Source organism: Ursus maritimus, unplaced genomic scaffold, assembly GCF_017311325.1.
Source record: "Ursus maritimus isolate PB19 unplaced genomic scaffold, ASM1731132v1 scaffold_25, whole genome shotgun sequence".
NCBI classification, from domain to species: Eukaryota; Metazoa; Chordata; class Mammalia; order Carnivora; family Ursidae; genus Ursus; species Ursus maritimus.
The window spans coordinates 40,912,728-41,050,771 of NW_024425008.1; the positions used below are offsets into that span (position 1 = coordinate 40,912,728).

Below are 138,044 nucleotides of genomic sequence, written 5' to 3' on the forward strand. Positions count from 1 at the left end.
AAAAGTAAAATCAAATAGAGTCAAAGTATTAACTTCACAAACACAAGGGAAAAGGCATGTGGTCATGGGTCAGGGATTTTAGTTGACTTTCATTTTATTCTGAACGAACCACGTGACACAAACATAGAAATGGCTAGCATAATAATAGGGCACGTTAATAGAAATAGTTTCCAGATCATGAGACCTAATAACCCCTTAAAGAGCTGCCCTGGTCTGAAAGTAGCTGCAATATTATGTCCGATTCTGATGCCGTAATTTAGAAGGCATAGTATCTGATTACATTGTACCCGGAGCAGGGCATTCTGGGGAAGACACTTCGAAATCATGGCACCAAATGAGTGGTTACTGAACGTAAGGATGCCAGGTGAATCCTAGGGGAACAAGGTGCTACCTTCAAATAACTGAGGTGCTGTCCTGCAGACGAGCGTTTCATACAAAAGTTGTTTTGAATTGCCCACGTAGGCAGGGATAGTACCGATCTGTATTTCATTTCAGTATAAGAAATAGTTTTCTGATATTATAGGTACTTGGAATGGATTTGGCTCATCCCTTGAATATCTGAGGGAATTGAAGTATGAAAAATGTGACCACATGCCTGTACGGAAGAAGGGATTTGTGTAACAACAACACTTAGCACACCTTGCCAGGTGCTTGTCTAAACACTTGCAAAGAGAAAGAGCAGGAGTCGATGGTCCCCTAGGCTTCTTTCTCTAGTATTTGGTGGTTCTGAGGAAGGGATTTTAAAAAACCATTGCTTTGGCTGATGCCCTAAGACATTGCTATTCCCCGCCCCCCCCACCTCGTAATCCCATTTTCTTGCCTATGTGGATTTCTGATTGAAATGACCCCCTTCAGCTTTCAAAACGCTATACGTTCAAAGTCTATTTTTAGGGAGGGGAGGGCCAGAGTTCCTGTTACTTTTGGCATCATCGATCTTGGTTCAGCATTTTTGTGTAATGAGTAGGAGTGTAGATTCTGAAACCAGACTACCTTCGTCTCAACTCCGCCACTTCAGCTGTATACTCTCTGCACCTTTGTTTCCTCAACTATAATATGGAGAGCGTGATAGGACCACTTCATATGACTGTTTTGAGGATAAAATGACTTGTCCCATGTAAACCACTTAGAATGGTGGTGGGCACATAGTAAGCATTTGATAATTTGTTTTAAGGTCTTTAAGTTCTACTTGCCTCCAATGGTGGTCAATAACATCGCCGGCTTTTACTTTTTCTATTCATTCGTTCATTCCACACGTATTTGTTTTGAGTGCCTAACATGGACCAGCACTGTGCCAAGAGGTGAGGATTTAGTTGTGGACATGGCAGATACGGTCTCTGACTTCATGAACTTTATAATCTAGCAGATTTTTATGTAGCCAATATCAAATCCAGGGAAAGGTACTTGTCACTAGCTCAGCAAGCAACTTACCAATAATGCTGATTAAGGATAATGGATAGCAGTCCCACAACTAATTCTACGGAAAGCTTCAGACTCGACAGTCCTAAATTTTACTGAAATTACTAAAATTGTGTGTATGTGTATTTGTATGAATGTGTGTATGTGTGTGTGCATGTGTGTCTCGTTTAAGAAAGTTTTTAATCGTGAGACTGATTGAAAGCCAGCAGAAATCAAGTGTGACTACCCGATCTCTCTGTGACCATCCTCTCTCTCTGGTTATTATTATTGCTGTCATAGCTATTATTCTCTTACTGGCAGGTGAAAATTTTCTGGGAAAGTGGGAACTGGGAGGATCAGTTCTGTAACTTTCTCCTTGTTGGTGAAGTTCTACCAGAGGGTATATACTGCTAATTATAAGTAATCAAATGAACCACTGTGATCTATCAACGGTGAAAGATATGTGAGTAATAATGAGAACATGAGGCTTTATAGCTTCTTGGTTAACCAAAGACTTTAGCAAGCTCTCCAAGGGCCCTCTCCTTTTCTGTAGAGACCAAATCCTTTCCCAGCCCTTAAAACACGGTGGAGTCTTTAAACTATTATTGGCAAGTTAAGGGATTTTGAGGTCTTCTCAAAAAAAAAAGTTACATGCTGCTAATTGAACTGTCCTCTGTTAACACTTTAAGTAGAATAAATAGACTTATGTTCCTGGGATTTGAGCTTGGAATTTCTTGGACTTGTGTAAATGTTACAGCAGCTACTCAGATCTTAGAGCCACTTCCTTTGTATTCCGAGTTCAAATTGGAAGCTCAGTTTCTAACACGCCTTGGCAAGTCTTTCTTCTCTGCAATTAACACGTTCGGTTTAATACCAGTTAATCAAATGTCATATTACTTTTATGCTATTAACTTTGTTTTGCTACATACCATGAACATGTGTGTTTAACATTAAATTTGAATTAAAGTGTTATTTCTGAAGGGGTTTTTCCCTCTTCTTTCTCCTTTTCTTGAGTGAAACCATGATTTTGTGGCAAAAGTACTAAGACAAACCTGTGATTTTCATTAAAAATTTTAGTGACAAACATTCTTTCCTAATTATAAATATAGAGTGAGTGGGTCCAAGAATTTGTGTACCAATTTCAAAATGTCAGCTACACCCTTGTTTTCATCTGTTTGCTCAAGCCAGTTGGATTCTTGAAGATCTTGAAAGAAGCACATTTTCTTTTGATTAGTAACAGTGCATCAGACTTGTTAAGTGCAGTCAGTCAGGCAAGTGCACCCAATCCAGACGCCCATTCCAGGGCACTCGTGTCTATATGAAGGGTTTTTAAAATACAATTTTCTATTTAAAATTTATGTCAGATGAATTTTACCGTTGTAACCATTTTTAAGTACACAGTTCAGGGGCTTTCAGTACACTTACATTGTTGGGCAACCATCGCCACCGTCCACCTCCAGAACCTGTCCTGGAACTCTGACCCATGACGCAGTGGCTCTCCGTCCGCCCTTCTCCTAGCCCCTGGAAACCACCGTTCTATTTTCTGTCTTTATAAATTTGACTAAGTACTTCATCTGAGTGGAATCTTACCATTATTTATCCTTTTGTGTCTGGCTTATTTCACTTAGCATAATGTCTTCAAGGTGCATGCATGTTGTAATATGTGTCAGAATGTCCTGCCTTTTTAAGGCTGACTAATGTTCCCTTATATATATAGACTTCATCTTTTGGCTATTTCAAACAGCGCTGCTCTGAACTTGCGTATACAAATACTTGCTCAGGTCCCTGCTTTCAATTCCTGGGGGTATATACTCAAAAGCAGAATTGCTGAGTCCTATGGTAATCTTATTTTTAATTTTTCAAGGATCCACAGCAGCTGCTCTATTTTTTACATTTGGACCAACAGTGCACAGGGTTCCAATTTCTCCTCATCCTCACCAACGTATTTTTTTTTTAATAGCCGTTTTAATGGGTACGTACAAAGCTTTTAAAAACGTTATTGATAAACTATTGCGGGCCTTTCATGCAGACATAAAAGATACAAAATTAAATATTTTGCCCTGGATATATGCCAAACATTACATTTCCTTCATTATGTATCTCTATTGTAAAGTTCCCTTCAAATATAGTATTTTAGTAAATAACACATCTTAAGTGTAATAGACTAGTAGATACATTGAATAAGAAGGTCTAACAAGTGGAGGAAAGAAAAACTTAAGATGGACAGAGGAAGACCTCCAGACTGAACTAGAAACTCTTCCCAACAGCTGTTGAAATGTACCAATTAATAGGGTGTCGAGGTACTTTTCAAAAACATAAGATATGCTATGATGACGCAACTTTGTAACTTATATTAGAGAAATAACACACTTGTTTTTGAAGTCAGAATATATACAGCAATGTTTGTTTTTTAGGAGCTATTGTTAAAGCTCCATAGCTTGGCTTTACAAATGCATTCGGTATATGACAACACATTCCTGTGCTTATGCCCTTTTCTCCCGCAGGCTTTTCACCGTTTTCAAGGTTCATTCCCCTGACCTGAACTCCCAGTCTTGCCCTGATAGAAAGTGGATTACTTCATTAGCAATCCAGAAGTGCCAGGTGAAAATCTATCTAACATCTACCTCTCTGGACCAAATATGCCCAGGTTACTGGTAATATACACATGTGGTATCGTTTTTCCATTATTTGGAACATACAGAACTAAATTAATAACAGTTCTTACAAGACCCTGGGGGTTTGTGTAAAAGAATTTTGATCTCCTTAGGAAGGGCTCGCCAGTACTCTCAGGAGAGATGCACTTGACTTTTGACCTCTTTTCAAAGGCACCTGTGTGAGCTTTTAAAATCCACTACCACCAATTATCCACTTTCAACCTGAAGTGTTTAAACCTAGGGCCACATTAACTGAGCTTAGCACATAGCCATGTCATTGTAGACTTCCTGATGTGAGGCGATGTCTTGACATAGTTAAAAGGGAGTTTAGGGATGGGGCATGAGATTAATCAGGTCCTCCTACTGACAGCTTCAAACAAAGAAGCCTTTTAGCCACCTGGTGTGTGTCTCTCACACCTGCATTCAGATTGCCGGGACAAAGCTTTAGACCACGGCCTTGATCCCATTCTTTTCAGGTACTTGTTTGTGGCTCTGCTGCTTCCCTTAATGGCTCTTTCGAAAGAACGGGTGGAGAAGATGCAAAAAAACAGCTTCCTCTTTCAGGAAAAGCTGTGCCTGGACGCATTGTAGCCACATTTAGAAAGTCAGTTCGTAATGGACTTACGAAATCCTTTGTGTACTTCTCGAAGACTTCTGAAAGGAGGCGGCAGCTCATGGGATCCTGGAGTTACATACCTAATTCTTTCTTCTGCTATCATCTTCTTGGAAATGTAGACCAGCGCGAATACAGATTTCTCTCTCTTCACTTCGCGTCGCTGTCATTTGGCTTCCTTGGCAGTCAATGTGGCTTTGATTGTAGTCTCCGAGCTTATTAAATTTAACATTTTCATTTTGTCCTCCTGGTGCCGAGGACTTCAGCGTCGCAGTACTAAGTTACCCCAGCATGCCAGGAGGGGAACGGTGAAACTGAGACTACAGTCGACACGCACAGCCCTGCAGACGTCCCATGCTGTGGAGTTTCAAGGACGGCCAGCGTCTGCATTGTTCGCCCTAACCAAATAATGCAGAAATATTAGAGGCCTAGTTGAGTTCATATTCTATGCCTGGTTTAAATCACTGATGTTGTAAGATCTGGCCATGGACTAAAATAAAATTCCAAATGTTTTCTGGTTCTAGTTTTTGATATTTTTTTTCCGAATGAAAAGTAAAACCATACAGGATCTCTTGATTGCACAATGGAGCACGGTTCCAGGGCCATGCTAATAATTTATCCCAGTGTAGCCTTAACAGAGTTATGCAATGGCTATTTCAAATACACTCGTCCAAGCCATCTGATCTTGAGGTTCAAAAGTCATTTTGCTGAATAGAGAGTGGAGTCTCCTCTCCTGTGTGTGTTTGGCAGGTAAGACAACCTGCTACTTTCCTACGGAGAACTAGATCTCTTCACATTTCTGCTTTCAGTTGTTTTAACTGCTCGTATTTCCCTAGTAGCTATCTGGTGCCGTATCAATGGTAACTCTGGTATTAATAATAACAATGACAACAGCAACAGAAACAGTAACAACAATGCATATGTGTCAAGGTGTACTGGGCGCCAGGTACTATGCTGAGAATTTTATGTATTTTTGCTCCCCTATGTCTCTACGTAAGTCTATGAGAGAGAGAGAGAGGCAATACCCAGTTTAATGACAGGGAAACAGGCTCCGAGAAGAAAGTAACTTGCCCCCCAAGTCATACACATCTTATGTGGGAGAGCCAGGATTTGGACCCTGGCACTCTGATTCTAGAATCCATGCTCTTAGTTAGAGTACTACTTAAAAAGGCCTACATCCATGCTCATTCTTGAAAATGAGAGCAAGTCTATGTACATTTCACATTTAAGAAAGGCAGAGAACAAGGGGAAACTCTACAGATGGATGGGCAGGGGGTTAGAGTATCACTTTCTAGTCTTGATTTTTATTCTTTACGAGTAAGGAGATTATATAAAGTGAGGAAAAGAGGGACGTGACATTCCCTCCCACCACACAGACAGCTTTGATAATAATTAAGAGTTCCTTTCTAATACAGGGTATTCATTTCCTTTCTATTGATTTGGAAACACTTAGCTTTTTGGTAAATTTTTATTGGAGCATAGGTGACGTTACGCAAATGTTGATGATAACTAGTATTTATCACGTAATTAAGTGGGCAATTTCTCTTGGCCCATAGATGATGTCTCCCATCTCAGGAATTGTGAGGAGTGTCTGCACCGTCCATGGAAGGCTGTCGAGGAAGAAATGGTTTGGTGCCTGTGTGTCAATGTCAACCTGCTTTCAGTCTTCAGGCCAGGACTCACCTCTTTCTGCCTCCGTCTCACGAGGGAAGCATAGTGGAAAAAGGAACAGTCAGGAACAAATACCTGGTTTGCAGATGCCCAGCCCTGCGTGTCGTTTAGTGGTTTTGCCTTGTGACACACTCTTCGTGGTGAAGTTTCTGTGCAGACACAAACGGGTATCCAATGGACACTAGAGAGGTTCTCAAGAGGCAACACACACCAATGTTACCAAAATGGTGCTCCAGGAAGCCAAGTGTCACTGCAGCGCTGCCGCAGATTCAAACTGTCACCCCATTTGTAGTCCCAGCTCCTCCTTTGCCTGCCAAGCTCACCTCCGTCAGCATCGTAATGCACCAGCAAGAAAGGATCTTAGGAACCAGAGCTGGAAAGACCTCTCGGTCCAGTCCTCCATTCCTCTGTCAAGCCTGAAACAGCCTCTCACCCCCAGAGCCCTTTCTAGGTTCTCTTCAACTTAAAATGCCTTGAGCCTAAATTGTCCTTTGCAGGCAATTAATCATCTTTAGTCCTTCCTTGGATTTCATTCTTTTAGTCCCCCCCCCCCCAACCCGTTCTGGCCATTCAGTAATTCTTTTTGACTTGCTCTGGACTCTCCACGCTGTGCACCTTTCTCACAGTGAGGTCCCCGACGCTCGAATGGTTCCTCCTGAGTGTGGCCTTGCTCTGCACTGGGTAAGGAAGCCAGTTTTCTCTCTCTTTCTTAAGATGGGCTACTGTTGCCTGTACCTTCAACAAGTGGTATATGAGTTTACCTTGGCTATGAGATTGCCTTTATAGAGGAAATTCTGATTTGACTCTGTACACTGTCTTCTGTGCCTGGGAGCGTGCTCTTCTCTAAGTCAGCGCTGTCTGAGAAAGATGAAATGGGGAGCCACACATGTAATTTTTTTACCTTTTCTGGTAGTCACATTAAGAAAAGTAAAAAGACATACCTGAGATTAATTTTAATAATATTTAACTTAACAGATCAAAAATACCTATTCCCTCCTGTAATCAATATTAAAAATTATTAATGGGAATTTAAATTCTTTTCTTCTACTAAGTCTTGGAAATTGATGTGTTTTACACCTTCCAGGACACTTCAGTTCTGACACTACATATTCATTGAGATACAGTTTTCAATCTGTATTTAGATTGCATAAAATTTACTGTTGAAGAGCTAGATTTACATACCAAGCTGCTTTGAACATACTTAAAAATTCTCCAGTAGGGGCGCCTTGGTGGCATAGCTGTTAAGCGTCTGCCTTCAGCTCAGGGCGTGATCCCGGCGTTATGGGATCGAGCCCCACATCAGGCTCCTCCGCTGGGAGCCTGCTTCTTCCTCTCCCACTCCCCCTGCTTGTGTTCCCTCTCTCGCTGGCTGTCTCTGTCAAATAAATAAATAAATCTTAAAAAAACAATAAATGTACTTATGTTAAGTAACACAAAATTAGTACACCATGATGAAAAGATCTTAGAAATCAGAAATGAAAAGATATGGAGGTTTGAAGATAGTGGCCTGGTCCTGGCTTTGTATTGAAATACAAATGTTCTTTCTTTACTTTGTCATAGAAATGTCAGTGAAGCTGATAGAATGAATTAGGTTACCTCACAGGCTTTATCAATATTTGTGAAGCTTGAGCCAAAGACACTAAATCTTGTTGTCTTGCTAATCTTTGCCTTGTATGTTTAGTAATAATTCAGATTGTGCCGCAGTACTTGCAGTCATGAAAGGTAAGCCTCAAGCATTCCAAACAATGTTATTTCAAGAAAACACTTTAGAACAGAAATAGTTTAAAGTGTTGGGGATTCCCAGTGACCCCAAAGGTGCACCCTGAAACTTGCATTATAAAGAGAAGAGCCTGTCTTGAAAGGCGGGGCTGGGCACACACACTCTGGAGGCCTTTATAAATTTGGTCAATTAATGCTATCTACATAATAGCTGATTACTACTAGCATTAGAAAGGATCCTGTGCCCTGGCCCTTCCTCGGAACCTTGGTCCAGGCTTTTCAAAGCCTGACTCATTTTAAAGTGAAGGAAATTTTTAGCTTATTTTCTTAAGTACTATTTCCCAACTCCCCATGACTCTTTTTCTCTCTGCCCTCGCATGCCAATCTCCTTCTCTTCTATTACACAAGTGTCCACATTGCAAACACTTTTCCTGAATTAATATTTTACTTGTTTTCTTTGCAGTTCTATGGCTCCCATGGTCTCTATTTTATCTACCTGCTTCACATTTTAGATTTTAAACTTGCATTCAAAATATTTCACAAGGTTGGGGCACCTGGGTGGCACAGTTGGTTGAGTGGCCGACTCTTGGCTTCGGCTCAGGTCATGATCTCAGGGTTGTGAGATCGAGCGCCGCCTTGGGCTCCACGCTCAGCAGCCGAGTCTGCTTAAGACTCTCTCTCCCTTTCCCTCCGCCCCTCCCCCTGCTCTCTAAAATAAATACACACAAACAATGAATTCTAGGGGTGGCAAATTCAATATCTCTTCTCTTCTTTAACTTAAAAATAAAATATTTCAAAAGGCTATTGTAAAAGTATTATATGCCATGACCAAGTGGGATTTATCCCAGAAATGCAGGGCTCGTTTAACCTCCAAAAAATTGGTCAATGTAATTCACCACTAAAGCAAAGTACAAAATCCACATGATTATATAAATAGAGGCAGAAAAACATTTGACAAAAATCCCACGTTCTTTTATGGTAGAAGCACATAATAAACGAAGAATAGAAAGCAATAGCCTTAACTTCATAAAGATCATCTGCGAGGAGTCTATAGCTAACATCATGCTTACGGATGAAACACTATCTGCTCTCGACACTTCTCTTCACAATTGTACTGGAGGATCTGGCAGGAACAACTTGAAAAGAAAAGAAAGGAATCCAATTGGAAAGGAAGAAGTAGAGTATTTCTATTTGTAGATGATATGATCTTGTATATAGAAAATCCTAAGGGATCAAAAGAAAAGAACAAATAGAACTAATAAATATACTCAACAACGTTGTAAGATACAGGATCACTATTCACAAATCAATTGACTAGCAAATGATCATTCTGAAAATATTATTGGGAAAAAGTCCATTTATAATAGAATCAAAAAGAATAAAATACTTAGGTAGAAATTTAACAGAAGTCCAAAACTTTTATTTTAATAAATGTGAAGCATTGTTGAAAGACGTCAAAGCAGACCTAAATAAATGGAAAGACATCCCAAGTTCATAGATTGGAAGCTTTAATATTATTATGATGGAAATATCCCCAAATTGTTGTACAGGTCAACTCAATCCCTATCAAAAGTTCAGCTAGATTTTTTTTTTTTGTAGAAATTGATATGCTGGTCCTAAAATTCATATGGAAATCTGAAAGACCCAGAATAGCTAAAACAAAGTTGGGGGGCTCATACATATTAATTCACTTATTACAAAGCTACAGTAATCAAGGCAGTGTGGTACTCACACAGGGTAGAAATATAAATGGAATTGAACTGAGAATCCAGAACTAATCCTTTGCATTTATGATATTTGACAAGGGTGCCGAGACTATTCAATGGGATAAGTAATAATCTTTTTAATAAATGGTTCTGAGGCAACTGGATATTCACACACGAAAGGATTAAGTTGGATCCCTCTTATACCATTCCCCAGAATTAACTCAAAATGGATCATGTAAGAGCTAAATCTATAAAACTGTTAGATGAAAACACAGGAATATTTATTCATGACCTTGGGTTAGGGAGAGCCTTTTCAGATCTGACACTAAAAGCACAAGTGAAAAAAGAAAAGATGAATTCGACTTCAATCAAAATTAAAAATTTTCATGCTGCAAAGGGTACTATGAAGAAAGTTAAGGGCAACACATAGGTTACGAGAAAATATTTGCAAATCATATCCAAAATGTATGAAAACTTTTACAACTCAATAATAAAAAAGATAACTCAATTAAAAAATGGGCAATGGGTTTGAAAGGTATTCCTCCAAAAATGATACACAAATGGCAAAGAAACACATGAAAAGATGCTCATGTCGTAAGGGAAATACAAACCAAAACCACAGGGAGATACTCCTTCACACCCGCTAGGACAGCTCCAATAAAAACCCAGATAATAGCAAATCACCAAATACGTAGAGAAGTTGGAGCCCTCATATGTTGCTATTGAGGAGATGAAATGGTGTGGCCACTTTGGAAAACAGTTTGGCAGTTCCTCAAAAGATTAATCATAGAGTTACAATATTACCCGGCAATTGTCCTAGCTGTACACGCAAAAGAAATGAATGAATATGTCCACAAAAACTTGTACATGAATGTTCATAGTAGTATTGTTCAAAGTAGCCCAAAGTGGAAACAACCCAAATGTTTGATCGGCTGATAAACGGTAAATTGAATAATCTACCCAGACAACGCAGTACTACTTGGCAATAAAAAGAGAAAATTCTGACACATGCTGTAACATGGATAAAACTTAAGAACAAGCTAAATGAAAGAAAAGAGTCACAAAAGGCCATATATTGTATAACCCCACTTACATAAATGTCTGAGATGTCAAGATCTATATAGAGAGACAGAAGGTAGATTAGTGGTTAACTAAGACTGGGGCAGTTGGTGGATGTGGGGCGGGGACTGGGGAGTGACTATTAATAGTTACAAAGTCTCTTTTTGGTGTAATGATAATGTTCAAAAATAGATGGTGGTGTTAGTTGCACATTTCCGTGAATATACTAACAGTTGAATTCTGTACGTTAAAGAAATGGATTACAGTGCATTGAATTACATCTCATTAGAGCGGGGCCAGAGGCTGCATGGCCTGGGGGGGGGGGCGGCAGGACCCTTCCCTGTTTCTCAGAGGCCCCCATCTCCACCCCAGGCTGTCTGACCCTGTCTTGAGCAGGGAAGGGAGGAGGGGGACTTTGTTGGGAATGAACTTCACTCTGTGCAGAAAAAAATAAAACCCAGCTTCTGCCCACGACGTAGATCGGAACAGACTGTCTCAATTCTACTGATTCCGAGACCCTTGGGCACAGTTTATGAAACTAAACCTTTTTTCTCAGCAAAGCCGAACTTTGGGGTGGAGGCGACAGGGGCAAAAAAAGAAAAAGCGATTCCAAATAGCTCCAACTGCCAGGCCAGAGGATTGCCTCCGAGGAAGGACGTGGAATTAAGAACTAAGGCGCTTAGCGGCGGAAGCGGATGAGGGCGAGAAGTCTAAAATGCGCACGACTGCTTGCAGACTAAGCTCCCGGAGACTCTTGAAGCTGGGTTTCCAGAAAGGAGAGAGATGAATCCTTTGCCTTGGAGAACGTGGCCCGGAGCCCGAGAGAAGCCTGCGCGGTGAGGAGCAGAGCGAAGTTTTCCGCTCGCACTTCGGCGCGTTTCTTCGGGGTCCGTTTCGGTCTGGATTCGCGTCTACGCGGGTACGGCCGTCTCTGGGGTCACAAAGATAGGGGCGCTGCAGAAGGGGGTGCTCCGAGAACATTCCCGGGGAGACTTGGTGACACAATGCTCATAAATACACCCGGGAAACTGCGTTTCATCGGCCGCCCTCCGAGCGCCCGGGCGCACAGCAGGGATGATGCTGTGCAAATATCTGGCAGAAATGCGGACTTCTCCTTACTTTGAGGCCGATCTGTGGCTTTGCGGTTCTGTAAACAACTGACACAGCCACGGAGGAGTCGTGTATCTGAAATTGTTTATACAAAAGCATTCCATCTGTCAGTCTGTTTACGGTGTACATGTGAACTGGCGAAACCCTCATCTTGACGGACCCGGCAAAAAAAAAAAAAAAAAAAAAAAAAAAAAAAAAAAAAGAATCTGGGCTATGCTGCAAATAATTGTTTCAGCAGAGTATGGCTCCTCCACGAAGAGCCATTTGCTTAGAAATTATGCTCCTCGATGACTCTGGGGTAATTCAATGTTCTTTAAAGTCAAAGATGGGAAAATCTGGGCCTGGATTTGGTGTCTTCCTCTGTCAGGTTGTGCCAGATTTCTCCAAAGCCGGGCAAGGGAATTGAACCCGGGGCAAGGCCAGACGCTGACCCCACACCAGAGAGGGTGCCCTTTGTAAGAACGTGGAAGTATCTTCAGCATGAAATATATTATGAATCCCTGGCTAAGGGAGTCCTGCTTATCCCGCTTAACCTGGCCTTTTCTCCTTCTTCTTATTTCTGTTTGAGTAACATTCTACTGAGAATGCGCAGGCCCCTCCCCCGTCGTCTGGCACTTCGCGTGGTTCATCCCCTACGCGGCCCGGGACCCGCGCGCACAGAGAAAACACGATAACGTCGTCCAAGTTTTCCTTTTAAAGAACGCGTCCTTTTGAGCTATTTCATAGTTGCCAAAAGTGGACGATCATGACCTCAAACTTCATTTGGTAGTGATTCTAAAAAATTAGGGATTCCAGTGAGTGATATTTACAGGCTTTAAAATTCGTTTGAAAGGATGAATTAATCATCTCAGTCACAGTTCTTAATCAGAATCATTTGAGCTCAGGGGAAAAAAGGATCATCAAAGAAATAATCTTGCCTGAGAAATGAATCACAGGGGCGGGCCTGCCTTCAGATCACCTGTAGAATTACTTATCTCCACGTATCATATCATATGTATCAGTGTGTCTTTTTTTTTTTTTTTCCTTTTGGCTTGTCTGTAAATTCTCTACAGAGTTGAAAACCTCTCTTAGTGATATTTTCTAGCATGTTAGTATCCCCACCAGCAGGGCATTTTTCCTAGTATCTAATCTCATACCCATATAATACATATTTGGTCTATATTCTTTTACTTCTTTTTTATCAATACAAAACTATTTTTAAAAGCCATTTAATTCCCATTGGTTCAAATCTTCCTTTTTCATCAGATTGCAGCCTTGGTAGATCATAAGTCCTTAACTTTACAGCATCACTGACATAGAAGTGATTTAGGCAGATAAATCTCACTGACCTCAGTGAGTATTCTTCCTGGAAATAGTCTTTGAATTGTTTGGGTTGTTAGGGTTTCAAAATATCTTTATCTTCCTCTCACCTCCCTTTCTGTCTCCTCTCCTCTTTCCCTTACCTTCCCCTTCTTCTCCTTTTATTTTCTTTCTCTCCATGACTTCTTCCCATTCTTCTTACGTTTCTGCTGTTTTCAATTATCTATCGAGTCTCTACCGTGTGCTTGCTGGCCACGAGGAATTCACAGACAAACCCAACCAAAGCTACAGTCAAGAGATTCCGTCTGATGAGTTAGACATTTGAGAATATCAGTGTTTGAAACAGCCTAAATGCATCCATAGGCAGATGGAGGGGGCACCTAATTCAACCAAGAAGATCAGGGGATGCTTCTAAGAGGTGGTGACATTTCAAGAGATAGCTGTAGGAAGAACAGAACTTAGCCAGGCGGATGAGCTTGGGAAGGGAGTTCCTTTCAAAAAGCGTAGCACCTTCCAAAACCCTGAAGCAAGAAACATAGTTGTCCTCTTTCTTTCTTCTGATCACAGCTAAGGCAGTGTTTACAGGGTGAGAACAGCCTTTAACCTTTATAATATATAAAATATACCTTACGTCTATCCACAGTCCAGAGCCTTTCCAGGTATATTCTGTGTTACTGTTGGTCACTAGCCCCACAAGGGAAAAGAGGCAAAGTGGGGTAGAAGAGAGGACAAGAGAGCGAAGAAAAGGGAACACATGCTTAACAAGGAATTTTTAAAAATCTGGCATCCTTGATTGGATAAAACTTGATTGGATAAAAGCTCATTATATTCTCTCCTAATGGTTTCTCCCCGATGACTCACTACTTAAGTGGAAGACACCATCATCCCTATTGGCCAAGCAGTAGTTGGGAGCCACCTATGACTTCTCTCTCTCCCTCTGCCTCATTGAGGAATTCTACCCCGTAGGTCCATCCCAGATCCTGCCAGTTTTCCTCCTAGAGTTGTTTCAAACCTCTCTTCTCCAGAACAATCCTGTTACTACTTCTACATCCCTCTTCCCATGGATTCCTCTAAGAACCTAATGGTTCTTTTTGTTTCAATCTTGTTCTCCCTTAGTCCATCTTTCTGTCCTTTCATAAAACCCCTCACAGCAGGATTTCCTAATCTTTTTTGACTTATTTCCCCTTTTAAAATTATATGAGCTCTTGATCTTTCTTGGAGTTTAACTTTTATGATTTTATACTGTGTGTGCTAAATACTGTTTTTAAAGTATTTTATGTAGATAAAATATTCTTTGAGATTATTTTATTATTAATTTTATTTTGAATCCAGTGTCAATAATAATCATAATAGACCCATTTTTGCCTGTCCCTCATTTTTCAAGTGATGAATATGATTTAATTTTCTTTCAATAAATTATGTAGTAAAAAGCAAGATATAAGATAAATACACTGAAAATATCACCGTATTTGGGTATGAGGACACATACACAGGAAAATGTATGTTGACATTTACTTAATGGCATAAAAAATTCTTTTACTATCTGATGTTTGTAATTCTTGCCTTTGGTCCTTTAAGAGCTTAGCTGTTTGATTTTATGAATTTCCTGTTTTCTTTCTAAATCTAAACCCAGGAGGCTCTTACTTGCAAGTTGCTTCTGCACAAATAATACATTTCAAATATGGGTGGTCTTTATTGCTAGGAAATGAAAGCTAAATCAGGTAATAATCATCATTAAAATTTTTTTGTGACTTTGGTTGTTGAGGCACCAGGGATGTCTTCACATATACCATAAAGATTGTGATGATTCGAATGGACTTTGTGATGAAAATAATATTGAGGTGAATTTGCAAAGTTATTATTTTTATCCTCCTCATTAGTATTATAATTTTGACATCAGCATTCCTTATGCTTTTGAATTTTAAGTGGAGATCAATTATGAGCAAATGAATTATCCATGTATGCATTTATAGTCATATAATCATATAAAGCATGAATATATGATTTAAAAAAAATAAGAAATTGTAAGAAACTAAGATGCCCCCTCCCTGCCATGCGGTGTCAGAACTATAAGAATAATAATGGCTAAATTTTTTAGTGCTTTTATGGACTAGCTCAATTACTGCTCACAATTACCTCAAAGAGAGATATAATGGTTTTTGGCATTTTGCAAACAAAGAAAATAGAGGTTCAGAGAAGTTGCCTGAAATTACACAGCCAGTAAGTGATGGAGCTGTGTTCCCAGCTTGATTGTAGAGCACCCACTCTCAACCATTTTGTTTTCTTGCCACCTGCTGAGTCTTATTTAATATATGCTCGGATTCTCTCTCTCTTTTAAAAGATTTTATTTATTTATTTGATAGAGAGAGAGCACAAACATGAGTGAGGGAGGGAGGGGCAGAGGGAGAGGGAGAGAGAATCTCAAGCAGACTCCAAGCTGAACGCAGAGCCGACAGGGGACTCCATCTCATGACCCTGAGATCACGATCTGAGCCGAAACCAAGAGTCTGTTGCTTCACGGACGAAGCCACCCAGGCGCCCCAGTATACTTGGATTCTCTTGATGATCTCTGTTTAAAAGAAAAAAAGAAAAAGAATCATTCTATTTTTTTGATTCAAAACAAAAAAGTGGCGGAGAAAATTGCTACCATGACCATGAATTCATTTCTTTCACATCTTTGCTTAGCTCCCCTCCGCGGTTAGGCTCATGCTGTGCTGTCCACCCGCATGCCCTCCTTTCCCGCCTTGGCTTGGCTGACTCACTCTTTAAGACCCGGCCTTTCAGTCTCCTTCCTCTTCCACTCTCACCTGGGTTGGGTGGCCTTTCTCCCACAGCACCCTTTCCCTACTTGTGGTGGATTTTCTGTAGCCAACTGGGCTCCCCCCCCCCACCACCACCACTCTTGTCTAAGGCTGGGAACTCTCTTTACTAGAATCACTTCCCCTGTAGAGCTCCAGATTGAAATTTGCCCCTGAGAGGAAGTTCTGTGAGATTTAGGGGTGGAAGTGAGGTGGAGATCACTGTTCTCAGCGGGGCATGGGTCAGGGGTGGCAGCTTCTCAGACGTCTCCCCGAGCTCCTGCTTTATGGCTTCGCAGGCTTCACGCACTTCTCTGGAGGTTCCCCCTCTGCAGCCTTCCTGGAAAGCTCTGGTTCCTTCATCACATTCCCGTCCCAGCTTCATCTTTACCATCAATCTTTGACCTTTAAGAGCAGCTTTCCTGGTATCTGCTCTCCCAGCTCTTCTAGCAGGCCTGTGGGCCCCTGATTTTATATTAAATCTTTTATAGAGAGAGAGTCGCTTCTCTGTCCTGACCAAACCTGGGCTGGTGTGCCATCTTTGCCCCTTTCCCTATCCCACTGAATTTGATAATCTGTACTCGTGTGTGACTGTCTCCCCAACCAGACCTAGGCGCTCTAAAGGCCGGATCATCTTTCCATACCAAATACCTGGCATGGCGTGTAGGAGAACCTCGATAAATATTTGATGGATGAAGATACTTAGCTTTGGGAAACCTGTTACTTTAGGGGGCAGAAAGTGCATATTTGGGGGTCACCCGTCGGGTAAGGCTTGCCAATGGCTGACACTTGTAGGCATAAGGGACGAAAGGAGGGAGAAAAAATAAGAGAGGGAAAAGAGAGGGCTCAGGGGAGCAAAGTCAGAGGAAGGGAATGAGGGCAGTAAAGAAAAGGGGAACAGAATAGAAGCAGAAAAGCATGGGTGGCCGAGTATCCTGTTATTGGTTCTGGGTGGGGCAGTTGGTCACCCTGGAGTTGGACTATCTCACCTGCAGTGGCTCTGCTGTTTTCTTCACAATCCCATCCTGGAGAAGAACTTGACTTTTTCACCTTTCAGATTCTGCGGATGGCATTAGCCACGCTGTACGGAAGCATCCAAATATTGAAGCTAACCAAACCCTGGGTACCACAGTGATCTTTACGTTCTTGGAAACGGCCAGACGCAGAGCCCTGCAGGGGAGGCCATCAGGCTAGAACGTACCCATTGAGGTGTCCCCAAAGGGGTAGGAGGAGGCAAGATCCTAAGGCAAAATTTTATAAAGGATGGACTCCATTTCTAAATTTTCTTTAATCTTAGACCAATAAATTCAAGTAGCTTTTTTTTTCCTTCACTTTTTTAGTAATAAGGTACATTTTAATACTGGGGGCTGGTAAGGTTAGAACGTTTTCAGCCAAAAATATTAGAGGATTTTTCAGGAAGCATTTTGTTAAGCTAATATTTATTATCAAGATTTAAAGTTTCCATGACCAAATTCTCACCACTGAAAAAAATGGTTTTAGATCAACCGTGCTCTTTTATAATTTTAATCATTTTTGCAGACTTCTCGACGCTTCACTAACATGCTCTCCCCTCATGATGAAAGAGAACCAGAAAATAGGTTTTTCTTGGTTTGTTTTGCATAATATACACAGCTACTGTCCTTCTTCAAAGAAAGGTGCTGCTTCTCCCGTTCTTTGCTCCCCTTTCCAAGGGAAATACAAAAAAAATCAACTATCAAACAGACACTAAGTTGAAATTTTTGAATAGATCAGGATACATTTAAATTTATAAATGGTTTGCATCAATGTAGATTTACTTAATTTTCTTTACAGTCAAGGATTGTGTGCCCTTCCCACCAATCCACTAGGAATATGTCATCTTTAGTAAAGGTTTCTCACTAAAGTTGCTTTCATATGAAAGACAATAAAATTACTTTAAAAACTAACTTTGGAGGCACCTGGATGGCTCAGTCATTAAGCCGTTGCTTTCGGCTCAGGTCATGATCCCAGGGTCCTGGGATCGAGCCCCACATTGGTCTCCCTGCTCAGTGGGGAGTCTGCTTCTCCCTCTCCCGCTCCCCCTGCTTGTGTTACCTCTCTTGCTCTCTTTCTGTCAAACAAAGAAATAAAATCTTTAAAAGTAAAGAAATACAAATTGACTTTGTTTATAAAATTTTTATGCAGTATCCTGGAGAGTTTAAGAAATTGCATGCAGGGGAGCTTGGGTGCCTCAATCCGTTAAACGTCTGCCTTTGGCTTGGGTCATGATCCCAGGGTCCTGGGATCCAGTCCCACATCGGACTTCCTGCTGAGCAAGGAGCCTGCTTCTCCCTCTCCCTTTGCCCCTCCCCTTGCTCATGCTTGCTCTCTCTCTCTGTCAAATAAATGAATAAAATCGTAAAAAAAAAATTGCATGCAAAATGTTTACATTTATACATTACTGCCACGTTAAAAAAAACCTGTGTATTTAATTCTATAAATTAAAATAATTCTTAAATATCAGGAAATAGTGAAAACCAATAGGAAAAGTGGAGGCATTAAAGAGGTGAATAGGGAGTGAGGAGAATTGGAGGGGGGGTGGAGGGGATGGGGTGGGGCGGTGGCAGTGGTGGCGGAGTTGAATAAATAGGATGCTTTTATTTTTACTTTATTAAAACTTGCTCTCAGTCCTGGTCTTCTGCCATGTTCACAAATACAAATTCAACATTACAAGTAAATCAATTAGTTTGTAAAAGCAGTGCCTTGGACAAGACGACGGGTTTCCCACGAGGAAGGCCGGAAGAAGATCCTGGGGTGCGTGTTTCAGGCCCCAGAGCCGCTGCTTCTTCCTTCAGGGGAGAAGCCGGGCTCAGGGAGCCTGCAGACACGCCTGGGCTGGAGACGTGACAGTCCCTGCTGCAGGAGGGGAGCTGTGGCTGCAGCAACCAGTCGCAAGAGATCAGAGCTCTCTAGTGTGAGTTATGAACTCTCAGGGATGGATGGTCTTGAAGGGGATGGGGAGGGCAGGGGGCAGTCACTGGGGGTTAAGAGGAGGAGCGACAAGGCAGACATCTGTGCTCTGAGGCCTCCTCTCTCCCTTCCATTCCAGGAGTGCAGGGCAGCAGCTTTCCCTCCTCCTGGCGAGGACCCTCGAAGCGCAGTCATCAGAGAAACACAGCCGGGCGCATTACATCAGCACAGGGTGGGGCCTGGAGAACAAAACAGCCCCTCACTGCTTTGAGTGGGAATGATTCAACTCCATTCAGGAATGGGTCAAGGGGGAAAATCTGCAGCTCAAACCTAATAATTTTTGCCTCTTGTTTACAAAGAGTTTGCAATGTGAGCGAGGTAGAGAGCCAGAGCTGTTACACTCTTTTGCTTTAAAGGTGCCTCTTAGAAGGTTCCCTTTCATATTCCTTTGGATCGCTTTTTGCTTTTCTATACTCATCTTTAAAAAAAAACAACCCACATTGCTTTAGTTTTTAATAGTCCTTGTCATGATGCAGAGGGCCAGACTCCAGCTGTTCTTCCCAAACCTCTGGGAGAGGCCTGGTTACATCTCGTTCTCGTAAATCTTGAATCCAGTTCTAGCAAGTCTTTAAGCCTGACCCTGACATGCCCAGGCAATGGATGATTAGAAACAGGAGAGGCGGAAAAGTCCAGTGCCAAGTTGTGTCCACTTAAGAAACACACCGTCTGGCAACGGCCATTTCAGCATGTGGGGTGGAGTGGCACGTGTCTGTCCGTACGAAGCGCAGCAAGGTTATACGTTTACGGTTTTACTTTGATATTTTTATACCACTCTACGAAGAAGACCGAAGTCAGGGCAAGGCTGCTGATTTGCTGACAATATCTGGGCCCATTGAGAGAGGACTTTGTTACCTATAAAAGTGCATTTACCTATGTTTTGTGACAGAGAACTTAATAGATATAAAAGAAATTGTTTATTAGTATCTATTTGTGTATCTATATCAATCCATATCATGTATCTATTAATGCCAATTATTATAAGTTATTAATATGAAATGTCTATTGATATGAGTTATTCAGTATTTAGTAAAGTTAAAAATTTAATTAATAATGAAGGTTCACCAAAACCCTCGGGTGGGGCTGCATGACTCATCCTGGTCAATGCACTTTGACTGAAATGATGTGTGTCAGTTCCTGGCTGAGGGAGTTACAAGCTCTCACTTAACCCTTCAGCTCTCCTTCCTTCCCTTCCTTCAGCCAAGGAGCCCACACGTGCATCTGGTGGAGCAATCTGATAGAAGCAGGTGACCCGAACCACCATGGGAAGAGAATTTATGAGCGAGAGTCTTCAAAACCTAAAATGGACTGTGTGAACAAGAAATAAATTTTTGTATGTAAGCTGTTTAGACTTTCAGTTCTGTTTGTTACTGCAGCATAACTCGTCAATCCTAGCGAATACATCCTTCACCAACATCTCTCTGATGCAGGAGAAAAGCTGTGCCAAGTGGGGAAATTAAGTACAATATGCACTTATAAAGGTCACATCTTCAGACCATCGAATATGTGACAGGGTAGTTAGTGAAAGGACACTGGGGAAGATGTGAGAAGATGGTACCATCCCAATAATTCTGATGTAGTGGAAAAGTGGAATAGTAAAACTTTTTACTATGTAGTGTTTAAAGGGCGAGTCAGAAATGTTGAGAGGTAAATTGGGACAACATTTTCAGAAGGCACATAGACAACATACATGAATAATTAAATTATAACAGATCCCTTGGCCCACAGTTTCATTTCTAGAGAATGAATCTTCAGAAATAGAAGAGTGGGAAAATGTATGTGTTCAAGGATGTTTATTGCAAAATTAGTGGGAAATGATAAACATCCCAAGTATCCAACAATAAGGAATTGTTCAAAGAGCCAATTGTTTCATTTCTACCTTAGAATACTACGTGGGTCTAATGACAAAAAGACAGAGTCTTATGTATTGACGTGGAGTAGGCATTCTGGTCCGCAGCCTTTGAGATGGTCCCCAGGGATCCCTGCTTCTGGTATTTATGCCCTCGTTTAATCCCCTTCCTTTGAGTGTGGGTTGGATCTAATGATTTGCTTGTGATAAATAGATATGGCAAAAGTAATGGGGTGACACTTTTGAGATTAGGTTCTTCTGCCTTCTTCTCTTTTGCTCTCTTGGTTGCATGCTCTTAGGGAAGTCAGCTGCCATTATTGCAAGCTGACCTATTGTGATATTGTGATTTAGAGTAAGAAATACACATTTGGTTTTCATCCCCATTCCTTGCACAGAGCTCTTAAAACCATTGGAATTTCCTAAATGATGAGAGTGACAAAGGTGTCCTAGGTAACCTAAGGATGGGGGATGGTTGCCAGGGGACCCAACTATATGCTTAGAGGGTTGGGACTCTCAGTCCCACCCTCTGGCTTCCAGGGAAGGGAGAGGGGCTGGAAATTGACTCAATTGTCAATGGCCAGTGATTTAATCAATCACAACTACGTAATGGAGCCTCCATAAAATCCCAAAAGGATGGGTTTGGAGAGCTTCCAGGTCAGTGAGCATGTGGAAATTCAGGGATTAAGGTCCACACCCCTTCCCCATACCTTGCCTTATGCATCTTTTCCATCTGGCTATTCCTGAATTATATCCTTTTATAATAAACCAGCAATCTAGTAAGTAAAATGTTTCTCTGAGTTCTGTGAGCTGCTCTGGCAAATTAATTAAACTCAAAGAGGGGGTTATTAGAACCTACAACTTATGGCCAGTGGGTCAGGAGCACAGGTGACAACCCAGACTTGTGATTGGCATCTGAAGTGGGGGCATTCCTGTGGGACTGAGCCCTTGACCTATGCAATCTGATGCTATCTCTGGGTTGATAGTGTCAGAATTGAGCTGAATTGGATTTGGTTCCAGCCCAAGATGGTGACCTAGGAAGACATCAAACTCATCTTCTCCGTGGAACATACCAAATTATACCTATTAATAGAATAATTCCTCTTGAAGAATTGAGGTGAACTGCAGGACACCCAGCTGGTGTCAGAGAATTGCTTGGTGTTCAGGGATAAATCCACCCACTGGAATTGGGTGCAGAATCTTACCTGTGAAGATATCTACACGTGTATCTCTATATTTGACACATAATAGACCTTCAAAAGATATGTGTTGAGTGTTTTTATTTATATTTTCAGCAAATATTTACCAAACACTTATATGCCAGGCATTTTGCTGGCTCTGTGGATACAGTGCTGAGCTACTGGACACTTATAAAGGACATAGTCTAGGAAGGGAGATCAATATAAGCCAGCAAAGAGAGCAACCTGTGGAGGAGTTCTGAGGTAGAGATGGTCTTGGAGTATTTGGGGAAATGAATAATGGTGGCTGAAGCAGAGTGAGGGAGAGGGAGATGGTGAGAGGTGAGGCTGCAGCAGCGGGCAGAGACCACATGAAGATTCTCAATTTTATCCTAAGTGCCATGTGAGCCACAGGAAGCATTGTTAAGTAGGAATGAGCTACTTTATTTTGAAAAGATTATTCTGACTGCTTTGTGTCAAATAGGTTGTCATTGGGCAAGAATTGAAGTAGGAAGTCTGGTTATGAGGTGATGGCATTGGTCCATGTGAGAGAGGTGGCTGTAGAAAAGGTGGGGGGAAGTAGCACGTTTGGTCTACATCACGGGGACAATTGTATCGACAAGGTTGGTGATGGATTGGGTATAAGAGTTGAAGGATGGGAAGTGTCAGAATAACCCTCATATTCTGGTTGGTATAGCGCCGTTTCCTGAGTTGGGGGAACGTTGCAGAAGTGCTGCTGTATGAGGAGAGATGAAAAGTTCACATTGAGATGCCTGAGAAATATTCAAGAAGAGTTGCCAACAAGGCAGTTAGATAGTGGGTCTGGAATGTAAAATAGAGGTCTGGGCTAGAGATAGCAACTTGGGAATGATTAGCTCACAGATGTTTTCTAAGTCCATCGGGGAAATGAGGAGGGAGAATAAAATGAGAAGTCAGGGCTTAGGACTTGAGATAACACGTGGGAACACACTTAATGCTATGTTTGGTACAGAGGAAGCACTCAACAAATGTAAGCTATTGTTATAATTTATAACAACTATTGTTGTCACTGTTGCTGCTGTTGTCATGAGTAGAGGCACAGACAAAAACCAGGAGAGTGTGGTGTCACAGAATATGACAGGAAGGCATGTAGAGAAGGACGTGGCCAAATGCTACAAAAATCAAGAGCTACAAGTGTTGCCCTGGAAACATTTAACTGTTCATAGAGTGAGGTACCTACGGGCTCCAATTTACCTGGGTTCTAAAAGCTGGGTTCCCTTGCTGCCATTGACCCACCAATAGTCTTTTGCCACTTAACCCAGGTTCAGGAGACCCTCACGATCCTCTCAACCATTGTGGCATATTTTCGTCTATAACTGAACCAATAGAGTGATGAATCTTAGCTGCACTGAGGTAGGGTTGTTCCCCTTTTGTTCAGGATAGGGTAGGATCGAGACACAGGTGGATTAAGGCTACTTACATGGTGAGATCAGAGAACGCTCCCATCTTGCCCCTGATTCTCCTCTGATGGGGGAGGGATGGAGGAAGAGTGAAGTCAATGAGCACCTAGAGAATGGACTGGTGATGCTGAACTCATTCAGTACTCCCAAGACAATGAAAACTGTGTGAGTATGTAGTGTGTGTGTGTGTGTTTGTCCAGCCGATGTGTGAACAAAGGACAGTTATGGGATGGGGAGGTAGTGGAGGGAGGATGAGTAGCTGCTCAATCCTAGACTATTACCCTTGCAAATTGGATGGCCCAAGATATCCAAACTTCAGGACTGTCCCAGCTATGAGAACGGAACATTATCTGACACTAGGGCCTTATCACAGGCTACTTCCCTGGCATAAGGTGAGATTGGGACTTCTTGGATGCTATATATTGCACAGATGGCCTCATATTAAGAAAATTCAATGAATAAAAATCTAAGTTCTTGAAACAATTCCTTGAGTTGGAATTTGATTGAGGGCAAAGATCATGTCTTATATTTCTTTCATATCCTTCACCCATTAGGACCTCCTTAAATACACATTGTTTCTCTACTAAATAATTCATCTCAGGGCTCTTGGAAATAATGAACTTCCCCAGCACTCAGAAGATACATTTCTATTTTCAAAGATTTCCTGGCAACTCTAGGGGTGTATCTATTCTACAGTCAAAAATATATCTGTAGACAATTTTAGTTCAAGTGTACATATAACAAGCAGAGTCAAATTCATGCCTTCATAATGACTTATCATGATATTGCTCAGCTTGGCAGTTTTGTTTTAATAGGCAAATATGTGCTTTATAATCAAGGATGATTATATTCCTAGGTACATAGGAGGAAAGAGGAGTGTAACATACTGTTATAGGAAACCGGGTACTTTCAATTGGAGTTAACTTTGCCAGGAAAATAGTTATAACTTTTTAAGGGTCCCCTTGACTTTTAGAAGAACAAGTTTCTCAGGGCCCAAGACTTGCTCAAAAGAGAAAATGGATCTCCTGAATTTGGAGAATTTGCATTAATTCCAGGGGCCAAATTCCTCTTCATCCCTTTTCTCTGTTACAGTAGAGCAGAGGTGACTCATCTGGTGGTAGTGGTGGTCAGTCTCTGGAGGAAACCTGCAGACCACTATGGGCTGTGCTGACTTGCTGTCCTCCAGACGCAGGTTCTGAGGGATACACTCCAGCAACCCTGCATAGCCAGTGGGAGTCTTCCTTCTCCAAGTCTGAAAAGGATGAGACTTTTCACCTCTAAGGAATCTTTATTTTGTGCAAGGAATAAAAGTTCAGAGGCCCTTTTCCAAAAAAACCTTTATAACTTTATTTTTAAAAATTCTTTCTAAAAGTCCAGATTTTAACTTCTGCTACTGTTGGGCTTATGGTTGGGTTCATAGACACAACCTCTCTTTTGGCATTTCTGTCGAATTCCAAGAGGCTGAAATGTTTCAGAGGAGGGTGGCGGGGAGGGGAGCTAAAGGATCCTATCCTATAAAGAGCTGGATTTATTTAGCTCTATGGTTTTCTAACTTCTGGTGTGTGTCTCCTTGTACCATTGCTGTAGCACATTATGACCACAAATATTCCTCTCCCTGATGGAGTGCTGGGTAGCACGGTCCCAGAGAGACCAGTTGTTTGAAGTGAATACGTCCACTCCTTGAGCCATGCTAAGAACAGACTTTTATGCACTTATACCTGTGTGGCCACCCAGACCGTAAGCATCTTGGAACTTTGGGGCTCATAATTCAAGGAAACCACTTTTATGCACAAATGAGAAATACATCCCATCCCTGGTTCGTGCATCACTGAGGGCTGGGCCATGAGGAAATGGCAGCCACAGCTCACAGAAGGAACAAGAAAACCACAGCTTTGCCTGCAAAATTGGCTGCTTGAAGCAAAGTGTGCTAGGACTTTGGACAGGTTATATGCTCAAATTTGCTAAATCATTTATAAGAAGCTCTTTTAAAAACAGAAATCTTTCCTTAAGCGTCTGTGTTCTGAATTAGACACATCTCTATTTAAGTGTCTTTAGGCTTTATTATTACGGTGAAGTGCAGGTGCAAGTGTGGAAAAGCAAACATTGAGAAAAGCTATGGTCTTTATAGAGCAGCAGGGCTCAGTTTTCAATCATCTGATGCTTTCCAATGGGTGAGCAAAGACCTGAAAGACTGCATTCTCTTTAGGACAATGAGATCAGGAAATAGTCCATTATTTTAACTTGTTAAGACAAGTTATAGAAAACTATTTCACGAGTTCTCTTTAGGCACAAGGGTGTCGTGGAAGTCTTTTCTAATGGGCTCTTTCTCTGGAGTATGAGTGGGAGCCGGCTACGGCTGTCCAGGAAGAAAGTCTTGAAATCCAGCTAAAAATGAAGACCTAATTGATTCTCCAGGTCTGGGCAGGTAAAGAATCAAGCCCTTTTGTCTAGGCAAAAGGAGCAGGTAGATCACAGTAAGTAGGAACACAGGTGTTAGAGTTGAGTGCTGGTCTTTGGGTGCGAGGCAAGTTTTCTTCGCTTCCTTCTGTGCTTCCTGTCAGGTGCGGGAGATCTGAATGAACAGATTCTGACTCCCGACTGAAAGGAGATGAAGTCTGTGGATGATGACAATGATGGTGACGACAACGATGATGATGACAAGCGTTTCCCTGATGATAACCCTGCATACTATTCCAGACATTTTATAGAAGTCATCAATTCTCGCAGTAACTGCTAGCTCGTGGGTGCTGACACTATTTGCCTCCTCCAGATGTAGAACGTGAGATAGGGTTTGCATGACTTGCCTAAGCAAAGTAAATGATGGAGCCAGGATTTGAACCCAGGCAGTTTTGAGTCCATACTTGTAACTCTGTTTCTTAACTTATATTGTCTCACATAATACAGCTTGCCCACTAAATGCTTTTTCTGATAAACACACTATGTGAGTTAACTTGGAAGCATAATGCTTCAAAATACCAATGTCCTCTCAGCAAATATCTCTGGCAGCTGGGAAAATATAAAAATAGCCTCTAAGATTTGAAGTACAAATTGGTTCCATTCTTATTTGCCTCAAGAATGTCCTTTAAACACTTCTTTTGCACGTCCCTTAAGCATGCACCTTGGCTGAGTGGAGGTAGATCTCAGAGAATATATCCAGGCATTTGATTCTAACGTAGTCGGCTCTGACGAACCAATAGTGAGCGTCATTAGAGTAACTGTTACCACTTACTAAGCACTGCCGACATAATAGGCACTATTCTAGCATTTCACGTGCATCACCTCTCTTAATCTTTGATCAGACTGAGGAGGCAGGTTTTATAATCCTAATTTTACAGATGAAGAAACTGAGGCACCAAGAGTTAAATAATGTGTTGCTTCACATCCCAAGACAAGAATATGGTAGACCTTGGATTTGAACTTGTGTCAAGGAAGTCTCTCAAGTTCTCGCTCTTAGCCACTGCAGTACCAGAGCTTTAGAGCACAGTGATATTTGTATGGATAAGAATGTAAAAATTGCTATGTCAAGTTCCCAATCATAATCAAGGGATTTGTGATGGTTTTTTAGCATGTCGACTTGGCTAGGCTGGACTACATTTCCAAGAATTCACTTTCTTGTATGTTTCTGGTCACAAAGGAACCACAGGGAAAATTCTTGGGGGATTTGGAGGACTGCCAGGAAGCAGCAGCCATCTTGTAGCTCATGTATGCTGTTGCTCTTCTGCTGAGTCACTTGATGATTGGTGTTGAACAGCAACTGGGTCTGGCCTGCAACTGCTCTACTTCCCCTGGACCCCGCTTCAGTTTCTCTGACTCCCGGGCCAAGTGTGTGTTTCGTTAGCTCTCAGAAGTGTCCAGCTTCTGTCCAGCACCAAGGTCAGGTATAGGATTTATCTACTCTTGAGGGATTTCAGCTTGTGCCTCTGGCTTCTAGCCTACCCTTGATATCCTATACTTTACAGCTATCTTCTCTTCCTGACTGCCTGTCCTGTGCATGTCAAGCTCCATATCACATGTGGAGACAACAGCCTTACAGAGACTGTTTAGCCAGTCCCACACTGTACAAGGCCAATCCCTTGGAACAAGTTCCTACTGGTTCTGCTTCTTGGGTTGAATCCTGAAGGATACAGTTCTCTGCAGGTCAGCTCTATAGCATGGTCCATGCACCAGCATCAAGACCATTATTTAGGCTCTATATTCTAAAATGCTATTTTATTTGATTCTTACCTATGAGTTAAACAAGGTAGGAACTCTTGTCCCATCTTACAAAAGGGGAAGCTAAAGTCCTGTGAGGTTTGAAGACTTATCCACAGATTGCACAAGATTAGACCCCAAACCAGTGGACTTTAGTCAAGTGTCCTAAGCCTACTCTGAGCTTCAATGTTAGATCTTTGGAAATTAGATCTTTGGTGCAAGGTCAGCCTTCTCCATGTGTAGTTTGAGCTGAGATTTCTCAGAGTCAAATTATAATGGAGCTTGATTTGACTTTTCTCTTTGATACCTGCTGTCATAGACTGAAAGCTTATTTCCCCCATTCCCCAAAATGACAGTATTAGGAGGTGGGTCCTTTGGGAGGTGACTGGATCATGAGGAAGGAGCCCTCATGAATGGGATTAGTGCCTTTATAAAAGAGACTTGAGAGAACTCCCTGCAACCTTTTGCCAAGTGAGGATACAGTGAGAAGACAGTTGTCTATAAACTAGGGTGTGGGTCCTCACCAAACACCACATCTGCTGGTGCCTTGATATTGGACTTCCCAGCTTCCAGAACAGTGAGAAGCAAGTTTCTGTTGTCTTTAAGTTGCCCAGTCTATGGTATTCTGTTATAGCAGCATGAAAGGACTAAGAAAGCTGCTGATGAATTTTTTCAAGGCTCACTCACATGCACACTGTTCACATTTTCTTATCTTTCACAGTCAACCATATTACTGTCTAAGGTATAGTGGTATAATATTGCTTTCTCCTGATCAGGCACCTTGTGAAGAAAGCAGAACAATTTGAGGAAAGTTAATAATATAAAGTCTTCTGGTAGCTTATAAAACAGATGTGATCTATTTACATAGGAATGACATCAGGATAAAATTCTAGAAGACATTAACACATTAATCCCTTGCCTATGGACAGAAAAAAGTATTATTTTTCCTTCATTAAAACTGAATCTTACCTGAAACTTCTTTGCAATGGTTCTTGGCGTACATGAACCACACATAGTGCCCAGCCTTCTAGAATGTAAGCAACATGAAACCAGAGACCTTGTCTGTCTTGCTTATGATGGTCTCTAGCACCTGGTATGTAAACAGTGCTTAGTGCATAGCAAGCATTCAAAACACATTGACAGGATAAATGGTTTTTAAGTGAGTTGGTTGAAGAGAAACCTGTGAGAATGAGTATTTCTCTCTTATAACAATAGCTAACACTGGGATACTATTGTATAGCTTATTTCTTGGTTTTGGAAAGTCATAACTTAATGACAGTGACAACCATGATAACAATGATAGCAAACACTTACATAGCAATTTCTTGTATCAGCTCATTTCATCTTTATGAAAATCTTGTAAGTAATTCTCACCTCCAATGAGAAAATTGTGGCTCAGTTTAAGTAGCTTACTCAAGGTCACACAGCTGCTTAGTAGTGAAGTGAGGCCCAAATCCAGACAATGCTCTTCACCAGTATAGTATATTACTGTCCTGTGATTATTGTTTGTAATTGAATTGGATGATAAATCCAGTTTAAGCAATGAGTATGTTGATAGCCATTGTCAGTTTGTGGCTATTTCATCCCAACTCTTGTTTTAGAACATATGTTCATTAGACATGTCTACACATGCACGTACACAGGCATGTGTATATACACAGAGATGTTTATTCTTACGACAAATCTCTTTCCCAAACACTGCATAATAATCACATAGGGATTAGCCATGAAAAGGATGAAGATCCCTAAGTGCAGGAGCTTCCCCTCAAGGGGCTGTACTACCATCTTTATATTGATTGGCATCCCCCACTGTTTTTTGAAAGAAAGTGAGAAATATGAACTGGAAGAAAATGGGTGGGGCCACATTGAAGCTGTGGTGCCACAAGGGTACGAAGGAAGAGGAGGGCGGGAGGGGTAATTTGAATAGCTTCCAAGCTGAAACCACTCAGTAGACATTAAATGGTAACAGTCTTCCTTAAAATTTTAACAATGGAACAGGAGGGAAGGAATTTTCAAGACACAGGGGTCAGGACCACTCTGGGTATGATGTGTGTAAGTAGAATCTTCAGGAAAGACAACTCTTCTGAGTCATGTCACACTGAAATGAATTGAAAAGTATAGTAAAGCACTAATTTTGAAAATTTGGGAGCTGGCTAGTCTCTTTATCTCATTGGTTCCAATCCCCCTCCCACCCCCACCGACTCTTCCCCACTGTTTGTCTCAACTACTCTGCTTTCTTGCTCAGCTCTCTGTGAGTGATCCAGGCTCTGCCATTTTACCTTGGTCATCACACACACTGACCATGAGGCAGAGCTCAGCTGGTTGAGTCTAGTGGTTTTCATTTGCTAGAAAGAACAGGGGTTTCTAGTGCTGTTATAAAGCTTATCTGCTCATGTTATTTCTCAATATCAAATCACAGTAGAAAAACAGAATTCCCCCTGCTTAACATAGGTAGGATTACACTTGGGAGTGTTGATGACTTAAGCAAAGATTTTCCACCTACCGCCAAGTGATTGATGGCTTATCCATCTGCATATAAAACCATTGTTTAAATCTTGGTTCTATGAAAGAAAGAAAGAAAGAAAGAAAGAAAGAAAGAAAGAAAGAAAGAAAGAAAGAAAGAAAGAAAGAAAGAAAGAAAGAAAGAAACAACAGGCCCAAAATGGAGTCAGTTGTGCTTAACCAGCGTCACCAAACTGAGACTTAATACTTAACCTAATTGCAGTTTCAGCCTTTCCCAGGAATGTTATCTTAACCAGTCAGTCTGGAATTCCTGGTCAGTACTAGTGAGGTAATTCACCTGATAGACCCCTGCCATCCCCCAAAGGAAGGTGACCTTGCCTGAAGCAATCCACTCTTTGCTGTTAACTTTCTTGTCCCATCCCCTTCTGCCTATAAAAGTCTTCCATTTTGTACAGCTCCTTGGAGCTCTTTTCTGTTTGCTAGATGGGATGCTGCCCAACTCATGAATTATTGAATCAAGCCAATTAGATCTTTAAATTTACTCAGTAGAATTTTGTTTAACAGTTTGAATGGGTAATATCACCTGCAGTTTCCAAACAACTGCATATTTTTCCCCCGGAGTAAAATACAAAACAATGAGAATGAAGACTTGAAAGTTGGCTTCTTAGTTCTCCCCTGTTCAACAAACCTAGAAGAGCCTGTCACTTGTTATGTTAATTGCTCTGTGGCTAGATTTAGTCTGTGATTTGTTCCCATGTTGTCTTCTCACAGCTAGAGGAGAAAGTCCATCCCAGCAGGTGTCATAAACACCAATTTAATTACTATTTAGGTCATATTATATGACTAGACACAATGGGTTTTTTGATTTTTCCTAGAAAACTGTGAGAGTGTTTTGAGGCAAATAAAATGAAATTTTTACATGTTTTTCTGTTTTTGATGTTAAATTCTCCATCAATTTGATCCATACTTGGGTATCAGAACTTGCTTTCTATTCAACTTCTGTTCCCAGTTTTAAAAATACTATGTGTACATTCCTCAAGGTGTTAGGTCCGTATACATATATATGTATACACATGGGCACATTAGTAAACCATTTCTATTTTGAACAGCATTCAGATTGGTGGGATGTTTAAATGTCTAGCCAACATGCTATTTGAATTATGCTACCCCTTGAGCCCTCATTAGTTCTCACGTAACCACTGTGCTAGATTCCTAATTAGACCTCCTGATTTCACCCTTTACTCTTGACAGCTATTTTCTACACAATAGCCAGGGTAATTTAAAAAAGTAAATCAGATCATTATCACTCCCCTGCTTATAGTTTTCCGGTAGCTTTCCCTTACAATGGGAGGAGAATCCAAATGTCTTACCACGGTCTACACAGTCCTACATGCTCTGGATCCTGTCTTTCCCTATGAGCTGATCTCACACGGACACCTGGACTTCACTCTATTTCAGGATATAAATATTCTCTGCCTTAGGAGCCCTTCTACTTGCCCTTTCCCCTGCCTAAACCTTTCTTCCTCCAGATCTTAACATGACCTGCTTTTTCTATTCATTCAGGTCTCAAATAACATTTTCCAAGAGAGGACCGCCCTACTCACCCTGGCTAAAAAGTGTGTGAGGGGTGCTTCTCTATTACTCTACTTTTGTATTCCTTACAGAATTTGTCACTGCCTAAAATTATCTTACACGTTATTTGAAAAAAATGTTTATTGTGTGGTACCCCACAAGATTTCAAGTGCCATGAAGGCAGTGACCTTATCTGCTTTTCCATTGCTGTACTCCAGTGCCTAAAATGCACAGGCATAATTCAGGTGCTCAAAGGATTACTTGGTGAATGGATGAACAAATGAATAATTCCACTTTAAAGGCAGTTCTATGTAAATGTGTGGATTTGGCGCCAGCTTCTGTATTTGAAAAACTTTAATCATAATTACCAGTGCTGACTGGTAATTAGGGAATATTTTAGTTGGAAATATTGTCCAATCATTATTCCAAGGAGGCATTCCCTTAGCAACATCCCTGTCAAGGGTCATCTAGTTTCTATTAAAATATTTCCAGTGTTGAAAAGCTCACTCCTTATTTATGCAGCATATTCAGATGTTAGACAACAAATATTTTTCCCTTAAAATAAACTAAAATCTTCCCATTATGCTGAATCTTAGCCCTAGTTCTGTCTTGAAGGGTTACATAAGATGTCTTTTCTTTCTCTTCCACACAGTATTACTACTCATATAGTCTTCTCTCAGCTAAGCTTCTTTTATAACCTCAATGATTCCTTAAATGACACTTTTAACAGGACCTTCATTTTTGTCATATTTTTCAAGAAATGTTTGCTTCCTTCTCCTTTATTCTGAATCCATCCTCCTTTGCCAACAGTCTTGTTAAATTCTGCCACCCAAAGTAGAGCATATTAAAGCCATTTGAATATGGAAAAAAATCGGGGGTCAAAAAAATCATGAAGAGGTTGAGCGCCATGAGAGTTTCTTAGTGAAGAAAAGTCATTTTTACCAATAAGACTTCTTTCTTCATTTTGTCCTTTCTTTCAACCATATTAGTGTTTCCCTAATTATAGACCCGAGGAAAAGGAATCATGAGAGGTTATTAGATTTCTCCTTTTATACCACCATGCAGATGGATGGACTTCACAGGGATAATTCTTTCCCCCTTGACCTTCAGTAGGGTAGAATTTTCTCTGGGAGAAAGGGAGTTCTTGACTTCTTGAGTTTAAGGTTCTGCTCCATCTTCAGTCCAAAATCTCAACAAATATAAATTCTTTTTCCAACACTTAATATTGCCTCAAAGCAATATTCTTTCATTTCTTTCTCATCCCTTCTCAACTTCAATAATAACCACAGTACAAAAGCTGGATTCATAGTAGAAGCTAAGTGATGACTCTCCTTCAAAGAGAAAAGTGATCAAATGGATAATCTCTCCTTCTTGGATTTCTCTAGAAGTACTTTGGTCTGTACACTTTGAATGGCATATGAATTACATGGCCACGTTGAAGGGCTTGAATGAATTCCAAGAAACCACTGAAGTCAAAGTAAAAATAAACAAACAAACAAAAGACACTTAAAAATTTTTCAAAAAGTGGGTGAAGAAATGTTTCTTTTTTTCTGTTCCAAATGACTAGCTTTCTTAAAATCTATTTCTGAATGGTCAAGTACTTTTCTGAACATTGAAATCCATTTGATTCTATTACAGTGAGTGGTAGTGAGTATTTCATGAGAAAAAAGAGATCTTCAATGGACAAGTGGTTCTCTATAAACAGTGTTGTCTCATTCATGAGGTAATTGATCTTATTCAAGCCTCATGGCTTGGGGACACTTCTGCTATAAACATATGGACACACAGAGAGAAGATGGCTTCACAAGCCTAAAAGGGACATGATGCTTTTAGACCTATTTTCAGTCACTGGAGTATTCACTGCCAGCATCTTGCTCAAGGCCCAGAGTTGGATGACACTTTCTACTTCCATACACACCTCTTGGCTGGCTTCTTGGACTTGGACAAGTGACTTCTTTTCCCGTCCAAATCCACCCTTAATCTCTATTTCAACTACATAAAATTTTACAGCAATAGCAATGGCAGATAGAAGCCATGAAATTTACCCTAGTGATGCCTCTGAGCACCTCATTTAACTAGTTTTATGACTAGGCCACCTCCAGGTTTCCCAGTACTTTCTTGCAGATCTGATGGTCAGCTGGTGTGGAACACAGACATCACTAAGCTGGCAATTCCAAATGGATTCAGTTCAAGATTTTTTACCTTCAAAGTTACTCATTTGTGCACACTTGCAGGAAAAGAAAGATTTCAATACCATATTATTGGTTCTAGATATTTGTGGTTAAGGCTTCCAGAAAGGACAGTTTAAATATTCTTAGTTTTCTCTAATGGTGATGGTGGTTTTATGTAAACAAGGATACCCCTCTGTGATCTTCACTAATGAGTTGTCCATGATGGAATGAAGGAAAAGGGAGGGGGGGTGTATGCAAGAGGATAAATGAGACAACAATGATGTTGTAGAGGCTGGAGTGAGAATTCAAGGAGATGAGCTAGGAGGAGTGGTAGAGTCCAAGGAAATTATTGTATCATCTGTTTAACTGTCCTCCAGGGAGAAGATGCACCAGTTTGCTAAAAGAGAAGCCAGAGCAGATTTATTTGGTAATGTGTGGCCCATCTTCCACGATGGAGAAAATTAGATCTAAATCTATGAGGTAGAGCTGGAAATTATATGTTAGAGATATTTTCCTTGTTACTGGAATGTCACCGCTCTATGTAAAAATGAAAAGTTCCTAAAGACAGTACAAGAAATCAAAGACATACAAGCCTCAAAAATTATGCCTCTTTGTTAGATGATTATTTTTTTTTCCAGGGGAGTATTCTATCATTATTGCTCATGCAGAGTTTTTGACTTAAATGTCCTTGAAGAACCTATATAGAAAGAGAATAAGGTTAATAAAAGATGCAAGAATTGTGGTAATTGGTGTTTTGTGGTCAAGATCTTTAAATTGCGGTCTTTATCTTAAAATCAAAGAGCTAGTGCAAACAGAGTCTCTTGTGAGGTAGCCAATGTTTTGTACCCATTTTAGACATAGTGCCCCTAGAGGGAACTTAGAGCGAATTATACCTAAAAACAAATGTTGGTTATCTTCATTGGATAAGTTCTTCTAGGATAAATCAAGACCACCAATAATTGCAAGACAGCATGTAGTGATGGAAAGAAGAAAGACAGAATACCTGGGAGCTGTAATTTGCGTCTGGATGCAGACAGCCAAAATCATAGAATATAGCACTTGATCTATTAGATTTGCTCTATTTATTTCTTGTTTAGAAATTCAGGCAGGCCTATCATTGTTTTTTCATTCGAGTCTGATTCTTTCCTTTGACTTTACAGCTACCTGGGGTCTCTGTTCATCTGTGTATCACAGTTGAAGTTGGCTTGGGTTCAAATCCCAGCTCTGTCACTTCCAAGTTGTGCAGCATTAAAAATGCCACTTACCTCAGCCCGCTGTTAGCTTGGAAAACGAAGACAGAGGCAAAATTGTCTATGTTGTCACTTTAGTGGCAAGTGTCATCCTAGAGAAAAAATTGTGAAGGAAAAAGAGAGTGAGGCAGCCCAGGAAGAAGAGAAAATGCAAAGGGGTACATTCCCGAGGTGGCTAGAGATTTGTAACCAGCGTTGGTGATTGCGCAATCTTTCAGGACAGCTGCAGAGAGGCTGCATGAATTGTTACATCTCAGAACAGTCCACCGGTGGGAAGAAAGAGAAGGATTTATCCATCATCTTTCATCTCCTGTTGGCCAGTCTTTGATCCATGATTCCATGCACTTCTGAGTTGTACGAGCTGGTCCTCCTAACAGCCGCTGTGAAAGCACAGATCCAAGATGGCAGCTACCTCTTCCATGTGAGTCACAGCACATAGGGCACACAGTACACAGCAACAAGCCAGGGGCCACGCTGGTAAGCTTTTCTCTACACTGCAGAAAATGGGGAACTAGTGCCTGTATGTGAACACCAAGAGGAGCTCATGGCCCCTCACACCAGCCTTTGGCAAGAGGCAGAAGGCTCCGGGAGTGAGGTGAAAGAGAAGATGGCTTTCAGTCCTGCCCATAATGACATCTGATTCGAAGAGCAGCTGCAGTGGCAGGTTCAGCTGGTTTAGCACACAGACTGCCATGAGGATAAAGACGAACCTTCCTCTCAGGCTGTGCTTGGTGCTGCACAAGCTTTCTGAAGAGTCATGAGTAACAGGAAACCATTTCTGAGGGAATCCCAGGTGGGAAGCTCGCATAACCTGCACCCAGGACGTTACCCATCTTTTCTAAACCTTGGTTTCTTTACGGGTAATGAGCAGTAGCTACTATTATTTCCTCTTTTTCCCCTTTACATGCTTCCCTCCACAACATCCTCTCCCTCTAGCCATGTGCCCTGCTCAACTCCAAGTCTGAGTGCTTGTGGTCTCTTATCCTTGGAATCCTTTGCCAGGCTTTCTAAATTGCTTCACTTTCACTACTAGTTTTCAAGGATCCTAAAACCCATTTTCTTGTATGATGCCTTCTTTGACTGACGAGGAGGGACTCCTGCATGTTCCTCAACTTCCAAGCAAAATACATGAGCATGTTATTTAGGCTTTCCTAAAGCTTTAATTGTTTGTGGCCTTGGCAATGACTGTATTTGGAGTGCCTCTCTAAAAATATTGTGGATAGTGATATTGCCCATATTGTTCCATGGAAGGCAGAGACTGCTTAAGTATCTTTTATGAGTAGCAGCAGTTTTCTTACTAGGAGCAAACTTATTGTAGCTTTTGGCTGTTGACAATGAAGAGGTAGAAATGCTCCTTACTGCTACTGGTTTTTTAAAATTCATTTTACTAATACTCATGAATGTCCCCTTATTTCCTCTGACCCTCTCACCAGAGGAGGGTAATTTTTCTGCTTAATTCCACGGCATGAGATTCCCTAATAAGGTAACAAGCTGCCTGCGATAGATAATGGATGATATGCCCCAACACCACCCCCAAGTCCACAGGGATTGGAGTTCGACAGGTCAGGGTTGCAGTTTGAGTTCCACGGACCAGAGCTGGGCAGGGGAAGGAAGAAGTTACCATCTGTGTGTCCAAGAATGGAACAAGTCAATGGATGATTCTGATTCACTGTCCTTCGGGAGCATGGAGGATTAGCACTAGCTCACACAAGTGCTGCCATTAAATACAAGGAGCTGCTTTCAGGTTGGCCGATGGGAGGCAAAGTGGAGAGTTAGTTGCTGGGTGGGACCAGGATGATGCAAGATCAGGAGCGAGAGAGGTCAGTTTCGGACAATTGCAAGACAGAAGCTGGAGCACATCAGCCTGCCTTTCATGGCATTGGCTGGACAGTCAGCATGTGAGAATGCTGAAATAGATGAAAAGCACAGCATCGGGGTAGGGCTGATGCCTGGGAGTGCCTGTGTGGAAGTGACGTCTTAACAAGAGGCACACCTGCCCTCCCATCTGTAGCTGCACACAGGCACTGAGCTGTACATTTATGGGAAATAAATATATGTGTAAATAATTCCAATTTGGTCAAGGAAATGATGTAGCAGCAGGTAAAATCTGCTTATTTGCCTTGGTTTTTCCCTGGCTGGGTGATGCACGTATTTCATAATTGGTAAATGCGAAGTGGTGTTCACCACCCCTCTCACATGTACACCTTGGCTTTGTTCCTGTCATAGGCAAAAAGCCAAAGAGCCCTTGTTTCACACTGTTTTGGAGCATTTTATGTTCCCTTGGGTCAGAAACCTCCTTTTCTTGTTTTTGGTATGGTGACTTTTCAGCTCACAGCCTGGGTAGGAAAGTACTATTTGGTTCATGTCAAATTTACTCTGAACTTCGCTGGCCTCAAAGTTCATGTCTTGGAAGCTGTAGCTCTTCCCATGGTTTGGATATTTTACATCTACTCGTTACATTCAGAAAGCCAGAGTTTAGACTAATGGAAAAAAATAGCTAAATCGATGACTAATTTTACATCAGAAGCTTTTCAACCAGAGAAATAGTGTGCTGCAGAGTAAGCCGAGCCACCCCGCCCCTGGCCCCCTGCCCTCTGCTTGAAGTGAGGAGATTTTCAAGTGTCTCTTTGAGAGAGGGTGGTGGAACGACAGAGTGGAGGTCCAGCTGCACAGACCCACACAGCAGATGGGCCAACCGAAACACAGGCGGCCTGAGGTTACTCTCCACTGGGCACTACTGACCAAGGCTATTGAGTCATGCAGCCACTTGTTATGCTGAAGAGGATTGTTTAGGAAGAAAAAGGGGGTGGTTTTCTTGCTTAATACATCCATTTTGGAGGTCGTGACCCATCTCTCTTGTTGCCCACTTTTATTTATACACCATAAGGAATAATTCCCAGCTCACCTTCCCCACTCCACTCCTTTGCCAGAACATATAGAAATGTCCATGTTCAAAATGAAAGCCTCTTGTTTTCTTGGCTGAATATCAAGATTTTTCCAGATTGTCAACTCCTTAAGAGGGGAGAAGCATAAAATCCAGCTGTAGAAACCCAGAAGTGACCTAACATACTCCAGGTGTTTCTAGTTTTCTTAGGAAAGAAGGCAAATGTGTACACAATGCCTGATCGACCCTACCTGGAGGGTACTGCTCTGTAATATTGTTCTGATTGGGGCTGTGAGTGAGTCCACAGGGTGTGACAGTGATACCTGATTTATCAAGACTGTTTTTGCAGTGGTGTTCTGAAAGTTTGTGACCTTGTATATATCTTCCTCCCATCTGATTTAATGTTCATAAAAATGAGTTTGGAAGCAGTGAAGTTGCAAGGACATCATGGTGGTATAGAAAACACAGGGAGTGGGAAAAACAGGCTTTAGCTTCAGTTCTGCCACTTGTCTGTGGGCAAGTCTTTAATCTCTCTGATCATCATTTTTTAATCCATAAACAAATAGAATAATATTTTCCCTTACTGCTCTACTATAAAAAGAAAGCATTATTTTGGGACAGATTTCTATGATTAACTTTGACAAGGCTATGAATAACTGCATTTAGTAGTCTGCAGGCTTATCTGTTCAGTCTGTAGTAACATTCCGACCCACCATTCACTGACCAGATACAGTCTACTATATTTTTAGGTTATAGTTGTTAGTGGTTAAAATCGAGTTAGTTTGGCAGAATGAACTAATTCTCCAGAACAAATACCAAGCCACCTGCCAAAATCGTCCTCATCCACTCTCAAATGCCACTTGCCTCTTAAAGCACTCTGAAGTTACCTTAACCTGGAATGACTCCCTCTTAGCTCTGCTCCTTCCCAGCACTGGCTACCTCCATGGCAGCTCTTCCGCGAGGTTACTGAGAGTGGCTAATGATCAGCTAGGGTGTGCCTTCCTTGCAAGGATACGGACCAAGCCTTAGTCAACTTGGTACCTTGCCCACCTTACCTTCCAGAGGGCCACGCGTGTAGGTACAAAATGAATACTTTCTGAATTGAGTTACTGCATTTCTTCGGTAGAGTTTGCATGGGAAGGAAAACCGGTGGCTGTGGAGAAGCATCTGGTATTGGTGGAGGATAGTATAGGGGAAAAATATCAGAGTAAGAGTCAGAGAACTGGACTGTAGTCCAGGCTTTGCCACTGCATTGTTGAATGTGGTCTTGGACGAGTCACCAAACTCTCAACCTCTGTTCCCTTCTCTTTATAATGGGAGAATAGGATGAGGGGCTTGTAAGGCTCTTTACAACACTAAGAGTCCACATTTCCTGTTTTATGCTACCTTCATCTTTAAGCAAATCAAGAGAGGTTTTAAAATGAAAATTATCCAATAGAGTGCTTCTAAGGCAATAGGAATCTATTCTATTTTGGGTGGTAAGGATTATTTTACATAAATATGGGATTCAGGGTAAGGAGTTTATCAAGTCTATCTGTGAATGGTTTAAAATTAAAAAAAATACTATCATTGGAGGAGTAACCCAAGATTATCTATACTTGGACTATTGTACAGATTGCAAAATACATTATACATATTAAAGATAAGCATGGACTACAATTTTAATAAAGTCTATGAATGTTGGTGGCTTTTCTTATTTTAACAATCTTATCACGCTTTTTTTCCCCTCCACATTTTCATATTAGAATAACTTGGACTTACCCCTGAAACTTGAAGTATCTTTACAATAGCATTCCTTGAAATGTATCTCAATTAGTGGAAAAAGATAGGACTCTTTTGCATGTGTTGGGTTAATTTCAGTTCCAAACTGTAGAACCTTCTCTTGTGGAGTCAAATCAAAGTTGATAGGTACTTAGTTGTAGTCCTTGGGTAGTATGCCTTACACCATATTATTTCATTGCTGGGTCCTTTGTACTTCATTGAGACCACTGTAATATGATCTTGTTGGATCATATGTATATGAGTATTTCACTTCTCTCTAACTCAGTTGTACTGAATCTACAATATAAATTTGGCAATCTAGTCAACTTTGTAATTCCTTTATCAAGATTGACTTTCTTTCAATCTACCTTCTTGAGGACCAAGAAAGAAACTCAATAAATTTCAAGCTCTTTTTTTCTTTTTCTTCTTTTAAATGCAGTGGAATCTTTACTAGATGAAGTCAACCCTTAAATGAGTGAACTATTTCCATTGTTCAGTTGTCCCAGTAAATTTAAAGCAGAGGCTGTTTTTGACAGCTTTGTTAATGCAGCTTCTCCCCCCCTTTTGGTAATTCAAGCATTATTGACGTCTAGTGTTGAACTTTAAATATGTGCTTGAGACTTGAAAAGGAAGCTTGATGAGGCATGTACTGCAGCATAACCTCTCAATTATTCACACATTTATGTGACTGTGCTCACCAAGGCCTCTCATTGTAAATATTATGAACACTTTTATAACCAGACATTGATAGGAGCTAATAGGCAGTGAATTACAACTCAAATGGTGAAACTACAAATAGTAATCAGAATATGGTTAGGGTCATCAATCATAATTAACATCATCATTGTTCATTTCTTAAATCTCTGATGCTGTATCAAGTCACATTTGAGTCTTAATTGAGTCATTTCTAATACTTAAACTCAAAAAGTCAGACGTGTTTGACAATGACTCTAGAGCCCAAACACAACTCACTGGCTTAGCTGAGGACAAGGAAGAATGCCATTTTTGTGTCTTGCTCTTTTAGATTCAAATAACTTAGCAGGTTTCTGTCTCTCATTCAGAATGATTTAACAGCTGTGTTTAATAAAGTGTCCAAATTTGGATTCTGCTAGTATAATAATATCTAATAAGATGGGAAGAAAAACCTACAAAAATGTGATTAGTGACTCTTACCTCCATCTGTCCTTTTCTCCTTTCCTGCTTACTATCAATTAATTAATTTAATCATTCAATGAATACTAAGTGAATAATTATCTTGGGCCAAATATGTACTAGGGGAACTATCCAGGCAGGCTCTCTCACTGCCCTTATCGTGCGTATGTTCCAGTGCCATAAAGGAAGATTTAGAGTATTTTTGAATCAGTTTATCCTGGACACACCTTTAAGTCATTAAAAAAAAAAAAGAAAGAAAAAAGAAGCAGTTGAAATATATTGTTAGAATAAGTCTGAGTAACCCATTTCCTTTTCCTTCCATAGTGGATTGAGAGGGCAGTTGGAATTAGAAGATTGCTGGCCATTTTTGTTTCCTTCCTTGAAACAGTTGGGGAGATGACTGAGAAGATAATAAGGAACTATGAATTCCTGAAAACATTGTGAAAGAAAAAGCTCCATACTGCCTTGTGGTAGTTTTCCCATTGCATGGAAGCTCTTGGGATGGGCAGCAATAGAAGTATCTATTTCCAGATTAAACGAATAAGAAGGGTGTATAAGTTTAAGTTCCACTGTGGATTAAAAATCAAATACAGTTTATTACATCTGGTTAGTGTAAGTGTAATTACGGGTAACAAATAATCAACAAGAACACAAGTTTCAGACATTCTTTCCTAAGTCCCTCCTTGCTAAGGATTGTTGAACCCAGACCAAGGATAACTAATAAAAGACATTACTACAGAGACCGAAAATAATTACTGATACTAATAGCAGCAGCGGCATCTTCTTAACCTTGTGTTTCTCCTCCTGGGTCCTCTGGTGGCTATTGTTCCTCCTCAGATGTCACCCTCATCCTTCTACAGACTATTCTGGCTTCCATGTACCGGGGCCCCGAAAGCATGCGCTCCAAGTTTTTTCCATGTACAGTTTTGTTCTTGTTATGGTCATTTAGTTTTAATAAATTTTATTTCCAAGGATATCTTGCTCCACCCACTGTAGTCTGAAAAAATGCTTGCCTCTAATTACTTAGTAGCGGGGGATGCCTTCCTTATTTCTGTGCACTCGTACAGCCTGAGATTTTATTTTTTTAACCAAAAAATACAGAGGAGAGGACTTATCCTGAAATTGTTTGCAGATTGAAATGAAAACAGAGTCCCCTATGAATTGTAAGCACAGCTGCACCACGCGATCCGTGTCTCCTCTTAGGTGTCCTCCGTGACAGCAAGTGCTCGCTGCTGCAGTATTCTGTCATGGTCATGTCCTCAGTATGGTGAGCTGTGCTTGGGTATCTCACGTGCAGCTGAATCAGTGACTCCATGGGCAAATTCGACAAGACCACATTCGATTGGCGGGGCACATATGAGCCAAGGATGGTCTGTCCATTGACTTATTGATGACCTGCAGCAGGATGTCTGGGCGGAAAAGAGAAGACATCCTCTCTCTGCTCTCTTGCTGGAATTTAGAATTGAGGAAATTCAGAGACTGAGCGGGTTAGCTTTAGGAAACTTAGTCGAAAGCCCACCAGAGAGACCTGGGCAGCAATTGCAACTTATATGGATGCGGACCAAGAGGATGGGGAAAACAAAGCCGAAATGCACTGAGAAGGTGGGGGCGGGGGTCCCTGCAGTCCCTGAAAGAAAGGGAGAAAGACAGACCGACACACAAGTTCGTACACAGGCACACAACAAAAGCTACCTTAATTCCTGACTACTCTTTGTTTCCAAGTTTAGTTACCCCCATGCTCCTTATTATGGGACACCTTGACTGAGCCATCTTTGCCTCTTATGACCAAATGAGTCTTCACAACATCAGGAAAATTTGTTGAATTTTCGTCGACTATTATAACACTGTAATTAATGGTAATGTAGCAACAAAGGTAAGTTAACCGAAAGGTATATAATGTAATTGTTGCCCTCCTGCTACCACTTGTCAACTGTGAGATTTTTTTTTCTAAATGCCTTAACATTAGACAGTAGCTGGAAAACTCCTGGAAATTGTTTGTCCCTAGTCAGAATTCATAAAAAAATCATATACCATCAATAACAGAACTCAGAGGTCCATGTTATGTACTTCTTTATTATTTTATTTTAATGAACACTTTATGAAACTACGAAGTTGTTATATATGACATAAAAAAGGCTATGACAAACTTCTGTGCTGAATATATGATCTGAAAACCACAACCCATTTGTGTTTCATCCTCATGGTGTGTTAATTCCCATTCAATTACTCTTAGTGGGGAAAGCCAGGTTCTGACGGCAGTTGGGTGTCGAACTCCATCCTCTTTGGGGAAAGGAGAGTGAAAAAGTGGGGGGAAAAAAGAGTATTTGAAAAAAAGTGAAAGAAGAGTATTTGGGAGTGTTTACATATATAGGTATCTTAAATATCTTACTATTCATTTGTGTGGATATGGTTTGGCAATGGAGTATAGTAAAGCTTTTATTTTGGTAAGTGAAGGATATCATTCACTGACCAGGTCTTTCCAAACAAGTTGCTGTATAAAATTTACAGCATCTGTGCTCACTCGCATATTTCTCTTATGCAGTGTGTTTATCTTCTTTTATTAGCTTTCCATGCTTTTGTTATTGTTCTTTCCTTCCGTCAGCCCTCAGTTGTCATGGAAAGCGTGGATGACTTAGAGCGGAGTGGAACATAACGACAACTGTAAACGTAAGCAGGGAAATAACTTCTACGGACATAACTCATTGGTCCAGTGAATAACAGGCATTCATGTGTGTTCTTAATATCCATCTGTTTGATCGTCTTTGGTCTATATTCCCTACCCAGCCTCTCTAACTATACACACACACACACACACACACACACACACACACTGAAAGAAAACAAAACCCAAGCTAACATTAATTGAGTTAGAAACTATGTTTTTGCTCAGACAATGAAAAGGAAAAAATTTCCTCGGGTAGGATAATTCTAATGGTAATTTTTTTTCCTTTAGAATTTTTAACTACAGTAGGCACACTGAATTCAGTGCTGGAGGCAGGCATCATCCTATGAAGAGATATTATTTGTCTCATTAGCACTGTGGGAGTGCCATGAAAGGGTCCATGACCTAGAGCCCATCTTGCTTTAATAATGGCTTAACACTCATAAAAGATTTTTAATGGCTACATGAGACATATTTAAATATTAAACGCCATTCCTCTTTGTTGATTCACAAACCCCAATGAATAGGACTCCTTTGTCGCTTCCAAGATTGAAGAAATGTGCCTGGCTTCTCACGCCAAGGAGTGAACAAAACAAACCCAGGAATGGAAACACCTCACCTCTGCCCTGCTAACCCACTTGCCAACCTGAGAACCGTGCATCTCCAGGGCTCACTGGCTACCTTGACTTCTCGCTCAGAAACAGAATTTTTATCTGTTTGATGCCCATTTCTAATTCTGCTATAGGAGAATTAGGAAGATTGTCATATATGCACAATGAGACTTTTTTCCCAAACACAACTTTTTGGCTTTCATCATAATGCAGTTCATTTGCGCCCCCCCCCCCACGCCCAAGTGTTGTATCTGATGAGATAGACCATTCCCCTACCCAGTAAAGCACTTTTTGCTGATATCTGAATTTGAACAGAATGATGGTCATTGGTTCATCCGTGTATTTAGATTTCGGTAAGGACTCACGGGCCTGGTGACAAGGGGGCTATTCTTCCAAAGCCTCGGGATGGAGTGTGCCGTTACATGAGAATCAGGGCTGTTTGTTTAAACAGAGTGAGTCCTCCAAGATCAGCACCTGCTCTCTCATTCCTAAGTGTGTGATGATCCCGTGTGGATGACAAGACCCCAAAGACTTGTATTTGCCTTTCTTTCTTGCCTTCTGGCGTGGATGTCAGACCTGTACTTTCAGAGATGCTTTTATTTACAGAAGAGAAAATTGAGTTACAGACCTGCTGTTGTGAGTACAGCTGCCTGGGGAAAACGAGGTGGAAAGGTATTCTCAAGTATAGCACCAGGCTATATGGGCCCAGAAACACTTGGGGTTTGGCAAGTTTTGTAGTATTCTTTAAATATTTGGGGGTACGGCAGAACAGAACAGGTATTTTGCTCAAAGCACCATTTCCCTTTCATTTTCCCCAAACTGTGTATGTTCTAGGGAAATTTAATCTGTGTATTTTGGAATCATTTCACCGGCATTCATCAAAATATTGCAAAGTAAATACTAGATCGGGGTTCAAGACATCTCTTGAGCTCTCTGATAAGCAGCTTTTTCCTTGGAGCGCAAAAATAAAATTTTGCCAGCTTTGAATGAACCCTGAACCCAGAGCAGTTGGAGCTTACTTCTCAAATTATCTCCCAGCCAGTGTGCCAGGAGCTTTATATGTGTCTGGTATAAAGCAGTGATGGGGACAATGCTTTTCCAGGGACAAGGCCCTCAAAAATGGAACTTGCACATTTATGGACTTTTCCACTGGGCCCTCCTGGCACCCATTTGGCTCTACCAGCATTAAAACTCTCCTGGGGCAGCCACTGCCCAAGTTTTCCCAGCTACTCCCATGCCTGGTGCTTTTGAACCTCACAATCTGATCGTTATTTAAAATTATATTTTGTTCATCATGGGCTTTTTATGCATTAATTTTTATTTTCAAGACATTGCATTGAAATATTCTTTACCTTGATGACTAAGTTTTTTGGGGCCTTCTTACATTTTGTGCCTAGGCATGGACCTCACTCGCCTCACCCTCGCCCCCTTCTCACCTGGCTGCTGGGGCTTCCTTGTCCTCTTCACTCTGTGGCTCCCATCAAAGGTACACATGGCATCTGGCCAAACAAATAACTCTTACTTGGAGGGCTTGATGGTGGTGTGGAGAGCTTGGGAAGGGGTTCAGTTAATCTTGAAGTGGACCTCTGGGCCTCTAATCCAGTGGAGGCCCCCCAAGGACACCATGTGGGGTGGGGCACGGTGGTTGAGAAGTTCTGCTCTAACCCACTCTTGACTTTTGGTTCAGCTGTGCTTTCTTTTCCTGGGGACGAGAAGGCCTGTATCCAGTGCCAGTCATGTGCCCCCTTCTCCCATCAGTTTGAGTTACTGCTCAGCCCATGGGGTTTGCCATTTTCCTCTTGTCACGACATTATCTGCAGAGTGCAGAGTTGAGCATAGAATAAAGACCCTTGCTCCTAGGATGAGATCTTTTCCCCTAAAAACGATGATTTTGTTTTAATCTCATACTGATTGAAAACAAGAAACATTTCATTCACTCTATTATCATCCCAATGATACCTAAGGGTAGATCCTGAGCCCAAAAAAAAGGGAAGAAATTTTAGGTCATACAGAATGTCGTTGTCAAGATTGGCTCTTAACTCAAGGTCGTTATAGTCATGGTTGATGATTTAATGGTAATGGCTATCGCCAGCAATGAATGAGCAGTGCCAGACCCTGTGCTGAGAATCTTTTTAGGCACACATGTCATTTGAACCCTGCAGCAATCTGGGGCTGGGACTAAAATCGTTTCTATCTTACAGATCAGAAAACTGAGGTTTAGAGAAGTTCAATAAAACCTCCCAAGATACCCAGATAGCTAAGAGTAGGATCCAGAACTGCCTAACTCAAAGCGCCCATTCTTACTCTTATTGGACACATCTCCTCCCCACATAGGAGAAAAGCCTGTTTCTCCTCTTTCCTGGGCATACTCATAGCAGTGTCTATCATATTAAGACACTGAATGAATAAAATGCTATAATTCTTTTATTACAATTTGTTTCAATTTTTTTTCAAACCATAATGAAAAAAATTTTCAGTGTCTAAATTATAGCAAAGCCAAATCCTTTTCCTTTGTCATGCTGCAGCCCTCATGATGCTTTTCTTCTTGAGTTCCGGAGCCTAGGTTCGTACAAGCAGGTGTCCCTGACCCAGTTTCTGCAAGTCTAGATGGAATCAGACAGATAGCAATTTACTGTAAATGTTTTGGGGATGAGCTGAGGGATAGGAAACTCTAAAGAATTCACATGCATCTGGCAGCAAGTATGCCTGTCTGCTAACCTTAAAATCCTGGGTCGAGACCCATTATGTATTCTTTACCGGCTCCTGCTCTGAGCACACTACAGACTCTGTGAGGAAGTCCCAGCAGATCTTCTCTGGTCATTCTCTTCTGGGAAGGCCTTGCACCTGGCCTCCAAAATGCCATTGAGAGCATCCCCCCGACTATTTCTCCAACCAAACCTCCAGTCTATAGACTTGGCCTATTTCTTGGACATCTGATTTAAAGAATGTCGTGCCTTGGGTCCCACCCTCATATGGGATGCCGTCCCCTCAACCCCACCCCCAAACTTGTGAAGTTCCAATAAGGAGGAATTATAGGAGAAGCTCCTTATCTTAACAAGGCAATTTAATGGGTCTGGGATTGAGAGCACAGCAGCCTGTGTCCAGGATTGGTTATGTAAGATATCCTCTAAGAGAGGACAGAACATGGTTTTCTACAAATAAATAAGGCGAAAAGGCTACACTCACTAGTGCCACAGCTGGGAATCAACGATGAGCAATGAATTTCTCATGCTAACAAATCCAAGCTCTTTGGAAAACAGATGTTGAGCTCTGGGACTGGCACTGGATCTCCCCTGGCAGGAACTGCAAGGTTCAGAGATGGAAGGGTATCTAGAGACCATTTTTGTTCATAAACACAGCTGAGGGCCAGCAACCTGCTTTTATGCCCTGTCTGGGCTACACCGGTGGACCCCTCCCATGCAGCATTTCCACAAGAAGGCAGACATGCAAGGCTTCTGCAGCCCACACTCTAGAGAAATAATTAAACAGTTTTTCTTAACCTCTTGAACTTTTCATTTATTATCGCCATCCATTATGTCTACCTTCTCAAATCACAGAATCCCGAAACTGAGCTCCGAGGTCAAGGGTTTATTGTTTAATGGAGATAGAACATTTTGTAAATTGCACGAAGTCACAATGTTTATAATAGAAGCTTCTGGTGTACTGAATCTTTTCCATTTAACAAACAGTGAGCTTTGACATGTGTTCTTCCTACATAGCAAGAAATTTGGGGTAAGTGCAGTATTGGCATGAACACATTACCAAATCTTTCCTGTAAACCAAGTGACATCCACAGTCAAATAAAAACATTCTTTCCACCAAATACCAGGAAATGCTAAAAGTATCACTATTCTTCTAAGGTCATGCTAAAATGAAGTTTTGGCTTTTAGAACACAAAGTAAGGATGAAGAAGGCCAACATTTTTGTCCAATACACATTTGCTGCTACAAGTCTTCAGGGACAACCTTCTGGTTCAAATATGAACATGTGTATGGAGAATTTTTCCTAGGACTTAACCTTCAAATGAAAAGTGTAAATATTTTAAGAAAATGTATGAATGTTCAAAAATATTCCTGTTGTCTTTGTTTTTACTAGAATTTGTACTTTCAAGTCAGAAACGGATTTGCTTAAAACAAAGCAAACATCCTCAAAAATGTACCCAGCCAAAATAACCAATGTATAAATTCCTAGGATTAACAAAATATGAATATTCTTCAGTAAAGAAACTCAACCAAGAATTGGAAGTTCTTGGGAAGTGACACAGGAAAGAATGTCTGCAACCTAAAATTTTAACCCTTTGTTTTGGAGATCTAATCAATATTTTTGAAGGAAACAAATGTGCACGCAATACATTCTCATGTGTGTCTTTTGGGAATTTTTAAAGTTAATGCTACATAAAACATTTTGGACCATACGTGTAGCTGATAAAAACCTGTGTAAAAAGTGACTTTCCAAGAGTAATTAGCACAACAATGTTCTTAATGCTTAATAACCGGTTCTAGGTACAGGATGTATTTCAGGCTCATTTTTAAGAGGTCAAAACACATACAATCCTTAAAATTTATATTTGTCATGGTTCAGGCTGATTTCCCTGCAAAGCTCCCCCCTCCCAAGCTGCTCACAGGAGGACAATACTCACTTGATTTTTTCTCACTAATTTTCTGAAATAATTTTATAGTATTTAATGTTTGTTTCATTTGCTTTTACCACGGGGCTCCCAGGGAGTTTGCAGGGACTCTCNNNNGCCATTCCTGCTTGGCCAGCAGGTGTCACTGTGGGTTTGGGTGGCAACCCAATTGACCAAAGAAAAGAGTGACTGATGGGGGGGGGGGGATAATAAAAGGAGAGAAAGGGAAATAGAAAAGCACGTTCTTAGAGGAAGAAGTTATTAAAAACCCCTTATGTTTCCGTAGACCTTTTCTTCGGGAGCTCGGAGTTCTTTGTACTACCTTCCCAGCTCCTGTAGACCCAGAAATGAATTCACTTGCCTGACATCTAATGATGCTGAGTTAGTCACTGAAGATGACTTCACTAGATAAAGCAGCCATGAAGATGAGCAAAATTGAGAAGTGGATTTCTGTAGTCCTTTCCGTGATATCTCATGTCTTACCTTTGTGCTTCATGGCTATACATCTTTTTGAACCGCAGGCACTTCTGCTTAACCTCAGAAATGTTACAAAGTCTTCCAGCTCTTTGGTAGGTCATAGACTCATGGCTCAGAATAAGATCTAGGCTATCAATAACCCCAGTGGTAAAATAAATTCGCTGTTTCATTAGTTAAAGGGGCATCTTGTCTGGAAAGTTGGTTCTTAAAGCTCCCCCAAATCTGGATTGCTCATTTTCAAAAAAGCTAGCCTCTCTGAGTCGTATATCTTTCTGAATACATGGAATTTCTTAATAAATAAAATTTCAATTGGTGAAATTAACACATATTTCTTGAACAACTGTCAACTTTTCAAGAATGGATGGCCATAAAACCTCCCTGCACGGAGAGGAATTCACAGCTGGCCTAATTTGAATAACAGGCTGTAAATTGATTTCTTTTTTGGCCTGATACTTGGAAAGGACATCCATGTTGCTGGTGCAGAAAGCAGGCAATTTGTTAGGAAAAGATACATGGTTTGACTTTTCCAAATAAAGCTTAACACATGTGTCAAACATCCTAATTTTAGTCGAGGTCTGAGGAAAACAAAGCAGAAAAGGGTTTTGAAGGAAAATAGAACTCTTGCTACATTCAGAAGAGCTTCTGTGTCATGGTAACTCCAGCGTCTCCTCTGAGCCACTCATCTACGGTGAGGGACCATTATTTCGAGATGGAGGGGAGGCGTCTTACTGGTTGACGTTCTACAACCCCAGGGGGTTGAAAACAAAAACAATGTCCACTCTGTTATTAACCTCCTTCCATTTCGATCTGATTTTGATTCCCTCCCCTTTATGTATAAGTAAAGTTCTTAATGATATAATACATTCTCCTAGTGCTGGTTCTAATTAATAATTAAAATAATAAAGCACAGAAAAAATAGATTAAATGTGCAGGTTCAGAAATGCTTAGAAAACTTAACTACAAAGTATGAATACTTTGTTTCCACCCAGCTTAGTCATCCATTCACAAAGATAAATCATTCTGAGGTAAGCTGATTTGGGTCCACGAAAGAAAATACAAATGATGGCTTGTAACTAACTCCTAGTAAAATTTCCTCAGAAAATCCATGCATTTATATTTATGTCTCTTTCCCGACTCTGAGAAGGCTGTTTCATTTGTACATAAGAACGTGTCATTAATGTAACACCATTTTCTCTGGTGCTCAGTGATTAAGACTCACTTTTGCTAAGGATTTCTGGCAGAAGACGTAGGAATCATAGCAACAGGCGCTATAAGCACAAGCAGCTGATGGGTGTGGGGTGCGGGGAAGAGAAAGAAAAAGAGGGATGTTAAGGTATAAAAATATTTATCCAGGGTAACGGAGCATCAACAGAATTTCTTTTCAATTAGATGTATACATCTGTGAAGAAGGGGGTCCTTGGACATTGGTTTATCCTTTGGAAAAATGCCCACTATTTCCATGACAACTTTTTAGACCGTTAGAAATAATGGTGATCACCATTTCCTCTAAGCCACTGTGCCCTTTGTGTATTGTGACTGCTATTGAACCCTTAATCACATGGGACTGGGTATTTTGTGTATGTGTAAGCGTGTGTACGTATACTTGTGTGTTTTCCCAACTAGAGCCTGGTTTCTCTGGGGCAGGAGCTGCGTGCTCTATATCTCAGGTCCCTCAAGCCTTGTGCCTTGATACAAAGCATGCGGTGGGACTTAAAATGAATCTTTGTCGAGGGAATGAAAATGATAAAGGATACTTTTGTTTTGCAAGCATTGGTATTGCTAGATTACTTTTATGTACTCCATATAAATAATTCACTTCTTGTGGTTCCATATCCCGATGTGAAAATGTATGCATTTACTGTGTTTTCATAGTTATTAATGGGAGCTATTAAAATGAGAAGTGGTTTCTGGGTTGGTGGTCTTAGGCCTGGTATTGAACGAAAAAGATGAGATAAATTTTACTTGTGGAAAGAATAAAACTCTGTGCATTGCTTTGTTAAAGCTTGATAGTTTGTGCACATGATTTTTCCTGTTTATGTCAGAAAGAACAACAATAAGACATTCATTTTCTTTGATTTCAGCATGCAAATTAAAAGGAAATAGGCTGGAGAGTAAAAGGGTAGAAGTGACCATTATGACATTGTGAAATTCCTCTTCCTTAATATCACGTTTTGTTTAAAAAGTGTAGTTTAAAAATGAAACTATAAATATGGTAACCGAATTAAAACTTTAAAGAAAAATGATTATATTTATGCTTTGGCACATCAGGGTTAGCTATTATGAACCAGATGGTATTATGTTTCTGTTGGGAAAATATTTTTAGAAGTTATTTAAAGAATTATAAAATAAAACAAATCAAATCATTACTTATACTTTTTTTGGTGGGGGGAGGACAGGGTGAGGAAAATGTGCGGAAAAGACTAATGTTTGTGTCTAATGATTTCATTATCATATTTCTACTTTCTTTGTCATCCAGGGTAAACTCTAAGGATATGTCATGAATTCCTGAGCCACAATAAATCTGTGAACGTCAGACTCTGTGTGTGGGTAAAATGGATAATTTTCTGACCTTTAGTAAGCTTTCACTAGAGCAGAGGAAGTCCCTCCACATAATGTTTCCCCACTACAAAATACTGGCAGGAAGCCAAAGTATGCCCTTTGGCAAATCTCCAGTCTGGATGGCTTTCCTGGAGCTAGAAGACATTCATGAATCCGCCCAGCCCTGCAATTTTTTTTTTTTTTCAGAAAGCCTTTGGAAAGACCTTTCCAATGTGCAACCTGCTGAGGGAGATGTGAGAACACATTAATCATGGATTTCTTCAAAAGAAACTTGGGGCTGTCCTGCTCTCATTCAACAGGTCCACCTTCCTGCCCAGTGTGAGCCACAAGACTATCAGAAAAATGCCGGCAGATAACCTAGAATGGATCTAGCTGAAAACTTGGGTGATGATGAAAATGAATTAGAACTTTCTGACCCTTGGAGATGAGCTTCAGCCATGGTTGGCTTTACTTCTGAAGGACAAAACTGATAGTAATTAAAATAGGTTAGTAAATATATTGTTTATTCTTGTTTTCCTAAGTTTTATTCCAAATCTCAAATTATTCCCATCACCGTTTATAATTGAACCCATGTTCATTTTCAGTCATCACAAAAATAGAATACTAGAGTGTTTTTCTCTTAAGACTCGGGTGTCTGGTAGTGAAGACTTGCTTGGACATTTCCAGAACCTGACTATCAACCTATATTGCAGTGTTATCTCTTGCCATTACACAAATTCACACCATCATGCAGCTGATTCACATGACTTTCCCTTCCTCTGTCCATGACGTTCTTTCAGCTTGGAACATCTCACTAACATCATCCAAGTCCAATGCATCCTGCAGAGCCCGGATAAAGTACCCTGCCTCCCCAGAGCATTCTACTCCATCCCTTATCTAATAGAGACTCAGGCCTCTCAATTCTTGGGGCATTTTGGGTGATTCCACTGGTAGGAACACATCCTGAATCGCATCAGAATTATTTGTTTATATGACTTACAACTGAAAGGCAAGTTTCTTGACACTAAGGATCATTTCTCATTTGTGTGCCTATAATATTTAGTACAAGCTGCTTAGCCAACATTTGTTAAGAGATTAAAATGTGAAATTATCTTAAATATTGACAATTAAATGATCAAATTCCTTCTTTAAACATAAATGGTTCTATAGAGAGTATGAATTATAGACTTGTTTCTTTCCCTTTAATCATGAATCATTCATTTTTTAATTCATGCTTTCAATAAGCCTCTGATTGGCTTCTAAGGACAACACATACCTAGGGGCCAAAAGGGCTTGATAATAAATGGGAAAAGATTGCAGTTAAAATTAAGATGATAAAACATACTTTAAACACGGTGAATACTACTGATAACATATTAGCACTGAGGTAGAAGGTATCTTGGGTACCATGCTCTGAATATTAAGGCCTTACTCTTTCATCCCAGCTCAGAACAAGTCTTAAGGGTCATCCCATCTTTAGAACTCCCTGCAGGCTTTTTACAGCTTCCATTAGGACTACATTGTAGCTAAACTTATCCCTCTACCTGGTCTTACTTCCGTTCCATCTCTTCCTTTCCTTTCTATAGGTGTTGTCCTCAAGAGCCTAATAACCTCCTACATCCTATCTCTGTCTCAGAGTCCACTTCCTCAGGCCATGCAGCTTGTCTCTCTGCCTCGTTCCATGACTACTCTGATTTTACTATCACTCCCAATATAAATAATTTTCCTGTCAGATTCAGTCCTGCTAAACCTCCACTGGCTGGGCAAGATGCAACCTTCTCTCAAACTATAGATAATGGGGACGGCCAGGTGTTCCAAGTTAGGAAGGAAAGGAATGAGCACCTGAATAGGAATCAGGAATTCAGTCTAGAAGCAGGTAGAGAAAGTACCAAGTGATATCAGTTATAAAGGGACCACGTTGGAGAAGCCATGAAAAGGCATTTTTCCAAAGAAGACATACAGATGGCTAACAGACACATGGTTCAACATCGCTCATCATCAGGGAAATACAAATCAAAACTACAATAAGATCCCACCTCACAGCTGTCAGAATGGCTAAAATTAACAACACAGGAAACAACAGATGTTGTCAAGGATGCGGAGAATGGGGAACCCTCTTACACTGTTGGTGGGAATGCAAATTGGTCCAGCCACTCTGGAAAATAGTATGGAGGTTCCTCAAAAAGTTTAAAATAGAACTACCCTATGACCCAGCAACTGCACTACTAGGTATTTACCCAAAGGATACAAAAATACTGATTCAAAGGGGTACAATGCACCCTGATGTTTATAGCAGCATTATCAATAATAGCAAAATTATGGAAAGAGTCCAAATGTCCACTGACTGAATGAATGGTAGCTATATACAATGGAATATTACTCAGCCATAAAAAAGCATGAAATTTTGCCTTTTGCAACAATGTGGATGGAGCTAGAATGTACTATGCTAAGTGAAATAAATCAGTCAGAGAAAGACAAATACCATATGATTTCACTCATATGTGGAATTTAAGAAACGAAACAGATGAACACAAGGAAAAAAAGAGATAGAGGCAAACCATAAACCAGATCTTAACTGTAGTGAGGAAACTGAAGGTTGCTGGAGAGGAGGTGGGTGGGAGGATGTGCTAAATGGATGATGGGTATTAAGGAAGTCACTTGTGATGAGCACTGGGTGTTATATATAAGTGATGAATCACTAAATTCTACTCCTGAAACTAATATTAAACTATATGTTAGCTAACTGGAATTTAAATAAAAACTTGAATGAATAAATAAATAAATGGGCAATGTTGCAGTCAAGTAGGTAAATAGGTTAGAAGAAGCCAGGATATTACTGAGAACCTGTGAAGGAAACATGGCCTTAGGATTGGTTAGCAATGTGGTTTTAGAGGTGTAAGAGACCTAAGTGATAGGAAAATGCTTTCTAAGGCTGTTGTATCTCTTCGTCCTGATGAAACAGAGTTTATAGTATTACGTAGAGTTAATTCATGAAAGAAGAAATGATGGGCAGGAGGAGTGGGGATCTGTAGGATGAAGAGATAAAACTAAAAACCTCTTATGGTGATTTACTTAGAAACCAGCAATATGGTTCACCTCAGAGCATCTAACCTCTTATGGTAAATAGTACCTGTAGTATGATATTTAGGTATTAGGCTGAGCCATGTGCAATTGTCAATATTTCACTGTATTTGACCTACAAAAATGACCTACGATTTCATGCAGTTCAGTCTCATGTTTTGTTTCTTGACTGTCTTCCCTCACTGGAATGAAAATATTATTTTGTTCAATACTGTGTCATAGAATCCAGTACAGTGTCTAGCACAAAGTAGGTACTCAATGCAAGTTTTTGATGAATTAATTAAGAAATGAATTACTCAACCCTTTTTAGCCATAATGTACTATATTAGTTAGGACTCCTTCAATTATAAATACCGGAATCCCAATGTATATTAGATAAGCAAAGAAGAGAATTTATTGGTTCACACAATTGGGAATTCCAAGGAGATCAGGTACAGTTAGATCCAGTGGCTTAAATAATGTCATAAAGATTTGGTTTCTTGCCGTCATTCATCTCTGATTTTATTTCCCTTTTGGCTTAATCCTTAGGCAGGACCTTTCAATTTGATGATTTCTAGTGGCTTCGGGCTTACTGTCATTAGCTTTGCAAATGCCAGCAAAAACAAAAGTGTCTGTTCCAATCAAAAGTGCTGACCTTGACTCTCAAGGAAACTACTCTTGCAATATCTGAGGAGCTAAAGTAGGGGGTCAGTGCACCCCAGTTAACTGGACTGAGAATGAGAGAAATGGTGGTTCCCTGAAGGAAAATCGTGGTGCTGTTACCAAAATAATAATTATAATGGCCAACACACTGAGCCCTTATTTCCCAGGCACTCTTCTAAGGGCAATCCCCTCAACAGCCCTGTAAGGGAAGCACTATTATTATCTCTCCTTTATACGTGAGTAAATTGAAGTGTAGAGAAGTTGAGTAACTTGTTCAATATAGTAGCTGAGGAGATAGACCCAGGATTAAAATGTCCATAGTCCAATTTACAGCCCATTCCTTTAACCACCTCCTTCTGCCACCTGAAAAGAAGTTTAGGGATAAGGGAAAACATGACTCTGCTTAGCTTATTAATTTATAGAGCCAGTGGTCTGGTAGCATCTAATTCACAGTGGCAAATGGAGAGTCACTGGTTCACTTGTCAAAATGTTGCTGGGGAGAACCTTTTCTCTAAGGTCATCCCAGAAGTTGTTTTCTGGCTGCTAAGAAAGTAATTCCCTACAACCACAGGTCTTTTGTTTTTTATTTCCTCCTACATCCTTCTCCCCTGCTTGATGACTTCCCCCAAGACAATCGATTCCGTTCAAAAACAATATTTAGAGCATCTTCAATGTCGTGAAACAAGAACACTATTTGGTTGTTTAAAAACGTATTATTAAATATATGAATTATATCTTGTTTAGATCCCTTCTAACTTTGACATTCCAGTAGGGTCAGGATTTCTTTTTTTAAAAAGATTTTATTCCTAAGCAATCTCTACACCCAACACGGGGCTCAAACCTACAACCCTGAGATCAAGAGCCACACGTTTCACTGACTGAGCCAGCCAGGCACCTCTGTTCAAGATATATTTGAATCATCCATACTCTAGTCGACTCTTTAGATGCTGGAGTTACTCCCTGGGAAAGACCATACATAGCTCCCTTTTGTCTCTTCTTTCCCTACCCATCTCTTTGACAGTAACTTACCAAAGCTTCGTGGAGGCTCAGATGTTCCATTTCCCCTCAAACGTGCTTGGTGGGAGGGAGTTCCGGAGAACTGGAGAGAACAGAGTCCTGAAAGTCAGTCCCGTGCCTGGGGTTGATGCAGCCCGTCTTTGAATGTCCAGTCGGCTTTATTTCCTATGGAGTGGGGACTGTAGTTAGGTGAAGGGGAAGGTTCTTCCCAGTAAGGCTCCTGACCGTTTGATCCATGCACTCACAGTTGAGTTGCAATCTCTACTCCTCTCTGCAAATCAGAATCCTCTGCAACTTTCTAGTTCCTGCCTTCTCATGATATCAGCTCTGTCCTCCCAGGTGCTGCCTCTGGCACTCACTATGTCTAACTGACTGCATCTCAGTTATTTCAAGGTCATAAGTTTCCTACTGGTTCATCCCAAATTATAGATGAGTTCAATGTCAGATCAATAAATTTCTCTCATCCTATAAAATGTGGCCAGAGAGCAGGATCATGTGGTACTAACATGGACTGAGGACCAGTCCTTCAAGAGGGGCTATGGGTGGAGAGCAGTTTCTAAAGGAGTGTGTAAGAGTGGGGGCGGGATGAAGGAGCATGGCAATCATAAATACGTCTGCTACATTTTCCAACATTATTCCTTATTATAAAACAAAGTAATTTCTTAGCTGATATATCTGCAGGGAAAATACAATGAGGGCTAGTTTTCATAATGACCTATAGATCACACTTAATCTCGAAGTGATTTCTGAATTCTCACAGACTAACTGTGGTCACAGAGGGATTTTTACAATTACAGGTTGTTCATTTTCTTTGAAAATGGTAACCTGGGTATGCCCTACAGAGAGCTCTCCGTTAATCAGGACATTGGGTTATTCCCAATACCCGTTTAAGCTGCACAAGAAATTGTCCTGCCTTTGATCATTAAATATAAGTTCATGAAATAGAAAAATATAGCATAAAGATAATGATTTAAATTGCCAAATCAAAAGTCTTATTATTAATGAAGAGGGAAGCCTGGCTAGCAACAATTAAAAAGTCATGTAACACCAGAGGCTAATGAGGATGGGCGAATTCTCCTGTATTGCAGGTAGTGCAGACGTTCTGGAGAGTAGCAAACAAACGTGAAGTGAAAATAAGTATACATCTTCTCCATGACCCAGTAGTCTACCTCAGATACAGTCCCCAACAGAAATGCTTTCATTGTCTAAAGAGGTACATATGAGAATGTTCAGAGCAATATGACTTACGATAGCTGGGACTGGCGGCAACGTAGGTGTCCATTCCTGGAAGTAATGGATAAGACAAGTGTTAGGATGCGTTCAACACAAGAATATGCAGCAGTTTGAAGTAATAACCTAGTTTTACATACAGAAGCCTTGATGGATCTTAATAAAAGAGCATTGAGTGAAAAAGTAACAGAAGGAGAGCTTCATGCAATGCTGCTTTTGTAAAAACATGTACTGCACAAAACAGCTCTGAATTATTCAAGGACATATGGCTCCTCAAGGACATATAGTAAACACATTAGAGGGACTGCCTATGGGAGGAAGGACAACACAGTGGGGATGAAAGATAAGGGCTAAGATATTAAAATTTAAAAAGAGAGAGAGGGGGCTTTTGGACCAACAGACGCCCGTGAGCCACAGACTGAGGAATATGATAATTCTCAATCTTATACAACCAAGGGCCAAAGAAGAAAATAAATCAAGTAGAAGGGGGTGATATTTAGCGAGGTTAGGAAGGAAACCCACTTCTAAGTTGGGGGGAAAGCTTGAAGCCAGTGCCTTGTCTCTAGGGTCTCCCTTCTTTTTGGTCCCCAACACTAACTCGGGCTGAGGTTATCTGGTCTTTGCTACGCCCTGTTCTAGCTGCCTGAGACAGAGGGAGGACAGGTGGAGGCCACTGACGAGGTCGAGTGTCCACTGGAACACCGATCATGAGATACGGGGGAAATGCAGGTAAGTCCGGAGCAGCAACCAGGGCTCTTGATGAAAACCAGCAGGACGTGGCTCCACGGCCGCCTACGACTCCTTCAGACTTTGGTTTCTTCCCTGGAAAAGTGAAATGGTCTCATCTCAGATCTCTGTTCTGAAGTCCCGGTGGTTAATGGTTTTCCCTTGCACAGACTCATCGCGGGTGAAAACATGTGGAGAGACAGTGCCCAGAAAGTGCGAGCCCTCTCTTCTCTGTAGCCTAAGGAAACAGCCCGCTGCCCTCCACGACCCGAGGGCCAAGTGCACATGGGATATCGTCCCAGTCGCCTTCCTGTTAGACAGAGGAGTCAGGCAAACACGTTTACTCCGATCCTTTAAAAACTTCTTCCTTGGAATTCTTCTAAGGAAATGTGATATGCTGAGATAACAGATAAAACTGGCACGTTTAAAGTCGCCACTTCGGGGGCTGTTTTATATTAATCATCCCTTTGGGTGATTAATTCTCCAGGATCGTCTGAAGAATAGGAAATAAGGTAGAATTACACTTTGTATAGAACCCATGTGAAAGTAGGCTCTTCTTTTAAAAGGCTCAAACTACAAAAAGCAAGAACATTCTAGAATAAAGTGCTCTTTTCATCAAAGACTTCTTTCATTAGGAAAATATTGAAACTTCCCCTCTTCCTTATTTCTTTGGAATATTTTCATTTTCTCCCCAGGACATTAATATCTCTTGCCTCAACAGAAATGGACATTTATTCTGTAAGACAAAGCGACAAGGTTATTAAAATCAATATTAACATGCATCCCCTCTTTTTCTGATAGCCTCAGCTCCCAGCTGCTGTCTAAAGAGGTCAGTGTCCCCCTGTACCACTCAGAGTGATGGGCTTCATTAGAGGAAGGCTGTCCAGGGGTTACATTCAATATGTAGCATGCCTATGTCGCCCGATCAGGGAAAAGCGCGTCTTTTAAGCCATGGAGCTGAATTGTACATTTGCATTTCTCCTGATGAGGAGAGGCCCCCATCAGTTTTTCTGGTTTGGGAGTCTTCCCGCAGAATGACAGAGCTGTCCTCCCCCAAGGAATCGGCACGCTGTGGCACATTGTTGGGTCGGTGGTCAGATGGGCTGCTCTTTCCCCGAGGAAGATCCACCTCACTATTGGTGATTACTGCAAAGGACCAGATGTTTTTCTTTAACCTCCTATTGGTTCTAATCTCCCTCAATCTTTGATCCCAGCCCCACTTGAAAGTAACCCCTCATTTAGCTCCTCTTGGGTGGTCCTCAGTGGAGATTTAGTTAATTCTAACTTCTTGTACAGTCTTCCCCCATGTGCTTCCATGGTAAAATTCTACCTTTCTAATTGCTAAGAGGAAAATTGTTAATCCTTTTGATTCAGGGAGCAGTGTAATAGCCTGAAAATTGGCAACTTAATTGAAAAACTCAGAAATTGCTGACTCCTTGTGGTAGCCCTGTAATAGCATTTCCTTCCCCATTCTTTGTTTTTTTTTCCCCAAAGTAAAATAAAATAAAATAAAATAAATGAAATGAAATGTTATTTTAAGTGTGCTTACAAAAGACTCTCCTCTTCTTATCTCTCTATTCCAAGATTCTGTTTGGATTTCTATGCATGCTTTCAGGTATTTTATTGGTTGCTACAGATCAGCCTAATGGGTTATTATAGAAAATACTCACCAGAATACAGAAAGGACATGTGACACTGACTAATGGGAAATAGAAATTCTTTCCCTCCCTCCTTTTCCATTATGTAAGAATAAACAACTTAAATTGCTACTCTTCGATTCCCAGATTTGTCGAGGCTCCGTATGTCAAATGTCAGTGTGCGTTTTGGAGATTAGGTTATTCTGCAATGCGACTGGTATATATTAGTATTCTCTTGACTTCATTATCAAAAGCTAACCAAGCAAGCTAGTCTTTTGAAAGAGATTTCCAATTTCATTTTGGGTTCATAAAAGAAAATTCTTTAAAAATTCTGGAAATAAAAAGGTTTCTGGGTTCTTGGCATAGTCCATTGATCTTGCTTATGAATAGAGAAAAGGTCAAGGATTTTGCTTATTTGTTTTCCATAGGCACTCTAAATTTTAAAAGATTTGGAGACTTTTAAGGGACTTTTAAGAGACACTTAATTTGTTACAGATGCATTAACATATTGAATTTATGTGAAAGAGTGAAGGCCAGGCAAAGGATATTGGGTTCATTATTTATTAGTGGAGCTAGTCAAAACTTCCCTGTTTTAACCAAGTGGTGGTTTGGCCCCTATTCAAGAAGCCATCTCCTAATATTGCTGTCCCCAGCAATTAATGTACACTTAAAGGGTGGGTGTACCTTTACTATAACCAACCAGATTGGATTCTAGACTATGCAGGTCTATCTTGCTTCTGTCCGGACTGGACATGATGCTTCTGGATAATCATTTCAAAGTATGTGCTACTCTTGCTTTCTACTCAAAATGAAACTCATCAATGAGGCCTACAATTGTGCAGAGTCCGAGGTTTCCCCATCACGTCTCATTCTCATCATATCTCCCATACTTTCTCCACGCCTGACACACAGGCTTTTTCTCAGTGCCTCTTACCACGCTCCCTCCTCTTGCATGGAAAACTATTCCCTGGTGGTCACACAGTTTATTCCTGTTCAGTTCTGTCTTTTCATGAAAACCTTCCCTTCATGACTGTGTCATGTCGATTATTGTGAGCTCTCATATTATCATGCTCTTTGCATCCTGGTTTCAATTTTGTATTATGTCTTACTTGATTGTCTTTCTATTCCACCATTTTGAAAGTGCCATGAGGGCAAAGACAGAATTGAGTGTTGTTGGCTTTTCGTCTCCTGTGCTTAGGAACCTGTAGTAAGTATTCAATAAATGTCTGTAGAATGAATGAAAGAAGAACTGAATGAGTAAGTTAATAAATGATGAATAACATAAGGTTCACTTGAGTTGCCTCTGACAATTTCATGTATGAATTCAATGTTGTTGTTTTTTTTCTGAAGTCCCTATGTTTGGGTATATCTGCATCTCCTCTCTTGTATTATTAAATTTCTAGAGAGTGAAGACTGGCTTTTAGTCTTCTGAGGTAAGTTTCTCTGGTCCAGGTCTCAGTGCAGTCTCAGACAGTTGTAGGGGCCAGGACCACCCCTATGAGGTGATAGAACAGAGAACACAATAGCACACACTCTGCTCTTTCCTGCACAGAGAAATGCAGTCAAATTAAAGAAGAGGAGAAGAAGTAGAGATACCATAAAAAGACAAAGACAGCCTGAAAGGTCTGTGGGGAGATATGTGGGTATATGGACTTTGGTTAATGCCTCATCAGAATTTCAAGGCCGATTCAGTATGTAAAAAGTCAGGAGTTTCTCTGAACACCAGCCTGCAGTGACCACTTTCCTACTTTATCCCCCCAGGGGGAGATATGACTTGCCTCCCCTGGAATCATAACTGTCAAAGTCATATGGCATTAACTATGCAAATTGCTAACCATAAACAATTCCTTCCTGTAATGATAGGACTCAAAATGGAAAATGAAAATTGACCATGCCATGGTCCAGCTGCCTGCCTATCATTCTCTTTATCTTCTCCCTTCGTTTTATGGAGTTCCGTCCTTTTACAACTTTTTCGAGTTACAACATAGTTCCAAGGCCTTCGGTGTGACCCTCAGGGCCCCTGACCACACTGCTGGCCCTAAAGGAAAGCTATCAATAAGTGACTTCCCTTTAAATAATTGCCCACATCCCTAAAGTTTCGTATCCGATTATCACAAGCAGAATCCAAAGTTTCTCTTTCAAATTAGCCTTACCTCTAAGAACAGAAGCTAGAATCCAATATTAAAATTAGTTTTATGAAGTTTTCCTACTTATTTTTGCTATTATTTCACATTTTAATTAATACATTTTTTAAAAATTGTGTTCTTGGGGATTGGTTAAGGATCCGGCTCTTGATTTTGGCTCAGGTCATGATCTCAGGGTTGTGAAATCAAGCCCTACGTTGGACTCTGTGCTCAGCATGGAATCTGCTTCGGATTCTCTCCCTCTCCCTCTGCAACCCCCACTCCCCCCAGTCCATCTCTAAAACACATAAATGAATCTTTTTTAAAAATTTGAAAAATAAAATCGTGTTTTTGAGTGATTTAAAGCAGAAATCCAACTTTATTATGTCTCCCACCCACATTTGCCCATGTAGAGTTCATACTGTTGCATTGACTGAGACAAACTTTACCTTTTTTTTAATAAGAAAAGTTTATCTTTCTGTTGGTGACTACCAAGTGGAAAACATAATTTTATCAAGCTATTTCTTCTCTGCTCTATCCGGTGCTTGTCAAATTTAGAAACAAAAACTGGAAAATCTCACACTTCCCAAACGAGTCCCTATGGTCAATAGAACCTTAGCCCTATGTTACCACACTGCATATGATAGTGCTTTTAAAAAGCCTTTAAACATAGGTAACAATGTGTCTTAAAGACTGGAAGTATTGATTTATAAAGTTAAGTGTGAATAAAATCTAAAGATAAATAGTGTATCATTAAAAAGTGAAATAATATTATTTTGATTCATACTTGACAATTTTTGAAAGAATGTTAAGCTCTTACATAAATACATGGCTTCCCCAGCTGTTCAAATAGAATGATTAATTAAATGGATTCTGTCTGAAAACCAACACTGGCTCTTGTTCTCAAGTTGCAAATATGTCCAATGTAAAGGGAAATGGAAAAGGATTTCTCTGGTATCTACTGCATTTGAGGAAAAGAATTAATATCGTTAAAATACCAAAGTGTTCCTTAGTATGTGTTTGTAGTGTGCACACGTGTGTGTGTGTGTGTTAGTTTTTTTTTAGCGACAGGAAACCTCACCTATAATGAAGTTAGCTATTTGACAATCTCATCGATCCAGAATAAAGCCAAGAATCTGTTAAAATCCAACGAAGGAGACCGCTTAGAAGCCCAGATAGAGGTGATCAAAGCCCACTTCCTACATCTCTTGCATTTAAATACAGAAAGAAAAAAGTCATAGAACTTCAATTAGAATACTATTTTTATTTTAGTGTAATTTAAATAATTTGCCTGGAGGGTACAAAGCATGGAGAGATTGCTGAGGCAGATTGCAGTGGTTGACTGGGGCTGGAGAGTGGAAAGGCTTAAGCCAGAATACACTGGGGAGTCAATAAAAGTTCTGAGTAGGAGAGAGACATTATCAGACATGTTCTTTAGGAAAACTAATCTAAGCGCAAGAATATATCGCAGAGGCTGGAAATCAAAGGCAGTTATCAGACTATTGTATTAGCCCAGAGATTATGGCATTTGTCCCGATGAGCAGTAATAAGATTGTGAACAAGGGTACAAGAGGAAAGGAAAGTTTTAAGAAATCTCATGAAAGAGAATAAAAAGGACTTGGGAATTGTTCAGGCTGGGAGACATAGTAGAGAGAGAAATCAAAGGTGTTTTAAAAATTCAAGTCTGTGATAGTGAAATGGTGCTCTGGATAGAATTAAAGAACACAGGAAGAAGAGCAAATTTGGGGGGTGGGGTAGAGGAAGACGGTGAACTCAAGTCTGCAATTTGAGGCACCGGTAGAACATCCGGGAAGGGGTGTCTAACAGCAGCTGCAAACGTAGCATCATACTGTCTCTGGGACCAGCTGTAAAACAAAAGCCCTAACAGCGAATGTTTCCCGAGCTCTTCCTAGGTGTGAGGCACGCTCCGACATGTTTCACGTGTTTAATATTCACAACTTTCCCATGAGGTAAGTATTGTTTTAAATTCATTTAAAATTTTTATTTTAATTAATTTGTAATGTATAAAAATAATTTCACGATCATTGCAAAAATCCAAATCGTAGATATGTGTGAAAAGTCAAAAGAAAGAATAAGAGGTATTAAGTGAATCACAGGTGTTTTTCTTCCTAAATGATCTTTAGAGCAAATTAGAAGCAATATCCAAAAAAGACACTTCCTTCAAGAGGAAATGAAAAGCTGCATAGAAAAGGAGAAAGCATCAAAACTACAATAAGTAGGAAAAAAGAAGTCAAACAAACAAATACACCACCCCCACCAATAAAACAGAAAAACTAGAACAATCCTGGCCTTTTTAGGAGAGAAATGGTCTTTCCCCATTTACTAAGATCTAGAGTTCTCATTCTATAAGAGTTCAGTGGATAATTGATATTAAAATGATACCAAGAGAGAAGTTAAATGATATTTCACGTAATCGTTTAGGAAGGCAGAAAAATTTAGTTCCAGTAAGGGATAAAATCAAGGATCTTTTCCGCAACCGGGGATGTACTGTATGGTGACTAACATAATATAATAAAAAATCATTAAAAAAAAAAAAGATCTTTTCCGCAATGGATTAAATTGTAATGTAATCAACAAAGTCAGCACGACTGCACGAATTATTCCATGATGGTTCCTCACTGTTGAGTTTCATGTTATGTTTCGATCAAACGAGGTGTGAGATCTTTCTTCCCAGGCAAGCAGGCACTGGGCCCAGGTTGAAATTCTACTAGCAGGGACTGGTATTGGAGTGGGTGTGGCTTTTCTGCACTTTGAGGGCTCTAATTAAAGGGGAATTAGAATCAAAGTCTGGGATGAGCGCTGGGGTGGCCCCAGGATGTAAGGGAAGTTCCAAAACATCTAGTCCAAGAGTAATGAATGAAAAAACAGAAACTAGATTTAAAGCAATGAATCACATCAGAGAACTGCAGGCAAAATGGAGTTTAACAGGGTTTGAGAGTAGGGACCAGAAGGATTCCCAGAAACAACGGGGCATAGAGGTATAAGACTTTTCTAGGGTAGCCAGGGTCAAGCATAAGGATGAAGAAGGAACAATGGAGGGCTCAATTCTTTAAGCAAAGAAATGAAAGTCTCATGAATTTAAAAAAATGAAAGAATTCAAAGAATTTGCAAAGAATGTGGGGAAACATCTGGAAGGCAGGAAGCAGAATGATAAATATCTAGCTAGCTCATGTATATCTCTCATACATACATATATATTTTATATATATTTTAAATACATTTTAAAATATATTAAGATTTTACACACATATATATACATATATATATACATATATATATATATATGTATATATATACATGCTAGCCACTGTCCAGTGTTTACTTCCACTAGTGATCAAACAGGAGAGAAAGGAAACTTAATTTTAAGTGAGAAAAATTTTGTTAGCTTTTAAATAGCCTTTAAATTGCTTGCCAGTATGTAATATTCTGCCCTTTGCATACAAATATACAAAAGATGTGAGGAATTTACAAAACTCGACAATAAGAAAACAATTGAATAGAAGTGTAGGCAAATGGTTTGAGCTAATTTGCTGATATGCAGATGGCACATAAGATGCTTAACATTATTAGTCATTAGGGAAATGCAAATTAAAACGACGAGTTTCCATTACATACTGTTAGAATGACCAAAATAAAAATACAGAGAACAGCAAGTGCTGACAAAGAGTTTGAGCAACTGAAAGTCTCATGTGTTGCTGGTGGGAATGCCAGATGGTATAGTCACTCCGGCGGTTTCTTAAAGTTAAACATACGCTTAGCCTATGACCCAGCAATCTCACTTCTAGCTATTTACCCCAAAGAAATTAAAATTTATTTTCGAACAGAAACTTCCACATAAGTGCCTAAAATAGTGTTATTCAAAATCACCCCAAACTGGAAAAATACTTCAACGGGTGCTAAATTCACACAGTGGAGGGGTACTCGGCTACAATAAGTAACATACTACTGATACGTACAACAACATGAATGAATCTTAACTGTGTTATGCTCATTGAAAGAAACCAATGTTAAAATATTGAATACTATCTGATTTCATTTATGTGACACACTGATAAAAGCAAAACTATAAGTTCAGAGAACAGATCAGTAATTGATAGGGTTTGGTGGGTATTGAATTATGACTACTGAGGGGCAGTACTAGAAAATACTTCGGGATGTTAGAATTATGCTGAGTTCATTTGTGAGTTTCAAGAATCTACACATGAGTTAAAGTCCATAGAACTTTAAACAAAACAAAAAAAAGAATTTTACTGTGTGTAAAGCTTTTTAAATAAGATAAATTTAAAATGGCAATAACCATTTATTGCTTCCGAATTTGTGAGTCAGGAATTTGGCAGGGTTCCGCTAGGATGATTCTTTTGCTCCATACAGTGCCAGCCATGGGGCTGAAGAACCCCAGTCTGAGTCTTGATGCTGGCTATCAACTAAGATACCTTGGTTTCTCTTTACATGGCGTCTCTTTCTGCATATTCTTATTCTCCAGGGGATTTGTCTCTGCATGTGCCTTCTTTCTTCAGCAGGATAGCTTGAACTTCTTTACATAGCACCATGATTCTAAAAACAAAAGTGGAAGCTATGAGGCCACTTTAGACCTGGTTCAAAAGTTCCAGAATGTTACATCCATTGCATTGTATTAGAAGTCTAGTCCAGATTAAGAGGAGAGAAAATGGCCTCCACCATTCAATGGGAAGAGCGGCAAAGTCTCATTGCAAAAGGTCATGAACAAAATGAGGTATGATTTATGGGAGGGGGGGAGCAGGCAGGAGCACAATGCATATTCCAAGCAGAGGGAACAGCATATGCAAAGGCTCTGAAAAACCTGAAATCAGAAGAAACTAAAAGAAGGTCACTAGCAGATGATCAATGGAAAGATGTTTCAAGAGGGATGAGGTTGGAGGAAAAAGTAGAACAATATCATGTGGGACCTGGAGGCTACTGTTATGAGTTTGATTTATTCTAAGTGCGGTGGGAAGCCGGTGAAGGATTTCAAGCAGGAAAGATTGGATATGATTTGTCTTTTCAAATGGTAACTGTTGGCTCCTGTGTGAATGCCAATATTCATTCATTAGCCACCTAAAGAGAAACTCTATTCAAAGTTACTTCAAATGTGGAATATGGATTAAAAAACACATTGCATTACAATTTAATGTGAAAAATTCAAATCACATGTCTTATTTACATTTATTTAATGCACATTTTAGAGACCAATGTATGTCAGCCACTCTGGTTTAAAAGGCAAAAGAACATAGTAATTGCTAGATATAATCTTTTGGAGACCAGTGAAACCAAGGAAAAAATTTGAATGTCCTTGGGTAATATGAGCACCCCCCCACACACACACACACAAGTCAAGTTTCCAAACCATTTATAACACTACTGATTGCCTTGAAAACTGGAACCAGAACACGTCTACCTTCTGAGACAGAGTAGTGATAAGCCATAAAGTGTATGCTGTGTGGTGCTGAATTTTTACCTTTAAGTGCATACATAGGGAAGAGATTGAAGATGAATGACAGATTAAATACAGGCACACTGGGGTCTCAGCAGGTTGGTTCTGTGTGAATGGCCATGTGTAATCTGTGTGGGTGCAAAAGTAGGACTAAACATATGAGAGGAAAGTATGTAATTAATCAGAATCATGCCTGAGAATGTGTTAGGCAAATCCTCTTTAAGAAATCAAACCCAGCATAATTTGCTAAGCATTTATTGTGTGCTGAGCATTGTCATAAACTCTGAGGCATAGAAAAGAAATAATATAACATGATATAGAAGAAATATCATAGGGTAGAGAGTCAGGAGATGGGATTTTCGTCCCATCTCTGCTGTGAACTTGGTATGGAAAGCTGAGCAAGTTATTTGTCCTCAGTGGCTGTCTGCTTTCTGTTCATACAGATTGCTTCCAGCTCTGAGATTCCATAAGCCTTTCATTCCATAAGACATACTTCCTACCGTTGAGTTTACAACCTGCAGTTGTTGAGAAGCGACTTAGACCAATGAGACCGAGGGAACAGATTTCAATTCGCTTCAATTCTACTAATGGTTATTGTAAGAGGGTGGATTAAAATATTCAGAGGCTTACTCTTAATCTTACTTTTATTGACTGAACTAGGAGGATGGTTGTACTTTCCATTACAAATTAAAATTGCAAATTCCATTTTCAAAAGATCTTTTTGGGTGAGGGTGTGACTAGGGAAGAGGATCTTTGTGTGGCAATCGCAGTACAATTGCACCTGCAAATACCATTACCACATATTTTAGGGGAAAGCAAACTTGAAACGTTTTGCTTATTTAGAGGATGATTGCTTGCTAAAGGTGCATGCAATGCAATTAGAAGTTGAGTGAAGAAGGAAATCAATTAACATCTCTCCTCTGCTACAACCATCAGCAGCACCTTCAGGGTAAAAAATACAGAAATTCTCTTTTTTTTTTTGTGCTTCTTGTCTCAGATTTTTTGAGACTTCTCTTGTAGCCACAATAGAACATGAAGTTGTGTATGTTTCAAATGTACTTTGAATGGTTTTTCAATGGCTGGTGGATTCTCTTGGTTATCCTATTGTGCTTTTGTACCTGCCCTTACTGCAGCCACAGTGGCCCTGGTTTGCAAAAGTTCTTTACATACTGGTGAGTAAAGACATGGAGATGGAATTCGCCAGCCAACCAATATTTAAGTATATTAACTACATCCTTGGAAAGGTGTAAGGAATTGGCCAAGTGTAATGAATAAGACAGACATGATCTTTGCCCTTACAGATCTTACAGTCTAATGAGGAAGACAAAGAAAAGTAATTATGAGTATGATGAGTGTAACAAAAACAAAGAGCTAAGATATGTTCAACAGAGGGACCTAGAATTAATTGATCATGGTCTGAGGGCAATGAGAAGACCAGTCACACTGGAAGAGAGACCTGTCATCTAATAAAGAATGTGGCTGGACTTTGGTCCCTGGAAGGTAACCTCTAAATCCTTGGAATTTCCTGAGGGATGTCTTTGTTTTTCGTGGTGGAACGCAGCTCTGTGCCTGAGTCTATGCTAGGGAGATGACTCAGGATGGGTCTTGCTAATCTGGGAGGACCAACCATGTGATTAGAGAACACTGGGGCTTGACACATGTGATATCAGCCTGACCTTTGGGGAGAGAAGGAGTACTGGAAATTGAATCCACTCACATGGCCAATGATTCAGTCAGTGGTACCTATACAATGAAACCCCAACAAAAGCTGTGGATACCTGTGGCTTGAGTAAGCTTCCTGGTTGGTGATACACACTGACATGCTAGAAGGGTGACAGGTCCTGAGGAAATGGAAACTTTGCATTTGGGACCCTCCTAGACCTCATCCTATGTATCTTTTCAGGTTGGTACTAATTTGCATCTTATAGGTGAAACCATAATCATAAGTATAGTTCTTTCCTAAGTTCTATAAGTCACATTAGTGAATGATTAAACCTGAGGGGATAGTGGGAACCCCCAAGCTTGTAGCCAGTTGGTCAGAAGTGCAAGTAGCCTGAGAACTCTGGAACTTATGACAGGAGTCTGAATGGGAGGAGTCTCGTGGAGAATTGTGCCCTCGACCTGTGAATTTGACCTAACTGTGGGTAGTTAGTGTCAGAACTGCATTATAAGGCCAATAATGGGAAACCCAATTGGAGTGACAAAATTGAGGCAGATTATGGAAGATTTAGATATCTGGCATAGGTACTGGACTTGGAAAGGAAAGATGATATGATAAAATAACAAAAGCTTCAATTTATTAAGTGTTTGCAATGCATCAGGAACACTTGTAAGCATTTTTAGGTATCTTCTCATTATCTTTTACCTCCTTCTATCCTATGATGTGGGAAGCATTGTTAATTACTTCATAGATGAATACTAAAAAACAAATCAGAACCATGAAAATAAAAACAAACACTGGACTCTTTGCTAATCTGAGAGTGGCCATGCATGTGTTGTTGACCTTGGAAAAACCATAACTTTATATGACCTCAGTATCCTCATCAGCTCTTCCACCTCTAGGATTTTAATATTCCAGATGGTGCTGTCTGAAAAGTCACAGGTTATTTAAGTAGTCTCTAGGAAAAAGTTCAATTTTGGACATTCATTTGTATTTTCAATAAGTATTTATTTAATTAAAAAAAATTTTAAAGATTTTATTTATTTGAGAGAGAGAGATTGAGAGAAGGAATGGAAGGAGGGGCAGAGGGAAAAGCAGACTCCCTGCAGAGCAGGGAGCCTGATCTGGAACTCAATCCCAGGACCCTGGGATCATGACCTGAGCCGAAGGCGGAGGCTTAACTGACTGAGCCACCGAGGTGCCCTTCCATGAGTATTTATTGAACATTGCCAAGTACCATATGCTAGGCTACGTGTAGGAGATACAGAGAGAAGCAAAAGGGTATGGTTCCTTCCCTCTAAGAGCTAATAGTCATTCCCTCAATACCTGTAGTATTAGGTAAATTCCCTTTTTATTTCAGATGAGGCTACTTTGAAACAAGCAATATGAAGGAAAGTAAATGGATTAGAAGAAAGGCAACATATTGCGTGGAGGTGAAGGAGACTGGGAATGAGCTTTGCCTTGCTGTTAGGAAAATGGAAGTTTGAATGGAAGTGGAACGTTATGGATGGACTGCGGGCATGTAAGAGATCATTTTTAGCATTAGATAGTGATCTTGGGGAGCAAGCCCCAACAGCAGACCAGTGTGTGTGTGTGTGTGTGTGTGTGTGTGTGCGTGTGTTTTGTACATGAGTGACAAAGGAGGCAGGGCATTATTCTCTCTACATATTTACTCTCACCTGACTATACAAAGAACAATACACCAGTTTCACAGCCTAGAGTAAGAAGAGACTTTCAGATTTGGAGTAGAGAATTCAAGCGGAAGAGTAGATGAGACTGGCCGGGCAGGGTGACATTAAACATGCATAAAAACTATACCCATGTTTCAAAGCTTCCAGAACCATTTGGGGGTACTTTGTGAACATATAGATTCCACCGTGGACTTTTAAAATCAAAATTTCTAGAGGAGGAGATTTAGGAATAGGGCTTTTGAGATGATTCTGACACTTTGCTGGATTTGAGAACCACTGGTTTACCTGATTGGCATGCAATGATGACTCTCAGAGACTCAAAGAGACCTGTCATCAGTAATGACCTCTTTGCTTTGCTCTCCTGATATTTTTCTTCTGCATGGGCCAGTTTGGTTTCTAAAGCTATTGATTTATGGATACTGCTTTCTCCCTTCTTCCATCTGTGAATTTTTATTCTCAGTTTCTTTTGTTGGCATCTGAAGTTAAGGAGATGTGTTTTGCATTTTTCTGTGGTGGGGTCATTTCTGCCTCGTATAGCAGACATAGATTGGGTACTTTTGGTGAGAATCTCAAGGATGGGGCAGAAGGTGGATCTTAGCCATCAAAATCATTTGAACTAACCAAATCAACAATAAATCACAAACTCTAGATTTTTGTTTAAAGGGGAGGAGACCAAGGCAGTGGATGTGCAAATTAACCAGGCCACGACTTGCTGGCTCTGGTTCATTTTGTAAACAAAAGCAGGCCTGAATTCAATCAAACATTACTTGTTAAAGTAAACTAGCAAAAAGCTGGTGAAAATTAAAGTAGAACAGGAGATGGTTTCAATAATTTCATTCTCCGGCTTTTAGCTTAAAAAAATCTACCCACCATTCCATTCTATGGGGCTTGTCCTTTCTTTCAATATACTTTCTGGAAAATGAAAGAGCATTTTAATTACGCACATATTGAGAAATGCTACCTGTAGTATTGGGTAAATTGCCTTGGGAACACAATTCCGAATACAATCATTTGTCGTTTTGACAGTATTTTTGCAGGCTTTTAGAGACTTTTTAAGTGACAGAAATGGGACCCAATAGGTTGGCTAGCTGAGAGACTAAATTGTTTGATAAATACCATGTGTCTGGTCTGTTGTACTTGTTTGAAGTGACACTGAGAGATTAGTTGTTTCTAGACATTTTTTGGTTAAATCTTTAATGTACACATTTTTCGGTTAGGTCTTTGAGTTTCCCCTCCAAACTGAACGAGTCTAAGGGGTTGTGCTCAGTGGGCCATTGCTTTTGCCTGAGGTGAGCTTTTCCACTGAGGTGACATGTCTTTCTCAAAGGGGGACGGGAGGAATACACCAGAATCCCTGCGTCAGGGGAAGTTCTAATTGTTAAGCCTAGACTTACAAGTTTCAGTAGGAATTTTCTTTGCACGTAGAACTGTCATTTTGGGGGTTGTGTCAGGGCAGGGATCCAGAAGATCATTTCTAAGAGTTTTGGGACTAGTTGTAGCTGTCTAGCTGTCCACCTAGGCCAAAAGTAATCCCGAGTCATTGCCTGAAATTCCCTCCACCTGTGAGCTTGTGTTATGTTCCAGCGACTGAAAGAGGTGTTGATTCATTTCAGGCCTAGTTTGTCTATGATGAAGTTCAACCCACCACAGAAGGACTCAGGGGAGCTGCATTGTGGGCTCTAGGTCGGTGATTTATGTTTTCCCTGCACTTTTCTCTGCTTTCCCTGCATTGCTGACAGTGAGGGAGACATCACATGTGGTTAGCCCACAAGATAATGCACGGTACCTTGCGAGAGTGCAGAGCAAAGGTAGGTGAGAACATCTTCGCGGCGCAAATCAACTGTTGGTGATAAAACAACCACCAAAGTGAAACAGTAACAATACTCCCCTGCTCTGGAATCAGATCCAGGACGCAGACATTTGTGACAGCCTCGCTGAGGGCCACTCACTATCATCAAAACATGGTGAAGAACTTGGACTTCCTCCTACCCAGGTGCATTAGTTGATTGTAGAATACTCAGCTTGGGGTGGATACAGAAAAGCAAGCTCCCTGCCCTGCCCACTCAGAGCTCTTAAGTCCCAGAAGAGGATACATTTAATGCTTAATGATGATTTGGATCTAAAATAATTACCAATTAATCTTCTTTAAATGCCTTTATTGTGGGTCCTCTTAGAGACAGTACCCTGGACGAAATGACCTCTTTATGTTTCCTTCTTGTTTTTGGTCTCATGGTGATTTGCTTCAATGACATCACAGGGTGGAAACCGTTTTTCTCCTGGAACCTTTAAATATCAGCTATGGGAGGAGCTTTTTCTATTTCAGGGTTATGTCATTGCTCTGGGAGTTGATGGTTCTATTTTGAGAAATACTAAATACTTATCTTCCATCCTGGTACCCATCTATGGCATTGGCCCAACAACCAGTTACGAAAGTAGTTGGGCTCTCAGAGGGTCCTTGGGGGGAAAGGTCCTGGCTCGTATTCTAATAGTCCAAGGAAATAAGAACCAATTTCCTGGCCCCCCTAGCTTAGTGCCTGCCCTCCTGGGGTGATCGGGAATGATGTTTGTACCGTCTTATAGCTCAGCTTTTACTCCTTTGTGTTTATTCCATTGCTGAAAGACTCAGAACATCACTTTTCTAGTACACATTGTTTGTCTGAAAATACACCTGGAGACTTGCCCAATTTGGAAATGACTTAAATTACAAAAAAAGCACAGCTGTCTTTAACAGCTCTAGGAGTTCATGCAATGAGCCTACAATTTATTGAGTAGGATTAGATGCTTATTGCCTATGACACTTTAAATACCATTACATTGAAGTTTATACAAGAAAGTCCAAGTTTAAAACTGGAATCTTAGCAATAACAGCTGGGCCATTTGTTTATGTGATAGGCAGGAAAGAACGACTTCTGTAATCTTCGTATTTGGCTTCAGGATTCTGCTCAGGAGGAAAAAAAAAAAAAAAAGATGGGGAGGGGGGAGAGAGAGCAGCTAATTTCAGATTGTCAAGCTGAGCTGAACACTACTGGCTAATTTGTCCCTCATGTTAAGACCTCTGCCAAGGTTCCTCTTGTATCCTCTTGCTCTCTCACACCTGACAAACCAGCACTTGAAATACTGTAGCCCACCTCTCTGACAGCAAGGGGTATGTCGCTAGCTCGCTCGCAGCCCTCTCCCCCAGGCGGCTCACATTCCGCATTTTGTTTCTAGCATGAAAGACTTTGTTTTAAATCATAATAGCAACCAGGCTGTAATCACATTAGAGCGCACATGGAGAACTTGCAAACAGTCATGTGTTTTGGATTTGACATTCTGATTTATGGTTGTGTGCTCCAGTTACACAGCTGCAATCTCATTTTCCGACAAAGATGTTTTCTATTTTTCTATTACTTTGCTTCACCCTGTCTTTATGTTGGGGAAAATGAAAGCCACCAGGTGAAGTCATAACATAAGTACAAATGTTTTCGTGTTTGGGTTGGAGAGCGTAATAAATGGTGTAGCCCAGCGTTTCAAACACAGCTTGTTATTTTTGATAAAAGTGTAAAGGGAATTGCTTACTTAAGGTAATCGCAAATTAAAGAGGTACGTGGAAATTTGTTTGTAAAACCTAGAATCGTCCTACAAACTTTCTATCTCTTTCACCTGATGTCAATTTCCTAGGAGGGAAATAGATGGTAATGTTCCCTTTTAGATATTTAGGTAAACCGAGCTCCCTACTTAGTATGTTCATTTCATAAGATTCTAACAAATTCAGGATTGGGAACTTCTAAAAATAATCTCTGCCAAGCTGTACCTCGTGTAACCCAGAGATGGAAAGTGACTTGCCCAAGGTCACAGAGCCGGCTAGTGATAGAGCTTAGACTAGAACTCAAATTTTTTTCTGTCCCATTCCAATTTTCTTCCACCTCTCTATTTAGATACAAGGTGAACTGCAGTTCTTGTGGTAAACTGACCACCACCACAAAGAATATTCCAAGTTAAGTCTTCTGTGAGCCTATGAAAAAGGAAATTCCTTTTACTTTTTTGTTTTTAGTTCACGTCTAAACATTTTTTGTCGTTGCTGTTAAGTGTAGTGAAAATTCAGACCCATACCCGGTTCACTGGTACATGACACAATTACCTATCTTGGTCTCAGATTTAGGGTACATTATTGACAATGAACGTAGCAATCTTGAACTCAGATGTGTTAAGACTGAACACGTTTCAATTCTTCACAATGTTTGAGCAATTCCAAATGTGGTTTTGGCAATTCAATAAATCTTGATAAAAGGATAAAAAGTATTTGTATAAGAAAATTCAAAAGATACATACTATGAATGCAGGCACGGGTGGAAGCAGTCAGATTGACTTGGAAATCTCTATAAAGACTAGAAAGAACATTAAGGTCTATTATCTGGATCATTATTTTGGTGCCCATTTTCCTCTCGCAGAAATTGTCTTTGCTTTGTGAGAAGATTTTGGATTCTATGGTCATTAGGTCACCATGGTTTTCTCATAGAAAAGAAAATCCATATATGCATAGTAATTAAATATGACATTTCTTAGTAAGATTTTCTAAATTGCAAATAATGATTAAAAAAATTCCCTCTTGTTCAGGGACCGGAAGAAGAATGAGGGGCTAGCAGGTTTTTTTTTTTAGTATTTTTAGCTGAATGCTCCTGAACAGCTGCTATATTAAAGTTTTAGGTTCTCTTACCTATCTGGGAATAACACTTAGCAGGTGTAGTAGACATATTTTTGGTGCCGATGCTGGTCTCTCCCAGCCTCTCTTCTTCCCCTTTCCTGCCAACAGCACCAAAATTTTCCTTTTAAGGAAGTTATTTCCACCTCATTCTCATCCATGAGAATTATTATCCTACCCTGAGCCCAAAGGGTAAGCGGATTCCTTAAGCCAGTCACCTTATCTTATCTGTTCCTCTGTGACAGTGATAGTATGTGGTCGGGCACGTGACAATGTGGGCCAGAGAGATTGAGTCCAAGGACTTCTGAGGATGTTATCATTCAATGTGCCGTCATGAGAATGTGAGTCCTAGAACTCAGCAGCTTTTTTTTTTTTTTTTTTAAATCTCAAGGGGGAAAACCTGGAGCTTTCTAGGGCAGCTAACATTGAAGAAGGCAGAATGGAGGAACAAGGGAAAAACCCATGTCCTCTTACATGTTGGATCAAGCTACCACTGAACGTGGTCCTGGAGGGTGACCTGATCAGGGGGAAGCCAGTGGCCTGGGTGGTGAAAGGATTCACCCAAGGCAGAACGAAGGAGATAGAAGTTTATTGGATACACCTCGAGGAAGCCACGGGCAGGACAGCAAAGCAGACACTGTCTGTCAAGAGATGGGGTGGGGTGGCATAGGGTGAGGTGAGGAAGTATGGGAATGTATAGAATTCTCCTTTTTTCGTACCTGTGCCGGCTTGTAAGTAGCCCATTGGCCAGCGAGGGCTTATGGATATTTTGAGTGCATCACCTAATGGGCCTGTTTGTATTCAGCTCAGTGGTCACTGTGGGCCCTTCTACCTCGCTCGGGTTACCGTGGTTCAAGTTGGTTGCCTAAAATGGCCTCTATAGGTCCTACCTGGATTTTTAGTCACAGGTTTTTCGTTTTTTTTTTTTTTTTTTAATTCCACTTTAGGGTTTTCTGGCACTTGTAACTGGAAGACTTCTAACTGATATCCCAGGGAAGTGTAAAGACAGTGAATGTTCAACTTGGGTATAGCTGTCAAGATGGTCTTTTAGGAACATGTGTCTTTGTGAGATCTCATCTATCTCACGGCAAGCAATGAGCCGACGCACGTGGTGCTCAGCAGGGTGACTGACCAGAGAGGAGCTCCCAGGAATTGTAGCAGTCGTTGTGATAACGACCACCGTGGTGCCGGCCATCAGGGAAATGTGAATCAAAACCACCATGAGCTACCACCTCACACCAGTCAGAACGGCAAAAATTAACAAGGCAAGAAACAAATGTTGGCGAGGATGTGGAGAAAGGGGATCCCTCTGACACTATTGGTGGGAATGCAAGCTGGTGCAGCCTCTCTGGAAAACAGCATGGAGGCGCCTCAAAAAGTTGAAAATAGAACCTACCCTATGACCCAGCAATTGCACTAGTAGGTATTTACCCCAAAGATACAGATGTACTAGAAAGAAGGGGCACCTGCACCCCAATGTTCATAGCAGCAATGTTCACAATAGCTAAATTGTGGAAGGAGCCGAGATGCCCTTCAACAGATGACTGGATTAAGAAGATGTGGTCCATATATACAATGGAATATTACTCAGCCATCAGAAAGGATGAATACCCACCATTTTCATCAACATGGGTGGAACTGGAGGGGATTATGCTAAGTGAAATAAGTCAATCAGAGGAAGACACTATCATATGTTTTCACTCATATGTGGAACATACGGAATAGCATGGAGGACCATAGGGGAAGGGAGGGAAAACTGAAGGGGGAGAAATCAGAGCGGGAGACAAACCAGGGTGCTTGTCTGGACTCTGGGAGACTCTGGACTCTGGGAAACAAACTTGAGGGTTTCAGAAGGGGAAGGGGAAGGGGTGGAGGGATGGGGTAGCCAGGTGATGGGTATTAAGGAGGGCACATGATGTGATGAACACTAGGTGTTATGTGCAACTAATGAATCGTTGAACCCTACATCAAAAACTAATGATGTACTGTATGCTGGCTAACTGAACATAATAAAAAAAAGTGATGATGGTGGTGACTGTGATTGCTGGTCAGACAAATTATTTGGCAAATACAGAGAGAAGATGCTGAGAAGTGCATCTTTGGCTGACATAATAAGATAGAATAAGAATTTGCCTAAATTCCCCCCATTTAATACTAAAAAGAAGTTCTAGTAAGTTTTTCTCAAACTCTCATAGCTTGTATCATGGGTCTTCAGTGAATGGTGAGTACACTCCACCCCCTTATAGGGATAAGCCTACGGTTGGCTCGAGATCCACATTGTTCCAAGACACCACCCTTAACTACAAGCAGCTTTCCTTAAAACAAATGCAAAGTACTATTTCTATTGTCTGTGCATTTTTCAGGGAATGTCAGGGTGTGATCTCCAAAAGCATGAGGCACTGGAAATGGTGTGAACGCCAGTAATCATACTATTACTGTAAAAGAAACAATTTCCTTTTTCTACAGGTAACTTACCAGGTGTAAAGCTTGTTAACTAAAACGTGTAAAATTTGTATCGATACACTCTTACGAATAATAGAACTCCTTTTTTGTTTGAATCAGTTTTGTCAGAAAATGGGAACTATCTGTATACGTAAAATTTGCGGGTCCTTGAAAGGCACCGTGTGTTTCGCTGTTTTTTCTCTTAGTATTATAAAAGGATTGAGTTCACTTGATCCATGACCTAAAGGTTGTACATTTTTATCTTACGGCAATTTAGGGCGTAACGTGTGTTCATATACTCTGACTTACTACCCTTCTTAAGTAGTTACCTAATCACCATCCTCCTAGGTAGTTCATGTTTACAGAATGACGCGGAGGGCTCTGCGAGTCACCTGACAGTGGCTGCGAACTGAGAACACCGCCCCAGGCGCATGCGTACTGTTGGGACACCTCAAGCAGAGGGGATTTACCCAGAGGCTCATGAAGCTTAAGATTTAGGACTGTACGCTTAACAAGTCTCTTCTAAGGATCTTGGCTGGGGCTGGGGGACCCTAGCAATTTTTACTTGTAACTTTTGTTTTCCTAGGGAGGGTTTTCCAAAATGTTATAAGCGTCAGCCTCACAAAAGTAAGGAATATCTTGATTTCTTTGTTTCTTTTGAGGGGTAGGAACAAAGGGAGAGCAAAATCCATTTTGGCTTGAACCCGCGCTCATAGTGGCCTTTACAGGGGTAGGCAGTTAAAGCTATCGCTCTCTCTGGGATGCAGAGAGCACGCCACTCAGAAGCGGTGACAGAGAAGTGCAGTGTCGTGCAGGCGTATCGGGTTAGTATGCAAAGCAGCGGGCAATGCTGTGTTGTGTTGGTTTATTTTATGCGTCAGCTTGACTGGGGTAAGGGATACCCACAGAGCTGGTCAGACATTGTGTCTCGGTGTGTCTATAGGGTGTTTCTGGGTGAGATTGGTTAGCGTTTCAATCTGTACGCTAGGAAAGAAGTGCACGAATGCAGGTGGGTGTTACCTAATACATGAGGACCCGAGTAGAAAAAACGGTGGGAGAAGGGAGGATTTGTTCTCTGCATCTTCTCCTGCCCTCGGACCTTGGTGCTCCTGGTTCGCGGACCTTCGGGCTCAGGCTAGGACTTAATACTATTGGTTCCTTTGGTTCTCAGGCCTTTGGATTTGGACTGGAACAGTATCACTGGCTTTCCTGGACTTCCAGCAGAATTGTGGACTTGTCAGCCTTCCGAATCATGTAAGCCAGTCACTCATATTAAATCTCTTTCTATATATCTATATCCAGGCTTTTGGTTTATTTCTCTGGAGAACCCTGTTTAATATTATTGTAGATGTAGAGAGTAAGGACTTCTGTAATTTGTCCTTGGCCCTGGGATAGGAGAATGATAACCCAGGGCAAGCATAGCATACGGGCTCAAACACATTGAGAAGAGGACCCCTGGAAACAGGAAGAAACTGAACGTTACCATGGCAAACAAATTTCTGTTTCCCGATAGTCTACTTAAGCACCTGTGTCACTGTTCTGTGAAAGGGAATCAGCAGTTAGAGTCGGAAACTCTGCACATCCTTTGGAAACTACAGCTTAAAGCTAACCGTATGGTGTCTGCATAGTAAGCTAACCATATAATATAGTTTTCTACCACCCAAAATACGCAGTAGAAGGTATTTGTCATTTCACAGCACAAGTCATTTTGTAAAACGCTTCTACAATGATACTAACATATGAATACGAGCTCATTTAAAATACGTTCAGACAATACAGATAAAGAAGTCTCCTCTTGGCTGCCCCCCATCTCTGTACGTTTATTGTGCCAATTTCAGTCGTCACCTTAGGAAGGGGAACCCGTGTCACCAGTTTGCGGTATGTTCCTCTGTGCCTTTTTACACATAAATTTACATTTGCAACTGCACTTAAATGTACATAGTATCTTTTTGACTTTCGGGATCAGCTTTCAAAAAAGAACGAGAGAGTATCCTACAAGACAGGCACAGTAACTTTTGCTTTAAACCCGAGAATATATATTAAAAGATCCTTCATATCAGTCTGTATAGGCGTATCTCATAATTCACTGTTGCGTAATACTCTGCCGCGTGACCGTACCGATACTTGTTTGCACCTTCCCGTATTGATAGACCTTTTGCTATTATGGTCAATGAGGAACGAATATTTTTGTGCATTTTTGTGTGTATTTGTATGTGAATTTCTCTGGGGAGGATACAAAATGATAGAATGACTGGGTCAGTGAATTTTCTTACACTTTACATTTCAATGGAAGCTATCACTGTTCTCCAAAACCCTTGTTCTAGTTTATGCTCCCACCACGTACGCGGGTGTTCAGCTTCCCATCTCAAGCCATATACAAGGTTACTCCTTTTAATTTTTTGCTAATTTGATGAACATAAAAAGTTTTCTAATTTTTGGATCATTCAAAATTTTTTTTTTAAAGATTGTATTTATTTATTTATTTAGTTAGTTAGTTAGTTAGTTAGAGCTCGCGAGCAGGGGCAGGGGCCGAAGAATCCCAAGCAGACTCTGCACGCCGAGCGCAGAGCCAGACGCGGGGCTTGATCCCACAACCCTGAGATCATGACCAAGAGTCAGATGGTTAACTGAGCCACCCAAGCGCCACAAGGATCATTTAATTTTTGAGTAAATATTTTGTTATTTTTGTAAGTTCCTCATTAAAGAGCAATCCTAAATATTAGTATACTTAGATACTTGGACTCACAGCTTGTCTATTATGGGTAAGACTCTGGAACCCAGAGTTAGCAAAACAAAGTAAGCAGCCCTTTCAAAATGCAGACATGGCAACTTGTAATTTTGGCTGGCTGGGTTGTGTATTATATGTACCTCAGAGATGATTTCTGCCGCAATGTTCCAAGGGAAGACAACAAAATCTTAACAAACTGACCTTAAATACAGCTAATAGACCTAATTAAAGTAAGTTTGATTTTACAAACATTTACTCTGCAACTATTATGTTCATAGCCCTCTGCTAGGACTAAAAAGATAAATGAGGTATGATACTTACCGAGTATTTTACAGTTTCATAATGAACACTGATAGGCTAAAAAATAAATGTAATGCAAGGAATATTTTACTAAGGGTCAAATGACATGTAAACTGGACGCTCCAGAAACTTTAAGAAGGGAATTCTGATTAAGGTATTAGGACTGGCTTCAGAGCTGGTGTGTGGACAAGGCCCTGAAAACACAGATTTCACATGACGGGGAATAGAGAAGGACATTCAAAGCTGAGAGAACAGGGAGAAGAGCATCAAGGTGAGGCCGCGCGTCATCCTCTGAGGCCTAATGTCTGTGTGTGCGTGCACGTGCATGCGTGTGTGCACGCACACACTAGGGGTGGGATTTGGGAATTAGTGTGGGAGATAAGCCTGGAAAGTTGTTTGGGCCTGGAATGGACATTATTCTATAGGACAGTAGTTTTCAAAAGGCAGATCAACTACACCTGAACAGGTTAGCCTGCTTATTTAAAACGCACATTCCCAGCCTCACCCCAACAGGATTAAATATCTGGGATTTGGGGCCTAGGGGTCTTCATTTTCAACAATATCCCATAAGGGTTTGGTTTTCGTGTTTTTGTTTATGTTTTAAGTGCATTAAATTTGAAAATCACTCTTTCAGACAAGGGTGAGCCTTTGAGAAACTTTGACTCTTCTTCTGGGAGGGTCTAAGGAAAGCAACCACTTCGGGAACATCCTGCAGGTGGTGAAGGGAAAGGAAAGGGTAGTGACCCTGGAAAAAAATCCTAGCGACTAGTGCCCTTGGGACATACTGTCTTTGGGATTGCTCTAATATCAGGATGTATGCTGGTCAGAGCAGCCCGGGTCAAAAGCAGAGATGCATTTAGGGCCATTTAAAACCGATATTAGCCTTAATGCTCTTTGAAAGAGGCGTAATTAGGAATGTAAAAGTCAGGTTACCTCTGATTAGTGAGAAACAGAGTGAAGGGTGAATCCATTAGGAGCTACTTGTAAGACATTCACACTTTAAGAACATTGCTTTGATGATTTTGAAGGGACTGCTGTGGAGGAGAAAGGCAGCTGAACCAGTTCCTACTTCAAAGACCTATTACACTGTTTATCTTTTTAGGGCAATACCCTTAATTGTTTTGAGTGGCACTAAAAGGCTCTTTTAATTTGAATATGAATGACTTGGCCCTTTGCAGGTAAATTTTAGTCGACCATAAGTTTAACTCCATACTATGACTCAACTAACAGTTTTTAAATTGTTTGCATGTGCCTGCATGTATTTATATTTTTATGTGCATAATTCTATGTGCTTTTATGCACTTTCAAATTATATTAAAGATGCTGATCCTTACTACTGTGAGCTTTTTGGGACAGAGCTCTTTATCACTCATTTGGAAATGAGACAAAGGTTATGTGTTTTCCTTCATTCAGTACTGGAAACCAGGTTTTCCAAATTCTCATCAGGATTCTTCTCTCGAAACGCCTTGAAGACAATTAAAATGTGATGGCGATGCACTGTGACGGATAAGGAAATTGTTCGCTGTCCCCTGCAGATATAAGCAGTCTGAGAAATGGGAGGAGAGCCACACACAAAGCATTTTGAGAGGCTTAGCTGTGAGGAGGTAGTTATAGTTCAACAGAAAGAGGCAAGTCGCTGGACGACCTTAAGATTCTTTCCGCAGATAGATCTTTGAGTTGAATTTTTGTCTGCTGCAGTAAACCCCTGGAGCAGAAGATGCTCTACCAACATACTCTCCCGTCGGGGTCATCTCAGGTAGATGGCACGGCGATGACAGAAAGGAAGGACTGCATAAAACGGGCTTAGGGTTTTGGACTGCACCAGCTCCAAGTTGTAATAAAAGGAATTCAACAACATTCACGGTGTACCTACCAACTTCAGGGCACTATGCTGTGTATATTCTCCGGAATTGGAAAGACGGATAGGCTCTAATAGATGTAAACTTCCAAACGTTACCAAAACGTACCAAGTTTTCTCATTGATGGTCCCGCCAGAGTTTCCATTAGGACACAGCACAACGGCTTTCTAAAATAAGAAAGGGATATGGGCTGTAAGAACCATGGCAACGGTCACTAGAAATGGTGTATGTGGCCAGAACAATCTATGAGGATCGTGCTGTGTTGTTTTTAGCACTCCAGCCCCAGAAGCCTAGTATTTTGTTTTATTGCCTCCAGCACCTTGGTACTTAAAAAATATTCTTGGGTCTTCCTTTAAACCCTTCTCTCAGTAGTCATATAGACATCTCTTTGGGCTATGAGCTCATAAATGAAATAGGATCCTTGCCTTGATGAAACTGCATGGGAGACATCCAAGAAATATCTGCTCTAGGAAATGATTTGATGATTCAACATGTTGGCACTCTTTCTTCTGAACCAGGACTGTGCCAGCCTTAGTGTCAGGGGCCACCGTTGGAAGGTTTGGCTTTCAACTGAGCTGTAACGTAGAGTCTTAATCTGCCCTGGTCAGTAAAAGTCCAGCAGCTTTTTCTACCCACTTAGAGATCTTCAGTCACTTGGCCAAAACCCAGTTTGGGTAATCTACAAACCCAGAATTCCCCAGTAATTTCACTTGGATGAGACATTGCATTTTCTGTTCTCTTTGCCCCTCAAACTTGCATCACATTACATGCTATTAAACATGTTCCACTACCAAGCTGGCTGAGGCAGTAGGCGCACGATAACTGTGCTTTGTACTCACTGACTCCCTTCAGAGGCCAAGTTTATAAACCACTTGTTTATTTGGCAAGAATGCAAAAGGAGTCTCCTTCATTTCTTCCTTCCCCATTTTCTACCTTTGAATTGAATTGTCTGAAAGAATTCCACAGGTAATAAATGGATTTATATGAAAGGTGGTTCATAACGCCATCTTGACTTTTTCAGTTAAAAACTTTTTTATTAGTCTTGGGGCGCCTGGGTGGCTCACTTAGGTTAAGCATCCAACTCTTGATTTTGGCTTGGGTCATGATCTCAGGGTTGGGAGTTGGAGCCATGGGTCAGGCTCCACGCTGAGCTGGGAGTCTGCTTCTGTCTCCCTCTGCCCCTCTCCTGCCTCACCCATGTGTGCTCAATTTCTCTCTCTCTCTCAAATAAATAAATAAACCTTAATTTTTTTTTATTAGTCTCTATGTTGCTGTATCAGAGAAATTAAGACTGGAACATATGACTGTGAAGGTCAGCTATAGTTTGCCTTTTAGAGATCTATGTCTAGAGAATAAGCCTTGAAAATCAATAATATTAATCTCCAAAGTACTTCTCCTGGAGATTTCAGTGCATATGTAAACACATTTGACTTGTTTGCTTTCTTTGTGGTCAGCATCCTTAATCCATAGCACCATCTTGGGTTTTGTTGAAGACAGGTCAAAGAAGTTTAAGGAAGGTCCTATGCTTGCCCCTAAAGCAATGCTAAAGCAACTGTGCTATCTCTGAGGAGACTAAACACACATAAAATGGTGACAAAACAGGGACACCGGAGTGGCTCAGTCGGTTAAGCATCTCCCTTCAGCTCAGGTCATGATCTCAGGGTCCTGGGATGGAGTTCCACATCGGGCTCCTTGCTCAGTGGGGAGCCTGCTTCTCCCTCTGCCTGCCACTCCCCCTGCTTGTGCTCTCTCTCTCTCTGTGACAAATATGTGAATAAAATCTTTAAAATCTTTTTAAAAAACAGATAGAACATCCTAAAATACAGTAGAGAAAAACGGTATAGAAGTCACACTAATTGGATTTGAATTCTCACTCTACCACTTATTAGTTCTGTGATTCTGGGCAAGTTACTTAACTGCTCTGTGCCTCATTTTTCCCACCTATAAAATGGGAATAATAACAGTTGACCCATCTAAGGGTCTTAGGACAGGATATCAGTATTAGGGATATTAATAAGGTATTAAATAAAAAGATGTACGTAAACAAAGTGTGAATTTTTGAAGAGAATGATTTCTTTGAGTTACAATACTTAAGGGAGTTTCCATGAAATGCTTAATGATCTGGTTGAATTTGAGCTCTGAATTTCAAAATTAGAAATAATTTCTTTTCTGCACTTACTGACTCCCTTCTCAAGCCAAGTTTATACCCCACTGACCCATCTGACAAGAATGTATCAATAGGTCATCTATTATTCCAAAATCAGAATTTTTAAAATTATGAAATAATATGTTTATTATAAAACATATAGAACGTACTCAAGTACAGAGAAGAAAATATAGTATTACATTATGCTCTGTTGATATTTTCTGCATTTTCTTCCTTCTTTTTTTTCTATGCATGTATTTTAACCAAAACGTGGTCATGGTACATATGCAGTTTTGTATCCTACTTTTTCATTAAGTCCATGGGATGGCATTTTCCATTGTCATCACTTACTTTTAAAAACATTGTTTTCCACAATGACATCATATACCACCATGTGAAATCTCTTGGCTATTTATTGCTAGAATTTAGATTATTTATAATTTTCCACTATCATATGAAAACTGCAAGTATTTTTCTACATAAGTTTTTGTGAGGTTCTTTAACTTTTTTTTAAGAATCGAACCCTAGAAATGAATATACTGGGCTAACAGCTATGTTTTTAAAACTCTTGATGTTTAAAGTTAAAATTATTTTAGAAAAGTTAAACTAATTACAGTCTCCCTGGCAATGTTGAAGAGTTTATATCTTACTGCAAATTCACTATAATTAATATTACTATTTTAAGGGGCGCCTGGGTGGCTCACTGGGGCGCCTGGGTGGCTCAGTCGTTAAGCGTCTGCCTTTGGCTCAGGGTGTGATCCCGGCGTTATGGGATCGAGCCCCACATCAGGCTCCTCCGCTAGGAGCCTGCTTCTTCCTCTCCCACTCCCCCTGCTTGTGTTCCCTCTCTCGATGGCTGTCTCTATCTCTGTCAAATAAATATATAAAAAATCTTTAAAAAAAATTACTGTTTTTAAATATTTGTCAGCCTCATAGCTAAAGCATAGCATTTTCCCTTAATTTATAAATATTTGCTTACTAGCACAGTTGACCTTCATTCATATGTTTCTTTGTTTTGGATTTCTCCCTCTGTGACAGTCTGTACCCCTTGTTCAGTTTTGAGGGGATATTTCTGATGTTCTTATCGACATGCATGAGCTCTTTATACAGTAATGAAAGTAACTCTTGGTCACATTTGAGCCAAGTTATTTCTATTTGTTTTTGATGTACAGAAAATTAACATTCTTAAAAAGTCAGTTTAAGAATTTTTTTGACTTGTGATTTCTTTCATGTTTTTAAATTTAGAAAGTCTGAAATTTGTTTGTATTACTAAAATCTGTATAAGAAATAAAATTTTTTTTAAAGATTTTATTTATTTATTTGACAGAGATAGAGACAGCCAGCAAGAGAGGGAACACAAGCAGGGGGAGTGGGAGAGGAAGAAGCAGGCTCCCAGCGGAGGAGCCTGATGCGGGGCTCGATCCCAGATCCCCAGGATCACACCCTGAGCCGAAGGCAGATACTTAACGACTGCGCCACCCAGGCGCCCCAAGACATGAAATTTTTACTAAGGAGAGACAAAAGAGATATTTCTTCCTCATTCTGATTTATTTTCTCCTGTTCTCTCTCCTCCTCCTTCTTCAAAAGAGTCTGTTAATCAAAGACAATTCATGGTTAATTTTGGAAAAAAACATTTTTTGTCAAATTTAATTTCTACTCTTGGTTCACACCAGTATCTTGGAGAGTCTGTAGTAGTCAAATAAGTAGAAAATATTTTCCCATGAGCTGGAAATAAATTATGGAGCATTGCTCGACAAAGATCCAAACTTTGGAATAGTAATTAAAAAAAAAATCACATTTTGCTCTTGACTCTGTTTGCTCATGACTTGGTAGAATCCAGTTCTCTTTGTTGAGTTTGCTGTTGTTGCTGCTGGTTAGACCCTGCTCAGGGGATAAGTCTAAAACGCACGTTGTCTCATCAGTTGTTTTAGGGGAGACTGATTTCTACCCTCTACATTGCTTCTCAGCGGGTCTGCTGTAAGTGGGGAAGAGTTGGGGGAAGTTTACACAATCATATCTCACAGGAGGTTTGAGTAAAAGAGATTAAACCTTAGCATTGTTTCCCAAATTATTTTAAATGTCAGTTTAAGAGGCTTTTAAGGTTTGGGTTTTTTTTTTTTTCTTTTCTTTCTTTTTTTTTTTTTTTCTAAACGGAAGTATTAACTAGAACTGCCAGGGGCAGTTAGTTTGAGAAAAGCAATACTGTGCATCTTAAATTGGGTAGAAATTTTTATGACTCAAATTCTTCATTTATTATACCCAGATGGTGGGAACAGGCTGCTGTCTCTGATGCCCTGGTGGAAATAAACCATCAAGGGATCCTTTTCTAAGATGGGAGCCTCACTAAGAAGTTTGAACATGGCGCCAGCATTGCCTTTTCTTTACCATCGTGACCGGTGCTTCATATTGCAACATCTTTAACTTAAATACGATTCACTGACTTCCCTGAGATGTAAAGCTCTTCCTGAAAATTGCAGTTGCCTATATGTATGTTGGCTAAGAAATTAACTGAAGGTGTTGCTTTACCAAGTAACTACCCACCTGAAACCTGAAAAGATGAAGCAATCATTTGTGCACTCAGTAAATTATTTGTTCGTTACCCATAAAGTACATGATAACCTTAATGCAGTCAGGCAAAGAAGTTGCTGGAAAAAAGCTAAGTCTGAAAACTGAACAAACTATTTAAAAGTAATATATATAAATCTTATCTTAATGGGAAATTCTTTTGTTTTGAGAAAACTTTCTGTAAAAATTAACTATACTGGCAAACCATAAAAGACTTAATGATAGGGGCGCCTGGGTGGCACAGCGGTTAGGCGCCTGCCTTCAGCTCAGGGCGTGATCCCGGCGTTATGGAATCGAGCCCCACGTCAGGCTCCTCCGCTATGAGCCTGCTTCTTTCTCTCCCACTCCCCCTGCTTGTGTTCCCTCTCTTGCTGGCTGTCTCTATCTCTGTTAAATAAATAAATAAAATCTTTAAAAAAAAAAAGACTTAATGATAGAGTACAAACCGAGGGTTGCTGGAGAGGAGGTGGACAGGGGGATGGGCTAAATGGGTGATGGGTATTAAGGAGGGCACTTGTGATGAGCAGTGGGTGTTGTATGTAGGTGATGAATCACTGAATTCTACTCCTAAAAGCAATATTACATTATCTGTTAACTAACTTGAATTTAAATAAAAACTTGGAAAAAAATACTGGTATAATGTGGCATTGTTATTAGCTTAACATACATAGCACGTCATAAGTATAAAGTATGTTTACATACAGTATCTCATTTAACTTATACAACTTTTTTGTGTTAGGTAGGGAAGACATTACCATCTTATTTTTACCCATCAATAAGTTGATAGGTAGTTACCTGCTAGTAAGAGATGGAGCGAAGAATCAAAAGTAGGTCTTCTGAGTTTTAGGCTGGCTCATTTCTTCTGTATTATAATGCTGAAGGAGAAGATAATGAATAGCTACATTTGCATATGTGACGCCTTAAAGGTTAGGCCAGCATTTTCGTGGTAATCGCTGTCATAGTTTTTTTCCTTTTAAGAATGAATGTAAACTAGGGTATTGCTAGGATTTTATCTCTTAGTATAAATGGACAAGTAATTATGGTTTAACTATATAGTAAGACTGAAGAAAAAAAGTCATAATATTTTAAGTTTGAACACAAACATTTATTATTGCGATTTTTTTAGGAAGGAAAAACCCAGGTTTTGTTTTATCTAAGCATTGCATCAGGATTTCCTTTGTTGTTTTTTTCTATTTCATTTGATAGTAAGTTTACTCGGAGATGCAAAGCTGAATTGGCAAAAATTGCAGCCAGAATCACCTAATTCTGCTTCTCCTTAGGTGGAGGGATCTCCTCTCTGAGGGTAGTGTGGGTAGACGATGACAGGCCAGGTTGTATGCTGCTGAAACCACTATTGTATGTTGGAAGAATGAGCAACAGATAAAGAATTTTGGTGGTTTGACTTAGTATGGATATCGGCTAAACCCAAAGCTTGGGAAAAATTCTAGTCATGGTACCCCTTCTCAGCAGAAAACTGAGGGAAGAGGACTGCCATCATTTATGCTTGGGATATAGTGCAACATGGATGCAGACCTGGAAAATAATTGCTTCAAGGTCAGAAAACCAAGGAACTAGAACGTAATCAATTCAACTCAACAAACGTTTATCCAGTGCCTCCTCTGGGTCAGGCACGGTTCTGCGACCTAGGGCTATGGCAGAAAGCAAGTGATATACAGCCTCTCTGCAGTCATGGAACAGGTGCGGGGAGTTACTGACATTCAACGTGTGGTTAAGTACAAGGAGGAGGAATGTTATGGATAAAAAAGAATAGGGGACTATAGGATGAAGAGTAAGGGGATTTAATCTAGTCTAGGGATTGAGGGAAGAGTTTAATCTTTTAAACTTTAAACAATTCTTAGGAAAAAAAGCAGAAGAATTAAAAAAAACCGAGGTGTGGTGGTTAATTTTATGTTCAACTTGACTGGATAGTGGGATGGCCAGGTAACTGGTCAACATGACCTGGGTGTGTCTGTGAGGATGTTTCTAGATAAGATTAACACAAGATGGAGTAAAGGAGATTGCTACCCTGATGTAGGTGGCCTTTATTCAACCAGTTGCAATTGGGTCATACTTAGAATTAATATGATTTATCAAAGGCATGAAGTTACTTAACATTAAGCTAATAATTTATTAAAAACTTTAAACAGTTACTGAATTTTAACAACACTGATTTCATGTTGCCACTCAGCTGATGGAGGAATCTTATCAACCATATATATATGCACATGTAACTACACAACTACAAACTGAATATTGTAGGAAGGATGAATCCTGAAGATAAATACAGCTGTCCAGGAAGAGTGTGAGTTATCAGCCAGCCAGTGAACACTAGTAAATATGATTTATAGTATTAGGAGCAGCAAATGTGTGGTGAAAACAAAAGAAATAGAAAATGTGGCACTTTTCCCCAGAGAGCTTACAATCTAATCCTGAACCAGATCAAGTACCATAACTACACCACTAAAGGACTTTGAGTCTAGTAGGAATTTCAGCTGCGCAAACCAAAATTCACATGGGAAGGGACGTGGGGCAGGAGTGCACAGAGGTTGGTGGGGTTAATTCATTGAAGACATTTTTATGTCTTATGACATTTTATGTCAGCAAACCAGGCTGAGACATCAGCAGTGAGCAAGAGACCCAGATCCTCTTGGAGTTTAGGCTTATGACACAACTAGAAGCTAGTGAACAAACAGTCTTCCCCAAATTATTCAGTGAGGCTTGTGCTAAGTGTCACAAAGAAGTTTGGGCGCTGTGAGGGTGTAGGAGGAAGGTTAGGAAAGGCTTTTCAGAAGAAGTGATGTTTTAGCTCTGACAAGAAAAAAGAACAAGAATCAATCCAATTAAGGGAGAAGGGGAGGGCCTCATTATCAGCACAGGGAAGACCCCTATGTGCAAAGGAGATCAACAGCTTTGAAAAATTGAAAGGGTAGCATGTGTGGTGCATGATAGCTAGAGAGAATGTAACAGGACATGCTAGATTATGTGGGCCTTGTAGGACCCTAAAAACGTTGGAAGGTCATGACAAGTCTTCTGGCAAAAGAGTGACATGATCAGATGTTCATTTTGGGAATGTTCTGATAGCTCTGTCTATTGTGTGGCTAATGGACTGTAGGAGATGAAGAGCAGCAACATGAAAAGCATCACAGTTGGTGCAGGCGTCAGGGAACAGTGGATCAGCCCAGAGTATTCATGATGTACAGAGAGAAGAGGATGAATAAACACATCTGTTGTCAAGGTAGAGTCTACAGAGTGGTTAGATGCAGGGGACTATGGTAAGGGAGGAACCAGAGTGATCCAGCGTTTGGGCATGAGGATCTGGGAAGGTGGTAGAGTCATTTATTAATGTGTGGAGGAAATAGAGCGATTAGTTTTGAGGACAGGTGACAAGTTAAACCAAGGATATTTCTCGCAGGAGATGAGAAGTGAGAAAGTATTCCATAAATACCAGAAGGAAATGCTATAAAAAGGCATGAAGGCAGAAAGGCGGCCATAATGAATATGTCTGTCTACAGAAGAGTGACTAGAAAGGAGGAATCTGTTGTAATGAAGAAAAGGGGAAGACAATCTCAAAGGAAAGGCAAATATTTTGAATTCAACCTGTTGAGACTACGAAGAGATGGTACAGAAGGCCACTGCTTAAAAGTTAGGTTAAAGATGATCCCAACGTTGGGGGTGCCTGGCTGGCTGGGTTTGTGGAGCATGCGACTCTTGATCTCAGGGTTGTGGATTTAAGCCCCACGTTGAGTGTAGAGATTACTTTTAAAAAATCTTAAAAAATATAAAAGATTATCCCAATGTCTTTGGTCGGGATGGATCATGTAGGCAAACAGGGAAGAGGCACCTTTATTTGACACCCTGAAGAGATACAGTAGTGACAAAAAATAAGTAGAACCAAATCCTTTTCTTGGATATTCAGTCCTACACAAATATTAGTATGGCGATAGGGGTTGTAAACAGTGGAGAGAAGGACTCTACATCTCAGGAATCCTATAGGAGCTGGTTTGAAAACAAAAACCACAGTAATAGCGACAAATACAACTGCTATTCATGGTGCTTCTAATATGTGCTCACTAAGCACTTACCATATTTGATCTCATTTCATTTGTGCCATCACTTTATATTTTTAAATCTCCATTTGCAGTTAGAAAATAGAGCTCAGAGATATAGTTAACTTCCCAAGCATGGAGCAACTAAGAAGTGGCCTAGAGGCAAGATACAGGTCTAGATTTGACTAACTCTAAAATCCTTGTGCTTTACCACTAATCACTCCACATCATTTCTGAAACACCAGGAGACCCATGGTCTATATTTTATCTAGGAGGAATCAAGAAATGACTCCAAATGCCCCATCTATACCAAGCTTCTAGACCCATCTGAGGTCCCACTGCGGTGGAAGCAGCTGCTCCGGGATGAAGAGAGGGCGGAACATAAGAATAGGGAAAGAAGAACTGAAGTCTCTCTGTTTCCTCACCCCCAATATTGTCAACTATCTGGATTTAAACTCTATGCATTGATCGCTATTCTGGTTTCATTTTCTGAATCTCTAGGGTAAGAAAGTGTCTTTGTCTAGACAGCACTTGCCCAGCACCCCACATGCCTTTCAAGAAGTGATTGTGCTGGGATTTGAACCTAAGTCTAATAGAATTCCAATGTGCATGGGCTTCGGCACGCACCACACAGGCCCTTTGTGAGACTGGGGGAGGTTGAAGAGGACAAAGGAAGGACTGCAGAGGAGCCTTTTAGTTTGAACAGCCAGAGGCAATAGCTTCCGGAAGGGTTGTGACAAGGAACCAGAAAGTCTAGAATTTAAACTGTACTCCACTGGCCACAGATAGTAAATGACTTCAGCTCCTTCCGCCTTTGTGGAAATCCGGCTTATGGTATATATCATAGGAACGTCGAGAATGAGTTTTGTGGCCTCAGCAATTTTACTGTTAAAAGTCATGCGCCAAAGTATAGGATAGTAATTATAGGAGAGAAAACAGATTTTACCAAGTTTAACTCAATTTAACATTGTGTCTTAACAAATCTTGAGTTCCAAACCAATTCCACTCATTGGGGGATTCAAGTTCACATGTCTTTGCAGCACACAGCTTCCTGCCGCTATGGAAAAAGGGCTTTAGAAGACTTACAAGCCTTCATAGACGTCAAAGAAGTCTTATGAAACAACATGTTCACGTGTTAAGTGTAAATGAGCCAGAAACATAAGGATTAAATTTCCCTTAAAATACACAGGGGTTTGAAAATGAAGGGAAAAATGCTGAGGGCGAAACGTGTTTTGGATTTTGGCAAACCCAAAACATTTGAAAAAAATGGTTTGATGTTTGATGAACCCTAAATACAGCAGAGTTTGCTCATCTCTCATTATGATGAAGACCAATAAACCATTTTTGTGTGAAAACGGAATCCCACTGGAACCGCCTGTGGACGCCTCACTACTGTAGAATTTGACTGATTTTTCATTTCATTAATTTGCAAACTTCCTTACTCACACAGTGGTTGGTGGTCTCCCCCGCACGAGTTCTCAGCAAAGACATAATAAGAGAATACTGGAGAAGATGTCTGGGATTACTAAGACTTCATTTGTCTTATAAAATGTACTTCAGGGCATAACCACTGTACAATAAAACATTAACATAAATCATTAAAATAGAACCATGCCTTGTCAAGATAAATAAGAGGAGTGTGTTTCATGTGGCACCGTCCTTATTTCTTTAAATTGGTCTGTTCGCTTGCTAATTTGCAAACCTGAACAATCAGACATTCTGTGGTATGAATCGTGGCAGTGAGATTTCTCCATTCATAGATTTCCCATCACTACCCCTGATTTTCACTGAAGTCTCGACAGTAGTTGTAAAGATGGGAACAGGGTCTGGGGGATGCTTTAGGAGCCATGGCAGTCGTAGGAGGTGAAAACAGATGGCAATCCTTTTTCTTTGTGCAGTATTTTCTGAGGGCCTACGTGAGATCAGAATTGGAAATGTGATTTTTGTTCTTTTGGTGGTAGATCTCTCATGCAAACAGTGGCTCACTCGTTAAAACTATTCTGGCTGAATTATTTGGGTTGGCCTTTAATGTGAACTGAAATTACTCTTTCCTTGTGATGCTCTGGTAGTTGGATTTCTGTGACAAGCCACTCACTTTAAAAAATTTTCATAATGTGCATCAAGAAATGCTTCAGAGGGGCGCCTGGGTGGCTCAGTCAGGAAAGCATCTGCCTTCGGCTCGGGTCATGATCCCAGGGTCCTGGGATCAAGCCCCACATTGGGTTCCCCGCTCAGCAGAGAGCCTGCTTCTCCCTCTCCTCCCCACTCGTGTTCTCTCTCACTATCTCTGTCTCTCTCTCTCAAATAAATAAAATCTTAAAAAAAAAAAAGAAAGAAATGTTTCAAAGACAGATATAAAAGTAACGACAAGAGGTACCATGGTTGAGTGCTATGTGCCAGCCCTCATGCTAAGCTCACCGCATACACCACACTCTTGAAAGTTCTGTGAGCGAAACACAGTTATCTCCATTCTGCAGATGAGGAAACAGAGGTTCACTGACCTACATCACAGTGGTATGGTTGGTATTTCAACCGTCCATTTGTTTGAATGGTTATTAAATAATTGATTTGTGTCAGGCTTTATTCCAGATGTTGGGGATATAATGAATAAGAGTTATCTCCTGCCCTCACAGACTTTACATTCTAGAGGGAAGAAGACCTTTCTGATCTGAGAACCTCATTCTTGACCACTGTACATCTTCAGGGATTTTTAAGCATAATGAGAGTAATAAAGACTTCATATTGATTTATCTTGGATTTGGTTTATATGAGGGTGTTGCAGGGAAAAGGCTGTTTGTTGGTGGCATATCGTTGTTCAGGTGGAGAAGAGTTACCGAAGCGGAAAAGAAAACCCCTTATGCGAGAAGTTACCCTTCTACATTTTGCAAGTGAGATTACTCTAAATTTAAAATAATTTCTAAATACACAATGTGGACTTGGACCTTGAAGTTTTAGGGATTGTAGGTCTGGAGGATGTTCTTTCCTGTTCTACATGTTCAGGTGAAGAAGTGCTTTGCTTTATATCTCTGTCGGCAAGTACTCGCTGCCATCCTTGTGATTTTCCTAACTGACTTATTTGAGGCTTTATTGATTTGAGGGTAAATTGTCAGTGAAAAAAAAAATTTTTAACCCAGAAAGCTTTGGATTGAAAACTTGCGCTGCTTGTTTTTAATTTTCCAGGGTATAAGAATTTTGGCATGGAAAAGGATCTACGCCAAACTTCTCACTGTACAGAAACCGAGAAACTAAGGTTAGAGATTTGAAATACACACAGTCCTCATGAGGGCAGGCCTGGTCTAAATCTCAGATAAAAGAAGCAATACTGATCTTTCTTAGACCAAGTTTTACTGATTACTCACACGTCCTTTGGAGTCACTCTTGCCCTTAAGATTTATATAGTATTATTTAGAAATTCCATTCCGTGTTTGTAGGAAGACAAGTATGTTCCCAAGTTTTCTGCAAATTTCCAAGGGCTCACATTCCCATGCCCACCCCTGGCTCCACACTCCAGCTGCTCCCATGTTAGCTCCATATATAGACAGTCATCTGTCACATTATATCCTTATTCCGTGATGTGTTGACCTACACTTGGAACTCAGAGCTTTTGCTAGATTTCACACTCGCACATACACAGAGGGAGACCCGAGCGAACAAGCAAATAAACATTTATATGAAGTCTTTATATATTTATCAGACTTTGCTGAGGGTTTGGCTAGGTAGAAAGGTTTTCATATTGCACCATCTTAACACTGAACATGGGGTCTCCTTAATCTTAAAATTATCCTTGTCCCTTTCAGCAAGTAAGGCTCAGTCTCTGGCCATGTTGCCTTAGCTGCTCTTTCTTCCTCTTCCTGCTCCTGCTTCCTTTCCTTTCTCCTTCTCCAGAACAAAAGCCAAGTTCTTGTATGTTCTATGTTATTTTAAAATTGATATATAGTTCACATACCATCAAATTCACTAAAGTGAACAATTCCACAGGTTTTTTTTTTTAGTATATTCACAAAGTCATGCAGTAATCATCATTGTGTAATTTTAAAGGATTTTCATAACCCCAGAGGAGGAACCATGCTCACTAGCAAGTCTCATTCCTCTGCCCCCAACCCCCAGCCCCTAGCCCCTAGCAACCATGAATCTACTTTCTGTCCTCATGAATTGCCTATTCTGGACATTTCATATATAGGGCATCATACAACATATAGTCTTCGGGTCTGGCTTCTTTCACTTAGCACAATGCTTTCAAGGGTCATCCATGCTGTAGTATGCACCTGTACTTCTTTCCTTTTTAGGATTGAATAATATTCCACTGTATGGATAGGCCTATTGTTCACCAGCTGATGAATATTAGGTTTGTTTTCAATGTTTGACTACTGTGAATAATGCTGCTATGAACATTTGTTTTTTTTTTTTTTTTTTTTTTAAAGATTTTATTTATTTATGTGACAGAGAGACAGCCAGCGAGAGAGAGGGAACACAGCAGGGGGAGTGGGAGAGGAAGAAGCAGGCTCATAGCCGAGGAGCCCGATGTGGGACTCGATCCCGGTACGCCGGGATCACGCCCTGAGCCGAAGGCAGACGCTTTAACGACTGCGCTACCCAGGCGCCCCTGCTATGAACATTTGTGCCCAAGTTTTTGTATGAACATGTATTTTCAATTCTCTTGGGTATATCCCTAGAAGTGGAATTGCTGGGTTAAATGGCAAGTCTATGTTCAACTTTTTGAGAAATTGCTAAACTGGTTTTCAAAGTGGCTATACCATTTTACATTCCCACTGGCAAGGTATGAAAGTTCCAACTTTTCCACATTATTGCCGCACATTTTTTTTTCGACACACATTATTTTTACTATTACAGTCATCTTAGTACATGTGAAGTGGTATCTCATTATGGTTTTGATTTCCGTTTCCCTAATGACTAGTAATGTAGAGTATATTTTCATGTGCTCATTGGCATTTGTATGTCTTCTTTGAAGAATGTCTATTCGAATCTTTCACCCATTTAAAAAATGGTATTGTCTTTTTATTGTCAAGTTATAATAGTACTTACGTTAGACCTTTATCACAAATATGATTTACAAATATTTTCTTCTGTTTTATGGGTTGCCATTTCCCCTCCTTGATAGTATTCTTTGAAGCCCCAAACTTTTTTTTTTTTTTTTTGAAGCTCCGAAGTTTTTAATTTTGTTAAAGCCCAATTTATCTCTTTTTTCTTTGGTTGTTTTGCTTTTGGTGTCATTCCTAAGAAACCATTGCTGAATCCAAGCTTATGAAGATTTATACCTATGTTTTCTTCTAATAATTTTATAGCTTTTGCTCTTTCATTTGAATCTCTGATCCATTTTGAGTTAACTTTTGTATATAGTGTGAGATAAGGGTCTAACTATTCTTTTGCATGTGGTTATTCAGTTGTCCCTGCACCGTTTGTTGGGATAGGTATGCTTTCCCTATTGAATTGTCTTGGCATACTTGTCAGAAAACCTCCTGACTGTTAACTGTATGAGTTTACCTCTATGTTCCTAAGCAGAGTAATTCTGCAGTCTCCAGCCCTCACCTCCAAATTTAGCTCTGGATATTCTAGTGGATATACTGTTTCCAAGTATGCCTCTGATTAAGGTCTTAGACAAGAATTACTCTCTAATGCAGTGGAAGTGGGGAGTGAAGAGGAAGGATGGCTTTCCTTCTGGTCACACAAGAATCAGCAATATTGTATTGTAGCCAAGAGGATGATCAGACAGTTGCACTAGCTGTGATTTGGGGCAATAACTTAACTGCTTTGAGCCTCAGTTTTGCTTTCTGTAGTGTGTATCTTACAGTAGTATTTCTATGGGGGAATTCCTTCCCAGAATTTCCCTGGGAATGTATGTTTTCTTGAATCTTGCAACCCATGAGAAATCAGTTAAGAAATTGGAAAAACAGTACAAACTATTATAATTCTCTTATGAGAATTAAAGCTTAATAATAAACACAGAAATGTTAGAGTCTTTAAGGTAGTCACTGATGTCACATTGAAAGTAAGAGCAGGAGTTGCTATCAGAGTGAAAGTCAAGGAAGACATTTCCATAACTGGACCAGGACCATGTAGGAGAAAAACAGCCATAATCAAATTCTGCTCAGTCCAATACAGCATGTATGGCTATTGAGTACTTGAACTGGGGTTAGTCTGCAGGGAGATGTGCTGTAAGTATAAAATACAAATCAGATTTTAAAGACTTAATATGGAAAAAAAGAATGTGAAATATCTCAATAATTCTTATTTAGATTACATATTGAAATGATAATATTTTGAATATATTGGGTTAAACATATTACATATTACTAACATTAATTAGGCCTGGTTTCTTTTCCATTTTTAATGTGGCTCCTAGAAAATTCAATGACATAGGTGGCCAGCTCATATAGACTGTGGCTATTGTCATGTGTGGTAGGCAAAATTCTTACATAGCCTCCAAGCGTCCAGGTCTCTGGTGTACATACACCTTCTCCCAGTGATTCAGACACTAATCTAAGTCCTATTGTGAAGGGATTTTGGAGATGTAAATAAGGCCTTAAATGTGTTGACTTTAAGATAGGGGAGATTATCCACGTGGGTCTCACCTAATCACATGAGTGCTTTAAAAGCAGAGAGTTTTCTCTGGCTGGTCACAGAAGAAGAAAGCAGAGATAGCACTCCAGCTGGGCTAGAAGAAAGAAAAAAAATCCAGGTTGCAAATTGCCTCTGCGGCCACAGGCAAGGAACTGTGGGTGGTCTCTAGTAGCTGAGAGCGGTCCCTAGCTGACAGCTAGCAGGAAAATGGGGACTTCAGTCCTAAAACCACGAGGAAATAAATTCTTTCAACAACCAGTGAGCTTCAAGGGGACCTTGAGCCCCCTGATGAGAATTATGGTTTTCAATTTCGGCCCCAGGGACCTAGCCTACGGACACTATGAGATAAATTTATTATGTTTTAAGCTGTTAAATTTGTGGTGATTTGTTACACAGCAATAGAAATCTATTGAAGCATGTTACAAGAGCTTGTTTGTGTCCCTTTCGGTGACCAATAATGAGTCATTCTTGTGAATAAAATAAATATCAACAAATTTGTATGTTTACTATTCTTCACACAAATCCTACGTATTTTAAGAAAGAATGCATTTGGAAGCAAAATAAGTTCTTTTTTTTTATTATACTAATATTTTTTATTATATTATGTTAGTCACCATACCGTACATCCCTGGTTTTTGATGTAAAGTTCGATGATTCATTAGTTGCGTATATTCCCCCACCCCCCTCCCCTCTGAAGTCCTCAGTTTGTTTCTCAGAGTCCATAGTCTCTCATGTTTCATTCCCCCTTCTGATTCCCCCCCCTTTCTTTATCCCTTTCTTCTCCTACCGATCTTCCTAGTTCTTATGTTCCATAGATGAGAGAAACCATATGATAATTGTCTTTCTCTGCTTGACTTATTTCACTTAGCATTATCTCCTCCAGTGCCATTCATGTTGCAGCAAATGTTGAGAATTTGTTCTTTTTGATAGCTGAGTAATATTCCATTGTATATATGGACCACAGCTTCTTAATCCAGTCATCTGTTGAAGGGCATCTCGGCTCCTTCCACATTTTAGCTATTGTGGACATTGCTGCTATGAACATTGGGGTGCATATGGCCCTTCTCTTCACTACGTCTGTATCTTTGGGGTAAAAATGAGCTACTTTGACATACGATTCTGTGCAGTGCTGTTAATATTGCTAGAATATCTGAATGTTAGGTTTTTCCAGCATTATCCAATAATTTTTGCTGGCATTTTCCAGTTTCTGAATATTTACTATAGGGTATAGTTCTTTATAAGTTTGTCTAAAACACTAAGACAAAACAAAATAAAACCAAAACCACTACTAAAAACTTTTCCTTGGTAAATACCACTAAAATACAGAATAACTAATGGTTTCAGAAATTCACAAAAATTTCAGAGAATTCTGATTTCTTGTTGCCTAGAGATTAATATCTATCAGGAATTTGGAAAGAATGTTTAGTGTTGCTATAAGGATTAAATGAATTAATGAATGTAAGGTGCTTAGGGTAGGGCCTGGAGAGTATTAAGTGCAACACATAGTATTCATTATTAGTTTCTAGTCTCAGATGCATAAATAACAGGAACATCAAATTGACTATGAACATTCATGGATGTAACTTAATTTTAATCTGAGTTTATATTACATAGATGAGAGTAAGGGAATTTTAAGCAATTTGTTAAGAGGAAATCCAAAGGGATTAGTCTTGAAGGTGGATCAGCAACTTGAAGATTTTTTGACTTGTGGGTGTTTTGATTTATTAAAGAATTTATTGAAAAAATCATCATGATGAGTATTAAAGGCACTTGCTGGAGATCAAAGAAAGGTAAGAAAATAAGAAAGGAATGATTACATTCCCCACCCCACCCCAACCCATGTCTATCTTCTTACCATCATAAAAGAGTGTGAATTGAACTTGGAGAGTTTGATCTGATTTGATTTGCTTGATGCTACCAACAACAACAGAAATGCTTTGCAGCATCTAACAAACAACACGGTTTTTATTTTTTATTATTTTTTTTTTAATTTGAATACAGTTGACACACAATATTACATTAGCTTTGGGTGTACAACTTAGTGATTTGGTGTTTCTACATTATGCTGTGTTCACCCCAAGTATAGCTACCATCTGTCCCATTACACTGTATTACAATATCATTGACTGTATTCACTATGCTCTCTTTTTCATTCCCATGAGTTACCCATTCCATAACTGGAGGTCTGTATCTCCCTTTCCCCTTCACCCATTTTGCCCAACCCAGCTCCCACCCCTCTGGTAACCACTAGTTTGTTCTCTGTATTTATAGTTCTGATTCTGCTTTTTGTTTATTTTTTAATTCCATTTATGAGTGGAATCTTATGGTATTTGTCTTTCTCAGTCTGACTTATTTCACTTAGCATAACACCCTCTATGTCCATCCATGTTGTCTCAAATGGCACAGTCTAGCCCTTTTTTTTTTACTATGTAATATTCCGCTGGGTTTATATAGCACATTTTCCTTGTCCCTTTGTCTATTGATGGATACTTAGGTTGCTTCCATGTCTTGTTGATTGTAAATGACGCTGCAGTAAACAGGAGTGCATATATCTTTTTGAGTTAGTGTTTTTGTTTTCACTGGGTAAATATCCAATGGTGGAATTATTGGATCATATGGCGTTTCCATTTTTAATGTTTCCGGGAACCTCCGTACTGTTTTCCACAATGGCTGTACCAATTTACATTCCCACCAACTGTGCATGAGGGTTCCTTTTTCTCCACATCCTAGCCAACACTTGTTGTTTCTTCCTGATTTTAGCCCTTCTAATAGGCATCTCTACTGTGGTTTTGATTTGCATTTCCCTGATGATTAGTGATGTTGAGTATCTCTTCACGTTTCTGTTGGCCAACTGTATGTCTTCTTTGAAAAAATGTCTAGTCAGATCCTCCGCCCATTTTTTAATCAGATTATTTGGTTTTTTGATGTTGAGGTGTATAAATTCTTTATATATTTTGATATTAACCCCTTATTGGATATATCATTTGCAAATATCTTCTCCTATTCAGTAGGTTGTCTTTTTCTTTTGTTATTGATTTCCTTATTGTGCAAAAGCTAGCTTGCTTGCTTGCTTTCTTCCTTCCTTCATTTCTTTCTCTTTCTTTCTTTTTTTTTTTGGTGAGCTCTATGCCCAATGCGTGATTTGAACTCATGATCCCAAGACCAAGAGTCGCATGCTCTACCAAATGAACAAGCCAGGCACCCCTGTGCGAAAGCTTTTTATTTTGATGTACTCAATCCCAATAGTTTATTTTTGTTTTTGTTTCCTTGCCTTAGAAGATGTATCTAGATAAATGTTGTTATATGGCTGATGTCAGAGAAATTATTGCCTGTGTTTTCTTCTAGGATTTTTATGGGTTTGGGTCTCACATTTAGGTCTTTAATCTATTTTGAGTTTATTTTTGTGTCTAGTGTTAGAAAGCAGTCCAGTTTCATTCTTTTACATGTAGCTGTCCAGTTTTCCCAGCACCATTTATTGAAAAGACTGTCTTTTCCCCATTGTATATTCTTGCCTCTTTTGTCATAGATTAATTGACCATATACATATGAGTTTACTTCTGAGGTCTCTATCCTGTTCTCCTGATCTATGGATCTATTTTTGTGCCAGTACCATACTGTTTTGATTATTACAGCTTTGTAGCATATCTTGAAATCTGGAATTCTGAGACCTCCAGCTTCATTCTTCTTTCTCAGGACTGCCTTGGCTATTCAGGATCTTCTGTGGGTATCTTACAAATTTTAGGATTATTTATTCTAGTTCTGTGAAAAATGCTTTTGGTATTTTGATTGGAATTGCACTGAATCTGTAGATTGCTTTGGGTAATATGGAAATTTTGAGAATATTAATCCTTCCAATTCATGAGCATGGAATATTTTTCCATTTGTTTGTATCATCTTCAATTTCATTCATCAGTGTATTATGGTGTTAAGAGTACAGGTCTTTTGTTTCTTGGTTATTCCCAGATATTTTATTCTCTTTGGTGCAATTGTAAATAGTGTTGTTTTTTAAATTTCTCTTTCTGCAACTTCATTATTGGTGCGTAGAAATGCTCCTGATTTTTGAGTATTAATTTTGACTCCTGACATTTTACTGAATTCATTTATTACTTCTAGGAGTTTTTTGGTGGAATTTTTATAATTTTTTATGTGTGATACCATGTTATCTACAAAGAGAGACAGTTTAACTTCTTCTTTACCAATATGGATGCCTTTTATTTTTCTTGTTTGATTGCTGTAGACTTCTAGTACTATGTTGAATAAAAGTGGCAAGAATAGACATACTTGTCTTGTTCTTGACCTTAGAGAAAGCTCTCAGTTTTTCACCATTGAGAATGATGTTAGCTCTGAGTTTTTTTATATGTGGGCTTTATTGTGTTGAGTTATGTTCCTTTTTTGGTGTCAGTTTTTACTTCTCCTCTCTCGTTTCTGATTTTATTTATTTGGGTCCTTTCTCATTTTTTCTTGATGAGTCTAGCTAGGGGTTTTTCAATTTTCTTTATCTTTTCAAAGAACCAACTCGGTTTCATCAATTTTTTTCTTTCTTTCTTTTTTTTTTTTTTTTAGTTTCTCTGTCATTTATTTCTACTCCAAACTTTATTATTTCCTTTTTCTATTCACCTTGGGTTTTTGTTGTTGTTGTTCACCTTTTTGTAGTTCCTTTAAGTATAAGGTTAAGTTGTTTGTTTGAGTTTTTTCTTGTTTCTTGAGGTAGGCTTGTATTGCTATAAACTTCCCTCTTAGAACTGCTTTCACTATGTTCCAGAGATTTTGGACCATTCTGTTTTATTTTCATTTGTCTCCATGTATTTTTTGATTTCTTCTTTGATTGCTTCATTGACCCTTTGGTTTTTTAGTATCATGTTGTTTAGTCTCCACATGTTTGTGGGTTTTCTAGGGTTTTTTTCCTTGTGATTTATTTCTAGTTTTATACTGTTGTGGTCAGAAAAGATGCATGGTGTGATTTCAATCTTCTTAAATTTAATGAGACTGGTTTTATGGTCTAATATGTGATCTATTCTGGAGAATGTTCCACATGCACTTGAAAAGAATGTGTATTCTTTTGTTTTTGGATGAATGTTCTGTATATATCTGTTATGTCCGTCTGGTCCAATGTGCCATTCAAAGCCACTGTTTGCCTATTGATTTTCTGTCTAGATGATCTATCAGTTGATGTAAGTAGAGTGCTAACGTCCCCTCCTATTATTTCATTGTCATCAATTTCTCTCTTTATGTCCATTAATAACTGCTTTATGTATTTAGGTGCTCCAATGTTGGTTGCCTGGGTGCATAGGTATTTATTATTATTATATCCTCTTGTTGTAGTGATCCCTTTATCATTATGTAATGCTCTTCTTTGTCTCTTGTTACAGTTTTTGTTTTGAAGTCTATTTTGTCTGATATAAATATTTCTACCCTGGCTTTTTCCCCCCACTTCCATTTGTATAGTGAATGTTTTTCCATTCCTTCACTTTCATTCCGTATGCATCTTTAGGTCTGAGGTGAGTCTCTTATAGACAGCATAGAAATGGGTCTTGTTTTTTTTTTTTTTAATCCATCCTGCAATTCTGTGTTTTCTGATTAGAGCATTTTAGCCATTTTCACATAAAATAATTAGTGATGGATATGTACTTATTGCCATTTAAAAAAATTGCTTTCTGGTTGTTTTTGTAGTTCTTTGTTCCTTTCTTCTTCTCTTGCACTCTTTCTTTGTGATTGATAAGTATATATAGTGTTTGGTTTGGCTTTCTTTCTCTTTATTTTTTGTGTATCTATCATAGGCTTTGGGTTTGTGGTTACCATGAGATTCATATACAACATTGTAAGTAAATAGCAGTCATTTGATGGTCATTTAAATTCAAATACATTCTTAAAAAAAAAGACAAAAAAGGGAAAAAGAAAAATCTTTTTTCTTTTTCTCCTTCTCTTCCCTTTTTACTCCTTTCTCCACATTTTATGTATATGTTGTCATATTTTACATCTTTTTATTAATATTTTTCCTGTGTCTAATTATGACTAATTTCCATTTCTTTTCCACTTGAAGAAGTCCCTTTAATGTTTCTCTTAAGGCTGGTTTAGTGGTGAGAAATTCCTTTATCTTCTGTTTGTTTGGGAAGCTCTTTATCATTCCTTCAAATCTGAATGATAATCTTACCAATTAGAGCATTCTTGGTTGCAGGTTTTTTCCTTGCAGCACTTTGAATATATCATGCCACTTTCTTCCGGACTGCAAATTTTCTGCTGAAAAATCAGCTGACAATCTTATAGGTTTTCCCCTTGTAGGTAACTTTTTATTTCTCTCTTGCTGTTTTTTAGAAGTCTCTCTTTATCTTTATCTTTGACGTTTTAATTATTATGTGCTGTGGTATGGACCCTCTTGGGTTCATTTTATTTGGAACTTCGTGCTTCTTGGACGTGGATATCTATTTTTCTCCTTAGGTTAGGGAAGTTTTCAGTTATTATTTCCTCAAATAAGTTTTCTACACCTTTTTCTTTCTCTTTTTCTGGGATCCCCTATAACGTGTGTTTGTTTGCTTGATGTCCAAGAGATCTTTTAATCTATCCTAATTTTTAAAAATTCTTTCTCTTTTTGGTGTTCAGCTGTGTCCTTTCCATTACTCTGTCTTCCAGATCACTGATATGTTCTTCTGCTTCCTCTAATCTATTGTTGGTTCCCTCTAGTGTGTTTTTTTATTTCACTTCTTGTATTCTTCAGCTCTGATTGGTTCTTTTTAATATTTTCTATCTTGTTATTGAAAGTATCACTGAGTTCTTCCATTCTTTTCTCCAGCCCAGTGAGTAACTTTACAATCATTACTTTAAATTCCTTGTCAGGCACACTGCTTATCTCTGCTTCAGTTACTTCTTTTATTGAGGTTTTGTCTTATTCTTTCTTTTGGAGCACATTCCTCTATCTCCATATTTTGCTTGACTTTCTGTGTTTGTTTCTATGGATCAGGAGAAACTACTACTTCTAAAGTTGAAGGAGTGGATTTGTGTATGGTGACCCCTATGCAGACTGTGTGGTTGGTGACTTTTGCTGCTGGCTGGCTGGACAGTGGCAGTGTATGCTAGTTACTCTTTTAAACTGTGGCTTTTTACAGAGAGAATAAAGAAAAAAAAGGATAATAAAAAATAAAATAAAATAAAATAAATAAGAAAAGAAAAGAGAGAAGAAGAAAAAGATTAAAAGAAAAAAGAACTAGAAGGAAAAGAACAAGATCAAAAATAAAAAATAAAAACAAAACAAGACAAATTTAAAGAAGTTTTTTTTTAAAGTAAAATAAAACAGTACCAATTAAAAAAAGAGAGAGAGAGAGAAAACCTCTCAGTTTGTTTTCTGTTTCTCAGCACTACAGGGTGGCTGGTGCAGGCTTGCTGAGGTCCCAAGCTCACCATGAGCTGGGCCCTGCTCTGGTCTGGGCCCTTGAGGTGGAGGGAGAGAGAGCATTCCCACAGTTCCTCAGCCCCTCTAAACCACAGCTTTTCCTCTGTGTCCCACTATATGTAGGGCTGGTGTGGACCTGTGGACCCTGGGCTTGCTAAAGTCACAAGCCCATCCAGAAAACGGGACTGGCCTGCACTTCTGTCTAGGCTTCCAAGGGTGGGTGGGAATATAAGCCTTGTTGTTCTCCAGTCCCTCTGACCTAGAGAACTTTCCCACAGCTCGTCTGCTGCTTGGCGGTGTTTTAGTGTTGTCTCTTTTATATAGTAGTTGCTCTTTTAAATCACAGGGTTTTTTTCTGTGCCCAAAGACAGAGGGATTTGTTCCTGGCCCCTCAGTACTATCCCTCCCTATTGCTGTTCTCAGTGTGTGTGTGTGTGTTGCGGGGGGGGGGAGTTCCCTTTGTTACTATGTCTCCATCTCTCTTACTGTTCTCTTGCCATTCTCTCTGTTTTTGGTTGTTTAGTAGCTTTTCGATCAGCCCTCAACTGTTCCTCAGGAGAAATCATTCTATTAATAGGTGTAATTTTGTGTGTTTCATGGAGGAGGTGAGTTCACAGTTTTCCTGCATCACCATCTTGAACTGGAACCTACCCTTCAGTCTTTATAACTTAACCATTAAACTGGTATACACTCTTCCTTTATGTTAGGAGGAGAGGATTGGGTTGCAGTTAAGGTTGAAGGAAAAGAACAATGAAATGGATTGTGCTTCAAGGTCTTCATTTCCACTGAAATATCTTCCCTTCTCCTATCCATCCAGCCATGTTATCCTCTCAAATCTGCCCCAAACCTCAAGTTTCCTTGGAAAAGATATCCCTGACTGACCTTACTTGTTCTGATTGATTTCCACTTGCCTTCAGGAACTTTGTGCCTCTGTTATGTGTTTTCATTTGGAATGGTCATCTCTGAGATCTTGTGTGTTCTTAGGTCTGTGTGAGCTATTTCCCTCCATTAGATTATGAGGTCCTGTGATAGAATAAGAAGTCAAGTTTTTGGTTCATTTCTTTGTCCTTAATTCCTAGTATTTCACACACAGATATCATTTCATCAGACAATATCTAGTAACTATGAGTGAATCCCAAATCAGAGTTACTGACACATAGCGAGATATTAGTTTAATAAGGAGAGAACTGTCTTTTTCTGTTAGGTCCAGTTTCTTACACTATGAAGATCCCACTTTTTGTGCAGTTTTGAATAAGATGTTTTTCCTCTGCAGTCATTAAATCTTTGCTGTTCTCAGACTCTCAAACTCTCCCATCACCCATTTTATTCCTAATACAAATGAGAGCTGGAGGAGCACATAAATTAATAGATTGTAGATATTCCAACATGATTGCAACCCTTGTTTTTAGAACTAACATAGTTTTCATATTTCATTGAACAAGTGATGGTATTAGAATCCCAAAAAGATCTCTTTTGTAATTAAGTCTATCTTTGGAATTTGGAGTTTCCTAGCTCCTGCTGGAACTGAATGAATTTAATGGCGTTTCACCACTTCAGGAGTTTTGGGTTCCAGAGTTCATAATTCTACCTTTGCCACCCGTATGTCCTCAATGTGGGGTACACAGTGTACGTATTAGCAGGTGTCGGCAAATCCCACACATGCGCTTTCTTCCTTCTACTCTTTACCGAGACAGAAAGTATTTCCATTCATATTAATTCGGTCTTGAATTTATTTTAGAAGCAACTGGAAAAAGCCTCATTTATCTTTGTCATTGTGCAACTGGCTAAGAATTAAGGAAATCATGTGGTTAGATGACTGCTGAAAAGACCCAGCTCGTTAGAGATGGGCAAACCTTGGAAGGGTTGACTAGGTTCTGAGAGGACCCCTGAAGTGTGGCTACTTTTCTGAAAGGCAATCAAATTAATAACCTGTGCATAGTAACACTCAGGAGTTCTCAGAAAGTTACTGCCTCGTGAGGTTATCATCCTTTTGCATGTAATTGTCTTTCCCAGCGAGGGCTCCGTCATGGGAGAACTCAGGCTAATAGCATTATGCTGTGACTTAGGGCAGTCTCCTTGCCCACCCCCACCCCGCCTTTCCTTTCTCAGAAATGGTGAGCCCTTTGTCCGAAGATAGCAGAAAATTCAGAACAAGAAAAAGCCCCCAGGGCCAGATCTTTACGGCTATATTGTAGGGATGGTCCTATGCTGAGCTGGTATAAATAAAATATGCTGCTGCTGAGCATATCCCTGGAGAAAACCATCCGGGTGCTTTTTAGAACAAAGAATTAGACATGGTCTCCAGTGAGTGGATTTTCTAGGCCTATGGCTGGTGGTAACTTCAAAGTGAGGTCTGTGCACAGAGGGAGGCACTGAGAATATTGGAGACCAAAGTGTTATATGACCTCGGATGTTTCTCTTGCTTGCTTGCTTTCTCTTTTGAGTCTGACAAATAGTTTCTGGAGGACGCGTTCCATTAAGGAAGGTCAAGAACCAATGAGCTTTCCTCTTACTAAAACACTATCTTTCAGTGTTATTTACAGCCCTTTGTTTCACTAGAGTAAAACGAGTCTAGGGTGGGAAGTGGCCAGGATGGGAGATAGGACACCAAGTAAGCCTGCTGGGCTTGTCCTTCCTTGTCCAGATCTCTCTGTGCTATCATCATGTAAAACTACAGGTATTTCCATACTCTCATAAATGCCAGTGCCAGAAATCAAGGAGAGTTTTTTTAGACGTAATTGTCTTCTAGTTTGCTGGTAGGCTTTACATCCAGTTTATTTGCTTGTGTCTTCGGATGTGTCACCATTTCGGGCTGTAACTTCATATCTAATTATTTTGAAATTTGGTACCCTTTTATACAAAAGAAATTAAAACAACAATGAAAACGTTGTCCAATTCTATCCTTCAGTAATTTGATTTGCAGGAAATGAAAAGTATTATCAACAGAATATGCTTTTCAAAAATTTATAATCCTTTAAACGGGCAAATCCTTTCTCCGGGATTAGTAGCATGGCTTGTGTCCTAGGAGCCAAATCCTATTCTCTAATTCAATCCTCAAATCCTTTCTAACAGTGCCTATATTGATTTCAGACCCAGTTTTGCTTAAGAATCTGAGGACGGAATTTGGTGCTGTGTTTAGAGGTCCTTAAATAAAGATTTTTTTTTTTAATGGAGTTTATCTAAAATAGCCTCTAGTTCTCAAAGTTAAATTGTGATGTCTCAATGAACATAACAGATGTGCTTAATTTCTAGGCTCTCCTTTGTTTTCCCCATGCCTAGCTGAATTCATACTTCTCTGATCTGGAGGAACAACCTAGAAAGTTGATGCTGAACTCCAAAGGTTTTTGGTGACTCCGGGTGTTTCCTTAATCCCAAATATTGACCCTGAAGGTGCATATGGTTGATCTCCCTGTCATATTTTTAATGTTCTTGGAACTTGGTCTTTTTTAATACAATGTACATGTAAATGTTTATATATTTACATTTGCAGATGTCACAGGCTCTGTTACAAGTAGGGTAACTGGTGCTCTGCTCATCTACAGGAAGATGAAAATAAATGCCCATAATGATGGTGTGTAAATAATGAAGACAGTAAAAATCCTAAATTGACTTTTTTAATCACTAAAGAATGTTTACATTATGAGGAGGGCAGTTTTAGTAAATGTGTTATATTATTCTATGCTAATTATACAAAAAATGATTATCCACATATGGTAGATATAACAGCTCTCTGTAAAGCAGACTGTTTATTTTATCAGGACACATTATTCCCTACCTAGAGTAGATAACAGAATTTGTTGTACTATGTCACAAAGTCTTGTCTGAGAAAAAGAACTGGAATATACAAAAGTGCCCTGAAATAGGCTACATTAACTCAAGGAACCAGAGAGCAGAGAGGTAGTAAGAGGATCACCAGAACATGGCTATCTCATGAATGCCTACATAGAAGAGAAGTTTACAAAGAAACTTAGCGGATTACAGTAAAGTCAACCATGCAATTTGCACAATACAAACATTTTAGAATGGGTACTGTGAGCCAAGTACTGAACAAAACTATTTATAGGGATTGTGTTTGATTCTCAGAACAACCCTATGAAGTAGGTACTATTATCGTTATCACTTTCCATCTAAGGAAAATAAAGCTTAGTTAATATGGAATAACCTGTCCGAGATCACACAACTAAGTGACTCAGCCTGGATATGAACCCATTTGTGCCAAACTCCAGCCCCCATGATCCTAACCCCAGGTTCTATGCCTCCTTTTTTTCTCCCCAGTCCTCTCTCCCAGCAAGGTGCTCTGCACATCACACCTGTCTGCTCTGCCATCTCTTAATGCATAAATCCGACAATGACTTCTTGGTCTCAGTCCTTCTCGAATTCTATGTTAATTGCCCTGAAATGTAATAGAGATCATCCATGTGCATGGTAGTGCATTTGCAAAGTGATTGTAATAATATAGAAACTGCTTCTGACATAATGTTTGGTTATTAAAGTAGAAAACTGGTCAGGGTCAGGGTTAGGAGCTCATGCCGTGTGACCTTGGATAAGTTGTTTTGCACAGCTATGTCTCATTTTCCTCAGCTGTAAAGTATCAGTGGTAATAATTCTTGCTTCTTTAGGTTGCTGAGAAAATTTAGTAGGACAATGCCCTGTAGAACTGTTAGCACTGTTCTTGCCTCGTAACTAGCATTTAATAATCATTATTATCTGGCTATACGTATTCATTAGAGTTATGTACAAATGTACTGGGTAAGTTCTTCTTTCTACTTGAAATTCTCTTCTTGATCTCCATAACATGGTCATGTTCTGTTTTTCTCCCTCTCTGATAATTTTCTCTTCTTTACTAGCTTCCCTTCTTCCTGCCCCTTTGCACATTTTTCAAGGCTTGAGTCTTGGCCCTCTTCTCCCTGCCACCTCCGGGATCGTATACTCCTCAAATACCCTTCTGATCATAATGCCCTGTCTTTCCACCTCACGCCCACAAAGTCACTCCTTGTCCTCACTAGACCCTCCAATTCCAAAACCTGTACTTTTTTCCCATTTCTGTCTTCACTTCATTGTTTCCAGCCTGCGGCAGCCAGGCAAGAGCCTCCATGCGAAAATCCGTCCTCTGTGGACTTGGTTCTCCCAAGCCCGTGATCTCCACATGCCCTCTTACCATTCTGGAAAATGGGTCATTACTGGAGGGTGTGCTTGGATTCCCCAGAGATCCCTGCTATGGCATCTCAGTTCGGTGTTCAGGGCTAACTGGATAACTTTTTGTTCATGTCCAGTTGATGCCATATCATATTCCTCATAGTAGCAGTTCTAAATTTTCAATTTTCTGAAGTCCCCAGAGAGACTGCTATACCCTCACTCCATCTATTTCTTTACCAGGAAAATCAAGGACGTCTGACCTGAGTTTCCTCAGACTCACTTTTCCACCTACCAGTTGTCTGTCAGTGTTTTTAACCTCATCCCCCTTCAGCCTCCTCTGGAATCTTCTTCATCAGTTATACTTTACTTTCTATACATTTTCAAGCCTCCTTTTCTGGTGTCTCTTTTTTAATCATGTGAGTTTCCCATATATTAAGGATTTTTTTTTAACCCTGCTAACATCTCCAGGTGCCATACTCCATATTTTCTTATTTTTGCCTTTAGTTTTCCCCAGAGAATACTCTCCTTAACCTCTGGTAATCTGGATTCACCAAAACTTCTACTGAAACTGAAAGCCACCTGGGTCTCCCAATCCATTGAATCATTTTCCCTTTCTTGGCTTGTATCCTTACCTTTCCTGAAGTGCATGACATAGTCCTGTGCCCTTCCTCTAGACTTTCTCTCCCGTTAGTATCCATGGTACCACATGGTTCCATCTTCTGAACTGGTTCCTCTTCTTTTCAATCTAATTTAATTCAATCAGCATGTATTCACCAGTCACTTATTTCAACTGAGGTTGATGAAGAAGCAAGATACTTTTGGATAATCTGGCTGATAGCAGCATCACCACCAAATAATTCAGCTTTCCTTTCTCTAAAACTAATTAACAGGCATAATAAATTATGTCCTCTTCAACTCCTGGACTTGAAAATTTGGTTGATGGTAATCATGTAATTTATTTGGGATAATTTTGAAAAGGGTGTCTTGTTTAGTAGCTGTGGTTATGCCTGGTACATCTCATTTTAACTCAACAAGTACTACATCCTGCATGTTATCTGCCAGGTACTATTCCCAGAGCTTTACAAATATTACCTCACTGAACATTCAAGACAAGTGGGTTATATCGTCCTACAGACAACAAATGGAGTATGCCCTTTGAAATAAAATGCGAATTGTTTATTGTTGTTTTACTGATGGAATCTGTTTTTAGTTAGATGGTCTTTCCTACAAAGTATTTGATTTCTCTTCTACTTAATGGTGAACATCCTTCCTTCCTTCCTTCCTTCCTTCCTTCCTTCCTTCCTTCCTTCCTTTGGATGTTCTTTAAATAAAATTCAAAAAGAAAAAAAAAAGAATGAGTATTATGATTAATCCTATTATACAGATGAGGAAACGGAGGCACATGCAAATAACTAACTCAAGGTCATACAGCCAGCAAGTGAGCCAGCTGGGATTTGAACCCATGGAGTATGGTTCCAGATTTGGTGCTGCAGAGGTACTCAAATAATCATTGAATGAAAAAATACTTGAAGAACTAATTTTCTGACTATTTTCATAGCTAATTTGAGATTTTTCACTTGCATTTAAATTGTTCATTTCTAGTATTTTGTGTGTTCTTGCTGCTTCCTCTCATCATTTGAGAAAAAAAATTGTCTTTAAAATTTGCATATAGAAATGTGTCGGTGGGACAAGGTAATTTGATCTCCAGATAACAAGACCTTTTCAGAATCTCCTTCTGGGTTTCTATTCTCACTTTCGGGACACCCTGGTGTGAAATGATGGGGAATCTTGGGAAAAGATTCACTGAAGAATTATTGTCTTCTCCAGGTTCCTCTCTATCTGCTACTTCTCCAGCAGGCCTCAGCACACAAACTCCCTTCCTGCAGTTGACCTTGGTGGCGGTAAGTCCTGCCGTGCTGGCACTGCTCTCTGTAAAGCGTTAAGACGTTGTCAAGAGGCTTTTTAAAACACATGCATTAGCTGTTGTTCCATCTTGTTTGTATACCTTCCATAAATACCACGCAATTCTCAAATCTCTTCTGAATCAAGGGGTTTGTGGTTAAAGAGGATAGATCACAGTGGCCTACCATCTTCCTGCTGGTCACTGGTTATTGTGCTATATTATTCTGTGCTAGAATTACTTTCTCAGCATGCATATGAATAGTGTAAACCATTCATGGCATCTTTCTTTTTTTTTCCTTGAAAATGATCATTACAATAATACCTTTCTTTCCTGATTTATCCGTTCTATAAATATTTCTTCAGTCAACCTCACTGTGATCACTGTTTGAGATTCAGAAATCCTTCAGGAAGCTGGTAAAGCAGAAGCCTAATTGAATTCATCATTCATCCGAAATGCTGTCAAATTAAAAATAAGATTTCTGTTAGTTTCTGCTCATCTTAATATCTGCTATATGAGATACAACGGAGCATACTTAATAACATTACTGACTTTTTGTGAAGAGCAGAATATAATTTAAGAAAACATTTTTTCGGGGCGCCTGGGTGGCACAGCGGTTGAGCGTCTGCCTTCGGCTCAGGGTGTGATCCCGGCGTTATGGGATCGAGCCCCACATCAGGCTCCTCCGCTATGAGCCTGCTTCTTCCTCTCCCACTCCCCCTGCTTGTGTTCCCTCTCTCGCTGGCTGTCTCTATCTCTGTCAAATAAATAAATAAAAATCTTAAAAAAAAAAAAAAGAAAACATTTTTTCAGTAGGGCTGTAAACAACTACATAAAGGATAGAATTACAATAAACCTCATCACCATTATTTTGTCTTGTATTATCATTTAAATTTTTATAAACATGGGCATTTGAAAAAGATAACATTCTTCCTATTTTATCTAGGAAATGTATTTTCTCTTAACATTTGTGTTAGCTGTGAAACTATCATTTTATAGTTACCTACTAGAAAGTTATTAATTTTTAAAATACATTAGTAGCTATTATAATCATGATTAATCAGTAAAGCATTTTATTTTCATATATCTACTTATATTTTTGTATTTCAATCGACTAATGCTATATTGGCACGTAAAGCAAATAAGGTAATTTGTTTGTTACTCTAACGATGATTTAGAAAACAGACCCCTACTTGAAAGTTAATACTGAGATATTAAGATTGTCTGATTGTGTCTTATTTATTTACTTTTTTGGTGTCACAGTATCCTTTTATGAAATGATAGTGTTGTTCTTCCTAATGTACTTACTTAACAAAATAGAAAGTTGGCAACTCTATCAAAAAAGATTCATCCCAAATGTCATGTTTCATTTATCTCCCTAGTGTTGTTATGCTCATTAGGTATAATTTTAAGCTCTGTAATCACAGGATCGCACTCATTTACAAGTCCTGGGATACTAAAAAATGATCTTGAAATAGACTTGCAGCTAGTTGGCCTTCCATAAGCCAAGGCTGCATCACGCCAAATATTAGTCTGATTCTGAAGTTCAGTGCGTATTTAACATTTATCTTTTCCTTCCCAATCCATTACTTCTATCTTATTCTAGGTTCTTGATTCCTTTGCTATCTGCATTTCTAGGTGATCTATGTCCTTTCTGAACTCTTAGGGGTTCAAATGAGGTCCTAGTCATTTGACATTTAATCATTATGTTTCTTTGTAGCTTTTCTGGGTCCAATGTCTTGCATGGCCATTTAGTTTTTGCGTGCATCCTTCTATTATCCCCAGCTCAATAATAAACTACTTGAAGTTAGGCATGGACATTATTTTCTTTAGATCCCCTGCAGCTCTTAGCTCTGTGTGCCTGAGAGAACATGTGCTTTGTGAATGAATAAATGAATGACATAATTCAACCTTTATTGGGCCTTCAGATGGGAGGGGTTGTTGGGTTTGTCCTGTAGAGGGGAAGTTCTTGTGCTAGAGAGATTCGGTCAAGCTGGGTCAAGCTTACTGTCCCGTGAACTAGAGTCGTATGAGCAAGCTGGCCTGGAGCTGAGTCACCTGGGACATAGCCATGTTACTAGATCTTGTGACACGGGAAGAACAAACCCTGGCTCACAAATACAACTTAGTGAGTGCTGGGTCTGTGCATGTGTAAATACTCTGTTCCAGAGCTCTCTTGATAAAGAAACTGTATATGGGTTTATATGCCTCAATTAAATGGAACAAAGAAAAGCGACAGAGCCAGGATTTGAACTTAAGCAGTCCAGCTCCAAAGTTCCTGGTTTTAATTGCTCCCTCTACACTGCAGCTTCATGAATCCAGAATCAGAGCAATCAACATCTACGCCTCGTGGGCCCTCATGGTACCAAGATCAGCCCAAAGTCCTAGGTGGTGCCACAGCGCCCCTGCCAGGGGCCAGACGCTCATTTTCTAGACCACAAAAACTAGTCCTAGAGGGAGGACAATGTGCAGCCAGTGAAGGTGCCCTCACGTGGCTCAGAGTCGGTCTGAAAGGATAGCAGAGAGTCAGCCTGCCCAGCCAGTAGGGTGACCATATAATTTACCACCCAGACCAAAATACTTTTGAGAGCAAAAGGAAACACTGTAATAATTATGTGGAAACTACAGATGTAAACTGACTGTCGCAGGTAGCCTTCACTGGCTGAGTCTGTCAAAAAACCTCCCAGCAAAGGGAGAGAAAATGTAAGTAAACTTGGTAAATGTGGGAAGCCAATTATCTGAAAGAGGATAAAGTTGGGATGAGGGCACTAAACCTAGGGACAGAAGTCAGGTGCACTTAAGGATGTTTAAAAAAGAATCGGGTGGGGTGCCTGGGTGGCTCAGATGGTTAACCGTCTGCCTTCGGCTCAGGTCATGATCCCGGGGTCCTTGGATCAAGCTCTGTGTCGGGCTCTCTGCTCGGCGGGAAGTCTGCTTCTCCCTCTGCTCCTATCCCCACTCATGCTTTCTCTCTCTCTCTTTCTTAAATAATTACATAAAATGTTTAAAAAAAAAAGAATTGGGTACACACGCATAACAAAAAGAAGCAAAGAAGTATCTAGACACGCAGAACAATATGGTAGTTTGTGTATGTGTGAAAATAAGTCAGGGGAATAATAGAAGCTGAGAATGGATGTCCAACTCTTTGGGAGTTAAAGGCCAGACTGATATAATATGGGGTGGTTACATCATGGCAGGGACTCTGAAACAAATCCTGGTCATCAAAGGCTCACTGTGAACTTGAGAGGGAGTCCAGGCTTGCCACACCAATATCTTCTTGGGACTAGGATAGTTCTATATTTTTGTCAGGTGTTGTGTAGCCCTCTCTTCTCAGCTGGCTGACTTTTCTGAGAACTCCAGGGACAGAACAATAAACGTAAATAAACTTAGGAAATTTGGGAGGCCAACTGTCCGAAAGAGGATAATGTTGGGACCTCATCCATGCACCTAGGAACAAAAAAAAAAAAAAAAAAAAAGAGGCAGGAAATGCTGTTAAGGAAAGGATTGGGTGAAAATAGGTGACAAGAAGAAACCTGAGATCCAGATGCAAGCTGAATGTGACTCAGCCGTATATTTCCAGATCAAAAATGGCAGAAATTCAACATCACAACTCGGAAAGAAAACTTTCCTTGCTCTAAGACTTGCCAAGGACCTTACGAGAGCAGTATGTGCAGTTCTGACTTCAACATTTTTAAAATGATGCAAAGAATTAAAGTCCAGAAAAGAAGTACCAGACAGATTATACTGGTTGGAGCATGGCCTTTCGTGAAATTTAGTAGAGAGAGAGAAAACTAAGGGTTGATTTCACTGTTTGCAAAAATCATGAAGAATATGGGTACTTATTATCTTGCTTCTCCACAGTACGTTGAAACAAAGAAATGAGCTGACGTTGCAGCAAGAGATGTTAGTAATGCCTAAGGAAGAACTTCTTGACCAAATGCTGGGGCAAGGAAGTGCTGAAATGTCTGACCCTGTAATCTTTTTATGATAGGATAGAAAATCACTAGCCCTGAGTTGTCATTACACATGGTATTTGATGTAGGAGGTCCCGAGGAGGGAGTGGAGAACTGTGAGTGCAAGGGTGTCTCCTGACAGACCCGGAAGTTCTGAAACTGGTTGGAAAGAAGAAGGAGAAGTCAAAGTCAATTAACCATACAAACGATCACGTGGACTCTATCCCCGGGTCATGGGTGTGTTGAGATGATTCTTCACACACAGGGCCCAGCCCCTCCTTCTGAAATCCAGATAGTGACACTCTGACATTGCCCTGTGACTTCACCAGTGTTATTCCTCTTCATTCTACTTTAGTCCCAGGTGATTCACCTGGGTGGGGTCCCTGCCTCCGGCTGTGAGTTAAGCATCACTTCTCCCTTTTGAGTGGGAAGGAGCAGCTTCTACAGCTGTCCCTCCCAGAAACTCCATGGCTTCCTTAAACCTCAGAGGATTTTCTCTGTCTGGTCAGAGACCCAAGAGAGAATGTTTACTCTGTCTGGCGTGGTACCCAGTTCTTCTATTAGGAGAGAAGTCATCCCTATGCATAGGGCAGCAGCCAGCATCGAATCGGCTTCAGTTGAGACGTGTCTTGCCACCGCAGAGTACCACGTAGGGCTCAGCATTCCAGGCTGTCTAAGTCCCACTGGCCACTACTTGTGGCCTCCCTCCCTCAGATCCCGAAGCCCCATATCTGCAGAACCAGAGCCTCTCCGCTGTCCTCAGCAGTGAGGTACTGGTCTCCTTAGGTGGATATGCTATTTACTGCTTGTGAGGCAGGTAGCATAACTGCACAGGATGTCCCTGAAGATTCACAGCTTGTCCCTGAGAGGTAGGTCAGTAGGAGAAAAAGGATGTGGGTCTATGCATGGTGACCCTCACCTTTGCTCTGAAATCAGTGACTTGGGTAAGAAAGGGGAAGTAAATGTAGTACTAAGGGATCCCTCTACTCCTGGATGTGGCTCCTGGATGTGACTCCTATGGCTCCAAGTCTTAGGCTCCGCTTCTGCCTCTGTTGTAAGCCCTAGACTTGCTGGGCTGTGCGGCTACTGTGCTCTTATGTAGGCAATGGAGATACAATGACAAATAAGACAGATAATGTCACAAGGGTTTATTCCTAGTGAGAGGAGAAGGACTATAAACAAGGAAGCAAATAAATAAACAAGAAAATATCAGATGGTGACAGGTGATAGTAAATCAGGGTGATTGATGGGAAGTTGGTGTGGGAACAGTTTAGGCTGAGATGCTGGTGACAGGCTCACTGAAGAGATTAATCAGTAACCTGAATGAGGAAAAAAAGAGTCACCCAGACAATGCAGGGGTAGCAAAACTGCTCTTGGAAAGGCTCTAAGCTGGGAAGGAACTCAGTGTTTTGGGGACAAAGAAGGGGGGCCCATGGGCCTGGAACTGAGTGAGACTGGGATAAAAGATGGGAAACTTTGGAAAGCTTGTCAGGCACCAGATCACAAGGAGCCATGGGGGCCAGGAGGAGAGTGAATTCAAAATGGTCCTCGCATTGAATTAGACGCTGGAGGTCATCTAGCTTGAGCTTCTTACTTCAAAAGTGAGAAAGCAGAGCCTAGGGAGGTGTAATTTTATCACTCCATCTCTGCTCACCAACCTTGGTCATGCTGTGATGTGCAAGCAAGATCTTCTGACCTAGGGTCCTTGCCACGTTCCACCAAACTCTTCCTCATGCTAGAGTGGGATTCCTGAATGTCTCACTTTGTTTTTTTTTAATTTTTGTTTTCTTAAAGATTTTATTTTTTTATTTGAGAGAGAGAGAGAGCGAGAGAGCATGAGCCCAGGGTAGGGTATAGGGAGAGGAATAAGCAGACTCCCCACTGAGCAGGGAGACTGACGCGGGACTCTCTCCCAGGACCCCAGGATCATGACCTGAGCTGGAGGCAGACTGTTGAGTACCCAGGTGCCCCCTGAATGTCCCACTTTAATAGGGAATTAAATAAACTAATATCTGTAAAAACATTTAGAATAATATTCATTACATTGTGCTTGTTACATAATAAAACAAAACGTTTCAAAGATAAAAAACAAGACACGACAATGTGGAATTATCCTTCATTCACCTTGTTAAAAAATGGGGGCTTATAAACATCTTTGTAGCCTAGTTATGCATTGTCTCAATAGCAAGTACTTAGTTTGACTATTTAATGCCACGAACCAAATGCAACCCATTTACTCTACGACTGGAACACGTTCCCACTACAGGGACATATGGTGCAGATTCACATCCAGGAGGAGTTAACGTTCCACTGCACACACACATTCAGAATCAGAAAATTGTATTGTAAGTTATGTACACACAGGACACGTGTGTGTATATACATCTTGGTTTTTCAAATAGCAATGACATTGCCTAAGGGAGCAATAGCTTTCACATCCTCCTCTGTGTTGAAAAGAAGGCTTTATTGGAGAGGACGTATGGATGGAAATTCATTTTGGAATGGTCAAGATCTTCAGTTCTAAAAGGATTTGAGGCACAAACCCACAGAGAGAGATGTGCTGGTGGAATAGAAGCTTGTTGTCACTTCTCTGGACCTCATTCAGGATTTATAGCCCAAAGATCTGCCACCAGCCTGCTGCAATGGCAAATTACACCCTCATTCTCTGGCCCGAGTCTCCATTCATCCTACTGCCTTCTAGACTTCCTCCTGACTCTCTCCCACTAACTAACTGGTGGACCCTGACAGACTTCCTACTTTCTCTCTCTTTACTCCTCCTTTATCTCTATCCTTGATGGAGAATGTAATCAAGAAAAGTCTCACTCCTTCCTCCGATCTTGAGGAGACAGGAAGAGCATCCTCCCTGACTTTGTCTAGGATGGATGAAAGTATAAATGAGGTGATAGCTTTGAATCAAAGATGGTAGGCCACTAAGAAACTTTGGAGTGCATGGGAGCACCTCTTTACTGTTCAGTTTTATGACACATGTAGAAAGAGGTAATGTTTGTACAGTGCAAGGTAAACGGAGGAGCTTGCTTGCAACTAAGGTGTCCAGCCTGGGCACTCCACTACCCTAGACTCTCCAGCTACCCTGAGGGTGGAGAGGAACCCAAGCTTGACAGAGGCTCTGTGAACTTCCAGGTCAACCCTAGGTATCAGTATCCAGCTGAAGACGAGGGAAAAGAGAGCATGGAGGATCAATCATCCATGAGGATTATGTTCCAGGTCTAACTGCACACTTTGGTCCACATTGCATTGGCCAGAGCCTGTCATATGGGCACATCTGGCTATGAGGAAGGCCAGAACCTGGGTTTAGCTGTGTGTCCAAGAGGAAAGGAAGCACGTTTGGTGACTAGGTAGCCAGGCTCTGCCATAGGAAGTATATGACCAGTGGTACTCCAGAGACAGTGGCAGAGTTGAAACTAAGACACACATACTTAACCCATGGCCCAGTGCTCTCCTCACCAAGCCACACTCTGCTGTATCTTTATATGACCCCTATCTTTAAAAAAGAGCTTCCCACAAAAGGTGGCAAAAGGAAACCAAGAAGAAAGTGGTTGGTTCCTTCTCTAAGGAAGATCAGTATGGTGGAAAAGCACCAGCTGTGTTTGATATAGGAAACACAGAAAAATGGTAGTCTCGAGGCCTAAGGAAACCAAAATTGCATCTGATTGCCTCAGGGGTCATAACGTGAGGCCTGCTGCTCTGCAGAATCATGAAGTTGCATTAGAAAATCCAAACTAGGGGCGCCTGGGCGGCGCAGTCGTTAAGCGTCTGCCTTCGGCTCAGGGCGTGATCCCAGCATTCTGGGATCGAGTCCCACATCAGGCTCCTCCGCTAGGGGCCTGCTTCTTCCTCTCCCACTCCCCCTGCTTGTGTTCCCTCTCTTGCTGGCCGTCTCTGTCTGTCAAATAAATAAATAAAATCTTAAACAACAAAAAAAAAAGAAAATCCAAACTAAACCACCGAGGATATTCAGGCGAAACTGCCCGCCCAACTTCTATGACATGGATCTTACCCATGAAAAATGTGCTCCCTGGTCAAGAAAATGGCAGACCATGACTGAAGCTCATGTCACTATCAAGACTACTGGGAGTTATATGCTTCATTTGTTCTGTGTTGGTTTTATTTTAAAAAAGCAATGATCAGATTTGGAAGACCTCTCACACTCGGCACCTACAGGTCCACCAAATCCAGAAGATGATAGAAGTCATGACCCAAGAGGTACAGACAAATGGCTTTAAAGATGCTGCCGGTAACTTGATTACAGTCAGCACTGGGCAAGACATAGAAAAGACTTGCCCATCTACTTATCCCCTCTGTGATGGGATCATCAGAAAAGTAAAAAATGCTGAAGAAGCCCAAGTTTGAAATGTGAAAACGCATGTTGCTTCATGGTGAAGGTAATAGTTCTGGAAAAGCTTCTGGAATGAGACAGGGGATACAGTTAAATGAGCGGATGGGTATGAGCCACTAGTCCAAGAATCTGCTTAAAATTCAGACTTTCAATGGAGACAAATAAAAAGTCTTATTTGTGGAGGTAAAGAAAAGGCATGTGCAGCCCGGTATGTGCAATTCTGGCACACCTTCAGTCAAAATCTACTCACAGGAAAGGCCCTGGCGCAACTTGGCGGGAATCTCACAAAGGTCAGACTTGCCTCCTGATAAGAGAGAGAATTCCCACCGCACCATGAACTCTTTGTGAGGAAATCAGCATCTGAATCCTAAGCCTTGCTTTTTCTTACTTCTTTCGGTCCTTCCCCACTTGGTTGCTTCCTGAGGACCTGGGGGGGAGGCAAGACGAGGGTTATTGCGCGGTTCACTGCAAACACCTGTCTCTCGGTTTTTACCTCAACCTTTGATTCAGATGTTTTCACTTCCTCCCCTTTTTACATTTGGCCCTTTGGTCTCTGTCCCCTGAGCTGACTTTCATCATCCAATTAGAAATAACACCCTCTTCTTGCTACCAGCTTTTCTGGGAACCATAGGGAGTAAACCCCAAGCCTCCCTCACAGCCCGTGGGGCCAGCCGTGCTTCAAAGGAGCGTGGTGGCGACACCAGCTCACGGCTGGGCTTCTTCTCTGTTTGAACAGCTTCTATTGCTCACTGCTGATCAGTAACTCAATGATTCATTAAACACACAAACAATGAGTGAATCTGTTCCATTAGCAAGGCCACCTGTTGGTCTCAGACATCCTCAGCTGAACTCGGCGAACGTGAACAACAGAATGCCTACATCAGTGGAGGGCCCCGGCCGCATTTGATGGCATGTTACAGCAGGAAAAGCAGAGTTCCAGCCTTGCTGGGGCTTTTATGCTTTTCCTTTCATCTGGTGGCAGGGCTGCAAGAATATACTGTGGAATACAATGCCCTTCTCTATAATCAACTGGAAAACTCCAAGAGCTTGGTCATTATTGCTTCCTTAGGCTTGTGGAATTAGACAAAGAAGAGAATGGGACTATCCTGTAGCCTTTTGCCTGCAGGTGCCAGGGCAACAGAATTAGCAGAGTCCTAAACAGAAACAAAAAAGAAAACGAAAAAACAAAGCGAACTCTATGTAAAAGCAATCTTATTCGTGGCGATGATACCTTCTCTCCCCGGAAATACTACGGTCTCTTTGCTACTTAGGCCTGTCCCCAGAGATGCTCCAGGCCTTTAGGAACTGGTCTACTCGTGTTTGCCAGTTTATTATAAATCAAGACTACCAAAAATCCGATAAAGCGGACTGAGTGAAGCTTTCGGTGCAGGCATGACAGTCAACAAAGTTGTATTTTGTTATTTATAAAAGTAGCGCTTTCTCTTCTCTTACATTTAACCCCTCTAATCGTTGTAACAAAAAGAGCTTTCGTAAGGTCAGCAATGTTTGGTTAGAGCCTGGAAACTAAATCCTATCATGATTGAATTGCCTCTTTGGGGGGAATTGATTGTGAAATTTCTCAGTTGAATATGAAATTGAGTCTTTAGGGGGAATTTCATTTTTGAGTGCCACACTCATGAGGATTTTACTTCACACTTTGGAATGGTTAAGCTTAAATTTCTCTATAGTGACATTTTGATTAAAATCTTAGATGACATCATCCAGTTTTTATGTTTTTGATGGATTTATTCTAGACTATCATGAAACACTTTGTTGTTCGTTGGTTCTTGTAAGAACACAGATGGGGGCGCCTGGGTGGCACAGCAGTTAAGCGTCTGCCTTTGGCTCAGGGCGCGATCCTGGCATTATGGGATCGAGCCCCACTTCAGGCTCCTCCACTGGAAGCCTGCTTCTTCCTCTCCCACTCCCCCTGCTTGTGTTCCCTCTCTCGCTGGCTGTCTCTATCTCTGTCAAATAAATAAATAAAATCTTAAAAAAAAAAAAGAAAAAGAACACAGATGAAGGGGGCACCAACTCTCCAATGAAAATTCCAGTTCCTAATAATTCATCAGGTAAAACTTTTTTAAAAATCATCCGTTTAAAATCCCATGACAGAGTTCAGAGATTACTGTTGGTAGTGCTATTTTGCTTTCATTTCTGTGGCCCTGGAAATGGTAGAATGCCAGGTGATGAATTCAGGTTCTGCTTCTTTCCTGAACATTGTGTTGCTTTTAGAGGATGGGCTTTGGGCTGCAAGCATTCAGAATGAGCGCCGTGAACAGCTGGAGGCAGGCAGACTCCACTGCTTGGGTTCTCCAGGCAGGTGTGAGCGTATCTTCCTCATCCAGCACATAAAAGGACCACGTGCACTTTCAAAGGGATTTCTGCAATCCTGGTCTTTTGACAGCCACGACTATGATTTGATTGCCAAATGCAGGTGGTTGTGCAGAGACCCGGTTGTGCAATCAAAAGAACCCCCCGTCTTCTGTGTAAAAATGCAAACGCACAAGGAGAGTCTTTAAAAAAAAAAAAAAGACTAAATAGGAGATAGCCACATATGAATTAAAAATTAGGTGGAAGACTCATAGCTATTCTCTCATGTGCTTAGACTAGCACGGTCCGATAGAACTTTCTGCAATGGTGAGGATGTTCTGCTCCTGAGCCATCTAATAGGCTAGCCATGTGCGGCTACCGAGCACTTGAAATGTGGCTCATGTGACTGGAAAGCTAAATTTCATCTAAATTTAAGTAGGCACGTGTATTTAGTGGTTGCTGTGTTGGGCAGAAACGGATTCTTCTGTAACTCCATGAGGTTGGTCTTCACTGCGATATTCCCAGGACCGAGGTGGGTTTTCTACCTTCATTCTAAGTCCTCAATAAATACTCGTTGTGTGAAAATATAAATCCGATCACGGTCCGTCCGTCCGCAGCAGTCCTAGGTGCTTCTCCTGGCCCGAGAGCTCCAGCTCCTGGCAAGCCCACCTTCTGCTCCAACATGTCCAATTTTTAAATCTCTCCTCTGACTTGCCGTCTCTGTGGTTTTGTGTGCCGTTTCCTCTGCCTGGAATGCTCTCCTTCCCTCTTGCCACCTTGGCAGGCCTCTGCTTATCTCTCATAACTGGAAAGTCTTCACCAGCTGGCACTAACCGAGTTCATCCCCCTCTTCCCTTGGTTCCCATGGTGGTGTGGTGTAAATGTCAGAGCATGGACGTCTCAGGGCAGACTCTCAGATCTGTGTGTCAGTGTTTGTAAGGAAATTCTCAAGGGAAACCAGGCAAGGCGTGGGTGGGGGGCAGAGGGCAGGGAGGGGAGGAAGCCCGGGAAGTGTGCAGTCATAAAGTCCCACCGAGGGTTGGATTTGCTCAGGACTCTATAAATCAAGCCTCGGAGATTTCCTGACCAAGGCCAGGGAACTAGTGTTTCACGCTCTCACTTCCACCAGTTACTGGTCAAAGACCACCCAGGGAACGTGTGTTCCCAGAGGCTCTCCCCATTTTGGGTGGGTGCAGGAGAGTCCAAGGATAGTTCCCCAAGACAGAGGGTTTCTGACTGTGGGAAGCGAAGCCCATGGGAGTGGGGTGCGATGGGGCAGGCAGCACAAAAGTGATGGAAAAAGATCCTGAGGGATCTGGGCAGAACACAAGCGTTAGACATTTGACATTATCCTCTATGAGGGGAGTTAGAATTGCATCCGGTGGGTTGCAAACCCAGATCCGTCTTATCCTAGAAAAGTGAGTTGTTTTCAGTCCCCTCTGTAAAATTCAGGAAATAATTCCTTCTCACTTTCAGGCCTAAGATGACATTTCAATATGATAATGTGTATAAAGTATTTAACGTAGTTGGGGTTAGTAACTAGTAAAAAGTCAAAAAATGCAGCTGTTATTAAAACACAGCGGTTTCTTGTGATATCTGACAATAGATACTGCGTACCTGACTCTTCCACTGGCTTTCAGTTTCTCTAGGGCAGTAATATGCCTCATGGTTTTAAGTCACTGGCACTTAAGCCAATGCCTGACCCCGAGTAGATATCAGATCGAAATTTCTTGAGCAAACGAGTGATATTCAACTTTGAATCTAATCTCGCCTATCTTCTCTGATGACATATTACATTGGAAAGCTCTACTCATGTGTCTCTTTTGCCCATTAGACCATAAGGGTAGGGTTTCTTACTCCGTTTTGGTTCCCTTAAACGTAGCATGACCTGGTACATGACGGTTGCTAGATAATTGTTTGTTGAACTGATGTTTGTTGGGCAAGAGTCCTGAAAGTTCCATGAGTAAGAGTATTATAATCTGAAGTATTGTTTTCTTCATTTCTGAGTTTGCTTACAGACTGTGATCTCAGATCACTTACGGTTCGGTACAGTAAAACAAAAACCCCTCCAGGCTTGTCAAGAAGAACGTGATTTAATAGAAGGAATTAGGTGCTACAGCAGGCAGAATTTCTAAAATGCTCCCCACAATGATATTCCACCCTAATCCCAGAAGCTATGAATATGCTGGTCACTCCTGCGATTATGTTATATTATATGGCAATACTCGCAGTACCAGTGGATTTCTACCTTCTTTGTAAGTGCTCAATAAATATTGGTTGTGTGAAAATATAAATCTGATCATGGTCCGTCCTTCCTTAGTACTCTCAGGTGCTTCTCCTGGCCCACAAAGAGAGATTACTGGGGTGGGCCTGATCGAATCACACAAGCCCTTAAAATCAGGGCACTTTCTCTGGCCGAGAAGAGAAAAGAGAGTCAGAGTCCAAGTATGAGGGGATTGGGTGTGATGGGTCCTGCTCTGGCTGCCATGTTGGGAGAAGGATTCAAGGTGCCATTGCTGGTTTGAAGATGGAGGAGGCCACACGGGGAGGGATGTAGGTGGCTTTAAGAAGCTGAGAGGAGCTTCTGACAGCCGCCAAGGAATCGGGGACCTAAAACTATAAGGAGATGGATTCTGCCAAAATCCTGAATGAGCTTAGAAGTAGATTCTTCCCAGAGCTTCCAGATAAGATCCCTGTCAACAGCTGACACCTTGATTTCAGCGTGGTGAGACTCTGACCTAGAACCTTATTGAGCCCACCTGACCTCTGACCTATAGAGTGGTGAAATAATAAATAGCTGTTATTTCAAGCTGCTAAGTTTGTGGTAATTTGCTACACAGCAGTAGAAAACTAATACAAGTGCTTACTAGATTGTGGAAAAGCCTGGAGTCAAGAAAGTAAGGTGAACTACTCCTAGCTTTCAGGTTATGCCACCACAGGCTGCCAGGGAGCTGTGGGGAGTTACAACTGGCCCGTGACCCTGAAGCTGGGGCCTAGCAGTGAGAGAGACCAGGGGCTGCCACACTGGTCACATCTGCGAAAGCTCACAGTCTCACCCCATCAGAGCTGAGAGAAGGAGGGGGCCTCGTGCTCTCTTCTGCCTTACAGGTATCCCACGAAAGAATTTTAGCATTAAACATGTCATATCCAGAACACGGGTGGAGAGGAAGTTCTGGGACGTGTGGCTCCCAGCATCTGGCACCTGAGAGAAAGAGGAGCCCACGCAAGGGGTGAGGAGAATGCTGATTGACAATGAATAGTATCCAATACGGCCCTTCAAAAGTTCAAGATCCCCTTAGGTCAGCCTTCTGGTAGGAGTTCTTTTCATTTTATAGATCAGAAAACTGAGGTTCAACTGGGTTAAAATCCCATAATAGGAAGTAGGAAAATCATGATTAGAACCCAGGTCTGTTTCTCTCCAAGTCCACATTTTTCTGCCTCTGTCACTGATGCGGGGCGCGAGATAGAACTTCTATGACTGGCTGGCAGTTGGATCGTGGAGACTCAACTGAGGAGGCAATGGAAGTGGTAGCAATTTCATTGTATTAAAAAAAAAAGTTTTCCTTAGGTTTCTGGCAAGGGCTGCTGTTAGTCTCTTGTTGGAGCCCCCACTAACTGTCTCCTCCTCCCCTTCCCTCATCCAAGCTTCCTCCTTGGCCCACAGTCCCTGACTTTGGACGCCGACCCTGCAATGTGTGCTCCACTTTCTGGGTTTATTTTGGTGAAGGGTCCTGCCTCCTTCCATGAGGCAGTCCCGTTCTGTAGGTGCACACAATCAGCCCTTCTCTTCTGTGCTTAGGGTCCCTCTGCCTCTCCCCCACTGGGGACTGGCACTGGACTGAGGACCAGGAGAAATAGCCCCTCCAAAGGGGAGGGGGTGGCGGGGAGCATTTCCCCCAGACAGCTCTATCTTTGCTGCATACCAATCCAATTACAAACAAATTGGCCCAGGGGTTCAAGCATGAGAGCGATTTGGCCTTCTCTCCTCTCTTGCTGACAGTTTTAAACCTGTTTTCTTTAAAAACCCAACTCTGGGAAGAAATTTTAGCACCCAAGCTCGAGAAAGGTGGGATGCAATGATCCCAGATATCAGGGTATAATGAGACTCTGAGAAGAAACTGTGAATTATATATTTCAGGAAAAAAATTAAGAAAAAGAGACAGGTTCTCTGGGATTTCCCCATGACTGCGGTTTGGGGGCTGGGAGGTTGGTCTTTTCTAAGTCTGACTTGACTAGCTCTCTGGTTCCCTTCTCTTCCCTGGTGGCTGCTCTTTTCTGGACTTTTCCTCAGTGGTGAGGAATTCTGGAGGGGTAAAAAGAATGTTTCAATTGTCTTTACTATGCTTTAAAAGACATGATTAAAAAAAAAAAAACAAACAACATGTTCCTACTTTGATACAGTTGAAGGCAAATAAAAGCAGGGTGTCTGTGTCAAAGAGAAGTGGCCAGCCCACCTGTTCAGAAAGTTTAGGATCAGCCAGGCTTTCCTCACTCAGGATCCCATGGGAACACTGTCAGGAGGGAGACACGTGAAAGAAGGTGCTCCTTCTGTCTTTTTAAAAGTCTGCTTAAGCACACCTGACATGAAAACCCAACTTAACTAGAAAGAAAAGCAGATATAAAGTGAGGTTGTACATGGTGTCGGGGTGGGGTTTTTTTGTTTTGGTTTTGGTTTTTGGTTTTTTTTTTTTTTGGACCCAAAATTCCTCAGTCCAGGTTTTCCTAAAGTGGAATTATCCTGTCTGCATATTGACATCAGTCAAATAAAGGATGATCCTTCTTTCTGTTCCCTTTTTGAGAAAGATCACCTGTCATTTCCTATCAACACACCAGTCACACTTCTCCTGTGAGGATCTGTGTGGCGTTTCTGGGGGAATCGAGTTCCCTGGCTCTGAGACGCTCAGCCCGCAGGGGCCCGAGACCCCTCCCTCATCGCAGATGCCATCAGAAAGCCTCTTCAGCCACCACTCTTCTTTTCAGAAAGATGTCTCAGAGGATTTCCAGGGTGATTCAGAACATCCTACTGAGCTGCTTAGAGACACAAGTCAGAGGATGCATCTCGACACGGGCATGTGTTCTGCCGAGCGGGGGCCCACGCACCGCAGACCTGGGCAGGCGCACACTCTGTTCCCATGGCGTCCAGAGACCAGCGGGGAAACCCACGAGCACAGCATGATTAGAAGTGAGAGAAGTGCTGCGATGGTGAGAAGGAGGTCATGAGGGCACAAAGAAGGGGTATGCAACCTGGATCTGGCAGGAAGAACTTCCAGAAGGAATGGCAACGGTGCGTAAGACTGTTAATGACATTGCCACAGTCTCTGCGATGAGATCTCGGCAACGGACCTGAACAGAGGACGGAGGTGTCTGTGGCCGAGGGGAAACGCGTTGGGGGAGTACTTCCAGTAGGTCCACTTGGATGGGCTGCAGCAGGACCCAGGCCACGCCGATGGATTCTGCAGCTGCGCTTTGATGGCCGTCGACTTTCCATCACTAAGTCAGTCGAGGAGCCAGAGCTCCTCCTCCTTTGTTTCCTGCATTTCCTAAACACCAGCTGTGTAATTCAGCACCTCTTCTAGGGGAACTGCTGAAGAGTAGATAGGAATTCCAGGAGGGATGTGTGGTGAGAAGCGGGGAGACGCAGCCGACTCCTCCCTCAGCTCCGTTGTGGCGCCCGCCTCACCTCATCTGTGCCTCCAGCCCTCGGGCCACGATGAAAAATAAGATGCCGGGATCATCCTGTCAAACTGTCCAATCTGGGGGTGAATGAAATATCCACAAGGGATCTCCAAGAAGCCAGAAAACTCATATTTACTTTCGACCAGGGAGAATTTGAACCTATGTCTCCAGATTTAAAAGTCTAGGATATTAATTCATTGTGACATCTGGTCCTTCTCTTTGATATGTTAAAAATAGGCTAGAAACAGAATTGTGAATCCATGCTCCAAAGCGCTACTCTCAGATTCTGGGAAAGAATGCAACTCTGAGTTTATCTTGTTTATCCAACTAGTCTTTGGTCATTTGTGTAACATGATATTTCTTCTATTGGATGCTGTACGCCAATGTCTAGCACGAGGTTTCCATTTTGTTTTAATCATCCATGAAAGAAAAGAATGTGGGAATGTCTGTTTTGCCATTTTCAAGGACTGTGGTGGCACCAGTAGCTGGCTGCTGGCTTCTGGTCTTTGCTGCAGCCACTTGAGAATGTGAGATTCTCTATGAATCCTAGAATTTTGGAACTAGAAAGAACATTTAGCAGTATGTAACAAGAACCGTAAAGATGCTCCTACCCTTTCTTCCAGGCAAGCCACTCTAATGAATTTCAAGGAAATGTCACTCACCGGACCCACCAATATACATTCTCAAATATGTTCACTCTAATTTTTTTTTTTTTTAGTAAAAAAAAAAGAGAGAGAGAGAAACCACCAAGATGTTCAACGTTATGGACCTTGTTTTGAAAGTTGGGGTACGATAACTTGAAGGAATATTATGCAGTCCTAAAATAATTATGAAAGCTGCATACATTCACAAATGTTTATTGAAGGCCTACTATGTACCAGTGTTCTGATATAATAATGAAATAAGCAGATTTCAAATCTGTGTTCCCTATGATCTTAGCTACTTGAAAGACACATACCCACCATATCTACAGAAGAAAATTTGCAGAAATGTTACTAGCTGGCAAGGTAATAAATACTTTATAAGTGCTTTTGGAGAAAGAAAATTTGTTACATTGAAGAAAAATTTGTTACATTGTCTTGTATCAATTAATATACATAAAAATTATGATAGGAGTACAGATGATGCTGTTAGCTTTGGGAAAGATTTCTGAGAGTGTAAGAGCGAACATTCATTGATTCTTGGTTCATATATTTATTGAGCAACTACTATATGCTAAAAAACACGGTGGTGGTTAAGACAGAGACATAATCCTCACAATTGTTAGCCAGGTCTGTGTTTTACTCTAATTAATATTTATTTAATGAATATTTGAATCTAAAAATTACCTTAGAATAATCTATGCTAATTTCCATCTTTCCTATCTCCTTCCTCCAAAAACACTTGTGGGAGGGGGAAAATTTAAGCTACAGAGACAATCATCTGCCTGAAGTCTCACAGCTTATTTGTAACAAGCCTGATATTGGAATCTGATTCTTGGTTTACTTGCCACCTCACCCCCACATTTCTCTTATAATCCTCACATAGAAATAAGTTGTTGGAACAACAATGGAAAATCAGCACAAGTCTTTAGAACCATGATTAGTGACACTGGGCAGAAAGTGAAAATGACCAAGACCTGTGCCTCTCAAGCATCCTTGTAGACAAGAACTACCTGCGAGCCTTGTCCAAATGCAGACTCTGATTCTGTAGTCTGGGGTGGGACTTGAGATTCTGCATTTCTCATAAGCTTCCAGGTCATGCTCATAGTGCATGTTCTTGAGTAGCAGAAGCCTGAAGGATAGAAACTGTCCAAATATGGGAGAAACTCAATCTTTATCTTAGCCAGTGTTCTTTCTAGTTTTGTTGCTGAGGAAGTGTACATATCAATTTTTTTGCAAAGTCTAAGTTTTCCGTCATTAAATGCTGACACGGTTTCCCTTTCCCTCTCAGCACTTGCTCTACATCTCAATCTCTCTCATACGATATGCCCATGAAAGGCAGGAAGAATATTCTAGAACCACACCACTATGAGATAATGGAATAGGAATTTGCACCTGGGTCATCTGACTCCCAAGTGCTTTCTCTTAACTGCTATGATGCGTAGCCCCTACAGTGTGTTTCCCTCACTAGGGGGTCATTGTCCAGGTCTTTGGAGTCAAGACTAAACCTGGATCTGAAGCTTAGCTAAGTAGTTAGTACTAAGAGCCAGTTATCTCATGTGTTGGTATTTCTATTTCTTCATGTATAAATATAGATAATAATAGCACCAATCTCACCGGATGCTTGTGTAGATTAAATGTGGTAATGTACGCAAATCACCGACCTCAGTGTCTGGCATGGAGTGAGCGCTCTATAAAAGTAGCTGTTTTTGTGGTTAGCTGAGTCTGACTCTCATTCTGAATTCTTCTAGAGGAGCTCACGCAAGCCCAGTGCTTGAAGCAAACAGTATATCAAATAGTTATATTTATTTAAAATTTAATATTTAATTGAGCATACTCTAAATATAAATAATATAAATATATGAATAAAATGCTAAATAAATAACGATAAATAGAAATAAAGCATGAATATACTTGTGTAAGTATATAGATACACTTAAATAATATCTAATGTATTTACTTAATTAGAATATTTACACAGAACTATATAACTATGTGGACAAAATATAAATTACAGAAATAATATATATAATTATATAAAGTTTAAACAAAATGAAGATTTAATAAAAATGTAGTGTAATTTAAATAATTGAAATTTAAGTAATAGATTAAAATAATTTAAGTGTATCATGTTTTATATATGCCATATGTGTAGATTCATATATATATGAATGGAACAGCTGCTAATGCACGAGTGCTTTTGAGTATTATGAGAACGCAGGAGATGGTCACTAGCTTTCTGGGCTGATGGGAGAGAGAACTTCTGAGCTCAGTTTGGAAGGATTAGTTTGAGGTTGGGAAAAAAGCACATTGGGCTGAGGGTTTGGGGTAAAGAGGGCAGTAGGCAATAAGGCTGTTATGAAGATTGGTGCTAGTTTGTAAAGAGCCCCTAAATCATAGCTTTTATCTGTGGACTGCGGGGGGCCATGGGAAGGTGGTTTTGAGCAGGCCAGGCATGTGATTAGACATGTCTTTTAAGTCTGTGGGGTGGACAAGTTGGTTAGAAATCCTTTGGCCTGCTCTCTGCTTTCTTCAGGAGTCTAGACTGCTTCCCAAGTGTTATCAAACCCTGCAATGGTCTTTTCAATGTCCTAGCCATTGAAAAGTTAAGGAGGAAGCAGTCACTGTGTAACTGGGTGTTTTCTAATTCTTGTGCCTCTGGGTACTAAAATTTCACATTCAGTGGTAAGGTTTGAGGCATTTTTCCAGAAGAAGAAAGAATTATTGATACAAAAGATTTTACTAAAGGGAAAAAAAAATCAGATTAAAAAAAAAAAGAGGCGAATACAAAGCAATGCCTTACTCCTGTTCCTATTGTTAACTTCTAATTTCTTATCCTTGGAGATACTTCCCCTTAACTTGACCTTACAAAGAATGAACTCTGCATGTCACAGGAGCCCTTGTGATGGAGTGCCACGTACAGACCGAGGGTAGAATGCCGTGGTGGGGGAGGGAAATTTTAATTCTCTTCCTTCATCACTAGCTAACTTACGTGGTTGGAGAAGGAAAGGAAACGTTTCCTTAAAAAGGAAACATGTTAAAATTAGAATCTGATGTCACCTGTCAGATCATTCCCAAAGAGAATCACTTTCTAGGCTATTCATTGGCAATCAGATGCACAGATCTGCATATCTTTATTGGCCTTTGCCACAGGAATAGCATCTCAAAGCCTTGTCCCATAACACATCATGTGAAAATAAATGATAATTCTATTTGACTGTTCCTTTCATCTCAGGATCTTAATCTCCCAAACATTCTTTAATAAAGACTCACAACACCGTGTGAGGTAGGTAAATTTTAGTGTGCTATTTTATGAGTGAGGAAGATGATTGATAAGGAGATTAAGCAATTTGCCTGTAACAAGGTAAGTTTGTAGATATGGGAGTCAAATTTCTACCCTCTGAGAGGAACACAATAATTGCCAAACCAAGATAAAAGCCTTTACTCATCCTTTTAAAATGATGGAACAAAATTGAATCATGGCTTTTTCACACCCAAGTTACTAGAGGCCATCCAAAATTTAAAAAATCATAATACATTTTTCAAAGAGAGGCTCATGCTTACCTGTATGAATTCATTCCTTCATTGGCTTACAGAACCTCATGACTGTAGTGTTTTGTTCCTTAAACAATTTGTAGCTGAATCCCAGTCTTTTCAAAGAAGGCATGGAGTTTGTTCTTCTGTAGAATAATCTTTGTCTTCCAAACCTATCCTACATTTAGGTCTATGTCTTCTTGCAGGACGCTCCTAACAGAGTACCTTGCTGCCTTAGATGAACTCGTTTCAAACCACTTATTAGGATGTAGAGTTCTAGTGTATTTTCTCTACTAATACAGATACACTTTATTGAGCACTTATTATGTGACATACTCTTTGCTTAAGGCTCAACATAGTTGATATTTACTCCTTAACCACTGTGAAGGAGGTATCATCCCATCTGACATATGAGAAATATAAAACTTCAGGGAAACTTGCTCAGTCAGGATAACACAGCCGGGAAGTGGTAAAGCATGGAATCTCCCAAGATTGATCCTGGACCCAACTCTTCTGAATACTGGATCATAAGCAATACTACCAGCTCACTAGAACTCTTTTGTAAGGAATAATAGAAGTTTAATGTACATCTTTTTCTGTGCTGTAGCTTCCATTGAAATGAAGTTAAACATTTGACATACTTTGTTTACCTGCAGTAGAAATTTGTAAAGTGGTTCCTGCTATAAACCCAGATACAGAATTTGTAGGAGAGCCAAAAATGACTATAGCAAAACATTAATCTTTAGATTGTTTCCCTGATCCCCAGAGTTCTCATTTTTCTTCACAGAATGGGTTAAGTATTCTACTGTTTACGGGTACCTTCTGTCTTCTCACCCATACCCGGCATCGCCTCCAGGATGTATACATGGGGTGGTTGTCAAAAGTTCATTTTGTTGTTTCAAAGCCTTTTTCCTTCTGATATTCAATTTTAGTTCCCTTTCTTCTTTTGTCTCCTCCATGAAAAGTTGGCAATATCTGAAGCTCTGTTCTCTCCTGATCATAATGACATTCCATTCTACTACTCTCTACCTCTTTGGTTCTGTGGGGGACTTTTCTATAGGTTGTTTTTTTTTTTTTTTTTTGCTGAAGGACTGGTAAATGATGTGTTTCAGAAGTGACATTTTGACTTGCAGGGGCCAGACAATCCGGACATGGACAGACTTTCTATAAATCCCACAGGTTTTTCTGTATTTCAGTGCTGTCATCTGAAATGCAGCATCTGTAGCATAAAACTGCCAAAGGGGGTCATAATTTTATTTTTTACCAATAATTCTAGGTGACCTGCTTCTATCCAGATCCAACAACTTGGATTATTTACTGACTCTTCTGTTAAATCGAACCATTCTTTCTAAACACTAAAGATTTGACATAGTATAAAATATCTCTTTGGCACTGCCCCTTAAAAATGTATACACATGCTACTTCCAGAAAATGGTCTTCTTGAAGAACGAGATGAAAATTTAATGGCAGCTTTAATTTTAACTTAAGACACTTACAATATTACACTAGCAAAAAAGAATTCGCCAACAGCTGTGTGTCTGAGAGACCAAGGGACCGATTCAACCCGTCACATGGACAACATCTAACTCTTTGAGTGGTAGGTGTGCTGTGCAGCTTGCAGTAAGTCTGTTACCAGACCAGCCAACTTCAAAGATAGTGGTGGGCTGTGCAGAGGATAGTAGGAGGTGGGGAAGTGCCAAAGCTTCAAAGAAAGTTGAGGGTGTTTTGTGTGTTTTTTTTAAAATCATTTAAATTCATTGAATACAAAAATATTTTGAGGTATGTTGATAATGACCTAACATTTATTTTCAGTTTTGTGACATTAGTATACAAAGACAGATTAAATAAATAATGCAAATTAATTGCATTTATATTTTAAACAGAAGAGTACTTCAAATGCAAATAGGAGACATCCTGTCTACAAGGATATTTAGCCAATTGCTTGATGCATGTGGTTACAAAGAGGATTGAGTATTGTCCAAGAGGCACAGATGGGATGATTTAGGCACAAACAACTTTTATTTTGTTACTTCTGTGCAAACTCTTGGACATACCTGCCTTTATAAAAATTATATTCTTGCTGTACATATGAAAAGCCTTAAATGTACATCAAGAAATTATATAGAAAGCAGTTTCTTGGCTAATAACTGGGGTTATTAAACTTTAATATATGACAGATCCATATTCTTTATAGATTTGTTATAATTTAGGAGTTAAATGTTGACACTTCCTAGTTACAGAACTTTTATTTAAGATTTCGATTAGAATAACATTTCCCACCTGATTTGAAGCAGCAATTTCTAGGATTGTTTCTTTTTTTTATGCATATGTATTGTAAATGCACTAGATAATAAAGTCGGCTAAAAGTATTTTTAATGCTAGAAAACTCTTATACTTGGGATGTTTTTAAAACTTTTTCCTGAGCCCTACAAGTGCCTATTGAAGTATTTGTTTCCCTCTTCTGGTTGAATACCAGGGAGACTATAGCCATGCTTGTCCACTTCTAGTAATGTGTAAAATTTCAGGACATGTATGTTTGTATACTAGTCTCAGGCTGGTTTGAATTTATTTTCCTATTCCTGTTTTCTTTTTAAGTGTTCTTTAAAAAATTGTTACTATTAAAATTTTAGAATTTAAATATTATTTTAAATCTTATTTAATCTTATCACAGTAAGCCACTTAAACAATTCTCAAACTGTATACCGAAACAATGGATGAAACAAAGATATTGATGTTTCAACACCCATAGCTCACTCATGATAAATTGCCGAGGAAACTAAACTCTGCCTTTTCGCATGGATGACACAGGGCTGCCTAGATTTACAAGGGTAAAGTGGAATGAGAAATAATATTACTATAAATGATTAACTCATCTAGGTCATAATGAGGATAATTATTTTTGTGTATCTTTATCCCTCTGCGATATGAAATAATTGTTTCCGTGCTCTGCCAAGTACATTTAAATATTGTTATTGGTTGAAACAAAATGCAGATCTTGTGGGCCTCATCCAACGTGTCCAAACGCAAGGAAAGCTACGGAGAAGGTAACACCCAGATTCACATTTACTAAGGGATTCCGAATAATGCCCTAAATGACTATTTTGGAGCTCAGTTACATGCAGGTGCTAGGAGGATTTATGCTGTGAATGCCTGAAATACTTTCTCCACCGAGGGGAGATTATTAAGTACTAGTGAGCCTGAGTGTTTGGTGCCAATACTAACCATTAACTTTTGGCTCCGAGCCATGACTGTCTACTCGGCAGTGGATTCTGCCACCAAGGGGAAGGTCATTAAAGGCTGTTCTTTATTCTCGTTAGTATGTTCCAACATAATTAACAGAAGTTGTTCACCAGATGGTTTCCTTCCTGTCAGCAAGTACCTCCAGCTTAATGGGCTATGCAGGATTCTTTACTTTAAGTGGGTGAGGCGGGAAGCAAATTTAAAATATATCATCTTTGATCCTCCCACTTCTAATTAGTTCTAAAGGTTTTAGATAATAATGTAAAGGGGGCAGGGAAATGAAATCATTCTAAAATTCAAAGAATCACAGAAGGCCAACAAGAGTTTTAGACATACCATGGGATGTTTCTTCTTCCACTCCAGGTCTCTGCCCAGCACCAAAAAAAAGTGCAGAAACTATTGTTCAGCCTACTACTGAAACATGTTCACAGAGCCTTAGAGCTGAAACGGATTTAAAATCTGATAACAAAATTCAATAAATGCTTATTTAGTTTCCACTGGGTCTCAGAGATTGTGAGGGATTGTGGGGATGGACAGCAAGACTTTGCCCCTCTGGACCCAGAGGTTAGAGAGTAATGGGTTCAGACCTGTAAACAGGCAATTTATACTGGAGTTTGGTAAAGACTATAGCAAATGCTGTTGGCTTCCAACCTCAGTGCCATAGTCCCCTCTTGTGAAATAAACCTTGATCTTGTTTATGTATGCCCTCTCTTGCCCAAGGTACTGGGTGCAAGGTGGGTCTGCTCTAAACCAACCTTAGGTGTTCTATACCCCTTGCCAGTGTTTCGTTTATAAATTGTGGACATATGAGCCACCTCTGGCCAAGGCAGCCTGAAGGGAGGCTTGATCGAGAGCTTCTGGGAAAGGCTTTCTTGCTCCTAAGAATGCACTAGAAAATCTTGCCCCCTTCACTTCCATTGTCGATATTGTCATAGGAACCATCTAGCTGCATGGCATAAGGCATCATGAACTACCTACTAGTAGCTCAAACTAAGGGGTTTCTCTCTAAACTAGTTACATTTAGGAAATGGGTTTGTTATAAGGAATATAATAAAAATATCCTATTCTTACTCATTATCTCAAATGATTATTATAACAATCTTGTAAATCACAGGAGACAGAGACTATTCCTTTTTTAACAGATGGAGAAACTGAATCTCAGAGAGGCTGCTCTGATGAGCCTAGACAAAGTTGCTGGCTTCTGAAACTGAGGACCCTTCCTACCACACTATGCTGTTTCTACCTTAAATAGAGTAAAAAACTCAGTTGCACAGGCCAGGGATACAATGTAATTATACAACATTTCTCTCTCTCTCTTTTATTTTTTGCCTGAAAAATATTCTGTCATCTTTTGAGCTTTTATCCTGGCATTTTAAATTCAATTTAAATCCATTTTTTACATGAAGAGGTTTTTTGTTTTTTTGTTTGGTTTGGTTTGGTTTGGTTTTGTTGAGGG

General features: G+C 40.4%; 1 long non-coding RNA gene and 1 pseudogene across 1 annotated transcript; both read left to right on the forward strand.

Annotated features, from left to right (window-relative positions):
- The first annotated feature begins 18,767 nt into the window (after positions 1 to 18,767).
- LOC121105186 lies at positions 18,768 to 20,337 on the forward strand. Its single transcript, XR_005837573.1, has 3 exons — positions 18,768 to 18,956; positions 19,092 to 19,184; positions 20,210 to 20,337. It is a non-coding gene; the product is annotated as an uncharacterized LOC121105186 (long non-coding RNA).
- A 5,743-nt stretch (positions 20,338 to 26,080) lies between these two features.
- LOC103674540 lies at positions 26,081 to 121,321 on the forward strand (annotated as a pseudogene).
- The last annotated feature ends 16,723 nt before the right edge of the window (positions 121,322 to 138,044 follow it).